At 43.7% G+C, this 144179-nt stretch overlaps 1 protein-coding gene across 1 annotated transcript; it reads left to right on the top strand.

Moving 5' to 3' along the window:
- The first annotated feature begins 47907 nt into the window (after nt 1-47907).
- On the top strand, nt 47908-142868 carry STT3A (staurosporin and temperature sensitive 3-like A). The gene is made up of 23 exons (XM_087400121.1): nt 47908-48054; nt 48339-48401; nt 72244-72299; nt 72405-72476; nt 72594-72699; nt 84229-84279; nt 84501-84596; nt 84818-84877; nt 84966-85079; nt 85217-85303; nt 93997-94100; nt 102673-102768; nt 103383-103503; nt 103620-103700; nt 103816-103953; nt 104060-104326; nt 121486-121629; nt 121814-122000; nt 122198-122295; nt 122420-122499; nt 130754-130847; nt 130979-131071; nt 142265-142868. The coding sequence occupies exons 1-23, from the start codon at nt 47959-47961 to the stop codon at nt 142337-142339; spliced, it is 2379 nt and encodes a 792-aa protein (XP_087256247.1). The 5' UTR covers nt 47908-47958; the 3' UTR covers nt 142340-142868.
- Nucleotides 142869-144179: the final 1311 nt, after the last annotated feature.

Genomic DNA, 144179 nt, shown 5'->3' with positions numbered 1-144179 from the left:
TGTCCTTCCTCTGCATCAAACCAAGAGATAGTCGGTGTTTCTCGAATAGCTCTTTACCGAGTGGTTTGGTAAAGATGTCTGCAACATTTTCTTTGCTATCACAATGCTGCAGTGTGATGTCACCAAGTAACACTCTTTCTCTGATGAAGTGCTCTCTGACATCAATGTGCTTTGTCCTGGAGTGATATACTGGATTTTTGGCCAATGCTTGAGCCGATTGATTATCACAGTATATTGTTGTTGGCTTTGACTCATCAAAGTAATCTGTTTCTGACAATAGTCTTCTGAGCCATATAGCCTCACATGCACCTGTAGTGAGTGCCCTATATTCTGCTTCAGTCGAAGATAAAGAAACAGTTGGCTGTTTGTTTGACAACCATGATATAGCACCTTGACCAAGGAAAAATGCATATCCCTGTGTCGATCTCCTGGTCTCATGATCTCCAGCATAGTCACTGTCATAGTATCCATGCAACCGTGGATGACTTCCTCTATATTCTATCCCAAATTGTCTTGTACCTCTGATGTATCTCAAGACTCTTTTGGCTGCATTCCAGTGAGATTGTTTTGGAATTGCCATAAACTGTGCTAGTGAGCTTACTGCATAACAAATATCTGGCCGTGTGATTGTCAGATATATAAGAGATCCAATGAGTTGCCTATAGTATCTGTCATTGACTGTAGGCTTTTTTGAATCTTTAGTAAGTTTCAAACTCTGTTCCATGGGAGTGGCTGCAATCTTGCAATCTGCCATATGAAACTTCTTCAGGAGATTGTCAACATATTTGAGCTGACTCTACCAACTTCTGGGTGCTTACATTAAGCCATAGAGACTTTTCTTGAAATGGCAAACCTTGTTCTCCTTTCCTGGTTTAACATAACCGGCTAGTTGTTGCATGTAGACTTCCTCGTCTAGATAACCAGTGAGAAATGCATTCTTGACATCGAGCTGATACACATTCCATTTACTGAGTGTCGCTAGTGATATCAAGAACCGTATGGAATCCATCTTTGCTACTGGAGCATAAGTCTCATCATAATCTTGGCCATATTGTTGTGCAAATATGCGGAGATGCCCAATGCGTGGCTTGTGTCTAGTGAATGCTTCATAAGGAGTCATACCTTGTATCGGTTCGGTAGGAAGCCGATTAAGCAAGTAGTTAGCTGTAGCTATTGCTTCTGCCCAATACTGATTCGGAAGATGCTTTTCAATAAGCATTGCTCTAGCACTGTCTGCTAAAGTTCCATTCTTCCTTTCAGCTCTTGCATTTTGCTGAGGAGTATCTGCACATGTGAATTGTCTTTGAATGCCGTGATTTTTGCAAAAGTTCATGAATGCTGAAGACATGTATTCACCTCCTCTGTCTGATCTCATGACGTTGATCTTTCTGCCTGTTTGGTTTTCTACCATGGCTTTGAATTCTTGAAATCTGGCAAACACTTCAGATTTCTCTTTCAGAAAGTAGACCCAACAATATCTGCTGTAGTCGTCGATGAAGGTCAAGTAATAGAGTGAACCATTGATGCTGCGGGTCTGGGCATAACCCCATACATCTGTATGAATCAAATCAAGAATACCTCGTGCATGAGAGGTACTTCTGACAAAGTTGGTTCGCTTTTGTTTGCTGAAGCAGCATGTTTCACAAACCTTTCCAAGAAACTGTAGCTTCGGAATCCCAATTGCCATATTTTGATTCCTGAGATCTAACAGGGACTTGAAGTTGACATGACCATATCTCTTGTGCCATTTTGCAGATAGTGGCAGCTGTTGCATTTGACCTAACATGGCATGCTTATCTGGTACTGTAGCTAGCATCTTGTATAAGCGTCCTTCCTTGACACCTTTTGCTACTAGCTGACCTCTTTTGGATTTGTCTCTGATAGTGCATTCACCACCATCGAAGATGACTTTGTAGTTGTGTTCCGTCATTTGACCTACTAACAAAAGGTTCTTGCTGAGCTTCGGAACATAGAGCACATCTTTGACTAATCCTTTTGTACCAGTGAAATTGTTCATAGGAATAACACCTGTCCCTTGAACCGGATTCGGTGTATTGTCTGCTGTGTAGATGACATTCTTTTGACCTTCTAATGGCTTCATTTCTGTGAACCATTCCTGGTGATTTGTCATATGAGATGATGCACCACTGTCGATGTACCAAGGATCCTGTTCCTCTTGGTCGACTTGATAGCTGAAATCCTCTTTGGGATTGAAATCAGTGTCTGGGTGCATTATATCAGTTTGATGCAATTCCTCACTTGCAAGAAACATATTTCCATGTTCATTTGCAAAATGACTGTGACTAGAATGTCCACCATGATGATTTCCTCTTCCTCGGGAATTCCCTCGATTACTGCTATAGATTGACCGCCTTGGTCGTACTGCTTCTTGTGGCAATCTCTTTCATAGTGTCCAAACTTGTGACAGTAATTGCACTGGATGTTTGACACATTGGTGGATGCATTCCCTCGTCCTTGGAATCTTCCTCGGTTGGAATGATTTCCTCTTTGCTGATTTTGATGTTGCTGAGGATGATGCTGATGCTGATGCTGATTCTAACTTTGATTTTGTTGATGATGACCACTTTTCTGATATGATCTACCTCTGTTTCTGCCTTTGCCTCTGCTTCTGTCTGAAGCTGTGAATGCCTGTTCATTAGAATGACCTTTACGTGCTTGAATGGCCTGAGTCCTGAGTTCTTCACCAAGTAGAACTGACTGAAGTTCTTCCAGTGTTGGAATTTGCCATTGGATGGCAATACTCTGGACTAGATTCTCATATCCTTCTCCTAGTCCATTCAGGATTACTTGAACCATTTCTGCGGGATTCATAGTTTCTCCTGCTGCTGCAAGTTGATTGTTGTAGTCTTTGATGCGGAGTACATAAGCATGACCGGTTTCATTGCTATTACGGAAACTCTGGTTGATCTGGTTTCTCAGGGTGAGAATCCTGGATGTGTTCTTGGACTCGTAGAGAGCTGCGAACATATCCCATGCTTCTTTTGATGTCTTGACTATGTTGAGCTGTCCTAGCATGACATCTTGCACATTCTGCTTGATTAGGTGATAGGCATACTTATTTTTTCTTATCCCATTCTGCTTGAGCTCGGGCAATGGCAGGATCTGCTACTGGTGCGAAAACTGTTTGTGTAGATGTAGATCCCGATGTAGATCCCGTTGCTGGTACTGTGACAACAGATGGAGTAGAGCTACTGGTGGCTGGATCGGCCAATGGTCTAGGTATAGATCCATCGACATACTCCCATTTGTCCTGAAGCACAAGAATGGTCTCCATTCGGTATTTCCATGTACCATAATTGGAGTTGTCTAACTTAGCAGATGCCTCCAGATTGAGGTTGCTAGTCGACATGGTGCAAACAATGTACTCAAAAGTGTCCTGAAAAACTCTGTATGAATCAACTGCAAATACACTGAAGATGCCAAGTGAAATCTCTGTACCGTCGGTGAAGATAGAACTGCAGTATATAAGATCTGATCTGTGTTACAAGGCTTGTGGCAATGATGCCGGGAATAGCCAAGAGGCTTTACAAGGCTGAAAAATGATGTGCACGATGCCATGAGATAGCCAAATAGGCTTTACAATGGTGGCATGTGTGTGTGAAATCAAGTGCTATCTGCCCACTGAATCAATCTGCAATGCCTTTGAACTCTGAAGTCTGCTCATTGAACTGATGAACGTAAGGTTTCAAGTAATGTAATGATGTGAAATCGGATGTGAGCATATGGACTGACTCCGAGTAGGTACTAGTCGGGAATTTCGGGCATGGCTTAGATTGGCAACTTGGGGAATTCAAAGCATCCCCTCTATGGCGATCTAGTCTACTTTGATCTAGATCTAAACCAACCGTCGATCGATGAAAGAGCAGCAAATAATTCCTTTTCTTTTGTTCTTTTTAAGTGCTGGGTCAGATGCGTCGATGTAGAGGCAAATGTGCGTGAAGGAAGTGGTTTTGACGGCGAGGCACAAATGTGAGTGTACATTGCACCGAAATGTGCGTCTGATGTAACGAGCGCGTAGAGCACGAAAAACCGAGCGACTTTCCTCTTTGGAGCACCCTCAAATTCTTCCTGGATCAAGAGATATGACTTGATCTAGGTGGAGGGGCAAAAGGAGTGCAAATGGTGCTCAATGATGATGTGTCACTGTGAGTCACATGTAGTGATGATGTGGCACTGTGCTTAGCAAGAGGTGTGCCAGTGAAGCTCTGTGCTGAGGTGGCAGGAGTGTGCACATACAGTGTGTGCACAGTGTGCCTGGCAAGGGACTGTGCCTGCAGAGGTAAGTGCTGACTGGATTGCTGAGGTGGCAGTGCTGAGGCGGCACAGATGATGTCAGCAGGGTGACGTAGCAATGCTGATGTGGCACTGATGATGTGTCCCTGATGACATGGCACAAGTGACGTGGCTGATGACATGTCACTTATGACATGGCAGGTGATGTGGCACAGGTGATGTGGCAGGTGACGTGGCTGATGACGTGTCACTGATGATGTGGTAGGTGACATGGCTGAATGATGTGGCAGAATGACGTGGCAAGATGACATGGCCTACTTACGTGGTGCTGATGACATGGCAGATAGGATTGCCACGTGTCATTAACGGGTGTATGCCTTATCCTCCACGTGTCAGGGCGCGGGCAGCTAGAATCTTTGGAGATGCTTCAGAATCTTTAAAGATTCCATCGATGGAGTCGTTGGTCTGCGGGCGTACCTCTCCAGTACCTTCCTGTCCATTGTCCTCCGTCTTTTCGCAGCGTGACTATGGTGCTCTGGCGAGCATGCGCTTTGATCTCTCGCATCATAAGCTTAAACAAGGTACCTTGTGATCGTCCTCCGTGGATGGTTCACCGCTTGTTATCATGCTTACAGGTGAGGTGCCCGGCTCTGTCCTGGCCTTTCGCTGGTCGATTCTGGCTTGTCAAGCGGTTGCAAGAGAGACAGGCGAGTACTCTTGCACTCTTTCAACACAGTATCTGCACGTCCGGTGGAATGCGGCGTGCATGCCTATTTGCTTCATCAATACAAGAGCAAGAACATAACCTGTTGGGTTGCAAACCTGAAAGCAAAAGTATACGCCCCCTGAACCGCTACAAAGCCATATGATCGTGGTTTGTGGGTGTGTAAAAAAACTTGGACTGCGCCTTAGGAGCCGCGATTGTTTGAAGGCTGGAGCACTACGAGGAGATGGTGACCTTAGGAGTAGTTGATGGAGCAGGGACCTCCGATTGCTTTGGCCATTGGTGAAGCTTCCGTTGATGGCGGCTGGAGCTTCGGTTGGAGAAAACTGAAGAAGGTCGACTGGCTGTAGAAGGAGCCGCTACTCAGTTGAGAGGCTTGGAGAGGCTTTGGTGCAGCTGAGTCACTTGCTGGAGTGTAGGCTTGTTGTAGAGGCATCGTAGGATATCTTTAGAGTCACCATAGGACTGGAAGGAGTGTTGCCTCGGCTAGCTGTAGATAGAGTAGGCTATAGAGACGCAGGCGGTTGAGGTCTTAAGCCTAGCTTTGTGCTTGCGGAGCACTCAGGTAGAATAGAGTAGAATACGAACTCAATCTCGCTCTCAATACTAGCAAATATCTTTGAGATGAAAGCTCTTCACTCTTGCAATGAAACTCTTTCAAAAACTCTCAATGAAACCTCTTCTCTCACAAGAAGCAATGAACGGAATCTCTCTCTTTTCTCTCAAAACCAGTAGAGCTTCGGCTCTTTCTCTCAAACAATAGGATGTCTATTTTCTCTATTTTCTCCTTATCTATCTCTCATAAGGATACACTCGAACAACTCTTTCACATGATTCTCTTGCAGAGATCACTCACAATCTCTCTTGCTTTCAATCAAGGAATTCTCTCAAGAACAATGACGGAAATTTCTTTCAATGGATGGAAATTCTCTCAACGGAAGTGAAGGGAAAAAATCTCACAATCACTCAAGAGAACTCTCAATCTCACAATCTCTCTCACACTCTCAAGAAACTCAATGTCTCCGCGGAAGACAAGGAAGCTCTGATACCATGACAAAATATGAAGAGGGGAGAGGAGAAGAGTGGAGATGAGGAGAGAGGGCACAGCTAGAGAGCACACCACAAATGACTAACTGTACACTAGAATTAGTTGAAAAAATAGAATATATACAAACCCTTTTAGGGTTAGGGTTAGGGGATCTAACCCTTTCCTTTATAGCACTCTATAAGGTTAGTGCTATGCACATATGATCACGTGATGGTGCTATGCACACATGATCACATGATGTTGAGCGTGAACTCTCAACAACTTTTGCCCTTCAGGCTTTTGGAACTTGGGAGCTTCGAACTTAAGGAGGGCTCCTTCATGGCACCTATGGAGCCGACTGGAGAGGTAAGCTTGCTCAAACTATGATCCCCAATTGGAGGAGAACTCATGGTGAGCAGTTGTGGCACCTTCATATGCTAGCTAGTGGAGGTTTGAATTGACCCCTACTATCCCTCTGCTCACCTCATGGGGTTTGAGCATGTTAAACATTTGGAGGGGAACCACTGCGCTCAACTCTTCATGCTCAGGGTTTTTTATTTGGAATTCTCTTCTTTCTAGGACACCGATGTTTGCTAGAATTTGCATCAAATTCTAGGAGGACTCTGGCTCAGAACTCTGGCTCGGGGAGAGGGACATACCGAAATTCATCTGCCTCCTTGCTCTCACAAGTTTGGAATAGTTTTAGGGATGCAGTCTTGTCGGTTGTGTCAGACTCCGCGGCAAATAGTTGTCTAGATAGTGGGTGGGCCTTGTATGTACACAAGTCCACTTGCATGATTTCTCCTCATGCTATAAATAGATGTTGTTGATACGCCAATCATGTACGAGTCTAGACATTTGCAAGAAGGTCCTACCTAGGATGGCTTCATATCTAGGCTACGGGGTAAAGTCCATGACTACAAATCTAACAGGGTATGTGAAGCCAAATACCTTAATGTTAATTCCCATGAGGTTCAGCAGTTCCACCGTCGACTAGCTTCACTACCATGTCAGTTCGCTCGAGAGAAGGTTTTTTCCACCTTTCCCAACATTCCTTGGTGTTGACACTCACACCCGCTCCCCCATCTAGGATGGCTAGTCAACCCTCTGGTTCTGGTAGGTTATAGGGATAGCTGCATTAGTATCATCACCTTTGAAGTATTGGCCTAACTTATTGATGGGGACCTTGGGTAAGTTCGAGTTCTCCCCCCTGCAGTTGGTCAACTTTGGGGCTGATAGGGCCTTGGGGCAGGAGTTGCTGTTCATCTAGTTTGAGAGGTCTCGCGGCTCACTAGAGGGTAGGATTCCCTCTTAACAAGGATGCCATTGGCATCTTAACCTCTATGGAGAGGAAGGTCACTCACTTGGCACTAGTATATGGTTCCTGAGAGGTCTCTCTACCAACTGATAGCGGATCCTTGAGACCATACATGTCTCCTTCCTCTCGTAGGTTCTGTAGCACTGGATCCTCTTGGAACATTTGACACATCAAGTATGGAGCCTCTAATTTACTGGAGCTGGATAATTCCTCTTCTTCCACCCTCTCTGGCACCCTAAGTGCCTTTGCCCCTTTATGGGTGGTCAGGTGGTCCGAGTGGATGGTATCCAGCCCTATGTTAGCTTTGACCCTATGCTCGAATTTCTTCTGCCATTCCTGTACCAAGTTCTAAGCGTCTATTAAGTGTTTTTTTTCCAAGGCTGGGTCATGATATGTTTCTTTATATGATGACGGAGAGGTGAGGCCTTGGGCCTACAATGGTCTGTTTACATCCAGGTATAAAGGCATACTCGGGTCATCCTAGGAGAGGGCTCATTCAAAGGTAGAGGAGGTGGGAGGGTAGTTGTCTCCTCATCCAAACCGTCTTGGATGAGCACTTGGTTTGTTCCTTCACCCACCTTGGTGACCTTCTTGTTTTGTAGGCGTTGGGGTGCCTCGGGGTTTTATAGCATGGGCATTTTGTCCTTCCTTGCCTACTTCTTCATTTCCTTGCCTATGGCCCTGGCCTGCATCCTCATGATGACCTTCAAGGGCACTACCACTTCTTGACCCTATTCAATACTCAAAAAATTGATTCTAGTGCTCTTCGGTGATGTGGCTAGAGTCATTGGTCTCCTTAGGGAGCAATCCTTGATTAAATGCTCCACTTTGCACCTAGCACACAAGGGCGTGGGGCCTATTATGGGTGGAACCACCAGGGTAAGATCCTTATATGGAATCCTTTAGAAAGTGCGGCCCTTAGCATTTAAAACATAACACCAAAGGGTTCACTGAGCCCTTATATGGGTATTCACTTGCCTTGTGTGGACCTTGGCAAGTATATTATTGGATCAAGGGCCTTCTCACCATGGGGTTCATGTCTCTTGCCCTTGCCGCACCATGGGAGCTGTCTGGAACATTGGGACATGTTGATCCTCATGTAGGAGATAGTGACTTATAGGCCAACACAATCAGCCCCCCAACTTGACTTTCCTAATCCCCAAAATCCCTTTGGTGGTTTGGTTAGCCCTAGCTAGCCACATGGTAGGCTACCACTTGCCTTAGGTAGGCCTACTAGCATTTGCTCTGATCCAAGGCCTCTTAGCCTCTAAAACCTAAATTAATTCTTGATCATGCTTCCTACTATAGATCCGTACCATGTCAAGCCTTCTCTAGGCACTGGTCTTACTCTAAACTAGTCTGTACATGTGTATATACTATTGATGTAGATCCATACTATAGGTGACCATCTCAACCTCTTCATCATAGCCCTAGATTCTAAAAATGCTATGCACTCTGACCTACTCCAATGGTGGATAGCCATGTGGAAAGTTTGCCTTTGTTCTACCCTCTTGGACGTGTCTTCTCTACCATGTACTCCTCTTGTGTTTTTCTTAGTCTTACTACTTACCACATGGCAACCACCATGCTGCACATTTGGAAATCTCTCAAACCCTAGGTACACCCCTTGATGCTCTCCTCATTTGGGGGCTCACAAGTGTGGAGGTGACCTATACATTTTGAACACCCCTTTGGCTACGAACACATCTTGGCACAATACCAATCCATCAATGAAGATGATCCAAAAGCTCCCATGTAGTATCCCTCTAGATCATTATAGCACCAATGTTGCTTTCTAGCTTTTCATCCAATGCCTCTTACTCTACCAAGTTTGGTTCTACATAACCACACCAATCTAGTACACAGGTCCATCCTCAGTAGCACCTAATGACACCACCTCCTTCTATCATGAACCTGCCTTCAAACTTAAGCACCCTTGGTACCAATTCCTCCAACTATCCCCCCTCATGATGGGTGAACAGCCTGATGTCCTCTAGCCACCATGCTCTTAGGGTTTGTTTCAACCCATCCTCCATCTAGCAAGGTTTGCAACCAAATAGCATTCTCACGAAGTTATATCCCAAGCATAAATCCAGATTACCTGGACCATAAGTTTCCACGTGTGGCTCTATGGTGTCTCCCTCTAAGTCACACCCTCTATCTAACTCTCCTCAAGTCCCGTCAAAGAATCCCCCTCTAACACCAACCAAGCTCCCAGATGACAAAAGTTTTTTAGTCCTCTTTTGACCATCGCTCAATGTTAGACATCTTGATAGTAGCATTGGAGTCCTTATATCTAATCTCAGCACACCAAGGCAAGAAAAGTTCCTCTCTAACCACCAACAGAGTTTGACTCCTTAAACTCTGAGCTAGCCCCTTCTTCTTTTGACCAAGCTTTCTACAATCCTTTACCCAATAGCCTTGCCATCGTGATCATGCTCGTCTTTTGACCAAATGTTGTCAATTGATCCTACCCCACCTTCATTTTGGTGATGTGATCCTAAAGTGAATTTCCTTCATCCACGCTCATGCCATATAGCTCCATAAATAGATAGTGCTCCAAGAGAGATATCGAATCTACAATAGTATATTACTGTCCAAAGCTAAACACAAAACAAAAGAGACGCAGAGGACCACCAATCATGATCCTTAGATCTTACCAAAAGTTATCCTTCTATCTACTTGGCACCTCTAGATCCTTCAACCTACCTCCTCCTCCTAAGCTTATGTAGACTCTTTGTCTAGTGATCCCTCCACTTTACTACCTAGGTAGTCAGCCTAGGTGGGCAGCTTCTCCAAGCTTAGTCTACATCCCTTCAAAACTCATTTCTTCTCTTTGATATAGGCCCAGAACCATGACCTTTGATAGCAGTGGGAGAACCCTTCTCAAGGGCTCCAAACTCGATCTCTATGGAACCTCGGTCCCCTACCCCTTCTATAGTAGCTTGACAATATGATGGGAAGGCTTGCACTGATTGAACCAATAAAACATTGTAAATCCATTTGCTAGGCAAAGTAGGATGCCAAAAGAGCCTCAAGTGTCAACCCAACCATCGATGTCAAAAGCAATGCATAGGCAACCAAGTCCCGTTGCATATATAGGAAATCAGCCACACCACCAAATCAATTCTTTTTCAACTTGTTCCTTAAAACACCTCAACCAAAGCATAGAACCTGGTGTATGAATGCCAAGACAAATTTTAGTAATAACTCTAGATGAGCAAGGGAACTAATATGGTCCATCCCAAGGCACCAAGTAACCACCTAAGCCTCCAAGTCCTAACATGTGCCAGAGAAAGTGAAAGAAGAAAGTGCCTCAAGCTCTTTGTTGGCAAAGGGATCCTCACTAATTTAATAGATGTTTAAAGAACACCCTACAGTGAAGATGCCCATTGTGACACTACTATGAGGTAATCCCATCCTTCCAAGGGCCTCTTTGATTAGATGAATGGACAAATAATGGCACATGAACCCTTAGATCCTAAGATTGTTGAATCCCCAACTGACTCTTGAGAACTTTCAAAGGTACCAATCAAGAAATTGGGCCAATTCTTCAAGATTGATGGCACAAAATGCAGTCCTACCCATATCCTATCGTGATCAAAAAGTTATGGTGATCTTAGATGGAGACCCAGGCGTTAACATTATCACTAAACAGTGTTGGGAGAAATGGGGAAACACAAGCTTGAGAGTACTTCCTTGATAATCAAATTGACTGATGGATCAATAACTCGACTAATTGGAGTACTCAAGGACATCAAAATTGGAGTACTCATGGATCAACAACTCTACTAATTGGAGTACTCAAGGACATCAAAATTAAAAGAATGGGAAGAAGCATTAATCTTACTTCTTCTAGAATATAAGGACTATTTTGCATGGAAATATATTGACATGAAGGGTGTATAGTTGAAAGTCGTGTAGCACATGATTCCTATTTTGGAAAATGTAAAAAACTTCAACAAAGGCCTCACCCAATGAATCCTAAACATCCCACGATTGTAAAAGAAGAAATCCAAAAGTTGATCGATGTATGATTCATCTATGAACTTACAAATTAGGTATCTCTTGACAAAATATGAAGAGGGGAGTGGAGAAGAGTGGAGATGAGGAGGAGAGGGCACAGCTAGAGAGCACACCACAAATGACTAACTATACACTAGATTTAGTTGAAAAAATAGAATATATACAAACCCTTTTAGGGTTAGGATTAGGGGATCTAACCTTTTCCTTTATAGCACTCTATAAGGTTAGTGCTATGCACATATGATCACGTGATGGTGCTATGCACACTTGATCACATGATGTTGAGCGTAAACTCTCAACACGTTCCCTCAAGATCAACATCATGAAGTAGGCCTTCCCTCAAGATGATGATTCTTGGGAATCAAAGAAGGACTAAGCATTACATTCCATTACACCCCTTTAATGGGAATGTCCTTCCTCTGCATCAAACCAAGAGCTAGTCGGTGTTTCTCGAATAGCTCTTTACCGAGTGGTTTGGTAAAGATGTCTGCAACATTTTCTTTGCTATCACAATCCTGCAGTGTGATGTCACCAAGTAACACTCTTTCTTTGATGAAGTGCTCTCTGACATCAATGTGCTTTGTCCTGGAGTGAGATACTGGATTTTTGGCTAATGCTTCAGCCGATTGATTATCACAGTATATTGTTGTTGGCTTTGACTCATCAAAGTAATCTGTTTCTGACAATAGTCTTCTGAGCCATATAACCTCTCATGTATTTGTACTAAGTGCTCTATATTCTGCTTCAGTTGAAGACAAAGAAACAGTTGGCTATTTCTTTGACAACCATGATATAGCACCTTGACCAAGGAAAAATACATATCCCTATGTCGATCTCCTGGTCTCATGATCTTCGCATAGTCACTGTCACAGTATCCATGCACTGTGGATGACTTCCTCTCTATTCTATCCCAAACTGTCTTGTACGTCTGATGTATCTCAAGACTCTTTTGGCTGCATTCCAGTGAGACTGTTTTGGATTTGCCATAAACTGTGCTAGTGAGCTTACTGCATAACAAATATTTGGCCGTGTGATTGTCAGATATATAAGAGATCCAATGAGCTACCTATAGTATCTGTCATTGACTATAGGCTTTTTTGAATCTTTAGTAAGTTTCACACTCTGTTCCATGGGAGTGGCTACAATCTTGCAATCTACCATATGAAACTTCTTTAGGAGACTGTCAACATACTTGAGCTGACTCATGAATGTGCTATCTGAATCCCTCTAGAACTCAATTCCAAGACAATAGTGCATAAGTCCAAGATCTTTCATGTTGAACTCTATAGATAAGTCTTGTTTCAATTTTCTAATGAAGCTATCCTTGCTTCCTGTCACAATCAAATCATCTACATACATAAGTGCAATAGTAATGTCTTCCCCTTGAACTCTGTAGTAGAGAGTATGATCTGTATCTGATTTCATGTATCCCAAATCAACAAAATACTTGTCAATTCTACTGTACCAACTTTTGGGTGTTTGTTTTAAGTTGTAGAGACTTTTCTTAAGATGGCAAACCTTATTCTCCTATGCTGGTTCAACATAACCTGCTGGTTGTTGCATGTAGACTTCCTCATCTAGATAACCATTGAGAAATGCTTTCTTGACATCAAGCTGATACACATTCCATCTGCTGAGTGTTGCTAGTGATATCAAGAACCGTATGGAATCCATCTTTACTATTGGAGCATAAGTCTCATCATAGTCTTGACCATATTATTGTGCAAATCCTTTTGCAACTAATCTGGCTTTATATCTCTGAATACTTCCATCTAGATTGTACTTCACTTTGTATACCCATTTGTTTACTATGGCCTTCTTTCCTAGTGGAAGGTTGCATAATTCCCAAGTATTATTCCTATACAAAGCATCCATTTCTTCATTCATAGCAGTTTGCCATTCTGGCTTGTCTACTACGTCTTTGAAGTACACTGGCTCTTTTGTAGCCATGATGGTAGTCATAAGAGCATAGTTGGTGGTTTCCACCTTAATTGCTTTGCCTTTCTGAGCATATGTCAATCTGGCTGGTGGTCTGCTTTCCCTAGTAGACCGTCTGAGCTACTGTGGCTCTGCTTGGGGTGTTGCTGGCAATTCTTGCTCTTCTTCATCAACCTATTTTGTAGATGACTGTGAAGTTGATGCTTCTATCTCCTGTGTAGGTGAGGTTTTCCATTCTGATTCCTCATCAAAAATTACATCTCTGGAGATAATGACTTTGCGGTTGATGGGATCATACAATTTGTATGCTTTGCTTTCTTCACTGTAGCCAACCATGATGCATTTGCATGACTTTGCATCCAATTTTCTGTGATGATCATCATGTATGTGGGCATATGCTATGCAACCAAATATGCGGAGATGCCCAATGTGTGGCTTTTTACTAGTGAATGCTTCATAAGGAGTCATACCTTGTATCGGTTCAGTAGAAAGCTAATTAAGCAAATAGTTTGCAGTGGCTCTTGCTTCTACCAATACTGATTCAAAAGATGCTTTTCACTAAGCATTGCTCTAGCACTATCTGCTAAAGTCCCATTCTTCCTTTCAGCTCTTGCATTCTGCTGAGGAGTATCTGCACATGTGAATTGTCTTCGTATGCCGTGACTTTTGCAAAAGTTCATGAATGCTGAAGACATGGAATCACCTCCTCTATCTGATCTCATGACCTTGACCTTTCTGCCTATCTAGTTTTCTACCATGGCTTTGAATTCGTGAAATCTGGAAAACACTTCAAATTTCTCTTTCAAAAAGTAGATCCAACAATATTTGCTATAGTCATCAATGAAAGTCAAGTAGTAAAGTGAACCATTGATGTTGCTTGTCTAGGCATAACCCCATACATCTATATGTATCAAATCAAGAATACCTTGTGCACGAGGGGTACTTCTGACAAAGTTGGTTTGCTTTTATTTGCCAAAGCAGCATGCTTCGCAAACCTTTCCAAGAAACTGTAGCTTCGGAATCCCAATTGCCATATTCTGATTCCTGACATCTAACAAGTACTTGAAGTTGACCTGACCATATCTCTTGTGCCATTTTGGAGATAGTGGCATCTGTTGCATTTGAGCTGACATGGCATGCTTATCTAGTACTATAGCTAGCATTCTGTATAAGTGTCCTGCCTTGACACCTTTTGCTACTAGCTGACATCTTTTGGATTTGTCTCTGATAGTGCATTCATCACCGTCAAAGATGACTTTGTAATTGTGTTCCGTCATTTGACCTACTAACAAAAGGTTCTTGCTGAGCTTCGGAACATAGAGCACATCTTTGACTAATCCTTTTGTACCAATGAAATTGTTCATAGGGATAACACCTATCCCTTGAACTAGATTCGGTGTATTGTCTGCTACGTAGATGACATTTTTATGTCCTTCCAATGGCTTCATTTCTGTGAACCATTCCTGATGATTTGTCATGTGAGATGATGCACCACTGTCGATATACCAAGGATCCTATTCCACTTGGTCGACTTGATAGCTGTAATCCTCTTTGGGATTGAAATTAGTGTCTAGGTACACTGTCTAGGTACACTGTATCAGTATGATGCAATTTATCGCTTGCAAGCAACATATTTCCATGTTCATTTGCAAAATGACTGTGACTTGAATGTCCACCACGATGATTTCCTCTGCCTCAGGAATTCCCTCAATTACTGCTAGATTGACCGCCTTGGTCGTATTGCTTCTTGCGGCAATCTCTTTCATAGTGTCCAAACTTGTGACAGTAGTTGCACTGAATGTTTGACACATTGGTGGATGCATTCCCTCGTCCTTGAAATCCTCGGTTGGAATGATTTCCTCTTTGTTGCTGATTCTGATGTTGCGGAGGATGATGCTGATGCTGATGTTGATTTTGTTGCTGATGATGACCACTTTTCTAGTATGATCTACCTCTACCTTTGCCTTTGCCTCTACTTCTATCTGAAGCTGTGAATTCCTGATCATTAGAATGACCTTTACGTGCTTGAATGACCTGAGTCCTGAGTTCTTCACCAAGTAGAACTGACTAAAGTTCTTCCAGTGTCAAAATTTTCCGTTGGATGGCAATACTCTGGACTAGATTCTCATATCCCTCTCCTAGTTCATTCAGGATTACTTGAACCATTTCTGTGGGGTTCATAGTCTCTCCTGCTGCTGCAAGTTGATTGTTGTAGTCTTTTATGCGGAGTACATAAGCATGACTGGTTTCACTGCTATTGTGAAAAGTCTGGTTGATCTGGTTTCTCAGGGTGAGAATCTTGGATGTGTTCTTGGAGTCATAGAGAGCTACGAACATATCCCATGCTTCTTTTGATGTCTTGAGTGTGTTGAGCTGTCCTAGCATGACATCTTGCACATTTTGCTGGATCAGGTGATAGGCATACTTGTCTTTCTTATCCCATTCTGCCTGAGCTCGAGCAATGGGATCTGCTACTGGTGCGAAAACTGTTTGTGTAGATGTAGATCATGATGTAGATCCCGTTGCTGGTGCTGTGACAATAGATGGAATAGAGCTACTTATGGCTAGATCATCCAATGGTCTAGGTGTAGACTCATCGACATACACCCATCGATATACTCCCATTTGTCCTTAAGCACAAGAATGGTCTCCATTCGATATTTCCATGTACTGTAATTGGAGTTGTCTAACTTAGCAAATGCCTCCAGATTGAGGTTGCTAGTCGACATGGTGCAAGAAATGTACTCAAAAGTGTCATGAAAATCTCTATATGAATCAACTGCAAATACATTGTCTATGCCAAGTGAAATCTCTAAACTGTCGGTGAATATAGAACTGCAATATATAAAATTTGATTTGTATTACAAGGCTTGTGGCAATGATGCCAAGAATAGCCAAGAGGCTTTACAAGGCTGAAATGATGTGCAGGATGCCATGAGATAGTTGAATAGGCTTTACAATGGTGGCATGTGTGTGTGAAATCAAATGCTATCTGCCCAGTGAAACAATCTGCAATGCCTCTGAACTCTAAAGTCTGCTCACTGAACTGATGAATGTAAGGTTTCAGGTAATGTAATGATGTGAAACCGTATGTGAGTGTATGGACTGCGAGTAGGTACTAGTCAGGAATTTCGGGCATGGCTTAGATTGGCAACTTCAAGAAATTCAAAGCGCCCCCTCTATGGTGACCTAGTCTACTCTGATCTAGATCTAAACCAACCTTCGATGGATGAAAGAACAGCAAATAATTCCTTTTCTTTTGTTCTTTTTAAGTGTTGGGTCAGATGCGTTGATGTAGAGGCAAATGTGCGTGAAGGAAGTGGTTTTGTCGGCAAGGCTCAAATGTGAGTAACTTGCACCGAAATGTGCACATGATGTGACAAGCACGTAGAGCACAAAAAAATGAGCGACTTTTCTTTTTGGAGTGCCCTCAAATTCTTCCTGGATCAAGAGATATGACTTGATCAAAAGGAGTGCAAATGGTGCTCAATGATGATGTGTCACTGTGGGTCACATGCAATGATGATGTGGCACTGTGCCTAGCAAGAGGTGTTCCAGTGGAGCCCTGTGCTGAGGTGGCAGGAGTGGTCACATGCAATGACTGTGGAGCATTGTGTGTGCCTGCAGAGGTCAATGCTTACTGGACAACTGAGGTGGCACTATTGTGGTGGCACAGATGATGATGTCAGTAGAGGATGTGGCAATGCTGATGTGGCTGTGATGATGTGGTACTGATGATGTGGCCTGATGATGTGGTAGGATGACATGTCTTGATGACATGGCAAATGACATTGGTATGCTGACATGGCACAGGTGACATGGATTGCTGACATGTTAGTGTGGATAAGATGATGATGTGGCACACGAGCCATGTGTCACTTGGCTGACCACACCTCAATGTGTCATGAGGTCGAGGATAAGGGATATCCTCCCTCTCTACCATGTGGTGCTAGGAGGGCGACCAGAATCTTTTGAGATTTCGACAGACACTTTCGAAGATTATGTCGTCTTGGTCTATTCCATTGATGTGCAGAGATGGTGAGGCGGTTGACACGCTCTGTGGGAGTCATTGGGCATTTTAGGGAGCCACGCACCTTGTCTTTGCTATGCTCTTAGCTATCAGGTATGGAGCTTACATGCGCTAATGGCTGCAACTTTTGGATGGCAAAGCCTTTGAGGCTTGGAGCGATGGAGCACGATAGGAGCTATCTTGTAGGACCCGTCGACCAGTCATGTGCAACCATGTAGAGGAAATTGGTGGTCGAGTCCTGGCGCTGGCTGTGTGGCGCTAGAGCATTGCACTAGAGACATGCGCCTCAGGAGCTTGGTTGCCGGTCGGGAGCTGAAGAAGGCTCTAGACGTTGATCGGTCATGAGGTAGCCCGTGGCTGAGCGCTACATTTGGAGATGACTGGCTATGGAATTTTGGAGCACCTTGCTGAGTCTGACGGAGCCTTGCTGCCTGAAGTCGCAGCATGTGGCATGTAGTGAGATGCATTGCTGAGGGTCGAGTTAGCTTTGCTTGGAGAGGCTGTGCATTGTAGAGGCAGCTAGTAGAGTTTGTAGGTCGCTGTAAAGGCTGGGGCTACTACCATGAGCTATCGCTGGAGGAGGGATGCTGTTGTTGGAGTTTTGATTGATGGCGATTGAAGTCACAACAGATGAAGGCCTTGTTACTGGCTTCGCTGTGAAGATGGGCTATTGTAGAGCAATGGAGTGCTTAGGAGCCTTGCAGCTAGAGTAGTAGAAGGTGCAGGAACCTCTCTCACACAGGAGATTGAATCACAAAGAGCCTTACAACCTTAGAAAACACTCAAGGTCTCCCTCTCTCGAAACGGAAACTTCTCAAAGCATGAACTCTCATAATAGAATGGAACATGAGTAGAATTCAATGGAAACTCTCTCAAAGAACTCTCAAGTCCTCACAAAGAAATTACTCATGAGTCTCTCATGAAATGTGTGGATGGAAATCTCTCAAGAACAACTCTCACTCTCAATGAAATGAAATGAAAATTTCACACTTGAAATGAATGGAGTTCTCTCAACGGAAGAGAACACTCAAGATTACTCAAGAACTCTCTCAATCTCTCGATCACTCGCAATCTCCCAAGAATCGCAATGCCTCAGCGGAAGGCAAGGGAGCTCTGATACCATGACAAAATATGAAGAGGTGAGTGGAGAAGAGTGGAGATGAGGAGAGAGGGCACAGCTAGATAGCACATGACAAATGACTAACTGTACACTAGATTTAGTTGAAAAAATAGAATATATGCAAACCCTTTTAGGGTTAGGGTTAGGGTTAGGGGATCTAACCCTTTCCTTTATAGCACTCTATAAGGTTAGTGCTATGCACATATGATCACGTGATGGTTGTTGAGATATCGAGCTCCACTCGAGATATGCCAGGGTGACCGTTGTGTACTTATGTCACCGACTTGTTAGCTGGAGATGCGGTTGGTACACCGCCCACGAATAATAGCTAGATGACAGCTATCCTTATCTATACTAGTTCGTGGCTCAGTTAGTATGCCACCTTAGTTAGTTAAGTTTGGTTTTGAGACCCACATATAGGGTTCTTCTATTTCTTTGTACTTGAGTTCTTTTGGCTTACACAACTAAGAAGAGGAAAACTGTTTTCAGCCTCCACCTTTGTGTGTATTCCCCCAATTGTTTATGTGAGAACGTCGCAAGTGAGACTCCTTCCCTCTCTCCCACAATCTTCACATGGTATTAGAGCCTTGTTCATGGTAAGGAGCTCAAGAAAGCAAGCCAAGTTCGTGGTGTCTTGGTAAGAGGACCAATGTTGCTTTCCTATTTCGAGTTTGGGAGCAAATCTCTGCAGGTAGCATAGCCAGAAGTGCAGGAGTGCATTGTTTCAGATTGAGACGCCCTTCGTGGTGTGGCGAGAGTGCAGTATATGCTGCAGGAGAGGGCAAAGCCCATAGTGACTTTATTTTTCTGATTTGAGGCCGTTTCGGGGCCCGTTTTGAAGGCGGAAGTCCTTCGCAGGCACTCAGAAAAAGGCCTTGTTTTTTGCTGTGCGACCACTGCGCGGCTAGTCGGTGGAAAGGTGCCGCAGAAATTGCATCGTATGCCTGTGTGCAGAGATATTGGGAGTTACAGATTCATGCCTGTTGCCTGTTGAAGCAAAATCATCACTAGGAAGTGACTGTGTGGTGAAATACCACTTTCGTCAGTTTTGCAGATCTGCCCATGTGTGGCAAAAGTTGTGTTTTTTGCAGTGACAGAATATTTTGCAGTGTTCTGTAATGGCATCTGATTCTCTTTCACAGATTGTCAGTGAAAAGCTTGACAAGAACAACTTCCAGGCATGGAAGTTTAGAATGACGAATTTCTTAATGGGAAAAGGCTATTGGGAATTCATTACAGGAAATGAAGAAGAACCTGTTCTTCCTAATGTTCCCAGTCAACAGGAAATGCAGGCATTTAAAGGATGGCATGAGAGAGCCAGGAAAGTTATGTATCGGCTGTCTATCAGCATTTCGGACTCCATGATTGTGCATATTCAGGATGCAAATACGCCAAAGGAGGCATGGGATACTTTGGCAAAAATGTACAGCACAAATACACAAGCCAGGAAAATGCAACTCAAACAGGAGTTGCACAATGTGCAGAGAGAAAATTTGAGCATAAATGACTACCACATGAAAGTGAAGAAAATTGCAGATGCACTTGCTTCCCCATTGGGTCGCCAGTGGATGATGATGATTTGGTTTCTGTGACCTTGAATGGTCTAGGAAAGGATTATGCACAGTTCCGGACATCCATTGCCGTCCATGAAAAATTTCCTGATTTTGAGGAGCTGATTGCTCTTCTAATTTTTGAAGAGCAGAGAAATGGTGGTGCATCTTCTTCAACAGGAACTTCAAAAGAAACTGTCTTATGCTGGTAGAGGTAGAGGCAGAGGTAGAGGAGGCCGATCTGCAGGCCGTGGTAGAAATCAGAATATGCAGCAAACGCAAGAAAATCACTCCTATGTAGGAGGACGTGGTAACTCTAGAGGCAGGGGGAGCCAAAGAGGTCGTGGTGGATGGCAGAGAAGCCAAAATGCAAATAGCAATGTTGAATGCTACTATTGTGGCAAAATGGGTCATATGGCTAAGGACTGCTACAAAAAGCAAAATGACATTATGAACAAAAAATTGCAGCAAGGCAATTATGCATCTTCTAGCAGGCAGGGTGATGACAGAAATGAGCATCTATTTATGGTGCAGCATATGACCAATTCTGTGACAAGTGCAGAAGAACAAAATGATGTGTGGTATGTTGACTCAGGTGCATCAAACCACATGACAGGTCATGCAGAATGGATGCAAGATGCAAGTAAGATGGAAAAGCTAGGATTTGTGGAGACTGGTGATGATACTGCACATCCTATTGTGCAGATTGGCAAAATTCCTTTGTCTATGCAGGATGGGAAAAAGAAATACTTGTCTGATGTATTTCATGTCCCGAACATCACCAAGAACCTGGTTTCTATTGGTCAGATGGTTGAGCAGAGCTTGCAGGTTAGATTTAATCCTCATGGATGCTTTGTTGAGGATATGAAAAATAATGGTTGCTTGATAGCAAAAGGAAAGAAGAAGGGCAGGATGTTTACGTTGGATGCAGACATGCCTGAATTGAGTGCAGCAATGTTTGCACATGGGACCGGTGTAGTTGCAGATATTGATATCTGGCACAAACGCATTGGTCATGTTAATATACAGCGACTTAAATCAATGCAAGCCCAAAATATTGTTGCAGGATTGCCTAAATTCAAGGTTGCAGAAATGCACAAGGTCTGTGAAGCCTGTCAATTTGGGAAACAGGCAAGGAAACCTTTTCCTAGGCATGTTCAAGAGAGTAAAAAGCCATTGGAATTAATCCACTCTGATGTGTGGACTACAAAAGCTGCATCTATTGGAGGCTGTCACTATTTTGTCACATTTATTGATGACTTCAGCAGAAAACTATGGGTGTATTTTATGAAAAAGAAAAGTGAAGTGTTTGGGTACTTCAAAGCTTTCAAAGCTATGGTTGAAAAAGAAACAGGCCTGCAAATAAAATGCCTAAGGTCAGATGGAGGGGGAGAGTACCTCTCAAATGAGTTTGCAAGGTTCTTGCAGGAGCATGGTATAAAGCAGCAATATTCATGCAGTCATACCCCACAGCAAAATGGAATTGCAGAAAGAAAAAACAGGCATATTGGAGAGGTATCTCAGGCTATGCTAAATGAAAAAGATCTACCAGATTATTATTGGGCTGAAGCAGTTGCTACAGCAGTCTATATAATGAACAGGACTCCCACTGCAGCAATACATGGCATGACGCCAGAGGAGATGTATACTGGTAGGAAACCAGATATTTCTCATCTAAAGATTTTTTGTTGCATTGCCTATGTCCATGTGCCAGATGAGTTGAGGTCCAAGTTGGATCCAAAAGCTGAGAAGTGCATCTTTATTGGTTATTCTCTGCAGCAGAAAGGGTATAGATGCTATAACCCTTCTACACGTAAGTTCACAGTGAGCAGAGATGTTGTTTTTGATGAGATGAGCAGCTGGTATAAACCAGTAAATGTGATGATCGATGTAGATGCACAAAATGGTAATGCTGCATAGAATGCACATCAGCAATCACAAAATATCAGTGGACCTGGAGTGTCCTCTACCAGTGGTTCACATGCTTCACCATGGACAGGCAGATTGAGATCAGGAGAATCCCCTCAAAGCAATGCAGAGAGTGGTATGCAGGTATCACGAAAAGGAAAAGAGAAGGTAGATCAGCCCATGTATGATGTAAATGCAGGTCACTCTTGTGTGGATGGTGAATCCAGTGGCTCAGAACAGAGCATTGATGATGAGTTGGGTATTCCTTCTGTTGTTACACCTGGAGTAAGGAAGACCAGGGATGTTTTGAGAGCACCTGGAAGTGAGCCTATTTTGCGCAGGTCTACCAGGGTTAGGTATCCTGTGGGTAGGCTGAAATATGATGGATTTACAGCCATTCACTATGCCTATATGGTCAAAGTGATACAGGAACCAGAACCCACTTCTTTTGAGCAAGCCATGGGAAATGAAAAATGGGAGAAAGCCATGGATGAAGAAATGGATGCCTTGGATGCTAATGCTACATGGGAATTGGTGCCTTTGCCTAAAGGCAAGAATGCAATTGGTTGTAAGTGGGTTTATAAGATCAAGCACAATGCAGATGGTTCTGTGAATAGATACAAGGCAAGATTAGTTGTCAAGGGGTATGCACAGACATATGGCATTGATTATGAAGAAACTTTCAGCCGGTTGCAAGGATGGCAACCGTAAGAGCAGCCATTGCTATGGCTGCATCAAAGGGATGGTCTTTACATCAAATGGATGTAAAGAATGCCTTCTTGCATGGTGATTTGCAAGAAGAGGTCTTTATGGAGCAGCCAGCAGGTTATGTTCATGCTACTCATCCTGAGTTTGTTTGCAGGTTGAAGAAAGCCTTGTATGGCTTGAAGCAAGCACCTAGAGCATGGTCTGACAAGATAAGACAGTATCTTGTCACTATTGGCTTTCAGATTTCCAAGTCAGATTTCTCACTCTATGTGAGAAAAACAGAGAAAGGGCTTATGCTGCTGGTCATTTATGTTGATGATTTGATCATCACAGGTGATAGTGATGAAGATATCCTTCATGTGAAAATGCTATTGAGGCAGAAGTTTGAGATGAAGGATTTGGGAGAGCTGCGTTATTTCTTGGGCATTGAGGTGATTAGATCACCAAGTGGGATACAGCTCTTGCAGAGGCAGTATGGATTGGACATGCTATCCAAATATGGGATGACAGGCTGTAAGCCTATTTCAGTTCCTTTGGAGCAGAATGTGAAGCTGAGCACAGATGCAGGTGAGCTTCTGGAAGACCCTACTATGTACAGACGCATAGTAGGAAGTTTGATTTACATGACTATTACCAGGCCAGATTTGAGCTATGCTGTTGGGTTGGTAAGTCAGTTTATGCAGGCTCCAAGGAAACCGCATTTGGATGCGGCTAGATGCATACTCAGGTATGTGAAGTCCACATTGCAGTATGGACTATTTTATGAGGCTGGGGTTCAGATACAGTTGCATGGATACACTGATGCTGATTGGGCTGGTAGCATTTCAGATAGACGATCTACCAGTGGATATGTGTTCTCTTTTGGGAGTGCTGCAGTCACTTGGAGCAGCAAGAAACAGCCTACAGTTGCCTTGTCGAGCACAGAGGCTGAGTACAGGGGTGCAGCAATGGCTGCATGTGAGGTAGCTTGGTTGCATAAGCTACTCTATGATATGCATCAGTCTATAGATGGGCCGGTTGTCATTTATTGTGACAACATGAGTAGTATACATTTGGCAAAGAACCCAGTCTTTCATGCCAGAACAAAGCACATTGAGGTGCATTATCACTATGTGCGGGAGAAGGTTTTACTAGGTCTTATTGATCTAGTTTATGTCAGCACAGAGGATCAGGTAGCTGACATATTCACGAAAGCATTGGGCGCAGAGAAGCTGTGCAAGTTCAGAGACCTGCTTGGTGTGCAGGATTTGGGATTGAGCTCGAGGGGGAGTGTTGAGATATCGAGCTCCACTCGAGATATGCCAGGGTGACCGTTGTGTACTTATGTCACCGACTTGTTAGCTGGAGATGCAGTTGGTACACCACCCACGAATAATAGCTAAATGACAGCTATCCTTATCTATACTAGTTCGTGGCTCAGTTAGTATGCCACCTTAGTTAGTTGAGTTTGGTTTTGAGACCCACATATAGGGTTCTTCTATTTCTTTGTACTTGAGTTCTTTTGGCTTACACAACTAAGAAGAGGAAAACTGTTTTCAGCCTCCACCTTTGTGTGTATTCCCCCAATTGTTTATGTGAGAACGCTGCAAGTGAGACTCCTTCCCTCTCTCCCACAATCTTCACAACGGTGCTATGCACACATGATCACATGATGTTGAGCGTGAACTCTCAACATCTCCTACAGTGACCGTGATCAAGAAGAATGGTAAGATTAGAGTGTGGATTGAAAAAAGTAAATGCCATCTCTTATCTTGATCACTACTCACTTCCATTTATAAAACATGATCTAGAAAAGAGTAAGTGGGAAGAGACACATAGCTTCCTTGGCAAATTTTCTAGCTACAATTAGGGGTCTATTGCACTTCAAGATCAGCATAAAGCAGCATCTACAGGCTGAATGGGGAGTATTGGCATAACAAGTGATGTCTTTTGGGATCACTGACACTCCAGCCATGTTCTAATGAATAATGAGCACAATGTTTAAGGATTATTTGAGGGACTTTTTGGAGGTACTCCTTGATGATCTATGCATTAATTCAAAGTGGGATCGGCATTTTTATACCTTAGATTGGTTTTTGAGAGGTGTTGATCATACTAGATATTTCTCAACTAACAAAATATGAAGAGGGGAGAGAAGAGTGGAGATGAGGAGAGAGGGCACAGCGAGAGAGCACACCACAAATGACTAACTGTACACTAGATTTAGTTGAAAATGTAGAATATATACAAGCCCAATTAGGGTTAGGGTTAGGGTTAGGGTTAGGACATCTAACCCTTTCCTTGTTAGTGTTATGCACATATGATCACGTGATGGTGCTATGCACACATGATCACATGATGTTGAGCATGAACTCTCAACACCTTCCCTCAAGATCAACATCATGAAGTAGGCCTTCCCTCAAGATGATGGTTATGGGGAATCGAAGAAGGACTAAACATTACATTCGCTGCTTGAGCTTGTTGTAGACAATGTTGTAGTTTCCTTTGCCAAGCTCTACTTTGAGTTAGGGCTCTAACTCCTCTCAAAAAAGTCTCAGAAGGTCTCTCTCTTTCGATATCTCCATTGAAAATAGACTCTCTCCCTCTCTCAAACAATATGAATTGAAACTCTCTCTCTCTCTCACATAGCAACAAGATCTCTCTCTCTCTCACACACAATCTCTCAACCAAAGAGATGTATCTCAGATCTCTTAGATCTCTCTTTCTCTCGATGAACTAAGAATTGAAAAAGATTAACGGAAACCTTTCAATCTCACACAGATGGAAATATCTCTTTAATGGAATGACGGAAATTCTATTGATTCTCTCAATGGAAGAGAATTGTCACGATCACTCAAGAACACTCTCGATCTCTCAATTAATCACACTCTCTCATACTCTTGCAGATGGAGTGCAATGCCTCAACGGAAGGCAAGGATGCTCTGATACCATGACAAAATATGAAGAGGGGAGAGGAGAAGAGTGGAGATGAGGAGAGAGGGCATAGCTAGAGAGCATACCACAAATGACTAATTGTACACTAGATTGAGTTGAAAATGTAGAATACATACAAACCCATTTAGAGTTAGGGTTAGGACATCTAACCCTTTCCTTTATAACACTCTATTGGGTTAGTGCTATGCACATACGATCACATGATGGTGCTATGCACAAGATAGTTTTTACCCCTGCCAAGTAAATTGCCCATATCTTTCCGACCCCTTCTCTATTTCTTACAAAACTTATATAACAGCGAAGCCCATTTCAAGATGCATCTAGATATGGGTTTGAATATTTGATATCATGTCTGTATTGAAAGTTATAGGCCTCTATGTCTAATGATAGTTTGTAGAGTGTTTTGAGCTAATTGTAAAGGTATCTATGAAGGAGGTGCAATGTTTCCACGAAACCTACCCATCCGACCCAATCAGGCCTTTCAAACTCCTTGATATATATCAGTTCATGTCATGTTGAGCCGCAAGATCTTCTTTCAACAATGTTTCGCTCTTCTCTTTGGTGCAGATCGGCTTGCTAAGGTTATGGCCTCCGCTAATCCTTTCCTTCTCCTTATGCTTGAGTACAACATCACTTGGGATGTTACCATCTTCATTCTCATATAAGGGAGGATAGTATGGTGTGGTCTCTTGGTATAAAAGCTTCTTTTTAATGTCCCTTTACCAGTGATGAGTATCTCTATCACTCAGTTCGAAAGCAACAGGAAGTGAAGAGGTGCATGAAATTTATTACCCCAACTGCATGTCACATCTTTTGGTGGAGACGCCGGGTACATTTGATATTGGATTCATCCCACCTTACTAAAGAGTCTCAAATGTACTTGATTGCATGTTATGCCTAGTATAGGCATGTGTTTCTGGATTTGATAAAGAAGATGCCTGGAAGAACTCTGTTAGAAGAGATTGCAGCCCGTTTAAGAGAACTAGAAGATTGTGCAGCTGATGCTCAAGCTATTCGCACGGTCATCATGATCATATCCTTTATGTTTGCACTCTTGAATATCTTGGTGAATCGACAATGCTGACAACAGGCACAATGATACATTGGGGATTGTTTCATGCACTGGCAGCTTAGTGTGAAAAAGAGTTGAGTCTTTGGGTAGTTTTTGACTATAACAATGGAGTGGTTATTCTCAATGCTTTCAATTTCTTTTGCTATGCAAATGATGAAGAGTACAATATCTTGAAGCTATTATGTACACTTCCAATTGTGACAAGGGTGATTCTTGAATGCATGTATACACAATGTTTTCATGGTGTTGGTTGGTCACTTATTTTTAAAGATTTTGTTGAGGATCACATTGTGGAGGGTCTTCAACAAGTGGTCATGCATAATAAGTTGGTCTTGGTATACTAAGGCTCTGCGGGATCTTGTTTGGATCTTGTTTGGGATATTATTTGGATCTTGGTGTTTTCTTTTTGTGTTTCATCATGGTGAAGATTCTAATGTTTCAAGGGACCCAAGGGGAAGATGCAGAGTCTTATCTTCGAGATTTTGTTTGAGGATGCTGGCTTTCTGGATGGTCCATGAAGGATCGGGTAGAGATTTTGCATGATTTTCTTGAAGGTGTAGCCTTGAGTTAGCATGAGGCCTCGTTGGACTCTACCAAGGAGGACTGGGACCAAGTGGTGGCTGCAATGAAGCAGAGATTTGGGTGCAATGGAGTTACCAAATGTTTTGATGTTGCACTTGGTCCGGTTCTATCAAGGAGAGGATGAGATGGTCTTTGCACTGGCAATCCAATATGAAACTTTATGGACAAAGTATGAAAGGGCAACTTTGCAAGCTGTGGCATCTGCATCATTGGCCCCTCAAAATCTCATAGAGATGGAGCACTTAAAGATGAGCAAATTTGTTATGGCTTTGGAGCCTCGTCTTCACTCAAAGGTAATGAGTAAAGATCCAACAACATATGCGGAAGAACTTTGCATTGCGACCGAGAAAGAAGCTTCTCTAAAGATCAAATCCTCTTTTATGCCTTTAACAGCTTCAACTTCTAAGGTGGAGGTAATGGGCACTCCTCAGGTACCAAAGTCCTCTGACTTAGATCATAATATCTCCCAATTGATGGCAGAGTTTGTTGATTTGAAATTGCATTTGGTTAATGCACGACAACCTAGAGCACCAAAGAGTGAAGATAGGCCTCGAGATAAGAGTGGGGTCACTTGCTATGAATGTAATAAAAAAGGTCACTATCGCCTCGAGTGTCCTAGATTGAGAAAGAAAGAAGAAAAACAAGTATCCTTGTTAGAAGCTTCTTCAGGGGATGAGGAAAGAGAGGTAATCATGGCTAAACGGGGGCGTGGTAAAGCAAAAGAAGAAGAAGAAAGCAAGGAAGAAGTAGATGAGGAACATTAAGAAGAGGAATGCTGTAGTAAGAAAAAGAAGGCATCTAGAAGGAGAATTAGCCAGTCAGACTTTCCTTTCGGACAAGGCATTTGAAGCTATGACTTGTTGTCCGACCTTAAAGAAAAGGCAGCTCATATCACCTTTGGTCAATTACTGGCTTTGTCTCCAAAACTACGGAAGGAATGGGAAAAGCTAGCAAGCATAAGAGTGTCAAAGAAGAAAAATAAGAAAAGTGCCATTCACATTGTTCAAAAGGTAGATATAGATGTTGGTGATGATGTACCTGTGGTTGATGTGATCATTGATGGTCAAGTGATTTCTAATGTGTACATTGATGGAGGTGCATCGATTAATGTCATGAGTGAGAAGACCATGATAGATGTTGATTTAAAATACTCTAGTACTACCTCTCCTTATCGCATAAAATTAGCTGACAACACTAGGGTTAAGACCTTAGGAGTTGTAAAGAATCTAGAAGTGGATGTATGTGGAATTTATGTGCGACTACTTGTCAGGTGATCCCTACCAAGCCAAATGCACGTGCCTATCCATTGATTTTGGAAAGGCCTTGGCTACACAAGGTGAAGGCTATTCAAAAGTGGGATACTAGAGAATTGATTTTGCAGGGAAATGATAAGAAGGTGTGCTACAACATCAGAAGTTGCAAAAATGAAGTTGTCAAGGAGGAGTCTTCAACACCAGAGAGTTCAAGCTCTGACTTATTAACCGATGAAGAAGAAGAGACAGGGTGTAGCTCCAAGGAGTCCAGCTCAGAGGGTGAGGTGGAAGGAGTGGCCTTTGGTCTTTTTCTTGGTGCTGATCAGGATGAGTCAGGAGGGTGAATCAGGAGGGAACAATGTGGTGGTACAAGAAGATCCTATAGAGACACTTCACGTGGAGGATGTGGAGCATACTAAACGATGCTAATGCAATGAAGAGCTTCTTGGTAATTCTCTATTAGGTAGTGAGAAGCTCCAATACTTGGATATGTTAGATGCTTTTCCATGTCTCTTTGCAACAAGCTATCCATAGGTTCGACCAGTCTCTCTTGTGGAGCACAAGATTGAGTTGAATCCAGAAAGCAAGCCAGTTGTGCAACGCTTAAGGCGATTGGGGGTGATCCAAGCTAAGGCGCTAAAGAAAGAGGTAACACAACTGCTTGAGGCAGAATTCATCTTTCCTATTGATGATTCAGAATGGATATCTCCTATAGTTGTCACACTAAAGAAAGGAAATAATTGGCGGGTTTGTGTGGAATTTCATCCTTTGAATGCATGCACTAAGAGGGATCATTTTCCTTTTCCATTCCAAGATAAAATACTAGACCAAGTAGCAGGGCATGAGATGTATTCTGTATGTGATGGGTATTCTGGGTACTTTCAAATTCGTATTCAGGAGGAAGATCAAAAGAAAACATGATTTGTCAAACCTTGGGGACTTTTTGCTTATAGAGTGATGCCTTTTGGGTTGACCAATGCACCAGCTACATTTCAAAGATTCATGAGTCAAGTGCTCAAGCCTTACTTGGGAAAGTTCATAAGGATGTTTTTGGATGATTTTTGCATTTATTCTCGATGCATCGATCACATGGAGAAGTTAAAGATGGCCTTAGCTAGGATTGATGAAGCAAAAGGGTGTCTAAATCCTAGCAAGTGTCATTTGGCTCAAACAAAAGTAGTCTTGTTGGGGCATATTGTGTCTAAAGAAGGCCTGCAAATGGATCCTGACAAGGTTCAAGCAATCATGGCATTGCCAAGTCCTGAGAGTGTCACTGGTGTTCACAGAATTCTAGGAAAGAGCAAGCATTATCAACGCTTTTGTGATGATTTCATAGAGATAGTGCATCCCATGAACTTGTTGACAAGCAAAGGAGTTTCTTTCCAATGGGGTGTGGAGCAACCAGAGTCTTTTCAGCAACTTAAGGAGGCCACAAGTAAGGGCATAATATTGAAGCCCCCTAATTGGTGGTCTCAAGACTTTTATGTAAATCCAAGTGTATCTTTGCATTCAGTTGGTGTTGTATTGCTACAAAAAGGAGAGGCAAGTAGAATGCAATCCATCTATTATGCCAGCCGACAGCTTATAGAGGTGGGAACAAGGTACAAAGAAATGGAGCAACAAACCCTCTCTTTGGTGTTTTTAGTCAGAAAGTTTCGCTCCTATTTATTACCTCAGCCTTTTTTCTTCCTTACCTCTTAGTCTGTATTAACATATTTAGTTCGCAAGACTAATCCTAGGGGGAGATTTGCAAAATGGTTATCAGAGCTTCAAGAGTTCTCTCTCTCTTTTGTCACACTAAAAATACCACTAGGTCCACTATGGCAGATTTGCTCACATAACGACAAGATCTAAGAGAAGAAAAGAAATATAAGGAGGACATTAATGATGAAAGGGACACACCACCAACAGCTTTTATCTTCTATTTTGATGGGGCTTTTAGTCCTTCACACCAACAAGGAGCTGGGGGGATAGTCTTGATGAATTTTGAAGGTCAAGAGGTGTGGGCAAGAGGACAAGAGCTTCCAGGTATCAAGTACAAGATCGGGAGGTGGTTTTTTTAGTAGACACTGGATGGCCAAAACTGCAAGATGTTCAGCAATATGTGGAAGAAGGCATGTTTCCTTGAGGGTTAACTCCACAACAAAAGCAAAGATTGGTAAGGAAGGCTTGTCCCTATACTATTGTTGATGACATTCTTTATAATTAGAAAAAGATAAGGTGCTCCGTCGGGTGGTCCATCCCATGGAGACTAGGAGAATCCTAGAAATGTGTCAAGAATGCTCCAGTCATTTTGCTTCAATGAGCACAGCTAGGAGAATTCTTAATGCAGGTTACTTTTGGCCACGCCTCCATAAGGATGTATATGAATGGTGTCAAAGTTGCAAAGTATGCCAAAAGTTTGGAAGGCACCTCTCGATTCTTGGGCACTTGAAGCCTATTCCAACATATGGACCATTTTAGAGGTGGGGGTTAGACTTTGTGGGACCACTCCCTCACTTATATCAGGGCAAGCATTATTTATTGGTGACCACAGATTATGCAACTCGGTGGGCAGAGGCCAAGGCATGGTGATACCCGGATGCACCAATGAGTATCACCTTAAATTCTTCTATGCTTGACCACATTGAGGGCCCCTCTCTATCACTAGAGAGGATCTACTTGGTGGGGAGGGAAAGATGTGATGCCAAAAATTGATATTTTTTATTTGGCATTGGTATTGTTTATCTCTATGTATGATAAGAGTTTGAGTATCAAGTGATAGCCTAGCAGCTCTCACTTATTTCTATTTTCTAAGATATTGTATGGGACTGACAGGATGAGTGGAATGGATCATTGTAAATACCATGTGTATGAATGATAATTACCTTGGTATGGGGTAAGAGTTATTTGTGTATGGGATATTCTGGGGTTTTTAGAAAATAGGAAGAGTGAGTCACATAAAGAGGTGGGCTCATGTCCATGTGTTCCAATAATATAAGAGAGATCACATGCCAATCATGTGGAAGGCATGTGGAGGAGTGTGGAGTCAAGAGGAATCCTTCTAGAATTCCTATGTGGAATAAAGAGGCTGTGGACATATGGAAAAGAGAGGGTCCCCATGGGCCCCATGTGGGGAGACTCTTGACTTTCTCAATATTTTAAGAGTCTTGAGCATCTTTTGATGGGACACATGGCAAGAGTAGCCAAAAAGGACATGGATGGTGACATACGGGCTTATGTGATTGATGGGGAAAGGAATCTACATGCAGCAATTATAAATGGGTAAAGGAGGGTGACAAAATCTCTATAAAAGGAGCCCTCCTCTCCCTTTTTCATCATCTCTTCCACCATTAGGCCTCATGTTGTTGTAGCTCTAGTCTCCTCAAGCCTCTTCCATGAGCCTTCTCTCCCTCTTGTAGATATTCTCTTATGTAGACTCTTGAGTCCATCTCTCTCTAGTTTATTCTCTCTCTATGAGTAGTCTTGGAGCTTCCACTCCCTCTTGTATGTATGAAACATCTTCTTCTCCCTTGTATTTATAGTATTTTGAGTTGCATTGGAGTGGAGTCTCACTCTCTTGGTAAAATGAAGGTCACTTCAGGTTCTCTCTCTTGAGTGTCTCTTTCCTTTTTCCATTGTTTTCTCTTCCAAAGTGCTCAAAAGTGTTGTCTATTCGGCCACTCATTGTGCATAAATGGTTTATCTATTTCCCAAGCCACAAAGGGATCTCTTCCTTCCCTTCCATGTGACCTCTATGGGACTTGGATCATTGATGAAGTCTAAGCATGGAGGTAGTATTCTCCCAAGTCGATGGCACTTGTAGAAGGAGTAGGCGTTTTTCATGATAGTTTGACCCCCTGACAGTATTTTGCTCATAACTTTTCGCTCGATGGTCCAATTTGGACGAAACTTATATCAATGTGAAGCTCTCTTCAAGAGAATCATCTTAGGTCTTTAGTTATTGTATTAGATGTCAAACCAAAAATTTATGACTCTCTGTGTGTTACTGTTTCTTTTTCAGACAGTTTTTACCCCTGCCTAGTAAACTGCCCATTTCTTTCCGATCGCTTATCTATTTCTTATGAAACTTATATCAAAGTGAAGCCCATTTCAAGGCACATCTAGATATGGGTTTGAATATTTAATATCATGTCTCCACTAAAAGTTATAGGCCTCTGTGTCTAATGACAGTTTGCAGAGTGTTTTGTGCTAATTGTAAAGATATCTATGAAGAAGGTGCAATGTTTCCCCGGAACCTACCCATCCTGCCCAATGAGCCCCTTCAAACTCCTCGATATATATCATTTATGTCATGTTGAGCCACAAGATCTTCTTTTAACAATGTATCGCTCTTCTCTTTGGTGCAGACCGGCTTGCTGAGATTATGGCCTCCGCTGATCCTTTCCTTCTCCTTATGCTTGAGTACAACATCACTTGCGATGTTACCATCTTCATTCTCATATAAGGGAGGATAATATGGTGTGGTCTCTTGGTATAAAAGCTTATTTTTAATGTCCCTTTCCTAGTGATGAATATCTCTATCACTCAGTTCAAAAGTAGTAGGAAGTGAAGAGGTGCGTGAAGTTTATAGCCCCAACTTCATGTCACAATGCTTCAAATAACATCTTGACTAGCCCATCCAACGCCGAACTATCAGTTTCATTTGAGATCTGTTGTCTCTGTGCCAACATGGACTTAGGTAGAACAAAATATGTGTGCGTAGAATAGCAGCAAAGCTCCACTTGCACTTGCATAAAGCTAGAAATAATCCCTCTTAGAAATCCAACTTGCAAGTTCTACATGCAAGTTCTACATGCAACTCCTACATGCAACTCCTACATGCGAGTTCTACATACAAATCGTGCAGGCGAGTTCTACATGCCACTCCTATATGCGACTCCTACATGCGAGTTCTACGTGCAACTCCTACATGCAACTCCTACATGCGAGTTCTACATGCAACTCCTACATGCAGCTTCTACATGCAAGTTCTACATGTAGAGAGAGAATATCTTACAATTCCTACATGCAGAGAGAGAAGCTCTCCAACTTGTATAAATACCACATAATGGAATGAAGCCCACACTCTTTGGGACATTGAGTTGAGTTCTACTTTGGTATTCCAAGCAATTGTCTCAAGTGTCCATACTTCCTTGCACTCCACGTCCAAAAGCATGTCCTTACCTTGCAACTCCTCCAACCTTGCAATCGATCCTCTCCCTCTCCTCCTTCCTCCTCCTCCTCCTCCTCCCTTCTCCTCCCTTCTCCTCCTTCCTCTTCTTCCTCCTTCTCCGTCCTCCTCCCTTCTCCTCCTTCTCCCTCCTCCTTCTCTCTCTTCCTCCTCCCTCCTCTCTCTTCTTTCCCCCATGCTCTTACACCTTCTTCCTCTCCCACTCCTATGCTCCCCCTAAACCCTTAGTTCCTCAACCCTTGACCTCCATGATCTACAAGGGAGATGAGCTCTCCACCATGTACTCTACCCTGAACCTTGGAACCTCTTCTAAACTCTGGAACCTCCTTCTAAACTCTGAAACCTCTCTCCAAACCTTGGAGCCTCCTTCTAAACCTTGGACCTCCTTCTAACCCTGAAACCTTTTCTAAACCCTGGAACCTCTTTCTAAACTCTGGAACCTCCTTTTAACCCTTAAACTCCTCCTAAACCCTACAACCCCCAATGAAGACGAAAGCCTTCATTACCTCAACCATGATGATACACATTCCTTTTACACATGCATGCACTATGTTTGCTTACCACACTTAAGCCTACACCTCTTACCGGAATATGACTCGAGGTTCTAAGCTACATGTATACTACGAACGACAACCCCGATATATCTGTAGGTGACAAAAAGCCTCGCAACTCTGCTTATTGAAAATACCCTACTCTTCCTATAGAAGCTGTGGGAAAGAAACAACATTTGGCACCACTGCCGAAGAGCTAGCGTCTCAAATAATGAGTAAACATATGCAAGTATGTGTAAAAAACAAATTACTTTGAACTTTCACGAACATATCACTCAAGAGCTAGGAGAGCTAAAAATTTTTCCAACTCAAGTAAAAAATATAATAATTCCTAGCTGAAACTCTTTGTTACCAGTTTAGGAAAATGCATGTTTTCTAGAAGAACGACACATTAAGGAAGAACTACATGGGATGGTTGTCAGAGTGTAGAGCTTGAAATTATGAACATTTCTCCTTTTTATGGAAGCACATTCTGACACAATCAGCAAAAGTTATGGGCAATCAATGATTAAAGGTTCTAAATGCCATAACCCAAAAGAAAAATTAAAATCACCTCCCTAGTCAAAAAGGTGTACATGTGTTTGACTAAATCCACAGCTCCCCCTCCTTCCCTATAAAAAATGACCCATCCCTCTCATACTTTTTCTTTCACATCTTGCCTCCATCCTCTTCCCCATTTTGAGCCCTACGCAAGACACTCCTCCCTCTCCATCGACCACCACCCTACTCCTATCCTCACATGGTAAGTTACTTCGAGCCTATCTCGCAGAGTGATAACCTAGCCATCCACCCACGTTTATTGGTCCTCAACAATCCCGTTACATTGAGAAAGACTTGGAGAGCGTTCAAGTGACCATCTCTTTCTCCCTTTGGATTTTCATCAAAGTTTTCTATCCGTCAAGTTCCCCCCCCCCTCCTCCACCTCCACCACCACCCCCTCCCCCCCCTCTCCTCTATCTCCACCACCACCCCCGTCCCCCCTTCCTCTCTCCCTTCTCTTTCCTTCCTCCCTCTTCTCTCTCTCTCTCTCTCTCTCTCTCTCTCTTCCCCCCTCTCTCTCTCTCTTTCCCCAACCCCTCTCTCTCTCTCTTCTTTTCCCCTCTCTCTCTCTTCTCCTCCCCCTCCCTCTTCTCTCTCTCTCTCTTCCCCCTCTCTCTCTCTCTTTCCCCAACCCCTCTCTCTCTCTCTTTTCCCCCCTCTCTCTCTCTTCCCCTCCCCCTCCCTCTTCTCTCTCCTCTCTCTCTCTACCCCTTCCTCGCCACAGCCACTCCGTACCTTAAATATTCTAACCTATTAGCAAGGGCTTAAAGCCCTTGCTGCTACTATGGGTAGCACTCACCCCGTGTCCTGCCTCACCTCCACCTACGGCATCCATCTGCCACAACCACCTCCCTCCTCCATTCACAGCCATGGTGGAGCAGGTGTAAATGTCCTATCAAAGGAGCTCTACGAAGAATGGGGTCTCCCACCAATGTAAAAGGCTAATTTTAACATATGCCTTGCCGATGATTCACGGGGTAAACCCTTGGGAATAGTAAAAGGTGTGTCCACAACAGTCGCAGGAGTTTGCTTTTCCCTTCAATTCACAATCTTGGATCTCCCCAAAAAATCCGATCAAATCTTACTGGGATGCCCTTGGTTACGGGAAGCATAAGTCCTCCATAGACTGACAATCTAGAATCGTGACACCATAGTTAGGGTGAATGTGGAAACACGAGCTATAAAACCAATTGTTCCTAGAGCATTGGATGACACATCTTCAACGACAATCTCAAGCAAATCAGCTCCCTTGCAAACAACATGTCATAGTGGGCGATTCACAAAGCAATGTCAATAACTGGATACAAACATTGGCAACCATCGATGACTACGATTCATTAGACCCCATCTTCTCACAAATAGATGCTAAGGTGCTACAAGTGGATCCTCCACTCACACATGAAGAACCAATCGATCTAGAGATGCCATTCTTTATGGCTGACCTCGAGTGGGATAATGAACCTGAAGAAGGTACCCATACCAATGATGACTCAAATTTTCTTGGGACCTTGAAACTGAGGTTGAGAATGCTGAAATTGAAGATCAAATCTTTAAGAATGACACAGCCATTCTGCATGCCCTAATGGTAGTCGAGCTCCCAAAAGTTGAACCTCCAAAGTTGAATAACGGCAGAAGATCCCACACAAAAGCTGGAGGAAAATGCAGAAAAGCCAAGGCCGAACACTTTAATGAATTCAAACGAGTCCAAACAAGGATCGTCGAATTGTACCTTGCAAAGCCAACTCCCTCAAAATCAAAACCACCGCCTCTTGAATGGTCCTCTGAGGGACTGGAAGGAGTATGTGCAGCAAATGAACCCTTACTTGGAAACACCTTACCAGTGGAAAAGTTACCCCATAGTTCCCAATGTAAGAAGTTTCAAAAATATAAACCACATGTGTGGATGAAGCTCGATCAAAAGAGACTTCAGAAAAAGAATGTCAAGAAGAACCTAACAAATTGGTAAATGCAACTATGCCACCTAGTACACATGGCACATGTCAGGTTAGTTCAACACCATCAGAGGCTGATCTTTGAGAAGTGCTGGAATACCTCAAGAATTACACAAGTGGCAGTGCACCAATAGCAATGCCAAGACCACTAAGAGAATCTGAAGTTCAAGAAACTGATAGCATTGGAGAAACTCCAATCTATGAGGGACCGGCAAAAACATGCACAATAAACCTCACCCTTGAAGGGGAGGAAGAAAAACTGGTTTTCATTGGGAAACAGCTTTGACAAGAAGATGAACCAAACTCAAAGCACTCCTAATGGAATACCGTGACTACCTAGCATGGTCATACAAAGAGATGAAAGGAATTTCACCAGAAGTGGTAGTACATATGATACCTATAAGGGAAGGTGCCCACCCTAAGATATGTGGACCTTATCACACAAATCCTATGTATGGCACCATGGTTTATGATGAGCTAAAAAAACTCCTAAATGTCGGACTCATCTACAAGATAGAGCACACTGATTGGGTTTTACCCATTGTCATTGTGCCTAAACGCAACAAGAAGTTTAAAATATGCATAAACTTAAAAAATGTGAATGTCGCCACAATTAGGGATAACTACCCCCTACCCTTAACGGAAATAGTGTTGGAAAAGGTGGTAGTCTCTAAAATATATAGCTTCTTGGATGGCTTCAGTGGCTATAACCAAGTGCAAATTGCTCCTAAAGACCAATAAAAAACAGCATTTGCTATAGAATGGGTATTTTTGCATATAAAGTCATGCCATTTGGCCTTTGTAAATGCCCGGGCCACATTCCAACAAGCCATGTTCACAGCTTTCAAGTCATTTTTGAATAAGTTTTTATAGGTATTCTTGGATGATTTATGCATCCATTCAAACAAAAAAGACCACTTCAAATGTCTTGAAGCAGTACTAATCAAATGTAGGGAGTACGGCATCTCCCTAAATCCAACAAAATGCCAGTTCATGGTCACCCACAGAGTTGTTTTGGGACACATCATCTCTCAACATGGGATTGCAACTGACATGGACAAAATCAAAATCATCATGGAATTGCCTCCTTCTACAAATTCCAAAGGTGTACAGGTCTTTATGGGACATGCCCGCTATTACAGAAGATTTATATTGCGGTATGCCATGATAGCTAGACCACTTTACAAATTATTAGTGGAATTCTTATACACCAAAGAGTGTGACCAAGCCTTTGAGCTTTCAAAGTGGCACCTAATCACAACACCCATCCTTATATCTCCCAATTGGGATATTGATTTTCATGTTCATACTAATGGATCCAAGTATGCAATTGGGAGTGTGCTTTGTCAACCTGGTAAACATAAGAAAGACTACCCATTCTACTTCGCCAATCGACAACTCAATGATGCAGAGATCAACTATACCACCACAAAAAGAGAAGCCCTAGCAATGGTGTATAGTCTAAAGAAATTTCGGCACTATCTACTAGCAAATGATTTTGTCTTCTACATTGACCATCAAGCATTGATTTATCTTGTGAGCCGTTCATATACAATAGGAAGAATAACCAGATGGCTCCTATTGCTTCAAGAATTCAACTTCAAAATAGTGGTCCGCAAAGGTGCCCAACACTACATTGCCGATCACATGTCTCATGTCAAGTCGGGAGAAGAAGCCTCTGGAGTAGAAGACGACTTACCAGATGCCACACTATTTTAAATAGATGCTATTTTAGAGTGGTGTGGAGATATCATTAGGTACTTAATGGCAGGAAGACCACCCCCTGAAATGAAAGCAGTAGATGCAAGAAAAGTGATTCTAAAGGCTGCACCCTATCAACTCATTGTAGGACAACTGTACAAGATGGGCAAGGACCGGGTATTAAGAAGATGTGTAATGCCTCATGAGATCATGCCAATCCTGAGTGAAGTCCATGAAGGCATTGCAGGAGGACACTTCAAAGGGAAAGCCACAATAAGAAAAGTCCTCCTCGCAGGCTACTGGTGGCCAACACTATGGGCATATGCCTATGAATATGTAAAAGGTTGTGATGTATGCCAATGGACTACTAAACCACAACACAAAGACTTCAATCCCCTAACAACAGTTATTGCACAAAAACCATTTGAAAAATGGGGGATTGACTATGTGGGTTCCATCCATCCAGCAGTAGCAAAAAGAACACAGACACGATACATCATTATGGCCACTGATTACTTTACAAAATGGGCTAAAGCTAAAGCAGTCAAAAAGGTAGATGCCAAAAGCACAGCAAGATTCTTATACAAAAATGCGATCACCTGATTCGGATGCCCCATCGAAATTGCGTCAGATAGAGGCACACATTTTGTTAATGAGGTAATCCAAGAACTCTTGTTTGGCTTTATGGTAATCCATAGAAAAGGCACACCCTACTACCCCCAAGGGAATGGACAGGGCTGAATCCACCAACAAAATATTATGCATTATCCTCACCAAGGTAGTAGAACCACAGCGTTCTGATTGGGCAAAGAAAAATGCAGCCTTATGGGCATACAGAACCACACTCAAGGTTAGTACAAGGAACACACCTTTTTAATTGGTGTATGGCCTTAAAGCTATGGTCCCACTAGAATTTGTAATACCAAGCCTATGCATAGCAATACAGGAACGCATGGGAGACCATGAATCCTTGCAAGAAAGACTCTATCAGTTAGAGAAGCATATAGAAATAAGACCAGTCACCTACCATGCCATGAAAATAGAAAAATGCAAAAGAAAGGCATGGTTTGATAGAAATCTTAAAGCTAAAGACATCAAGGAAGGTGACTTGGTCCTGTTATACAATGCCAAAGTACACAAGGGGAAACTGAAGTATCTAGGTCAAGGACCCTAGTGAGTAAGAAAGATGAATCCCATTGGAGCTATGCTACTAGAAACATTGGATGGAGTTCAATTCAACACAACAATAAATGGGAGCCAACTGAAACGCTACTATTTCAACACGCAAGCCATCCCTGACAAAAATAAAAAATTTGGGAACCAAGTCTTCCTTAGTTAGGATTAGATTGTATCACGAGCACTCACTTGCATACGTACGTCTTTGCACATATAGGTAGCATCAATTGATTTTAACCTAGGGCTTAAAAGTGATGCCTGAGTTCTAGCTGCCCTATGAAAATCCCAACAACAAAAAAAGCTGGTAGGTCACGTGCACTCACACACTTTTGCTTAGACACATAGATGATTGCATGAGTAATTGTGCCACAAACTTTCATTCCACACTCTAAAAGCATGTATAAAAATAAGATCTCTCACAAACACAAAAAGGTCATACCTGCATGCCAACCAATCTAATGATCAATGGTACATCACATGCACATGGATGCAGGTTCAGAAAAGATGTTGCCACTAAAGAGGATGTGCAGAAAGAGCCCACCGCCTCAACCACGAGACCTCCTCCAAAGTTTATAGCCATCTACATCCTCTCAATCACAATGACCACAGGCATTTGTGGTCTAGAGCGATAGCTCCGAAGAGGATTTAGTGCATGACCAAGAAGAACAAATGCCACCCTAGTCACCACTGGCCTACACAACCATTTACGGGGCCCAGTCACTGGAACTTGTTTGGCCACCTACATCGACTTATGCTCTTTCCCAAGAAGCAACATCTTACTTAGAGCAAAGGGGTCTAGGTAGTTTGCATGAGAGCTTAAAATCACAATCCTACAATGACCACATACATCAGGGACTTTCTCCATTCTTACCACTCTAGCAATGCACAGGTTGGCAAGTATGGTACAATCACTGTACATCAGAGCCCACTAAACATTATCCTCGACAGTACAATCATTCAAAGGGCTTTCTCACTACCCACACACGGTGCCAAATACCCTACACGACCTGCCGATGCAAAGTTTCTCGAAGTACAGTCTCTCCTCACCAAGGGCATATTGTTCCATAGGGATGGCATATTGCTTTGCACAATCCTTAACCATCGCCTCAAGGAAGCAGCACAATTCCTATCCACAATCCTGGGGGCTAAGTGTGGCAATACTAGATCCCTTCCACTCTGCACATTTGTTTTGCTGAGTAGGAAGCTAAAGCAAAACTGGGTCTAGCACTTAGTCATCTACTTTACAGAGAAACTAGATGGTTCATCAGGCCAAAAATGTAAAATTCCACACTTATTGGCTATAATCATAAAAAAAGAGCTACAAGAAAGAGAAATGACTCTGCCTTAGTCACCGATACCAATTGAGGAGTTGGACATACCCTTCTCACCAGTATGGGAGCCGTCACCAACTTCTCTTACTATTACATTGACAGGTGCAAATGTATTCTGGAGGTCGGGATTGAGGAATTGCCACATGAGATGCTACAACTTGATGCACAACTGCAACTATTATATCTCCAACAACAACAGCCACCAGAGCCTGAGGAAAGATCGGCACTAGAGCTTGAGGCTACATCATCACTAGAACTAGCCATCGATGCCATGCCAATTGATGAGCCACAAGGGGAGCTAGTGCCAGATCAACAGTATGACTATTGTACACAAGGGGCTGAAATACCATTGGAACAACCTCCCCCAAGTACTATAGAATCATCGGGATGGCTACATGGGCACCACTTGTATCAGCAGTATCGCCAGTCCTCATCACCGTCTGTCATTCTCCAACATCAATGTAGCCAAATGATCCAAATATCAGAACTATTCACTAGCTTGGCCAAGGAAGAATATGTGAGAGAATTGGACAGATAGACTGCAATAGAAATCGAAGACCAATTCCAGGAAATTGCCATAGAGGTCAAGGCACTTCGGGTGCAAATAGATGAGAAGGAGGTAGAAGAAGTGCGCATGAACCAAGCTCTCCAAGCTCAAGAGAAGGCATTGAGGGATGTGACCTCTAATTTTTACCAAAGTCAAACACAGCTGACAGCAGTAGTACAAGCAACGACAATCCTACATACCTACTATAACTCCTTGACACCTGCACATGCTCTGTAGATAGAGGTAGTGGCACAAGCTTGACTCACTCTAATTCACAAAGAAGAAGAGCTCCAGGATTGCAAAGACAAGCTTGAAGACATGAAACAATCTTTGGAAGTACGTGCCTTCAGCATTGACGAGCTTACAAGGGAATGCAAAATCTTAAAAGACCAACTTACTACCGCTCAAGAGGCTAGCACTTCATAAGCACAAGTCTTGTACCAATGGTCAAATACCACTGAAGACATTCCTCAATGGGCAAAGGTCACCTTGCAAATGAGAAAGCTTGAGGAGGCATATACAACCATCTACCAGCAATACAAAGAAAAAATGAATGAGATGCACTCCCAAAAGATAATCATCTCCAAGCTTGAACTCCAATTGCTAGTACACAACAATGAGGCATTGGAAGACAACACCAATGAAGCCCCACTACAATGCACAACGGTCGTGTACCAAGAGCTTGTGGCTGCTCTACAACTGGAAGATCACCTCAACGCACGTGTGCTTATCCAATGGAAGCAACTCCAAATCAAGATCATATCTGCTCATCCAACAATCAAATGGGAATGTTCCATAGGGACCAAAACTCTGTGCATAATTTGCCAAGACTTGTTCGAAGATGAGAAAAATATCTTATGTCTGTCTACACATGCCGGGTTTATAGCACTCAGGACGGATGCTTTCATTACATATGTATGCCTCATGGGTAGTCCTCCCCTCAGGGTTATTGCAGGTTTGTTGTCATTGCTCTACAAAGGCAATCACTATCATTTGCAAGGCACAACATAACCGACATCCCACCCATGCAGCTGATGATCCCATTGCACCAGTAAAAAGAAGTGTCAGAAGATGATAGGACCTATCTCACATCCAACTTCCCATATCTAACCACTCTCTCTGCCAACCTCATAACCTCACTTACCCTTGCTGCTACCACCCTCTTAACCTTCCCCAAGCTCCATCCTAACATCTATTCACTCCATCGTCTCTTTGCTCATGCCTCTCACCATTTTCAACTAACCCAACAATCACAAACTTACGAGCCCCTCACACCTAGCTTCTTCCCCTCCCTTGCTAATCCTACCCTTGAGGATTACCAAGCTGCTCAAACCATTTGCCCAATTCTTCCCCCCCTCCCCTGTGCTCCCCCTTCCACAACTAACACTCTTCCGTATTTCTCCCCCATGTCCCCAAATTCTCTCCCTGCCCCATCATCACCTCTGACACTACTTGTACTTCCATCAACAGAAAATGACACTATTTGATTTTGAATATCAGGATCCGGATAATCCAATTCATACTCCCATGCCAAGTTCCAATGATGGGTATGATTTTGATGAGATACCACTTCCCAGTAACCCCATCGAGGAATTTTGGAGCAAATATCATGATATGAAAACTCGAGGTGGATGGACCCTGGACAACTTTCCTACCAATCTTCGTCAGCGTCAAATTAGTGAAGGTTGGATTAGCAAGTTGGATCCACAACCTGATTGGCGTTGCCCTAAGCTCTTTGATGTGATCTTCTTGAAGGAGTACCTACGTGCACCTCCATGTCTCAGAACCCCCATCCCAAGTTCTATGCAATTCCACGACGTAAAAAATGGAAAGCCAACATACACACCTTAAATGAAGATCGAACCATTAATTGGCCAACGATCAAACCATGTAGAATGGAATATCCAAGGCACAATGATCCGAGCACTTCAGTAGCATGAGCAAATAATGCGCCGCAACATTGATCGCTTCCGCCTAATATTCTGTAAAACATTGGAATTCATTCTAGAGGTCCCATGTTATCTCGATACCCATTTGCCTCCACTCTGTTTCAATCCCAATGAATGGGTCGATGCTCAGATTACAAGCCGACTCTATCAAAGACTGATCTTTTTAGAAGTACGTCACATATCTCTGTTCAAACAAATGGTGGATACAAGCTACCTAGAAACTGAGCAAAAATTGTATGGTGCCAAGGCTTTATATCAAGATCGACTGGCACGACACAAGTTCCATAGCCACTGGACTAAAGGAATGGCAATCCAGGTATGTGCTCGCAATAATAAGCCATAACCCGAGGACGGGTAATAAAATGGATCCGAGAGTATGTTGTCTCTTTGCCAACATGAACTTAGGTAGAATAGAATATGTGTGTGTAGAGTAGCGGCAAAGCTCCGCTTGTACTTGCATAAAGCTAGAAATAATCCCTCTTAGAAATCCAACTTGCAAGTTCTACATGCAAGTTCTACATGCAACTCCTACATACGAGTTCTACATGCAACTCCTACATGCGAGTTCTACATGCAACTCTTACATGCGAGTTCTACATACGAGTTCTATATGCAACTCCTACATGCAACTCCCACATGCGAGTTCTACATGCAACTCCTACATGCGAGTTCTACATGCAACTCCTACATGCAACTTCTACATGCAAGTTCTACATGTAGAGAGAGAATATCTTACAATTTCTACATTCAGAGAGAGAAGCTCTCCAACTTGTATAAATACCCCATAATGGAATGAAGCCCACACTCTTTGGGGAATTAAGTTGAGTCTTACTTTGGTATTCCAAGCAATTGTCTCAAGTGTTTATGCTTTCTTGCACTCCATGTCCAAAAGCATGTCCTAACCTTGCAACTCCTCTTCCCCTCTCCTCCAACCTTGCAATCCATCCTTTCCCTCTCCTCCTCCTCCCTCCTCCTCCCTTCTCCTCCTCCCTCTTCCTCCTCCTCCTCCCTCCTCCTTCTCCCTCCTCCTCCTCTCTCTTCCTCCTCCCTCCTCTCTCTTCTTTCCCACATGCTCTTACACCTTCTTCCTCTCCCACTCCTATGCTCCCCCTAAACCCTTACTTCTTTAACCCTTAACCTCCATGATCTACAAGGGAGACGAGCTCTCCACCATGTACTCTACCCTGAACCTTGGAACCTCTTCTAAACTCTGGAACCTCCTTCTAAACTCTGGAACCTTTCTCTAAACCTTGGAACCTCCTTCTAAACCTTGGACCTCCTTTTAACCCTGGAGCCTCTTCTAAACCCTGGAACCTCTTTCTAAACTCTAGAACCTCCTTCCCTTAAACTCCTCCTAAACCCTGCAACCCCCAATGAAGAGGAAAGCCTTCATTACCTCAACCATGATGATACACGTTCCTTTTACACATGCATGCACTATGTTTGCTTCCTACACTCAAGCCTACATCTCTTATCGGAATACGACTCGAGGTCCTAAGCCACATGTATACTACAAACGACAACCCCAATATATTTGTAGGTGACAAAAAGCCCAAGAACCTGCTTACTAAAAATACCCTGCTCTTCCTACGAAAGCCGTGGGAAAGAAACAACAGGATCTCAACCTTAAGTTCATATTCAGTACACGGTACTACACACAGGGAGTCCTCAAGTTCAAAAGATGCCATGAGCTTTGATGTTGAAATGGGGGAAAACCTGAATCCTAGGGCTACCATGACTCCTGATTCGAGCTCTACCAGGCCCCAATCCCCCACACCATCAACCACATCCTCGTGATTGAGGGAGTTGTTCGCCAATTTTATGGGATGGTTAGGCTTGTCTGACCCCGACTCAATAAACACTTGTGTGCTAACTAGATAAGATGAGCTAACAAGTTAGCCAAATTGGTATGTTAACTGATGCATCATCCAGTTAGATAAAGCAAACTACATGCTAGGATGTAGTGGGATAAGGATACCTATTATTAGTTGGGATGTAACCAAGTTGGTGTGGTTATGCCAAAACCATGGTCGTACAAAACCATGTGCCACCAACTTCTGGGGTTCATACTGGTGGTCTAACTAAGGAACTAAGTTAGTTTCCAACTAGTCACCTATAAAAGAAGGCGGTTCCCCTATTAACTTGAAGAACACTCCACCCATGTCATTACATCGAGATGGCGCCAAAAAGTGAAACTCTAATTTCACACCTCTTCTATGCTTCTAGGTGCCCCTTCTTATCACATTTCTATGGTTGCTCACAGGCATATGTGCTCTCCACAAGCTCTTCTTCATGGGTGGCCCTTCTTCACTATGAGAGCTTCATGTTGCAGGCTCTTTTGGGGCTTGGAAAAGTGTCTGGTAGTAGAGGAAATCTCCTTTCTCAAATTCACTCCTCTTCTTAGTCTCTCTTTGTTTCTCAAGCCTTTCCATGCTTTGGACTTGAGAAATACCTGAACATAACTCTTGGATAGCTTCTTCAATAAGATACATGGTTTTTTTGTGTGTTTTCTTGCATTGTTGAGTGTTGCAAGCTATGCCTGAATGATTGTGTATTTTCTTGTGTTGCAAACTATGTTATGATGAAGATCTTGTTGAATGATTTCTTTTGCAATTTCTTTGTCTTGAGATCCTTTTATAATATTTTTAGAGGTAGGAATACTAAGAATTTTAGACATGGGATCATGGAATGAGAAATCATGCAAGATCATGAAGGATTCATGGTATCTTGCTAAAGATGAAAGATTTAATGGTGCTTTGATGGTTGATCAAGGGATCTAGGTGAATTATCCTTTGCAAATGGGATAAAGCCCCTAGAGTTGGGGTCCCCCCATTTGGGCCACATATAGTGTGCCATCAATAATTCTTTTGTTACATATGTTGCACGAGTTTTCTCTATGTTAGCAATTTAATTCCATTTATGAAATATTTTCCTTATGGACATTGTAAGCTATTTGTTGAATTATTCTCCTAAGGAGGAAACACTGATTGTGTTTCAATTACTACATGGGAGCATTGCCATATACATATTGAAACATTACCTGTCCATAAAGTATGCGTGATTACAACTATGAATCCTTGGTTAAGCAATGGGCTTATGATGAAAATCAAAATTTTGAATATTCATAATTCATCAAGTCCCATGGGTTAAGTTAAAGAATGACTAACAAGGGTTGGATTCACATGCACCTCTAAATATAGTGCAACAAATGGAGATTAAAAATTCATCAAAGGCACCCAATGCCATTGAATTGAGAAATGCCATTTACACTTTGGTCAAGGAACAATCAATGTTTAATGTTATATGTTTTAGGAAAAGGATCGTGGAAATGGGGATAATAGGCAAACTATCTTCAACTTGTTCACTGAAGCATGGAGAGAGGGACTTGAATTTGAGATGGATAGGTTTTTAGATTGTTGTGATTGATAGTTAGGTTGATGAGGAAAGGGTTTCTTTGTCACAAATGGATGCTCTACTTCTAAAGCTGCTATGGTTCCTCGGATAAAAAATACAATCACAGACTAGCTTTGCAGAAGTAAGGGAAAAGCTCACTGGCTTTAACATAAGGACATGTGGCTCCATGAATCGATGATGCAACTTTGCAGAAGTAAGGGAAAAGCTCACCAGCTTTAACATAAGGACATGTGGCTCCATGAATCGATGATGCAACTATCATACCACTTGTGGAGGGAGGGGACAAATTGTTAAGGACAAGTTATGAGGTAGGATTAGAGCTAGGCTAGTAAGTGCAGGGTAAGGAGATGTGCGGCAGATACAATCGGGAGGGTTGCTTAGGTAGGATTAGAGCTAGGCTAGTAAGCATAGGCTAAGGAAATGTGTAGTAGATACAATTACAAGGGTTGCTTTCCGAAATGATTGGTAGGTATTGAAAAATCCATTAGTTCTTGCACGAGTAGCAACGATAAATTAGTTTTCCCTATACAGCTCCTCCTAGTGCAAATGGATTTCCCTTTTTAGATACATTCTTTTTTTGTGAAGCATGTCAATAAATAAGGCTCTGGGTTCTTGTTTGAAGTTTGAATTTGCTTGAAATACTCTTCATTAGATATCTTAGAATGTTTCTTAATGGTCAGTAGGTGATCATCTTTTGTTCGAGTAGGTTTTAGGTTTGGCATGTCTAATTAGGTTCTTCAGGTTGGGTATGGTGATGCTAACATGAGGTATGGGTAGAAGGGAGAGTTATGTTAGGATGGAACCAAGGTTGGGAGAGTTACATTAGGATGGAACCAAGGTTGGGAGGGAAGTCAAAGTTAACTCTCTCTCTCTCTCTCTCTCTCTCTCTCTCTTTGATTTTGTCGAAGCTCCCGAGCTTGCAGCATCGAGAGCTACGCTTGTAAGTAGAGGCTAAGGAATTGTGCCGCAGATACAATCTAATTGAGAAGAGGATGGTAGGTACTAGGTAGGTATGTTGAGTTTGGTTGGGAGTCTACTAGGCTTGGGAAGGTTAGGTTAGGATGGAACCAAGGGTAAGATGAAAGTCACGGTCAAGTCAAAAGGTCTCTCTCTTCGTTGATTTTGTCGAAGCTCCCGAGCTCGCAGCCTCCATAGCTGCCCTGCTGCCCTCTTTGCCTTCATGGCGTCCCGCGATGCAGGTGCCTTTGGATCCGTCCTCGCTTCCTTCATCTTGCTGCTCATCGGCCTCCTCGCCTTCTCCATCCGTCTCTTCTCGGTTAGCCTCCATCCTCTTCTCCTTTGTTTCGCATCTCAAAATTCCCCCTCCCCACTTTCTTTGTAGAGATTCGCGAATTATATGGTTTCAGTCCCTGCTTCGCATTGCCTGATTTGTTTTGCTTCTTGTCATCTCGGCATCTTGCGAAATTTCCATTGATTGCGGTGCTTTGAAGCTCTTTCCACGTAGAATTGAGTATCTTCCAGTTTCGACTTGCTTCGTATGTATTATTTTATCTACTTTCAGCTCACTAAAGGGAATGCCGCTTCCGAAATGTTTTGCAGGTCATTAAGTACGAGAGCATCATTCACGAATTCGACCCATATTTTAATTATAGAGTGACTCAGGTGTGTTGTGAGTTGCTACCTCTGGACGTACCAACGTAAACCCACGTGGCTGACTGGTCAAACAGAATCTCTCAATTTTGTAATGGAGTAGCAAGCTAAATATTGTCATGTATGAGAGGTTACTCAGATCAAATCCCGATCCCAGATCATTAAGCGTTGAAGATTCCAGATCATTAAGCGTTGAAGATTCTAAATATACTTACAATTATGATAGAGATAGAGACCTCCTCTTAATAGGATGATTTGCAGCAGAGCTTCAGTTAGAACGCATCACCGCTTTACACATTATAACGAGCTGAAGCCTCCAACGTACTTTTTTATAGGATCTATGGCATGGTCGATAAACTCTTTGCCTGAAGTGTCATGGCTGCAGGCCATAGAAAGGCTTACTCCTAGGACTAAGGAGTTAAATACTATTCAGAGATTAAGGAGACCATACTTGATGAATGCAATAAAAAGTTAATGCCTTGCCCTAAAGAGTTGGTCTTTGTGTTCTGGGCCTTTTATAAGCCTCATTTTCAACTTTCTTTGTATATACGTATGCTTCGTGAGCGTCTGTTGCATCTTCTAGCATGATTTGTGCAATTTGCCTTGGTGTGTATGAGCGCATCCAATCCACCGTGCTTGAGGGTATTGCTTTAGCGAAATGGTTATTCTTATTCCCTCGCATTTTTGTTTTTTTTGAAAATATTTTCCCAAAAGCTATGTTTCTTGTATCCATGTAAATTGATTATAAAGAAAGTACTTGGAGACAAATAAAGACTAATGATAGCTGAAGAAGAAATATATATCACAAACGGAACTCAGTACAGGAGAAGATATGAGAGAGAAGCTCTGGTGGAAGCAAACATCAATCCTCCAGGGAAGACAACTGTAGTGGACTTCTGCACTAGCTCTACAAGTTGGAACTGAACCAAATCTGAGACAGCAAACTGATGCAAGAGTTGCTGCAGATTTGGAATAGAAAGAACATTATCTTGAGCAGAAGTTGGAGGCAAATCTGGAGCAGAAGTTGGGGGCAGATCTGGAGCAGAAGTTGGGGCAGATCTGGAGCAGAAGTTGGGGGCAGATCTGGAGCAGAAATTGGGGCAGATCTGGAGCAGAAAGGAGGTAGATTTGGAGTCAGCGGAGGAGGCAGCCAGGAGGCAGAAGTGGAGGTAGCAGAGGAGGCAGAAGTGGAGGCAGCAGAGGAGGCAGCCAGGGGGCAGAAGAGGCTCAGGGTGTGCAGGGACCTCTGGAGCTTGAAGTGGTGAGAAGTACCTAGGCCCCCCCCGCTTTAAATAGGGAGGGGCCAGTCGGTCGGCCAGCTGGTCGGCCCAGATCTGACCGACCTAGTCAGTCTAGTCGGCCAGATATTGACCGACTAGGTCAATCTGGTCGGCTAGATTTGGTCGGCCAGAAAGGGGCCTTTTGTGGCCTCCGATCCGGGGCTCTTTAGGAGCCTGTTTTTGACAGGGCTTTGGTTGTGGAATTTTGTCCGGGTTTTGGTTGTTGATTTGTGTCCTGACGGAGAGTCACCTGTGGTGTTTTTACCTGTAAGTGATCGGACCTTTGCGCCAGTTTGGCCTTTGATTATCCTGTCCTCTAGAATTGGAGATTGCTTGGCTTAACCACCCCTCTCAATGTCCAATGTAGACGGGAGAAGCAAAGAGGTGTTCCATGAGTGATCTAACTTCTTCATCAGCCTTTTTTAAAAAAAAAAAAAAGGGGTTTTCATTTAGATGAAGATGCCTACAAAGTAGGTTTTCATCTTCACTAAATGCCTAGATGATGGTACAAAAAAGTAGTACTTGAAGGAGTGCCCTCGCAGGGGATTTGTTCACTTCCTTAAGTATACAAAAAAAAAAAAAAAAAAAGCTAAGAAGAAGGAGGCGGTATACCAATCCCCAACCGTGGGCTGAGATGCTCAAGAGTAGGGTGATTAACCGGCTTGGTAAGAATATTAGCATGATTATCGGCAGCTAGAACATAGATCAATCGAATAGTACCTAATTCCACTTGCTCACGAGTAAAATGAAAGTGGACACCGACATGTTTGGTGCGGTTGGAAAAAATGGGATTGCCGGCGAGAGCGATGGCACTTTTGTTGTCGACGTAGAGGATCGTTGGTTCAGTACAAGGAAAGTGTAGCTCTGCCAGAAACTGTCGGAGATGTATGGCCTCTGTGGTACAATCATACAAGGCCCGGTATTCAGCCTTAGTAGAAGAGCCAGCAACAGTTTCTTGTTTACGGCTAGACCAAGAAGCAGGTGCCGAGCCAAACGAGAAAATATAGCCGCCATGAGAACGACGATTGTCCGGGTCGCCAGCCCAGTCGGAATCAGTGTATCCCTGTAGTGTTAGTCCTGGTCTGAAATGTAAACCATAAGAGTAAGTACCACGTATGAACCGCAAGATACGAATACATGCATGCCAATGAGTGAGCTTGGGTTCATTAAAGTACTGACTGAGAATGGAAACTGAGTACGCAATATCCGGACGAGTGTGAAGGAGCCAGAGGAGTTTGCCAACAACCTGACAATAGAGATGTTCATCAAAGGGAGGAGACTCCAAGTCTTTTGAGAGCTTGACTGTGGGATCTAAGGGAGTGGCAGCGAGCTTAGGCTCGTGGGGAATGATCTGATTAAGGAGTTGAAGAGCATATTTCTGTTGAGAAACAAAAATGCCACCAGAATGTTGAACAACTTCCATGCCTAAGAAATAGGAGAGAAGACCGAGATCGGTCATTTCAAAAGTGGTGCTGAGTTGAGTTTTAATGAATTGAAGTATAGTGGGAGTAGAGCCTAAAAGCAAAAGATCATCTACGTACAGTAAGATAAAGCAGACCCTCTCTGACGATTGATGGATATATAAATTTGGATCAAAAGGGGAATGAAAGCCATTAGTTTTGAGGAAGGTGTCTATCCTGTGGAACCACGATCGAGGTGCTTGTTTAAGCCCATAAAGAGCTTTGCGGAGACGGAATACCTTATTTTCATGGCCAGGAGGAGAAAAACCAGGTGGGGGAGTCACATAGACTTCCTCATCAAGGTAGCCATTGAGAAAGGCACTCTTGACATCCATCTGATAGATAGACCAGCGATGATGAGCAGCTAGGGCGAGAAGAAGGCGAAAGGAAGTTAATCGAGCAGTAGGGGTAAAGGTTTCCTCATAATCGATACCATGTTTTTGGCGAAATCCTTGCACTACTAAGCGAGCTTTGTACTTATCTAGTGTTCCATCGGCTTAGAATTTTGTTCGGAAGATCCACTTGGTTCCGATGACCTTTTTGTGAGTGGGTCGATTGACCAAAATCCAGGTCTGATTGCGATCAATGCTCTCAAGCTCCTGTTCCATGGCACGATGCCACGCAGGATTTTGAACTGCTTCCTGCCAAGTGGCAGGTTCAGAATGTATGATATAGGCCGTGGTAAAAATGGAGGCGGTGGTAGTGGAAGAAGTTGTTCGAGTAGAGCGTCGAGGACCGGAAGGAGGAAGTTCTAAGGGAATAATTCCGGAATCCTTCATAGTTTGGCGATACTAGCTGGCAGCGGGTCGTGAGGAGAAGCAATGGGTGGTGAGAGAGAAGTTTCGGGAGGAGAGGAAGAAATTTCGGGTGGAGAATTGTCGGAGGGAACAGGAGTAGATACGTCATCAGCAGAGAGAATAGAGGAATTTTTTAGAACATCTCTTTCATCGAAGACCACATCTCGGCGAACCAAAACTTTGTTTGTGCGAGGATCAAATAAGCGATAAGCTTTGGCTTCTGCTGAGTAGCCAACTAGAAGAAGAAGTTCAGCACGAGGTTCGAGTTTACCGCGAGTATCATTGGGAGTATGAGTGTACGCGCGGCATCCAAAGATGCGAATATGAGAAATAGAAGGTCGGTAGCCATAGAAGGCCTCAAAAGGCGTCATGTTCGGGATGGGCTGAGTAGGGCAGCGATTAAGGATATAGACAGAAGTATTCACAGCTTCTGGCCAAAGACGTTCAGGCAACTCCGCTGCAAAAAGCATGGAACGGGCCATGTTCATGACTGTGCGTTGTCTCCGTTCGACACGAGCATTTTGGGAAGGCGAATTTGGAGATGTAAGATGGCGTTGGATACCATGCTCGTGAAGGAATTGAGTGAATTCATGGGAAATGAATTCACCACCATTATCACTACGAGCAATCCCAATAGACTTTCCCGTTTGGTTCATAACCAAGCGAGCCCAAGTAGCAAAGAAAGAAAAAGTGTCAGATTTCTCTTTCATGAAGAACACCCATTGATATCGAGAGTAATCATCCACAATTAAGAAGAAATATTGTGAACCATTGAGTGAAGGAACATGAGATTTGCCACTAATATCGAGGTGGATTAGACGCAATATCTCACTAGCTCGAGAAGTGGAATGAGAAGGAAAAGGAGTTCAGCTTTGTTTGCCTAATTGGCAGGGACGACAAATATCTTTGGCTCGCGATAATTTAGGTAGGCCATCAACTAGATGATCTCGAGACATTTCATATAAAGAGTCATAGGACAAATGTCCCAGACGATAATCCCATAATCGTTCTGTGTCAGTTGGATCTTTCAGGGTAGCAATACCATAAAGCCGATGAAACTTAGAGCCGGTATGGGAGGGAGTCGCAAGAAATTGAGTTATGAAGTACAGACCATGAGGTTGGGCGTCGCCTCGAGCTAGAAGGAGTCCCGAGGTCTCATCTATGATGTCAACATGCATCTTTGTAAATAGCACTGTGCGACCAAGAAGGCACAGTTGATGGATGGAAAGAAGATTGACCCCTAATTGGGGGACATAAAACACTTGATCCAATTGAGCAAGATTGGGGCCTTTGTCAGTATCAAAAGTGATTGAACCAACACCATGAATAGTAGCAAGAGAGTTATTGCCACAACGGGCACCCCCTGTTGCCGGTTGGCGAGAAATAAAGAGATCATGATGAGGAGTCATATGATGAGTGGCTCCACTTTCCACAATCCAAGAAGATTTAGAGCCACATGGAAGAGTATGAAAAGCTGACCCAGATAAGGAAGGGGAGGAGTCAAGCTCGGTGATATGGATCAAGGCTTGAGAAGTGAAGTCTAGAGAATCTCCAGTGGACCAGTCAGACAGACCTTCAGGAGTGATAAAAGGAGGCGATGGGGTGAAATGATTAGTGACATGGCCCTGTGGTCTCCAAAGACCAGTGTTCGGAGGAGGAGGACCACTCCTAGGGCGCCAACGAGGTGGCTGAGGAGTCGTGGTAGGGGGCTGTGGAGTCCAACGGGGTGGCTGAGGAGTCGTGGTAGGGGGCTGAGGAAGAATGCCTTTGGCTTTGGAGCGACATTCATCATCAATATGCCCAACTCTCTGGCAATGTTGACAAAACCTATTCTTTTTGGGAAGGGTGTGCCAGGCGGGTTTACTACTAGAGGAGTTATTGGAGTTAGGAGTAGGAGAAGGCTTTCCGGAGCTGGGTTGATCTTTTTGAATCCCGGAGAGAAGAGCCCCCTCTGAAGCAGGAACGCTATGTTTTTGGTGGACCTGAGAGTAAAGACGAGCATAACGCAAAAGTTGACATCCGAACTCATAAAAAGTAGGAAGAGATGGTTGAGAAATGATTTGTTGCATAAAACTGAAATACTTGGGCGGAAGTTTGTTTAAAAAGAAAGTAACTTGGTCATCCTCGGATTTGGGAGGACCAGTTGTGGCAAATTCAGCAACTAACCGCCGGTAATCTGCTAGTTTAACCTTGAGATCATCGTCAGCAAGGATCTGGAATTGTTGGAGATCATGGTCAAGATTGATGCGACGAGTACGATCTCGAGCTGCATAGCGGTCAGTGAGATGTGCCCATCGCTCAGAGGCAAGATCAAAATGCTGTAATTGAGAGTGAAATTCAGGTAAAAGACCTTGCATGATTTCGACAGTGGCAGTGGCATTACGATGTCGCCACGAGCGAACTACCTGAGGAGGATAAACATGAGGATCAGGTGGTGATTCAGTACCTTGAACGAGTTCCCATAGGTCTTGAGAATCAAGCACATGGCGCATGAGATTTGACCATGTGGTATAATTAGACCCGTTAAAACGAGTCATATCAGTGAAAGCATGTTTGGCTGTTGCAGAGACAGGGTGAGAAGAAGAAAGAGAATGATAGGGAGAAGCAACCGGTGGAGGCATAAGAGAATTTAGAACAGGAGCGGAGTGAGAAGAAGGGAGAGGCGGCACCACCGGAGGAATAAAAGAATTTGGAAAAGGTCCTGAGGGGGAGGGATGAATATGAGAGGCGGGATATGACATGAGAGGGGAAAAAGAGGCAGCGGGAGAGATAGAGGGAAATAAACTATAGGAATCCAGTGGCATGGGAGAAGGAGGAGGATGAGAAGCCACTGGAGGAAAGATGGCAGCGGAAGATATGAGAGGGATGGGAGGGAAGGAAGAATGTGAACCGAAAGCAAACTCATTGTCAGACGCATTTCTCCTTTCTCGTCTGCGCGTGTTCACATGCATGTATGGATCTGTGTCCTCGTGATTACTCGTTCCTATGCCTTGCATAACAGATGGAGTTGCACTAAGGGAATAGGGCAACATACCTTGCACTGATTCTTGTGGGATAGGCACTGTCGAATAACCCAATGTTCTCATGCCGGCGTGTCCTCTTTCGTCAGGGTATACTTGTTCTTCGTCGGCACCGAACTTGAGATGTTGCTCAGCTTCTTCTGAGTTGAATAGAGGTCCTTGTTGACGTATCGGAGAGAACCGTGGAGAGGTAGAGGCACGAGGTGTGCAGGTACCCGCTTCAAGTTCCTTCCATTTCTAGAATTCAGCAAATTCTTTAAAGAGTTTGGAGAGGTATTCATCACCTTCAATCCTTGCAGACTCTCTCTCGACATATGACGAAGGTGGTGGTTGAATAGAGGTCGATTCAGGCTGAGATCGCTTCGGGGAAGAGGGAGAAGACATCTTCAGGTGATGATTTATCTTCCAAGCTTTCCAGATCAAGGCTCAGGTGTCGATTGGCACACCTGGCCCTGATACCATATAAAGAAAGTACTTGGAGACAAATAAAGACTAATGATAGCTGAAGAAGAAATATATATCACAAACGGAACTCAATACAGGAGAAGATATGAGAGAGAAGCTCTGGAGGAAGCAAACATCAATCCTCCAGGGAAGACAACTGTAGTGGACTTCTGCACTAGCTCCACAAGTTGGAACTGAACCAAATCTGAGACAGCAAACTGATGCAAGAGTTGCTGCAGATTTGGAATAGAAAGAACATTATCTTGAGCAGCAGTTGGAGGCAAATCTGGAGCAGAAGTTGGGGGCAGATCTGGAGCAGAAGTTGGGGCAGATCTGGAGCAGAAATTGGGGCAGATCTGGAGCAGAAATTGGGGCAGATCTGGAGCAGAAAGGAGGCAGATTTGGAGTCAGCGGAGGAGGCAGCCAGGAGGCAGAAGTGGAGGCAGCAGAGGAGGCAGCCAGGGGGCAGAAGAGGCTCAGGGTGTGCAGGGACCTCTGGAGCTTGAACTGGTGAGAAGTACCTAGGCCCCCCCCCCCTTTAAATAGGGAGGGGCCAGTTGGTCAACCAGCTGGTCGGCCAGCTGGTCGGCCCAGATCTGACCGACCTGGTCAGTCTGGTCGGCCAGATATTGACCGACCAGGTCAATCTGGTCGGCCAGATTTGGTTGGCCAGAAAGGGGCCTTTTGTGGCCTCCGATCCGGGGCTCTTTAGGAGCCTGTTTTTGACAGGGCTTTGGTTGTGGAATTTTGTCTGGGTTTTGGTTGTTGATTTGTGTCCTGACGGAGAGTCACCTGTGGTGTTTTTACCTGTAAGTGATCGGACCTTTGCGCCAGTTTGGCCTTTGATTATCCTGTCCTCTAGAATTGGAGATTGCCTGGCTTTACATTGATTGCCTTTTTGGCCTCTCTCAGTTACTAACTTTAGAATGGCTATGCAATGCTTGTTCTCTCTTCCCCCCGCCCTCAGTAAACTCCCCCTTTAAACTACACGAGATGTTACTGATGCTCCACTCATGTTCTCTTTTTATAATGAGATGGGTTCAGTCACACTCCTTGATTTGTATACGGACTACTTTCGATATTGGGAATCAGTTGAATTTAGTATGTACAAGAGAGGTTACATGTCACTGTTGTTGGTTTATCGATGCTTTTGAGTCCTTTAGATAGAAGCATGAGCTGTAAAAGATTGTGAAGTTGTGATGGGTATTGGCTGGTAACTTTGAGAATTAAACATCTACAAGCTCCATCACAGCTTTGTTGGTTAAAAAGTTCACCCTTCATTCCACCTACTATAAGATTGGTCTCTTGGCAATCGAATAGAATGTGGCACATGTAAACAAGCTATCGACTGACTTTGTTAGTCAGCCTTCGGTAGGCCTTTTGATAGTTCGTTGACCCTTTTAAGGCAATCACCATGGCGAGGACGAGTTTGTATGGGAACAGTCTGTTAAATTACACGGCGTAGCGGAACAGAAACTGAACAAAGAATAGAGAGTACACAACAAATTGGAGATGAACGAAATTTTCCTTCAATACTGATGTAGTACAGATGATGGCTCCGTCCACCCGTGCGCAGTGGATCTTAGATGGCGATCTAGACAAATACTAGGTGAAGAGCTACTAGCTGGAAGATCTGATCTGATATGAAATGATCTGATACAATGGACTGGGGAGGTCGCCTCTTCATAGCTATGAGGGCGGTAGTCGGCTCAATGTAGTCGGTGGAACCAACCAGTCAACCTAGTCGATGGAGCCGACTAGTCAACCTAGTCGGTGGAACCGACTAGTCGTCCATGGAATATTTAGGAAATATTTCTTATACCGTCGCCTCGGGGGCTCCCGTCCTCGAACCCCCATCAGGGGGGCCACTGGTCCCCCTGGGACCCCCCAGCTAGGGGCCAGTTGGTCCCTAGGCCCCAACAAGAATAAGGGGCTCCCACACAATCACCTTTCTACCATCAATGGTCTCATTGATAGACCTCATCTAACATGCAAGTCAGGAGCCATCCAGTGTCCCGGGCTCACACATGGCTTCTCCTCATATGGGGGCCTTACAACTTGAGTACCTTGGACCACTGGTGGTTACCAGGAGGGTGGGGCATTGAGCATATCTAACACCCCCCCTCAATGTCCACCTGTAGGTGAGTCTCTGAAGATGACCCTGAAGCTGATCCTTCCCGAGTGCCTTGGTGAAGATATCTGCTCCATTTTGCTTTGTTGGACAGTAGACCAATTCCACTATCCCATCCTCGATCAAATCATGCACATAGTGATACTGAATCTCTATATGTTTTGTGCACGCATGAAACACTGGATTTTTAGCAATGGCCATGCAACTTTGATTGTCGCACCTCAGCACAGTTGCCTCATCCTCTTGCACTTCCATGTGCCATAAGATCCTCCTCAGCCACACTGCTTCACAAGTAGCAAAACATGTTGCCTTGTAATCAGCCTCGGTAGAAGACAATGCCACAATTGGTTGTTTCTTACTGATCCAAGAGAAGATACCTGAACCTAAAGAGAATATCCAGAAACTGATTTCCTGGAATCAACATCTTCAGCCCAATTTGAGTCACAATGACCAGCCAAGGAAGTGCCCGTACCATAAGTGATGCCTTAATGCCCTTGACATACCTGAGCACCCGCATCCCTGCGTTTCAATGATTCTCCCGGGGCTTATTGGAGAATGTGCTCAAAATGCCAATAGCAAAATTGATGTCCGGTCTGGTGTTGCACAGATAGATGAGACTGCCGACCGACTTCCTGTACCTCCCGATGTCTGCTGGTGGTGAGGCATCCTCCATAGACAGCCTCGCATTAACCTCCATAGGTGTAGCTAGTCCGGTCTGGTGTTGCACAGATAGATGAGATTGCCGACCAGCTTTGTGTACCTCCCGATGTCTGTTGGTGGTGAGGCATCCTCCATAGACAACCTCGCATTTACCTCCATAGGTGTAGCTATCTCCTTGCACTCGAACATACCAAATGTCTTCAAGATCTCCCTTGGATATTTTTGCTGAGAGATGAAGATCTTGCTTGGCTCTTGCCAGACTTCAATCCCCAAACAGTAGTGCATCAAGCCTAAGTCTGTCATCTCAAACTCAGTGCTCAACGCCTTTCTTGTCTGCTGGATCATGTCTTCATAGTCACCTGTAATAAGGAGATCATCCACATATAGAATAATAATAGCAGATTTTTCACCTTTCCTGTACACATACAAGTTAGCATCTGAGGCACATCTTTTGAAGTTAATTTATGAAAAAATTTGTCTATCTGGTGGTACCATGCTCTTGGGGCTTGTTTCAGCCCGTACAAAGCCTTCTTGAGCTTACATATCTTGTTCTCAGAATGGGGGGCCTCAAACCCTAGTGGCTGAGCCACGTACACTTCCTCCTTGAGGTCACCATTCAAGAATGCTGATTTAACGTCCATTTGATAAACTGGCCACTTTTTATGAGTAGCCGATAGTACTGTGCGAATAGTGGTCATTCTAGCAGTCGGAGCGAAAGATTCCTGAAAATCAAATCCTTCAACCTGCGAAAATCCGTGTGCAACCAATTTGGCTTTGTACTTTTTCAAAGTCCCATCGGCCTTGTATTTTACCTTCCAAACCCACTTGGTGCCAATAACCTTTATGTTAGGTGGTCGATCTACGAGCTCCCAAGTTTCATTCTTCATGATGCTGTCATATTCTACTTGCATAGCGTTTTTCCAATCTTTCTGCAAGTGCTTCCTCCAAACTCGCAGGCTCCTTTACTTCTGCAATAATCTCATCTATCAAGACCATATTGACTACGTGAGCAGAAGTCCTCCTTTGCTCCTCGATTCTCTGAGACCGCCTTGGTCTATCTGCATGCTGCTCAACAGACATAGGCATCTGGTTATCATGGTCGTAGAGCTGCCTTATCCATCGTGGCAATGGCTTTTCCGGTGGTGTAACAACAGGTTGGTGACTTATACCTTCATCATCTGATATTTCCTCCTCCTTTATAGCTCCTGGGATAGGTCCATAGTGAATTACCTCTTCGCTTGATGATAAAGTGGAAGAGCTCTTCTCTGCCTCCACTGCATGTGGCTGCGCCCTAAACACCACATCGCGGCTTGCTATGATCTTCTTTGCCTTTGTGTCATACAACTTATAGGCTTTCTTCTCATCACAGTAGCCTAAGAAGATACATTTGGTGCTTTTGGTTGTAGCTTGTTTCTCTCTTTGTCTGGTACATGCGCATAGCATTCACACCCAAACGTTCGGAAGTGGGAGACAGATGGCTTCTTACCGCTGTAAGTCTCATGTGGTGTTTTACCTTTGAGTGCCTTTATATAGTTGCGATTAAGGATGTAAACCATATTATTGACAGCCTCAGCCTAAAAGTGGTTTGGCAGTCCAGCACCTTTCAACATACACCTCCCCATCTCCACGGTGGTCTGCATTGGGCGGTCAACAACCGAATTTTACTGAGGCGTATGTGGTGTCGTCGTTTTTCGCTTAATCCCTTTGCTCTTGCAAAAATCTCCAAACTCTGTAGAAACAAACTCACCACCACCATCCGATCTGATTTTCTTCACTTTTTTCCCTGTTTCATTTTCAACAAGCTGTAGCCATCTTTTCAATTTACCAAAAGCTTGAGCCTTTTCGCAAAGAAGTACACCCACATCTTCCTACTATAGTCATCAACAATCAATAAAAAATAGGAAGATCCCCCCAAGGCGTGTGTAGGCATCTTACCGCACAAGTCAACATGCACCAACTCTAGAGGAGCATTTGCTCTATTCTTGCTTTCTGGTAGAAATGCCTTTCTTTGTTGCTTGTCCATCATGCAAGCTTCACACGGTTCTTTGATTTCTGCTATTGCAGGTAAGTGAGCAACCATACCTTACTTCTGCATCTCCTTTAGCACTGCAAATCCGATGTGGCCGAATCTTTCGTGCCAAAGTTTGCTTGTGCCCACTCCAGCGGTGGCTGTAAGAGCACTAGCTTATACAGGTTGTTCCTCCTTACTCCTGTGCCAACAAGATTTTCAGCACTATCCAGAATTTTTGCTCCTGTCTTGTTGAACCTCACCTCACGGTCAAGGTCAGTTATGGAAGCAACTGATAGCAAATTTCTCTTGATTTGTGGAACATATAGCACATTAGATAGTTTCTTAGCATCTCCATATACAGAAACAAATGAAACCGTACATGTATCCTCAACAGGGCATTTTGCGTTATTTCCAACCGTCATGGTGATGGGTTCATGTAGAGGCTGCTTGGAACAATATAGACCCTTCTTGCAGGTCATGTGACGGGAGGCACCACTATCCAACACCCATGAATCAGTGGTTGACGCTTCTTGAACTGAGGAACACTCTTCCTCAATGGCCAGAAATTACCAAGTATGTGCATAGTCTTCCAAATGCAATACAGCAAACCTGATTTTGCTTTGATCATTCTTAGAATATAACATGAAATAATCCTTCATTTTACTCAGCCACTCTTCAAGCTCATTAGAGGTACAAGATTGACCCTTAAGCTTGGACAAAACAATCTTATCCTTAGCATCCTTGTCCTAATGAGTGGGTCCTTTGGGTTTCAACAGATTTAACAATTTGCATATATTGAAGGAAGGGCATAACTAACCTGAGATCTGCTGGTAGAGTTTTATACTCATTGAACCTTTGGCAAAGACCATCGACTTCAGAACTGACACCCTTAAAAGCATTGCCTCTTGGTCGTTCCCTGCTCCTATGAGCTGTCACACCACTAGAATGGTATGCTGTCGTGGCACTCTGACCAAGGATTGTTGGTCCAATCATAAAGGCAAAGCTAAGGACCAAGATATGGAGTCACTCATCTTCCAATCACTCAGGGGGTTCCAAGGCAGCAGGTAGTGCCCGAAATCATCGGACGATACCAGCCTTCTCTTTGCTTCCGCTGTGTTAGCTGTCTCTTTTCCCTTATCTGTCTTCTTCAGGGTATCATTCTTTTCATCAGCTTTCTTGACCCGACAATTTGCAATCACATGGCCCTTCTTCTTGTAGTAGAAGCATTCTCCTTGAAACTTCTTCTTGTCGTCCTCCTCCTTTTTGTCACCACTAGTAGAGGACTCACCTTTGGTGGAGGAACCACCTTTGCCTTTCGCAGTGGCAGAGAACGCAGCATCCCCATGTGAGGGGGAGAGTGAAGTGGAAGAGAGCAAGAGAGTTAGAGTGAGAGAGAGTGACACTCTAGTGCGGGTGTGAAGAATGATGAGCCACACCACAAACTCACTTATGTTTTATTAGGATTAGGTTTACCCTATCACATAGGTGTCCTATCTTTTAATGAAGGGTTGGCAATGTGCCTTTACCCCAACAACCTCCCACCTAAAGGCCAATGTGCCTCAAGGGGAGAAAAGAATAAAAATTACAGCAATATACAGTTACTGTATACAAGACCATAAAATAAGAATGGTCTCATCCTAATCCCATGATGTGGCGGCAATGTGCAAACCGCTCTGTAGGCAAGCTCTTAGTGAGCAAATCTGCAGGATTATCATCAGTATGCACTTTCACAAGCTCAAGTCGCTTGTCTTCCAGTACCTCCCTGATGAAATGATATTTCACTTCTATGTGCTTGGTCTTCTGGTGAAAGACCGGATTCTTTGCCAACATGATAGCACTCTGACTATCACAATGCAAAACTGGCATATCTCCTGTAATGCCAAAATCTCTCACCAGCCGAGTAAGCCATATTGCTTCCTTGCAAGCCTCAGTGGCTGCAACATATTCAGCTTCTGTGGTTGACAGTGCAACGCATTTCTGCAACCGAGACACCCATGATATAGCACCTCCTGCAAATGTGAAAATATAACCGGTAGTAGACTTCCGGTTATCCGCATTCCCTGCATAGTCTGAATCTGTAAAACCATGCACCAATGCATCCTGCCTACCATAGCATATGCACAAGTCTTTGGTACCCTTGAGATACCTCAAGACACCTTTCACTGCTTCCCAATGCCGCTTGCCTGGATTTGCCATATACCTGCTGAAGACTCCCACCGCAAAAGCAATATCCGGACGAGTGGCAACCATGGCATACATCAAAGATCCAACTGCAGATGCATACGGAACCTTGGCCATTTCAGCCTTATCATCATCTGATCTGGGGCTGTCCTTACTGCTGAGTTTTAAATGTGGAGGCAACGGGGTACTAATAGACTTCCCCCCCTCCATTTTAAACCTCTGTAGTACTTTGTCAATGTACTCTTTCTGTGACAGAAACAAAAGTCCCTTGGACCTGTCATGGGTAATACGCATGCCAAGAATATGATTTGCATCACCCAAGTCTTTCATGTCAAAAGACTTATGCAGTTGTTTCTTCAAAGCACTAATCTCATGCTGAGATTTACTGGCAATAAGCATGTCATCCACATATAGAATGAGTAGCATCAAACTGCCATCCTTTGCCCGTTTGGTGTATAAGCAATGATTGGTCTCACACCGATGATACCCTTGGGACTGCATGAAGGCATCAAACTTCCTGTACCATTCCCTTGGCGCCTGCTTGAGTCCATACAAGCTCCTCTTGAGCTTACACACAAGCTGTTCTTTCCCTTTAACAGCATATCCCTCTGGCTGACTCATATAGATCTCATCATGAAGATCTCCGTGAAGAAAAGCTGTCTTCACATCCATCTGACATAAATCCATGTCATCATGAGCAACAAGAGCTAACACTGCCCTCAAAGTAGTCATCTTGACTACAGGGGAAAAAATCTCATCAAAGTCAATGCCCTTTTCCTGCTTAAATCCCTTGGCAACCAATCTGGCCTTATACCGAGGTAAAGCATTTGAATCCACTTTGACTTTGTAAACCCACTTGCATGGCAAAACCTTTCTGCCTGCAGGTAACTGCACCAAGTCCCATGTATCATTCTGAAGTAGGGAGTCCATTTCTGACTGCATGGCTTTCTCCCACTTCTTTTTCTCTGTTCTTCCCATAGCTTCCTTGAAGCTGGAGGGCTCACCACAATCTGTCAGCATGATAAAATCAGCCACATTATTGGCTCCTGGAACAAACCTGGCAGGAGGCCGTTGTGCACGGGTGCTCCTCCTAACAAAATGTTCCGGATTAGGCTGCTGTCCAGCCTGTTCTTCATGCATGACGGGTGGCTGTACCACCATATCTGGCTGTACTACAGCCCCATCTGTTGGCACATCCAGTGGTGCATCATTGGCAAAATTATCTGGCTGATTTTCAGCCTGTATACCCTCTTGAACAGGGTGATCTGCAGCAGCCTGCTGCTGCATATAAATGGGCATTCTTTGCTGTCCAACATCATCATAAATAACCCTCCTGTATTCAACAGGTTGCACAGGTTCCTTGTGTACACTATCTTCTTTAAAGATGACATCATTGCTGCGTATAATCTTCCGTTTAACGGGATCCCATAACCTGTACCCCATTTCACCTTCGTCACCATAACCCATAAAGATGCATCTGATAGACTTTGGATCCAGTTTGGTGCGTAGATCTTTGCGTACATGAGCAAAGCACTCGCAGCCAAATACACGTAAGTGCTTATATGAGGGTGGCTTGCCAGACCACACCTCCTCTGGCACTTTCAACTCCAAAGCCTTATTTGGTGACCTGTTAATAATGTGAACTGCTGTTTGCACGGCTTCTGCCCAAAAGCCATGGGGTAATGCAGCATAAGACAACATACATCGAACCTTCTCCTGAATAGTTCGATTCATCCGCTCACTTGCACCATTTTGAGATGCATTATGAGGGGCTGTGAGTTCCTGTTTGATGCCCTTAGCTTGGCAAAACTGCACAAAAGCATGTGACACATACTCACCCCCATTATCGGATCTGAGGCATTTCAGCCTACGACCTGTGCGATTCTCAACCTGAGCGACAAACTTCTTGAAAGCATCTAAGGCATCTCCCTTATGCTTCAAGAAATAGACCCACACCTTACGTGTGGCATCATCAATGAAGGTAATAAAATATTTTGCACCCCCTAGTGATAACTGTGGCATCTCACACAAATCAGTGTGCACTAGATCAAGTGGTGCTCTATTCTGGGGAGTTCTCCTCTTATGAGGAGTCACAGAATGCTTGCCAAAAATACAATGATCACAAGTAGGCAAATCTGAAAAAGAGAGAGGCGGCAGATAACCCAAACGTGACAGTTCTTGCATTCCTTTAACCGACATGTGTCCCAACCGGCTATGCCACAATGAAACCTTTGGCAGCTCGGTTATGGCAACAACATGATTACCCACACTGGAAACATAAAGAGGGTACAAGGTATCACTCTTAAAACCCTCAGCCACTACAGTCTGGCCATCAGTAATCACCCATTTGGAATCCCCAAATGTGGTGTGGTAACCACTGTCATCCAATAAGCCAGTGCTAATCAGATTTTTCTTGATTTGCGGCACATGGCGAACACCATCAAGCATAAATGACTGTCCATCAGGAAATACTATCTGTATACTGCCAATCCCTGCAATTTGACATGCATAGTTGTTCCCAAGATGAACAAGTCCATGAGTACCTGTGTAGGAAGTAAACCACTCCCTATGAGGAGTAACATGAAAAGAGGCACCTGAATCCAAGAGCCAGGTGTGCATGTCATGGCCATCAATAACCAAAGCATGTGCTATTACAGCAGAAGAGCATAAAACATCATGTATGTCACTGTCACTGTCCTCTGCTGCAACATTCACTGCATCCAAGTCATCTGCCTTGGCCTTGCCTTTGCCTTTGCTTGCATTTCCTGCATCCTTTGTTTCAGCCTTCTTGGCTTTCTGATCCCGTATGAACTTGAAGCACTTCGACTTCACATGTCCCTTCTTGCCACAATAAAAGCATTCAATTTCCTTTTTGCCACGGGACTGACTGCGGGATTTGGACTTACTAGCAGATCTCCCCTTCTGCTGAGTCCTGCCTCTGTCCTGTACCTGCAAAGCATTTGAAGACTTGCTGCCCGCATTATTCTTCCTGCTCATCTCCTCCATAAGGAGAGAGCTCTCTACATCAGCATAAATAAGAGTGGCATTCGAGTTTGACAGGGTGGTCTTGAAAGTGTCCCAACTCTCGGGGAGGGTACACAACAAGAAAGTAGCCTTGAACTCCTCATCAAGGTTCAACCCCTGTGCAATCAGCTTTGTAAAGATAGCATTGAACTCACTCAAGTGTGAGGTCATAGCTGTACTTTCCTTCATGCGAAGATCGACCAGCTTCTTCAGCCAATAAACCTTACTGGCTGAGCTCTTTTGGGCATACAATTCTTCTAGTCTTTGCCATAGACCATAAGAGGTCTTTTCAGCCTGTACATTGAACACAAGAGTGTCTGAAATAGTGAGCATGATAGCTGCCCTCGCGGACAAATCAAGCTCTTCCCAGTCATCAGCTGCCATGTCAGATGGCTTGACACCCTTCACCCTTATGGGCTTAGCAATCTTCTTTAACAGAAGTACATTCAAGCACTGTTGTGCCCATAATGGATAGTTGTGTGCTCCTTCCAGTTTCTTTATGTTCAGAATTGAAGAATCACTTCCCCCTGATGCCATATCAGATGAGGAAAGTACCTGACACCCTGGAAGTAAAAAGACTGAATAAAAATTCTGATTTCTCAGAGAAACCTGCTCTGTTCAAGAGCCAGAAACACTTTCAATGGTGCTGTTTTTACTGTCAGTAAAATCTGCAGCAAAACAGTAAATGACCCTGCAAATACTGTACCTTCTGACAAACTGTTCTGAGCTCAAAGAGGCATAAAAACAGTAATTTCAGACTGCTGCTGCTGCTCAACAAGTGCTTAACAGTGCATAATCATCTGACAAAACCACCAACACTGCTGTACTGCTGTACTGACTGTACTGCTGTTTTTACTGTCAGTAAAATCTGCAGCAAAACAGTAAATGACCCTGCAAATACTGTACCTTCTGACAAACTGTTCTGAGCTCAAAGAGGCATAAAAACAGTAATTTCAGACTGCTGCTGCTGCTCAACAAGTGCTTAACAGTGCATAATCATCTGACAAAACCACCAACACTGCTGTAAGCACTGCTGTACTGACTGTACTGATCACTTCTCCCACCTCAGATGAGGTATTGCACTGAGTTAAATTGCAGAAACCACTTGACAAACACCCAAAAAAAAACAGTAAATGATCCTTCAGCCTGTCACAAAACCTGCAACAGTAAATGGGATAAATCCCAAGCAATCACCCTTAGACCAAGGGGAGAAAATGCATCTGAAGATCTCTGTCGGTAACCCAAGTGCTATCAAACAAAGTCTGGGCAAAAGCCCCTTGATCTGACACCTGAATCAAGTGGAGAACACCTCAACACTGAGGTAACATGCAATATGAAATCTCTTTGACACTTGTACCTGACAATGTGCAATGCATAGACTGCCCCTGTGTACTCAGTAACAACACAAATCACAAAGTACAAACACCAAGAAGAAAATCTTTTGAGCACTGTCAACGATGGGCAGTTAGGGACCGAGTAAACTCGATGCGCCCTGACCAAGCGTGGCTCAACTGAGATTTTCAAAGTGCGTACAAAGAATGTGACCTGCAACAAATGTCACCAAATGCACTGCGGAAACAAAGCAAATGTGTGCTCCCTGGCTACACACTGCCTCAAGGCATATACTGCAAACACATCCAGGCAAAAGCCCTTTGAAATGGTCACCCAAAACTGAGAATTGCACTCAGTAAATGCATAGAAGCTTCTGCAAAACAAGCATCTGACCTTCCTGAAAGACAAGTAACTGCGCAAACACCACCACTGTGGCACAAGTCACCTCAAGCGTGAGTGACACGAGAGTACCTGCTGTACCTCAACAAATGCACAGTATACTGCTGAAAATCTTCAGGAATGTATCAGAAATGCTTCATGTACTGCGCGTACATGCACAAAACAGAGTGCTTCAGCACTATTCCTCTTCCAACAAAAAATGTCTGCTGTACTTTTCAGTACCTGCAAAGTACCTGCTGTACTTCTGTCCCTGTAGAGTACCTGTGTACTATCGGTGCCTGTAGCAGGCACGCTTTCTCCCAAAAAATCGAGTCTTTGCAGCAAAAACTGTACTTGCAGGTGAGATACCAGAAGAAGACGCCCGTACACAGTTGTACGGCAGTCCGTACGGCTGCCGTATGAGTAGCTGCACACAGCAGCTATGCAGCTGCCTGATGCAGCGTCGAAATGCTGCGTACAGCAGCTGCTGTACAGCTGCAACAAAAAATCCGACGACGCCCGCGTCCGAGACGTCGCCCTGCAGCCCGCGCCTTCACCCTGCAGCCCGCGCCCGGGCCTTCACCCTGCAGCTCGCGAAAATGGCGCCGCCCTGTACCGTCGTCCTGCGAAAATGCGCCGCCGCTTCCTGCGCAGGTCGAGCCCGTTCGTACGGGACGTACGGCCGTACGGATCTGTCCGTACAGAAGAGAGGGTAGGCAAGGGAGAAGGCTGGGTAGGGAAAAGGGGGAGCTAAGTAGGCTCTGATACCAGTTGTGAGGGGGAGAGTGAAGTGGAAGAGAGCAAGAGAGTTAGAGTGAGAGAGAGTGACACTCTAGTGCGGGTGTGAAGAATGATGAGCCACACCACAAACTCACTTATGTTTTATTAGGATTAGGTTTACCCTATGACTGTCTTAAGACAGTCATAGGTGTCCTATCTTTTAATGAAGGGTTGGCAATGTGCCTTTACCCCAACACCCCATTGCCGCCTCCATCTCGAGCTTTAAGCCTCAATTCCTCCTCCATAAGTAAAGCACAGAACTCCTCATCTCACCTGAGTATTAAGTGCTGTTACCAGTCCATCAAACCTTGGTGGACATATTCGGAGACACCGTCGAGCTAGCTCTTTGCTAGTCTTTTGTATCCCAACACCAGCCATCTAGTCACGTAGATTTTGGATTCGGGTTATGAACGCCTCCGCTGTCTCTCCTTCATTAAACTTCTCAGTTGCGAGTTGATTCTCCAGGTTCTGGATCCTTGTCTGATTTCGTGTCTCATACTGACTCTTCAATATGTTCTAGGCTACAGATGCCTTAGATGTATGCTGAATCAAGGTCAAAACACTATCAGTAGTACTTGTAACCAGGGCACACAGAGCATCTGCGTTCTTGCGTTTCCAAGCTCGTAGAAGGTCAGCATTAGGAGGTATCGTACTCCTCGGATTTGCTTTATCGGCGGGGGTTTCTTGTGGTTCTGGGTCAGTCCCCAGTACTGTCTCCAGAAGCTCATACGAATCCAGAATAGCAGTAGTTTTAAACTTCCACAGAGTGCAGTTCGTATCACCTAGCTTGCCTTCAGTGAAGGCTGGTGGGCGAATCCTCAACGCTTGGATTGTTGGTGCAGTTGCAGCTGCTGAACTTGAGCCGCTTCCTGTTGCCATCACTCCGTATGCTGTTAAAGCCCTCACCTCTCTTCTACTCTTTGATCCTTAGAGCCTCCTGGGTTCTGATACCATGTTAAATTACACGGCACAGCAGAACATAAACTGAACAAAGAATAGAGAGTACACAGCAAACTGGAGATGAACAAAATTTTCCTTCAATACTGATGTAGTATAGATGATGGCTCCGTCTACCCGTGCGCTCCCACAGTGGAGCTTAGATGGCGATCTAGACAGATACTAGGTGAAGAGCTACTAGCTGGAAGATCTGATTTGATCTGAACTGATTTGATACAATGGATTGGGGAGGTTGCCTCTTTATAGCTATGAGGGCGGTAGTCGGATCAACGTAGTCGGTGGAACCGACCAGTCAACCTAGTCGGTGGAGCCGACTAGTCAACCTAGTCGGTGGAACCGACTAGTCGTCCATGGAATATTTAGGGAATATTTCCTATACCGTCGCCTTGGGGGCTCCCGCCCCTAAACCCGCAGCTCCCACACAATCACCTTTCTTCAACGGTCTCATTGATAGACCTCATCTGACATGCAAGTCAAGATCCATCCAGTGTCCCGGGCTCACACATGGCTTCTCCTCATATGGGGGCCTTACAACTTGAGCACCTTGGACCACTGGTGGTTACCAAGAGGGTGGGGCATTGAGCATATCTAACACAGCCGCCTCCTATAAAGTGAAGGCTCATTTGGGTGTATCCCAGAGTTTTCACTAGAGCTTGCTTCAGCCTTCTTTATTTGTCTTGCTATTCAATCCTGCTGGATCCTTTGTATATACATAGTCATTTGAGCATTCATTCTGCAGACAAAACTGCTCTTATGTGTCTCTCCCTATCTGATCGTTCTCTATTTACTTACGTCTATGGTGCGACATGAGTTTCAGCTGCTGTTAACCTCTCAGTGCAGTTGGTAGTACCGCTAGAGCTTTCTAAATTTGTAGATACGTTTTTCCCAATCCAGGATAATGTAGACACTACTAGCAGCAGAGGCCCTCCATCTATATGAAGGTTAATTATTAAGTTAGGGTGGAGAATGATGAGATGCAGCAGACTGTAGCTCTGTTGGCACCCATAAGAGCTGAATGGAGGCATTTCTTATTGATCGCAAGGTTTACAAAGGATAGTTGGATTTTATGTCCTCTTCAAAGGCAGGTACGGTTGGCTGCAAATGCAATTGTGTCGAGTAGGTAGGCCTGAGGAGGAGCACTTCGATACTGTTCACTGAGGCTAAACGAAAGGGTTCCTAAAGACGATGAGCATGCCCGGTTTTTTGTGCAAGTTGATGGAAAGGCTTATTTGTCACTAGTTGGCCATGGAAATAGAGACTCCTCTTACATACTTAATGCGTGGTACATCTATGTTCAGTTAAACTAGATATTGTTTATTTAATGGAATTCGCTCATCTATGGTGCATGTATTACAATCAGATCCATGAGGCCCAACTTGGACAAATGTGCAGAAGGTGTTGCTTTGGTAGTTAATAACTTTTGTTGCCAAACAAAAGCTGCAAGTGGCCTGTCTAAGTCACAATTGGATTTTCTTTGAAGTTACTTGATGTAGATGTTCTGCCCTTCTGCCGAAGACAATAGGGCTGTTGAGCCAACAGCCGCGGTGCCATTTTTTCCGTTGAATATTGTACAGGCAGATGAGGTTTCATCCTGTCTATTGCATTTTGTGGATGATATTTTGGCTTATAGTTGCATGACATGCATGTTGGTTAACTTAGATAAGTGTAGTATACATGGATTTTAGGCTAATCCCATTTGCGATTGAGATTCCCACCTTTGAAGATGGGAGTATAAAATCATTTGATTGGCGATCAAGAATAAGTCTGGCTTTTTTTGGACCCTGGAGCCTTATTCTCAGTATGGTGGACCTTAGGTCATGATACGACTGATATTTTAAGTCAATCTTTGCATCCCTGTGGGTTTATTGGAGGTTTTGGTCATGACATTGGATTTACGAATGCTCCTACCAAGCTCCTTCACTGTTTATCTGCAGTAAGAATAAAAAAGCAGGAAGCAATTAACACCCTTGTGTATTAATGGATGCTTGTGTGTGGGTGGTATGCGTGCACATGTAGGTGAATATGTTTAGTCTAGTTCTGATTTGTGATTTGCTCCTAGGGATTTCGTTCTTGATCTCTCACTCCTCTTGCATGCAACTCTTGCTCCTTCAAGTTGTTCTTTCTAGCCCAAGCTTGCTTGCTGCTGAATTTATAATTTCGTTAGGACTCCTCTTATCCTTCCTTTACCTTCCTCTCCAGTGTGATCACCTGGCTACCCACCATCTTCTTACTTAAAAAGTTTATCATGTTACTCATTCTCACTCTCTAGGATGGAATCTGAGGTTGTCTAGTTACTGTCCAAGCCTTCTTGAGCAGAACTTTGTTTTTTGAAATATCTTTCTGGTCTGGATCCCAATTCTTAAGATCGTGTGATCTGCAATGCTCTATACTTTACATCATAATTATTACAGTTTCTCACTTCCTTGGACACTCTTGCCTGCTGCCATGGAAGTTTTAATCACAACGTGTGCATATGAGATGATTTCCTATTTGAAGTTCTTAACGACGTTTTTCTGACTTTTGTGGAGATGCTTGCAGGTCTCAATCACAGTCTTGTAATTCCTTCTTTAAGTTTGGGCACCAAAAGTTTTTGATGTGGGATCACTGTTGTATGTTCATATCATATATCCAGAATTCCGATAGAAGGGGACCTAGTATTGTCTTCTGTGTTTATGTACTATTTACAAGGACTGTCTTGGGAGGGGACTGTAACAGTCAACCTCCAAATCATATGTGTGCGACACTGATTTGACCTCTTCACGCTGATCTACTTGGCTCTCTGACTTTCTCCTTCATGCTATCACGTATGCAATGTTCCTCAGACCTTAGCTTTCATTGTATCTGGTTTTTTACAGTCTCATAGATCCTTCGGTCTTTCATAGGTGTTAATAAACTTTCTTTCTCTCTCCCTCCCTCTTGCCATTCTCTACTTGCTTCCATTTTATTCTTCCAGCTCTGCTGTTCCCTTCACTAGCTGTATCTAGTCTGTTCTAATACTTCCGTTTGCTACCCACTTTGTTTTCTCAAAGCATTTACCTAGCAGGGGAAGCTCTACAAAAGGTGATGGGAGTATTATGTTTCAAGATTAAAGGAGAAAAGTCTAAGTCTTGGATGTGGGTGTCATTTTTAAAGTTATCGAATAGAGCAACACACATAGAGCAAACTCTGTCTAAGGTCTAACTTGTTGCAGCTATTTTTGTATCCTACGTATTGGTAGTGAATATGTTGTTTGTTTTTTAATGTTCAAGTGTATTACAATATGCTGTTTAATGAACTGCGCTTGCGGAAGAGATTGAACCTGGCAAGTTGGCCTCTATGGCAAAAGCCCTTCTTTTTTGTATAGAGCAGATTGAGTGGTAAAGTTTTCACCAGTTGATGTATTTATGTTCAACTTTGCAGTATCTTTCAAAACATGGAATATATGATTTCTGGAACTGGTTCGATGATCGGACTTGGTAAGTTATAGTTCTTAATGTTGTATAGAGATGCCATAGGGCATAATTTCATGAAGTATTCTCACATCTTATCTCAGAATCATGAGCATGTCCTAAGTCTTACAGGTACCCTCTTGGGCGTGTGATTGGAGGAACTGTTTATCCGGGTTTGACGTTAACAGCTGGATTTATGTGGTGGTAGGTAGAGTTAATACTTTTATGCAAGATGGGCCATGGTTTTAAATGAAAATTTTGGTGTTGTCTATCACTGGATTATGTTAATGGAATCGGCTAATGTATAGTGACTGCGTGCAGGTTTGTTAATTCTTTGAACATCCCACTGTCAGTGGAAACCGTATGTGTTTTTACTGCCCCGATCTTTTCAGCTAATGCTTCCTGGGCAACCTTTCTACTCACAAAGGTGGGTGCTGTACTTGAAAGGATTTAGGGTTTCGGTCTCGATGTCTTGGTCTTGGTCCATATAAAGAACGAAAGAAAGAAAGAACGAAAGAAAGATTTATTAACTTCTATGGAAGGTCAACAAAGCCTAAGAGACCACGCGAGAGAGAGAGAGAGAGAGAGAGAGATGATAGCATATGATTCTATTAAAGTCCACGTGGGACTCTTCAAGATCTATTGGACTAGTGATAACTGTTAACTAATAGTGATCCCTTACATCCAGGGAATGAAAATATTACAAATTGCTAGGTAGTGGGGCGAGCTTTTGTGCTAGCCCTAGTACCTTGGTGCGATGTTCCAAAACTTCTTTTAAGTAGCTCTTTAATTTTTGGGCTGGCTACTCCAGCATTTTTAAAGTTATTTCTGCTGTCCACATATGTCACATGCACCCCTGCACTAGGGAGCATTTGTGACACATTTGTCGTATGCCGTGACCCCTTTTGTGAGCCCTAGTCCAGGGACGAGTTAGGCACGAGCTACGGGGGTCCATACCCGGTGGAGTAGTTCCAGTCGCCAGGGCTTGCGAGGTATCCACCTAGCAACAAGTTCAAAAGAGGGGAATGTCACGTGCACAGGGTCAAGCCCAGGGTACAGTGACAACTGGCTGCCTGGTCAGCAAATTGCAGCATATTTGGCAGGTTTTGGGGCTCCCAGAGGGCAGCATTAAGTGTAGTAAGTGGGGCGCTTCTTATAGACATGCCTCAACCCCTCCAAGTCAGCCCCTAGGGCCTAGCAAACAGCTGGACTAGCCCAGCCAACCAGCCGACTGGCTGGTCGGCCAATTAGGGCTGGTTGGGTCGGCCAAAGCAGGCCCTTCCAGCCCCTATATAAGGGGGGCTTTGCCCCTCATTTCAGCACTCAGCTCTCAGCCTTTAGCAGCACCCTTGAACAATCCAATCTCCCTCATGCTGCAATTAGGGGAGTAGTACAGCTCAGTTTTGTATGCCCAAGTGTGTGTGGGTGTGTGGATTTGTATGTGTGAGAGCATATTTTTATACTATGGTCTACACCCACTGCTGGGCGCTGATGACGTCAGTGGGGATGTCATAGTAGCTAGTCCCTGCTATGCATAATGGAGTTTATGGTTTTCAACCTTGTGAGTGACTATCATGAGATTGAAACTCCACTATGTTGTGTTTTTAGAGGATGAGTTTGGGAATGTTCCTAGATTCATCTAGGTATATGCTTCTGCCGTATTAGCGGACATGCAAATTTCACCTTGTGAAGTTTTCGTCCAAGTTGCGGCCTGCTGGTATTGTGATAATTCTTTCTATCTTAAATGGTGCGTTGCCCTATCAGCTGATTTAGATTTAGATGCTCGATGGGGAGAGACTGAAATGAAAACATTTAGACTCCACAAGCAGTTGTAGCTTGAATGAAGAGATTTTGGACTACCTTTTGATTAGCCTTCTCCTTTAGTGCTAGCCTTCGTCATGGCTGAGTCTGCCCTTCACCTTTGGAGTGCCGACAGAAACTTAGTATGAAGACTTTGTATAAATGGATGCTCAAGTGTGTGTGGGTGTGTGGATTTGTATTTGTGAGAGCATATTTTTATACTATGGTCTACCCCCACTGTTGGGCGCTGATGACGTCAGTGGGGATGTCATAGTAGCTAGTCCCTACTATGCATGATGGAGTTTATGGTTTTCAACCTTGTGAGTGACTATCATGAGATTGAAACTGCACTATGTTGTACAGCTAGTCCCCGCATACTTCTAGTGTAGGCGAGACGGAGAGCAGATGGGTTTACAGCATCAACAGTTTCTCACGCTGCTCACATTTCCTCTCCTCACCAAGAGATATCAGTGTAAGTCCATCATCTGCTCAGGGCGCTAGAGCACAGTATGGCGGACTATCCTTCTGCAGTACCCATAGATTGTTCATCACCAAGTGGTCCTTTATCTGCTCAGGAGTCTTCCATCTCCGAGCATAGTTCAATGGACTATTCTGCAGCAATTCGGACATGGGCGTCTCTTGGTTCTACCAGCTCAGGGGACCATTCAATTTCCACAGTAGCTACATGTAGTCCCTCAGGGTCTTCCATCCATGGGGGTAGTGCAACCATTTCCCGCAACCAGCTCTCGAGGGTCTTCCATCTCTGGGGCTAGCTCAGCTTAGTTAGCACGCCTAGATGATGAGCCTCTTGGGTCTACCACCCTTGGGGTCTTCCATCCATAGGGGTAGTGCAACCATTTCCCATAGTCAGCTCTTGGCACTACCCATTTTCCACAGCCAGCTCTCGGGGGTGTCCATCTCTAGGGCCAGCTCAGCTTAGTTAGCACGCCGAGATGATGAGCCTCTTGGGTCTACCACCCTTGGGGATCATCCAGTTATAGTAGCTTATTCTCTTGGGGTTCCCACCGGAGGGGATCATTAAGTCAGTACAGTTAAGTCGGATGGGTCTTTCACTCGTCGAGCAACTTCATCATATCTAGTTAGTTCCTATTAGTCTTCTTCCCAGGGAGCTCAAATAGCTGGACCAGCTTTATTAGGAGAGTAGATAGTTTTCACAGTCATGAGTGATGGTCTTCCATCCTTGGAGACATCTCAGCCCCATTGGCAGGTGCAGTAGATGAGCCTCTTGGGTCCACCACTCGAGGGGGTTGTCTAGTCCCCACAGTTAGTTCTCTTGGGGCTTCCACCCGAGGGGACACCCTAGATGCAACAAATAGGTGTGATGGGTCTTCCAGCCATCAGGCCTCTTCATCAACTACCTATGGGGCTTCCACCCTTGGAGCTCAGTTGGCCATGTCAGCTTTAGTCGGGAGGACTCGCATTTCACCTATCTCATTAGGAGTCTTCAAGACTAGTGGGCTCAGTTTCTAGTCCCAGTGGCCTTGATGCTTAGTAGGAGGGGGCGTCTCAAGAGTCTGCCAGACCAGTTTCAGGCCTAACCAGTAGTGTGATTTTCCCGGCATCTTTTGATGTCCTTTTCCAACCTCTTCTTTCTTCATTGTCTTCACCACTTCCTCCATCCATATGGGGTTTCTCCCCTCCCTTGTTATGATGCCTTGCATTGATCCTGTTCGGGCATTAAAATCCCGAGTGAGAATAATTGGATTGTCTTTAGAGAATCTTTCTGTGAGAGAATGGTGAGTTAGAGAGAGCAAGAGAGAGTGAGAGCTGGAAGCTTGGAAGCTGAAAGCTGAGTTGCAATAGAAGAGTGTGAAATAGTACAACTCAATGAGTGAGAGATAAGGTTTTGTCGTAGTGACAAAACCTTAGTAGTCACTAACCATAGTTAGTGAACTAATTGCGGTTAGGGGGAAAAACCCCTTAAAGAGGGAAAAGTGCCCCTAACTAGCTTATTATATTACATTGGTCACTGCTGAATTATATCTATAATTCTAACACCCCCCTGCAGTGCCAATGTCATGTACAAGGCTGATCAATCACCAAATGGATATAAGTTCAGGGCACTGCGAAATGCCTCAAACTTTTCACGTGGTAGTGCTTTGGTGAAAATATCTGCAACGTTGTCACAAAGATCATACTGATCTCTCCTGCATGCAACTTCTCTCTGACGTAGTGATAGTGAACCTCAATGTGCTTCGTGCGAGCATGAAACACTGGATTCTTTGCCACTGCAATGGCACTCTGACTATCAGTGAGAATTGGAGAAGGACCCTCCAAAGACAGATGAAGATCATCAAATAGACGTCGCAGCCAGACACATTTAACTGTTGTTGTGAAAGCTGCCGTGTACTCAGCTTCACATGATGAGGTAGCCACTGTAGATTGTTTCTTGCTCAGCCAGGAAATGCAAGATTTACCCAAAAAGAAACAATTGCCACTAGTGGACTGCCTAGTGTCATAATCACCAGCCCAATCTGAATCACTGTAGGCATGCATCTGCAAGTCACCCCCCCTGGGAAATAGCAAGCCAAAAGACTTCGTGCTGTGCAAATAATGGAAGATGCGCTTAACTGCCTGCCAATGCATAGTTTTTGAGCTGTGCATGTACCTGCTCACCTGAGATACTGCAAACTGAATATCAGGTCTAGTGTTGCACAGATATATGAGGCATCCAACAGCCTGACTGTAAAGTGTGGCATCAACTAATTCTCCTGCATCATGCATTGTGAGTTTCAGCCCCGGCTCCATGGGAGTGGCTATGGGCTTACACTCATGCATGTTAAATCTGTCCAAGAGTTTCTGAACATACTTGGACTGAGACATAACAGTGCCACGTCTCTCATGAGAGAACTGGATCCCCAAATAAAAGTGAAGCAGCCCCAAATCTGACATGTCAAAGTTGGTCTGCAAATCAGCTTTGAAATCTGCAATTTTGTGTTCATTGGACCCTGTGAGCAGTAAGTCATCGACATAAAGAAGGATGTCTAAAATTTCCCCCCCATCCATCTTGATGTAGAGGGTGCTCTCAGTAGGACTATTGTGCAGCCCCTTGCTGGTCAAAAAGGCATGGATCTTGGCATACCATGCACGAGGGGCCTGTTTCAGCCCATATAAATCTTTGTTGAGCTTGCATACTTGAAGTGCATTTGCTGTAATTTCAAAGCCCGGAGGTTGTTTGACATACACCTCTTCCAGCAAGTCCCCATTTAAGAAGGCTGTTTTGATGTCCAACTGATGAACATTCCACTCAAAATGTGCAGCCATTGCAACAACTGATCGGATGGTGGTCATCCGGTATGTAGGAGCGAATGTCTCCTCATAATCTATGCCCTTTTTCTGAGCATAGCCTTTAGCAACGAGCCTTGCCTTATATCTGTCAATGGAGCCATCTGGCTTCGTTTGACCTTGAAAACCCATCGTGTGCCAATGGCATGTTTACCCTGTGGCAAGTCTACAACATCCCAAGTCTGATTTTTTGCAATGGACTGCAACTCATCGTGCATGGCATTCATCCAATGCACATTATCCTTTGCCTCTTTGAATGTGGCAGGCTCCTCCTCATCAAGAAGAGTACCTGCATATGCTGATTCCACTGAATTAGCACCTTTCATGTGCCTTGCTGCACTGCGAGTCCTACCAGGTAACGGAGCATCAATTTTACTCTCCCTGAGAGTGTGTAACAGCCAGTTTGGGACTGTTTCTGCTGCATGTATGTCTGCAATTTCTTGCTGCACCACCTGTTCCACTGCCTGTGGAGGGGGCAAGACATCCTGTGGCGGAACCAAAGCATTTGGAGGTTGCTGTAAATTCTGATTTGCATTAGAAAAATCAGCAAGGGAACCCAAGGCAATGGGTAGCAACCCCTCAAAGACATCCTCTGAAGAAGAAGGCATTTGAAATTCAGCCTGAGTGTGAGCTGAATTTTCAGAAAATATCACATCTCTACTTACTATGATCTTGCGTGTAGCAGGATTGTAGAGATGGTACCCCTTGCTTTCTGCACTGTACCCAACAAATATGCACTTAATGGCTTTATCAGACAATTTGTGCCTAAATTCAATTGGCACATGAGCATAAGCAAGGCATCCAAAGACTCGGAAGTGATCCACTGAAGGCTTCCGGTCATTCCAGACCTCATAAGGAGTTTTTGTTTTTAAAGCCTTAGTGGGAGCCCGATTCAGAATGTAATTGGCACACATCAAACCCTCAAGCCAGAATTTGTGAGGCATGTGTTTGCTTTTCAGCATACATCTGTCCATCTCCATGAGAGTTCTATTTTTCCTCTCAGCTTTGTCATTTTGCTGAGGGGTCAGCCTGACTGTGAGCTGATGCACAATACCCTTGCCTTTCAGAAAAGCATCAAATTTTGCAGAAGTATTCCCCACCTCTATCTGTGCGCAATGTCTGTATCTTGAGTCCGGTTTCATTTTCAACCATGGCTGAAAAGTGTTTAACACCGTGAACACTTCAGATTTCTGTTTCAGCCCATAAACCCAAGTAAAATTGGAATAATCATCAATAAATGTAACGAAGTAGAGATGACCACCCAATGATGGAGTCCTCATGGGACCACAGACATCACTGTGTATAAGCTGTAATTTGCAGACAGCTTTAACTGAACCATCCTTCTTGAAGGGGAATCTATGCATCTTGCCTAAAATGCACCCTTCACAGGCATGTGGAGGAGGTATCTCAAGAGGTGGCAATGCATCAACCATGGAATACTTCTGAAGTGTCATCAAGCTGTTGTAATGCATGTGGCCATATCGGGCATGCCATAATTCTGCATTCTGCATGGCAGCTGTAGGGGTAGAAACTGCAAGAGCATGGGCTGATATCAAGCTGAAAAAGCCCACGCAGCAGAGTACCAGGTAACCTTAAGGCATAGTCATCTTCCGTGTCTCGGACAGCACATTTGTCATCCTCAAAGATGACCCTCTGTTAAGAGTGGACACTGAAAGAAGATTTTTGGTTATGCCAGGCACATATAAGACATCTGAAAGTCTGAAAATTGAGCCATCAATGGCAATGAGCTCAACATCTCCTATGCCACGTACTGAATATGATGAGTAGTTGGCACAAGTGACTTTCTTACCAACGGGAGGTGGATGCAAGGAAGTAAAAAGACACTTCCTAGAAGTGATGTGCTTGGATGCACCGCTGTCAAAATACCAAGTGTTCAGTGTTTCATTGACACTGAAAGCAGATGCATCCGTAGAAGAGTCATAACTGCAAGTCAAAAATGCATATGTATCATCATTGCAAGTGGCTGTACTATCCCGAGCATCTGGAACAGCCAACCTAGAATCTGAAATGCAAGATAAAAAGGCATAATCCTGTCCAACAAAGTTGGCTGCAGCATCCCCACTGTCAGATGCATGAGGAGCTGAATCTGAAACAGCCATACCTGAGCTGTTTTTCTTTTCTTTTGCAAGCCTTTTCCTGCATTCTGCTATGTGATGACCTGGCTTTTTGCAGTAGTGACAAAAACCCTTCTTCTTGGGCTTACTTGCATCATTTTTAGCCTTTTGGGAAGGCTGTCTTGACCCACTGGAAGGCTGATTTACTGATGTCTTTGCCTGTCCCTTTGTTTTTGATTTAAACTTTGAGAGCATGGCTTGTTCACTTGCACGTGAAGCCAAATTTTTCCTGGTCTGCTCTTCCTGAAGCAGAAGTCCTATCAACTCATGAAAAGTGAGAGGATTTGCACCCCCCCTCAATGATAAGTTCAGCGAGGTATGAAAGCTGAGATAAGACTCGGAAGAGAATTCAGAGTGGTTGTAATCATCTCTGAATCAGGAATAATTTCATCTATATTTAACAATTGCTCTCTGAGATCCTGTAGCTTTGTGAGGTGGATTGACATGGAGTCACCCTCTTCCATATGTGTATGACTTAACTCTCTTTTCAAGAAAGATATCCTTGCATCATTCCGAGCTGCATACATGCTTTCTAAAATATCCCACGCTGCCTTGGAGGTCTTACACGACCGGATATGCGGAATGATAAATCTTTTCACTGAAAGAGAGATGCATGACAAAGCTAAGGCATCCCGTGAATCCCATCTCTTCTGATCTGGAGTAGTGGCCATGGCTGCACCAACAACTTGTTCTGCAGCTGCCCCTTGTGCACGACCTCTTCCACCTCCTTGTTGAGGAGGGGTATTAGGTGCCATACCTGCTGGTCGGATCTCACCCCCATTCACATAATCCCATAAATTGCGAGAAATCAGAATATTGCGTACCATGAAACTCCAGAGGGAGTAGTTGGTACCATCCAACTTGTCTTCCTGTGAAAGACCACCGAACTGGAAGTCATTCTGATTTTGCTGGGCCATATCTGAGAAAGAGATTTAAGCAGATTCAAAACTGAATTCCCTTACTGGGAATGAAAGCACAACTCCCCAAAAAAAAACACAGCCAAGCATCGGCTGTAAATGCAACTTAGATTTTTGTACTTGCACTGTCAGAAATCTGTCCAAGCATCAAAAACTCTTCAGAATCTGCCAAAAGTGCTGCAAAACACTCCAAGAAAGGCAGTATGAATTGAAAACTCTGGAAATTGCTCTCCCAACACAAAAGCCCCAAAATAGGCCTGAAATTGCAACCGGAAAGGGGCAAATTGATCAAAAGCCCCAAATGTTGCAAGAATTGTGCTCTGTCTGTAAAAGCCCCAAATTTTACTGCAAACTTGCAGTGTAATCACAAAATCTCCAAATTTCTTCAAGAAATTGTACTGCAAAACTGAAAGCCCCAAATTTTGAGCTTGAAATTGCAATCAGAAAGGGGCAAATTCACCAAAAGCCCCAAATTTGCAATTTCTGAACAAAAGCCCCTAATTTTAGACCAAATTTGCAGATCTATCTGCAATGTTTGCTTCGCAAGTAACTGTGAACCTGAAAATACCCCAAATTTGTGAAGTAGATCTGGCAATTTGATTGCAATGTCTGCAACAAACAAAATGCCCCAAATGTACTCCCAAAAACTGAGCCAAACTATTGGCTTTTTGCAAGATGTGCCTGCCAAAGATTACCTGCAAATTCCTCCTGTACGGAATCAGAGATTGTACGGAGGACTACCTGCTGTACGGAAGCAAGACAGTACGGAAGTACTATACAGAAGCAGGACAGTACCGAAGTACTGTACGGAAGCAGGACAGTACTGAAATACTGTACGGAAGTCTCAGATTTATGGTGACGAGACTGCAAGTACAGGTTGGTACAGCGGGTGCAGGTACGTACGGCCAACATACGGCCAACGAAGACGGCCAACGTACGGCCAAAGTACGGGAGCAGCAGGTCTGGTACAGCGACGGTACAAACGGAGCGCGACACGTGCAGTATGGTTGTACGGTCAGGTGCAGGTACAAACAGTGATGGTACGTGAACAGTACGGCGGGATGTGAACAGTACGGCGAGCAGGTACGGTACGTGAGTAGTACGGCGAACAGGTACGGCAGGCACGGTACAGTACGAACGAACGTGCAGAGACAGATTCCGTACAGTTGTACGGACTGTACGGACAGTCTTGGCTGTACTTCGAGTTGTACGTATGTTGATGCAGGTGCAGGAGCGACAGCAGGAGCGGGAGCTACAGCAGGGACAAGAGCTGATGGGCTGGGTGTGAGAGCTGAACTTGGCTCTGATACCAAATGTGAGAGAATGGTGAGTGAGAGAGAGCAAGAGAGAGTGAGAGCTGGAAGCTTGGAAGCTGAAAGCTGAGTTGCAATAGAAGAGTGTGAAAGAGTACAACTCAATGAGTGAGAGATAAGGTTTTGTCCTAGTGACAAAACCTTAGTAGTCACTAACCATAGTTAGTGAACTAACTGCGGTTAGGGGGAAAAACCTCTTAAAGAGGGAAAAGTGCCCCTAACTAGCTTATTATATTACATTGGTCACTGCTGAATTATATCTATAATTCTAACACTTTCTATATCCTACTCGAGATGCATGAGTGGGTCTTCTCGAGATACGTGGCTATTATGTTTGTAGATAGGTGATTGAGGGGGTGTGAAATAACATGTTGCCAGTTTGATATTCCTCTCCATTGCCATTATTTTTAACCACATATATTGTTTATGTCGAGCTTCCGCTTGTTTCCCTCCCCCTTACTTTTTTTTTGTAATGATAGCCTTACCATCTTTCATGTATCCTTTTTTGCTTTTCTGATTTTTTCAAGTTCCTTGGGATCTTGGGCATATTCAATCCTCATAAGTTCCTCATTAATCCATGTGGAATGCCCGTTAAGGTGATGTTTGTGGTTGAGTACCTTGAGGTGGGGTTTGAGTGTCCTGAAACTTGACGAGTGTTTGCCTCGGCTTTTCTCCTTTCTTGCTTACCTTAAAGGCTTCTTGCCATTTAGAGAGAGAGAGAAGAAGAAGAAGAATGTATTACCGTCCTCTGGGGGCCGAAATACCGACCCATGGGACCCATAAAAGTTACGATACAAGTGTCTCCTTCCTTTTATCGAAGGGGGGGAGAACAATTATTTTGAAATACATTGAGTAATACAACATTCACGATATTTAAGAACCTTGGCAATATAGTTACCCAGAGTGGTTATATGGCTATGTGAGAGCAAGCTTGCTAGGGTGTAGTGTTCCTCTGTAATATTGTTAAAGTCCCTCCTTATGCAGGCATACCGTGTGCATGTAAGGAGGACATGTGCTTCTGTCTCTACTTGTTCTTGGTCACACAGCTTGCAAAATCTTTGTTCCCTTGAGACATCTCCCCAAGCACCTTTCTCTATCTCCAGAGTGTGTGATCGGGTGCGGATGAGTGCAATGCTTCTCCTTGCATTTGCAGGTATGGGCATAGTTATGTATTTTTGTGCATTTTCTTCCTCCTTGGAGTAGGTGTCCCAATAAATGGGATTGACATGCGTACAATAGAGAGAGAGAGAGAGAGAGAGAGAGAGAGAGAGAGAGAGAGAGAGAGATGATATGATATGGTTGTAGTCCACATGAGAACCTTCACTATTCAGGATCTACCGGACTGGTGACCACTATTAACTACTAGTGGTCTTTTATATCCAGTGAAATAAACTTCTGACAAAGTTATCTTGTCTTTAGTACTTGTTGCGCTAGCTTGTGTTCTAGCCTGAATACCTTGTTACGGTGTTCCAAAACTTCTTTTAAGTAGCTCCCTAACCGTTTGACTGGCTGTTCCAACAGATTTTTCTGATTTGTTATCCAACTCATCATCTGTACTCAAGCTGCCACTTGATCTAGTAATGAATAATTTGATGAATCAACCAATCCCAACACAATTACCCTTGATATACACACATCAAAATATACAATACATCGAATTCAAATAACACCAGTCACATTAACGACATTAGTATTGACACGGGATCACCCACAATACCAACCATCTAGCCTGGCAAAATATGGACACTTTGATTTCTTTGTGCGACACCTCAATTGGTATATATATATATATATATATATTGTACAAAGGTATAATCATCCTAGCAAGAAAAATATTTGTGAGAAACACATTTCTTTAACAGAATCGAGATAGAGGAGAGTGTTTTGGTCAAGGCTGGAGTACAAGGAAATCAATAACTTCAAGAAAACCTGACTGAGAGTCCACAATCGGTGGTCTCTAGGCCTCTTAATTGCAGGTGATCCTCCCCTAGGGGTTGCTTTACTGGTCATCTATGCTGCTTCAAGATATAGTACAAGGTGAAGGTTTGAATGCATGCCCGATAATGATAACAGGGGAGAGCAGGGCTCAGTTTAAAGGCTTCAGGCTAGCTTGCTGAACCCTTTCAAAAACCTGAGCTCAGATTCGTGGACTCAGATAGGTCATCATTTGGCTAGAGTACAATAATGAAATACAATCAGATAGGAAACATGTGCACTGCAGCTAGAAGATTATGCAGGTAGATATCAGCAGGTCTGTGGGATTCATGTTATCTATCTGTCTGTCACTATTTGGGAGGTGCATGGGTGTCTTAGGTAATGAATGCTTATTAATTCTTTGAAGTGATCCTTTCAGTAAAATTAGTTTCTTGATGTCTGCCAGTAGTCGGGGATATATTACATTACCATGCTTGGAGTATAAAAGAAAGCTTTTGGCACAATCCTAATACTATCACGGAAACTTATGTATGCCCTTCATTTGTGTCAGGAAGTGAAAGGTACAGGAGCAGGGCTCGCAGCAGCAGCTTTGATTGCCATGGTACATACCCTTGCTCTTTTCCTGTCTTCATTGCAAAGAAATCTGTTGGTTCAAAAGCATATGTCTTTTCAAGTCCCCCCCCCCCCCTTCTCCCCCCTCTCCCCGCTCCCTCAATTTCAAGCCTAGTTCTTAAGGAAGTCCTTCAGTTAATCTTAACTGCTCTCTTGGTCATGGCAGGTTCTTTCATACATGTCCCTTAACTGTTCTCTTGGTCATGGCAGGTTCCTTCATACATGTCACGGTCTGTGGCAGGATCCTACGATAATGAAGCAGTTGCAATTTTTGCTCTAGTTTTCACCTTCTATCTGTATATCAAGGTGGTCAAAAAAATCACTGTTCTCTCTGGTCTTAGAAGAGCTAGCTCCCATTCGCATTTGAAGGAAGTAACATTACAGCTACATTGTACAAGGGTCCCAGAAAGTGCATGTGGTATTTTGAACGTTGAAAGTTCACCAATTTTTGTAATCAATTCAAACTTTAGCCAAACTTTAAGGTTGTGCAGTATGGTCGTGCATTTATGATTTGCTCCGTTTTCCAGACGCTCAATACAGGCTCCCTCTTCTATGCCACATTGAATGCTCTTGCCTACTTCTACATGGTAAGTTCATCTCAGCATTGCCACATTCTAATCTCAATGTTTTAAGAATTCTTGCATCAAACTTGATCTTTCCAACCCGTGTGGCTAGGTGTGCTCGTGGGGGGGCTATACATTCATCATAAATCTTATTCCAATGCATGTACTCCTATGCCTCGTGACAGGCAGATTTTCAGCACGCTTGTACATTGCGTATGCGCCTTTGGTAAGTGCTTTTGATGAGCCAAAACTCTGCTCCCAAGATAAACAATTGGTGATCATAGGCTTTTGCTCAGTTTTGATCTAGCTTATGGATGCACGAAGTTCTCTTGCTTAACGCTACTGTCTGTGTATCCTTGGCAGGTAATTTTAGGCACTTTATTGGCAGCGTTGGTACCTGTTGTTGGCTTCAATGCTGTCATGACTTCGGAGCATTTTGCTTCATTCCTGGTCAGAATTCTTTTTAAAGGAAAAAGTTGTCATTATCTGTTGTTAAAGGCCTCCAATATTTGTCTATCAAAATTTCCATCAGACAAGCTTTAGTAAGAACAAGTTTTGTGTCCAGGTGCTAGTGGTGTCCATGTTTGTCACACGAGCCATGTCTATTGATCGCATGTTTAGGTACCCAAGCCTGTAGATATGGTTTCCATGCTGTTTGGCACAACTTTCTTCTAATATGATTTGTGATACAAGAGCTGGATGTGTTAAGTAGATGATCAAAATTATTTGGCCCTATCGGCTTTTTCTTGAATAAGTGCATAGTGATCCAACACATTCTTAGTACATGAGTAAAGATACCTTATTTGGCACACACCATGCTTTTTTCTAGCATTGAACACGTTGTAGAATTTGTCCATATGACTGGATTTGGATGGTGTCTCAATGAGCCCTGCATGCGTTGCAGGCCACAGCTCAACATCCACCTTTAACTTGTTTTTGGCTCGCTTGTCACCCCCCCTTCCTTGTTTTTTTCTGCCATTGAGACTTCAATGCTGCCTTCTTTGTGTCAAGTTTTTGATGTTAATTGGGTATTCTGAACGACACTCCACACAATTCTGCTATTACAAAATTTAAGTATTAAGGTCAACTGAAACCAGCTCAATAGGTATTTACATTGTGCTAGTAAAGCAGTGTTATTGTGGTTTATGGCACTTGAAAAGCTTAAGAAATAAAAGGCAAGGTTGTAAGTCTTAGAGCTATTGGAATAAGTGGAAGGCCTTCATTTCAATTGGACAACCATTGAAGAGGCCAAATAGGTTACACAAGCAGTTTTAGCTTGAATGAAGAGAATGCGGGCTGCCTTTTGTTCAGTCTTCCCTTTTTGTGCTAGCCTTCATTACAGATTGGTCTACTCTTCAACGTTTGAGCGCTGACAAAAACTCAATATGAAGGCCTTTTTATAAAATGTTGTTCAAGCATGTGGGTGCATGCATATGTATGTGTGAGTGAATATGTTTATACTGTGGTCTACACCCACCACTGTGTTGGGAGATTCTCTCTCCTTCTAGGGCGACATGTGGACTTGGAGGGCTAATTAATAGTCCCACGAGCAATATGGGGCATAAGGGTCCCTTAGATATATGTGGTATAGCCTCATAAGCATCTCTCTCGGGACTTTTGGGATATTGAGGCCAACACGGCTAAGGGGCACGATGTGGGGGGCACTGTGTGGGTGTGTATGTGGTTGACAAGTGGCACTGTCTGCAGGTTCCAACATTTTACCAAAGGCATGTGACTTTGTGTCATACTCATCACTTTGACAGAAGGCCGATTTGGGCAGATCTGTGAAGCTTTTTGGCTCTTTTTGTGACAGCATTTGCTATTGGCGCATGTATGAAAGCGGCAACTAGCTGATATGATATGTGCCCGTGGCAACTCATTCTTGATGGCACATGGCTGATGTACCTGAAGGGTAGGTAGGTCCTATGTCCCATTACGAGCGGGTGGATGGATGTGAGTTGTAGAGGGAGAGAGAGTAGAAGAACAAGAGAGTGGGAGAGTGAGAGCTGAAAACGATAGTTGCAATAGAAGAGTGTGTTACAACTCAAGAGAGGGATAGGTTTTGTCTAAGTGACAAAACCGATTTTTTCTTCTTCTTTTCATCACCAGACAGATGGTCAAAGTGAGGTAGCAAATTCTACAGTGTTGGATTTGCTCAAATGCTACGTGGCTGAACAAAGTTCAAACTGGGAAAAGTACCTACCATTGATGGAGTTTGCATATAATAATACAGTTCATAGCTCCATAGGGAAAGTCCTCTTTGAGGATATCTATGGGAATGTGATTTTGACACCTATCCTAAGGACCAAAGATGAAATATTTGAAGCTAATCAGTTTGTCGGAGAACTCCAGACAGCTTTCAACCAAGTCCGAACAGCAATAGAAAGGTCTCAAGAAAAGCATAAGAAGGCTGTAGATAAGCATAGGAGACAGTTAGATCTCAAGGAAGGGGATTGGGTGCTTTTGAAGTTGGAGAAAGGTAGGCTCCACAAGCTAAAGGGCAAGCAAAAGGTGTATGCAAAGTTATCTCCTAGATACTATGGCCTTTTCAGAGTTGCAGAAGAGATTAATGAGGTTGCATACAGGTTGGCACTACCAGAGCATTGGAGGATTCACAATGCCTTTCATGTGAGTCTTCTAAAGAAATTTCAGGGACCGGAGCCTAAGAGCTAGTAACAAAGGATCCACTAGAAGTGGATGAGCTGGAGGAGGTCCTACAGCTAGAACAAATTGTATCATACTGTACCCAAAGGCCCTCAAGGCAAGGAATTTTTCAGGTATCTTGTAAAATTCAAAAATTATTTGGCATTGGATGCCAAGTGGATGGATGAAGACATGTTGTCTGATCATCCACAACTTTTGGATATTTACAAGGAAGCCTTTCAGTTGAGGTCAACTGAATAGAACCCAAGGGGATGTCACTAAGCTATAAATACTCCAAAGTCAAAGTTTTGGTTGACCATTTATTGATCATAATTAATGAGTTCTTCACTTATTTAATTATGTTCAAAGAGTTATATTTATTTGGTCAAAGTATTGACTTCAGTCAAAGATACTTAACCTTGGTTAAGTAAGCCTAACCTCGATTAGGAAGACTTGGCTTCGGCCAAGATGGTTAACCACAGTTTGGTAAGAGAGGGTTGACTTCAGTCAACAAGACTTGGCTTACGCCCTCTTCAGTTAACCAAGGTGTGTCAATCTCGGTTGGAGAGACTTGGCCAGAATTAAGGCGCTTCGACTGATGGTCAAGCCCCGTAATTACAATGAAGAGGGTTGACCTTGGTCGACCATAGAATTCGTATTATGTTATGTGCACATGTTTGCTTGGTGGGGATGCCCACAATGACTAGGAATAGTCCACAGATTATTATTTGCATGCAAAGCGTAACCATTAATGGGTGCCATGGTTGTGCACTTCAGTTAATGATTGTAGGTACCAAGAGGGGTTGAAGGCCTAAGCAATATGGAGCCTAGCAAGTGACCGGGAATGGCTCGTGTGACCTAGTGCTATGAAGATCCCAATAAATTGCCCTTTGAGGCATGTAATTAAGGCTAGTCTAGGATTTGGATAGTTGGCATGTTGCCAAAAGAAATGAGCTTTGAGCTCCCTTGTAATTTCTTCACGTTTGGAAATCTTGTAACACAGTTTGCACGCTGAACTTTATGTACTCAGAAGTTTCTCAAGTAATAAAGACCTTCGGGGGGGTCCAGCCCGACTATTGTCCCTGGCCCTAATGTGTGCAAAGTGAGAAAGAGAGAGAGGAAGAGTTATCTGCAAAGAGAGAGCGCAGAGAGAAGAGATCGCACCGAAAAATTTCTAGAACGAAGTTTCCTAGAGAGTTGCAAGCCAAGGGTCTTAAAATAGTCTTAGAGGTCAGATGGCTCGGTACAGTGGTTACTAGCTTGGGATGAAATTTTAGTGTAGTAGCAAGTTGCTACATTTCTTGGCAATGTTTGTTAGAAGCTCTTGTATTGGAGCACTCAAAAGCCCTCCCTTGCAAGGAGAGCATAGGTAGTGAACCATATGTTGCTAGTCATTGCTTGGTATGTTGAATTCTTGAATCATTCAATTGAGAAGACTAGTCGGGAATTCTATTTTGGCAGGTTTGTATGTGGACTTGTTGCACCAAGGTAGCATGGGGACCGTGATCCTCCCTTAAGTAGATGGGGGATTGGGGCTTCCATTGATTAAGAGATACAAAGCATGGCCTTATTAGGCAGCTCATTGTTTGTAGCTTGACTTTGGGTGTTAAGCATTGAAATAGCTTTTGTAGCATGACCATTTGAGATCTCTGAAACACTCTCAGGTATGGGGTGACGAGGGCTTGTTCAATGGGTTTCTGAGATAGTCCTCCTTTTGGATGAAGTTGCCTTTAATGAGGAGATACAGATCTAGCAACATCTCTGTTCAAGTTTGCAGAGCGGATATTGGGAGAAAGCCTTTTCTCTAGCATCCCAAGGTTACAGGTTTCAGATGGTAGGTTGTTTGGAGCTCTTAATGTGTATCAATTGGGTCTAGTTGGCAGATGCAAGGCCACCATGTTCCTTTCCTACATGGAGATAGACTACATCATCTAGGGCTTTGGATTATGGAGACTAGTGTTTCTCTTCCTTGAGAGAGACTACATTTAGGGCCTTGGACTAGGGAGGTCTCTTTCCCTTGAGAAGTGCCCACAGGGATAGATGCAGTCATGTGGGTTTATTTGTGAGATGTCGCTTGTGACTCCACACTCTTTTGACAGGGCAAGGTACTTCTTGCACCTATGTATCTTCTTTAGGGTGAGGGGAGATGCTGGAAGCAAGATGCAGCCAACATTGGATGTTTCACATTTTATTGAATTGGAGGCTAGAGCTGAAAGTCCCATTCCTCACGCATGTTGAATACACAAATGAGCCTACAGATTTTCTCTATAGTAGTGTGCTTTTGTGGTTGGCAGAAAGGGGTGATACATGGGGATACACTCTATCTTAATTTGATGCCTATTCAAGTGGTGACTTTGGATTTGGGAGGGTAAACCATCTTGGATTTGTAGTTATTGTCACTAGTTAGAGCCGATCCCTCTGAGTAGACTACTCACATTCTCATGCACGGCTTGCTTCCTTGGATTGACATCCTCACAACGGACGTATTGTTTCAAGTGCCAATTCCCACTAGATCCTCTCGACCTTTGGGCTTGCATGTGAACCAGCCTTGACTGCATTGTATCACTCACTTTTCTAGCAGGGCTGCCCATGGAGGGGTTCCGATAGACCCTTTGCTTGAGTATATGAGAGCAGATGGCACATGCTACTGATGCACTAATGGTGCCAAGGAAATGATTTAGCATCGCCTGTGGAGCTGCCAGGCAGCATGACAATTGTGGAGACACACCCTCGAGATTCTTTCTCGGCTATCCAAAAGCCCTAGGATGTTGACCTAGGAGATGATCGATTGGCCTTTGATTTATTCGATCTGGGCCTCAGTGATTAAGAATGAAGTCGCTTGTGTAACCTCAACATCCTGACAGAGAGACTCTTGCCCTGCGTAGGATGACTTTTGGAGCCTACAGCTAGCATCCTTGCTTGGCATATCTGGGTTGCCTGCTGCAGTCTAAGTGATCTTGGTCAATAGACTGGTCTTGCAGCTACTTTGGTAGCCATCTGCCTTGATATTATCTACACCTTAAGCTCTATTTGGAAGCAAGGTTGGGGAGGGTTATGGCAAGAAACATGAGCTTGGTGGATGCTTTGATAAGACTGGCATCCATCCATTTTCTATTGTATCAGGGATAGAGGTATCCGTGGGTTGTAATAATATGCGTTTCTGTCTAGCTTATAGATACTTTACTGTGTGGACTGTGGACTGCTTTAAGTACCTTTTGAAATTCAAGCCCTTCTAAGAATCTTCTTTTGGCAAGAGGGTTTGGTAATTTTCTCTAAGGATCCAACTGTGCCATAAGACATCATTGCTGCATGAATGGCCTCTCCTAAAGTCTCTTCTTTTCCCTGACTCTGGCATTCTTTTAGCCGTTGGATAAACAGAGGTTAGCATGGTTGAATAAGGAATTTGGGAATAAGACACATCTTCTTGATGTGATTGAAGTTCTTTGTAACTGGTTAGTATACATCTGGTTTTGTCCACTTTTTTTTCAGAATGCTGCTTGGAGGTCCTCCCCAAGTGGCTGACTTGTCCTTCGAAATTTCTGTAACCAAGTGAGCGCCTTGCCCTTCAATTATCTTGCTACATTTGAGAGCTCTTGTTATTGACAAGGAGGTCATTGGACATTTGTTGAAGCCTCATTCTTCCCTCTTTTTCATTTTTTTTGTTAGTGCCAAGAGGGTCCGACCCCCATAGCTTGGGTGAACAAACTGTCAACATTGAATTTCTTCTAACTTGCGTGGTCCAACTTGCTACTCTTTGATCATAAAATTAACTAAAAATATCGATATCACATCTATTTCTGTTGATTTAAAATCCCTTTCCTAAGCAATTTTTCTCAGAGCTCTCTTTCAATATTTTTCTGGAAAGTGAGTAAAACTGAGATTGTCTATTTGGAGAACAAATCAGCTTGCATAAAGAGAATGGCTTCTTTATAACTTCTAGACATCAAAACTATGAGGTTTGCCCTTCATTTTAAGGGCTGGGACACAAAATAGAATCTCCATGAAGACTTTTGTATAAATATTTGCTTGTGTGTCAGTGTCTGGGTACACCGTTATTATTGATGAAGCTGGAGGGAAGGTCAAATTACCTCGTTTTTCTATGTTGGCATGGTCGCGACACTTTTGATGGAAATTCCTTGCTTGCTGAAAGCTTGCATTGGTCAAAAGTGTTTGATTGTCGGCTTGCCTTGCAAGCGCCTAGACACTCATCTTTTATTGGTTTCAAAGGGATTCAGTTGGTGGGAGATGTGCTTCATGCTAATGGTACCTTGCTTTCATTTCCTTCTGCCGTTAGATGGTATGGTTTGGGGCTGCATTACCAACCTCTTTAGCGTTGTATTTCTCAGATGCTTCAATCCTTCTTGCCAGTGCCAAAGCTTGAGATGATATACTGCCTTCAGGATTGCGCTCTTCATTGCCAAGGTTCAGCCACTCATCCATTACTATTGGCTGATATTACAATTTCCAAATTGTATAAGATTCTGCTGCCACCACCTTAGATTTCTGATTGAGCAAATCAGATTTGGTCTATGAATTGTAATGCAACTTGGTGGCGGAAAAGATTGTGGCTGCTTTGGAGCTGCAAACTTCCCCTTCATCAACATGTTCTTTTCCGCCAGCTTTGGAGCTGCAAACTTTCCCTTCGTCAACAGGTTTTCTTGTGGAGGGTGATGCTTGGAGCTATTCCTTTTGGCCAACCCTTGGCATGTCGACACATTGCTCCTGCTGTTTGTCGCAGATGTCTGGCTCCATGGGAATCTTTGCCTTACCTCTGCCTATGACTCGAGATTTTGTACATTTTCTACAGCAGCGCCTTATGGCTTGGTTTCCTATTTGCCCGTTTGGCAAGCATTTCTAGTTATTTGGAATCCATCCACAGAGGCAGGGATTTTGACTTTTTTTCACACGGGTTCGTTATTGGGGGCTTTGGACTCTATGGAAAGATTGCAATCATAGAGTTTCTGATGATCCCACCTTCTCCAAGTTTCATTTTTTCTGGATGAAAATGAGGCAATCATTTTTTGGTTGTCTACATGCTCGTCAGATAGATTATCCTACCTACTTGTCTTACAATGAGGTTTTCTGATGTTGTAATTGCATGTTCCCCTATTGGGTAACTAAAGCTACATAGATCTCACCCAAAAAAAAGAAGAAGTGCTTATGATGAGATTTAATCAATGTAGTTCCGAGTGCCCCCACCAGAAAATGCTTTCCAGATAAATTTAACAGGCTTATTGATATTGTGATAAGTTCTTTGTATCTTAAGTGTTGTGATGCCCTGTCAGCTAGATTGTCTAAGGAGTTTAATGCTTAGGTGCTCCTTTGGGAGAGACTAAAATGAAATCGTATAGTCTTTACAAGTAGTTGTAGCTTGAATGGAGAGAATGTCAACTACTTTTTGATCAGCCTCGTCCTTTAGTGCTAGCCTTTGCCATAGCTGAGTCTGCCCTTCACCTCACCTTCCTGAGTGTCAACAGAATCCCAGTACAAAGAAAATTGTATAAATGGATGCTCAAGTATGTGTGGTATATGTGTGAGAGCATATGCTTATACTATGGTCTACATCCAGTGTTGGGTGATGATGTCAGTGGAGATGTCATAGTAGCTAGTCCCTGCTATGCTGATGGAGTTTAAGGTTTTCAACCTTATGAGTGACTATTGAAACGGCACTATGTGTTGTGTTTTTAGAGGATGAGTTCGGGCATATTCATCAATCTAGATATATGTTACCAAAAGAAGCTTACTTGCCTCTGTGAACTTGGAAGTTTGAAGCTGGTAGGACCAATCAGCCCTAAAATTGCTGTCACTTACTAATCCTTTTGTTGCTATGGCAGCATCAAAGTAACAAATAGCCCATCATGTAAAACCGAGAGTGATTACTGTGCAGGTCTGCTAGACTTTTGATTCAAAATGCCAGCAGGGAAAACCCTTTCTACGGCTGCACTCATTAATAAGTAAATGTAGGAGCAAGTAGTAGACCTTAAAACTTTATTGAACCCACAGAAATTGTGTTTGGGCTCCCTTCTTACCTTGACGCTGCATCTCTTTCTAGGGTAGCCAACCCCAACAGATTCTTAGAGGATAACTTGGTCTCTGTACCTAATGCGATTTAATCATAGATGTGAAAAAAATGCTTTGTAATAACTTGCGTAGACAAAAAAATGTGAAGAATTGAACTTGCTGTTGGAAGAGAGCCTCGATTTTGACTCAATGCATTGGACAAGTACTTACTTCAGCCACATTTATCAGTGGATAACGATGCAATGATTCTGAAGTATTAATCTTATAGATGTTGAGGTTTTGAAATTTTTGTTTTGATGTGGCTGGTATTTGAAAATAGTAAGTATGCTGAAAGTGTATAAATTTATACTGGATTTGGATTGAAGATTGAGGGCATAAATCTCATAAAAGTGTTCTGGGCTAGCATGGTATGCTGATTTGTCTCTTATTTGCTTGTATTTTTGTCCCTTGAATCTTTCTTCACATGTTTTTGTTTGCAGGTTCTAGTCATATTACATGTTGTTGCACTGGCCTATTATATAAAACGTATCCTTCCACCAAGGATGTACAGAGTGGCTGTTACTGGAGTGGTGATGGCAGGCGTGTAAGTCACTTTCTCCTTGTTATCATCATTTTGTGATGTATATGGCATATTATATAAAATGCGTCCTTTCCCCAAGGATGCATAGAGTGGATCTATTAATTGGTGATGGCAGTGATGTAAGTTGATTGTCATCATTTTGTAATGTACCTCAATTTCGGGGTAATCTTGCTCAAGACCTTAGTGAAGGGCCTATTCCCACTAGCAGCAGTTAAGAAGGATGAGTCAAATAGTTTTAACAGAAATGTGAATTCCAATTGGGATTGGATGTAACGTAGTGATTTTAAATCTCTTAACGACATGCTCGAAATGCTTGGAAATTTAACTTCCTTGAAATTGATACTTTAAGGACTTCTGTTAAGAGAAACAAGTTGACATATAGCAAATAAAGTTTTAGCTTAACGCCACGCAATGCGGATGCTACTTTAAAAAAGATATTTGAAGAAAATTTTGGAGGGGTAAAATATAAATTGAAACGATACAACATGAGTACTTGTTTGAAAGCCTGTCAAAAGTAGAAACCATTGTAATCTTAAGCCCAAAGGACTTCATTGTGCAAAAGGATAGCCCATTTCGTGCGTGGAAAAGTTCCATAACGTCTCAGTTAAACCACTTGGTGCATAATGGGTACCACTGGAAATGGAAGTGGGTTATCATTTGTTGTAACTGAACTAGTTATGTTAAGCGCAGTTAAATGACGTATTAGTTATGTCAAGTGTATTAAAATGATGTAAAGGGAAGCGGGAAAAGGCCACGATACGTTTTTTGTCACTGCTGTTTCTCATCTTGTGCCAAGATTGTTGTATATCTGTAGCTCAGTTGGCAATAGTATGCGTAACCTGATGTTTTTATGCTCTTACCCTTTCTATATTATGATAGCAACGTATGGCTTTACATGAATTCTTGGAAGATACTTTTTGTGCATCTCTTCCAGAAGTATGCCAATGCCTGGTCTTTTTGATATTTTGCCCAGCTCAATTGAGGCCTTCCTTTGTGTTACCCATACAAATTTTCTTCTGATTCTCGAGGAAAGTTATTTTTGGCTGTTTATTTGTTGTCCAATACCATCTCAGTCCCTTGTCATGGACTATAATTTCTAATCTGATGTGAATAGCTTTGCAACAGTGTCATCTTACCTGCATAAGCAAGTGTGTGGTCCACACGTACTCAAGCAATGTTAATAATTTCTTGTCTAGGATATTTGGAATATGGAAGTAGTTTCCATCCTTCTAACTTGCTTATGCTATATAGATCTTGAATTCGAAGAGTTTCTCTCCAAGCCTGTAATCTTTGTCATGCTGCTTGCTTCCTTTTGAAATGTCGAAGAAAGAGATAAACATCCATATTTCTTCGATATTCTATGCTTTTATGCCTAATAACAAAACTAGGTTAAACTTGATTAATAGCTTCCTTAAAGGCCTTTGTTAAATTTATAAATGCCCCGTGTGCACCATATGTTTCCAGCAATTATAATCGCTACTCTCAATGATAGACTCAATGCTCTCTGCATTGGCTATTTATTTCATTTCTATGTGATTTCTGATGTAGGAATTCTATAACATGCAATGAGCGATGTGGATGGTTTGAAAATTTCCTTCGATGCAAGATTCTCGATGATTTGTGCTTTGATCATGCAGTCCTTGGAACATGAATTTCTTGTATATAGTTAACAACAAGTTGTAAAAATGCTTTCTATGTGCGTATCAAATTCTGTTAAATAGTTGTTCCTCTTTGATATTTGAGTGTTTAGCTTTACTATCTCAGTGATTTGGAAATTAGAATTTGCAGGGATTTACAATTTCAGTGGTATCACTAAATGTTGCTGGATTTGCTAGTATATAACCATGTTTGATTGAAAATGGATATTTGCCTATGTTCAATTGTTATTGGGAAATTCTAATGTACATTTTGCATTTGCTTGTGCATTATTGATACATATGCTCTTGGCATACCTTCAATTGTCATGGGCATCTGCAGCCCATGACATGACTGCCTACATGGCAGTGCTGCAGCCCAGTAGCCCATATCAGCAGGACAGTCAGCAGGGACGACGCCAGCCTGTTTGGCGGCGGACATCGGCATCACAGGCCACATCTGCACAGAGCAGTTTGGCAGTATGGTCAGACAACCTATAGGAGCAGGCGCAGACTGTCGCGTGTCAGGTCCGACCAGCAGCTGCAGTCAGGTTCCACATCAGCAGGTCGGCAGGGTGGTTCAATCTGTGGCATCTGGAAGGACAGACACTGGGTCAGCTAATCGGCAGCCCAATATGTACGGAAGGGGGCATTCCTCTTCTCATTCCATCATCTCCTCATTCAGCAGGGTCATCCTCAGTGGTGGCTAAACCTCTAGCAGCATGCCAGAATCCACAGAAGAACCTCCACCTTCAGCAGTATCAGACACAGCATCAGCTTCAGTAGATCTCAGCCATAGCAGAAGCTCTCAATCTCTAGCAGCAACAGACCCAACAGTATCTCGAGCAGCAGACCCGGTAGCCTCTATAAGATTGTATCCTTCATGGCGACAGATCAGCCATAACCTCTACAGCACAGCCTCAGCCATTGATAGCTTCATAGCCTTAGCATAGCCCTTCATTGGGACTCAAAGACATACATATGTACAGGTGTGTTATTATCACCAGCAGTATCTCCAACATCGGAGGCACATGTATCCTCTTTAGACATGGTTTCTATGATGCAAGCCATGATGCAGATGTAGGCTCAATATACAGAAAATCCTTTCGCTCGCATGTTACAACTTCAGGAGCTGAGGAAAGAACATCTTCGAGCAGATCAAGAAGCAAGAGAAGCTGCGTAGGAGACCATAGAAGCACCTCTCTGAGCAAAGCAGAAAATGAAAAAAGGTGCCGAGGATGCCAAAGAAGAGCACATTCAGGCAACACAAGCAGAAAAGGACGACTGGGATCGAGCTTTGCTATGTTCATTGCTCCAGACTAAAGCAGCAGAGCCTGACAGATCAGTTCCCCTCCCATCAGATCGTATTTTCTAAGAAATCTCAACTTTGATAGATAGGATGGAAAGACTGAACTTCTAGTTCTTTGAACCAGTTTGAGAACTACTTTTCCGTTGTCCAGCATCTTGACTTCTTGACAGGTGAAGCTGTCACTTGGCAGTATGAGTGGCACACAAAGCACTATAGTGATGTGATAGAAATAGCTCACTATGATTGGGGAGAGTTCATCAAGCTCATCTGAGCCTGATTTTTGCCACCCTAGTTACTGTGGCTGTCTTCTTGGCCAATTCTTTGAGCTAGCTCAAGAAGGGCCCCGGAGTCAGTCAACATCTACATCGGATCGTTTCACGCAAGTCACTCAGAATTTTGAGCTCATGAACAAGGGTTATGGACCCAAAGGCCCTCTCGACAAGAAATACTAGGAGACCTCAAGACCAGCGGGTTCCAAGACTGGCAACACCTCAGATAATAAGCCATCCACATACAATAAGTTCGGGGGTTTTCTCAACACAGGCGAGAAGCAGAGGCACAACATTGAGCTTCTTTGCTATCACTGCCATCTGCATGGCCACGACAAGTGGCATTGCCCCCATTTGCATCTTGCACATATTTCTTCCCCTGCATCAGGATTTGCAACAGGTGGCAAAAATTCAGCAGAAGGGAGACCGTTCAGGAGAACTAGTTCGAGAGGGACAGGAGGACGAAAGAAGGTCACTATGTTGTTTGATGGTGGCAGTTCGGGGGATTTATTAGATGCATCCCTCGCCACCAAGCTCCTTATTCCACAGAAAAGTCAGACGTGGTATTCCCACTTCACAATGCATTTGGGAGGATCGAGACACCAATTCGTACCACAGCAATAGTGCAAGACGTTGAGCTTCGCATTACTGGGGAGAGAGAAGCGAGATCGTTGACCACTGCAAAGCTGTCAGTTAGCAGGACCTTTTCTGTACGGGGGCTAATCTAGTCTATTGATGACTCGGATCTAGCCTCAGGTAGAGTCAATTAGTACCTCTGTTGCTGAAGAAGGGGATCTCATGGGCATCTGTAGCCCATGGCATGACTGCCTACATGACAGTGCTGCAGGCCAACAGCGTAATAGGACAGTGAGCAGGGATGACATTCACCTGCACGCCGGTTGATGTCAGCATCAGAAGCCAGATCTGCACAGAGCAAGCAGGCAGTACAGCAGGCAGCTTGTACAAGTGTTCCACGCGGAGTGGGAGCAGCACAGACTGTCACATGTCAAGTTAGGCCAGCAGCTGTAGTCAGTGGCCATGTTAGCAGGTCAGCAGAGGTCGGATCAGTTGTAGCATCTGGAAGGCTACAGACTGGGTCGGCCAATCAATAGCCCTAATCAGCAGCCCTATATCTATATAAGGGTGCATTCCCTCTCATTCCGTGTTGCCCTCATTTAGGAGAATAATCTTCAGTGGTGGCATTCACCTCCAGCAGCATCAGCAGCCCTAGCAGAATCCACAGAAGGACCTTCAGCTTCAGCAGTAGTAGTAGACACAGCATCAGCTCCAGCAGATGCCAGCCATAGTAGTAGCTCTTAGTCTCCAACAGCAGCAGACACAGTAGCCTCTTCCACAACAGACACCGTAGGATCTACAGGATCCTACCTTTCATGGGGACAGATCAGCCAGAGCCTCTACAGACTACAACACAGTCTCAGCCATAGCCTGAGCCATGGATAGCAGGATAGCCCTTCAATGGACTTAAACAGCCTTCTTGGACACGTATATGTACAGGGGGGTATTACTTGTTATTGCTAGGCCCCAACAGAAAGGAATGAAGATATTAGGTGGCAGAAATGAAGTCCACATGCTTCTGCACTCAGTGGTTAGGATGGACTTAATTAGTGAGAGAGTATTCCAGGCAACTTGCCCGTTACATAAATGGTTTGGCTTTACAGTGGTACATTAATTTTATATGGATTTGCTAGTATATAATGGTGTTAATGGCTTTTTGCCTATGTTCAATTATAATTTTGAAATTCCACTGCACATTTTGCATTTGCATTTGACATATTCTTTTGACATATCTTCAAGGGTATGACTGATCAATTTGTCTAACCATCCATCTTAGGAATAATCTTGTCTACACATTTTAAGGCTGGTTTGAAGATTGATTCTTAAAGAACCGAAGAAAAAAGGAGTAGGTTAAAATTTTGTGCCCTCGTTTGACCCTATGGTTCCTGACAATCTGTGCACATGAAACATGACCTTCATAAATAGGTCAGCTGCTTGTGGTGCACTAATTTTCCTTTGTTGTATGAAGCACCAAAATTTTTTGCTCTGTTTTAGTGCTTAACATGGGCAACGATGTATGGTCATACAGCTATCACATGCAAGAATATGGACTCACAACTTTACTTTGCTCAGCCCCTTTAACCTGCTCAGTTTTGGTGTTATTTCTATATATTGTCTTTCTTCCCTCCACTCCTTTCATTCATAGAAGTGGGACACATAAAATTGTGTTTTAATGGTGTTACTATTGTCTTCTATAATGTACTGGGCTTTAGGACTGTACACAGAAATAACCTAAAAGATAGGGCAGAAAAGTACTTAGTAAGCAAAGTACTCAGTAAGCAAAGCTATCCTTACTTTCCGATTTTACGCATAACCTGGTGTCTAGGTTTATATTTCAGTAATTGACCAGCAATAGGCCTTGCTTGTGGTGATTTTTTCATTGCTTTTTACAATTTTCCAGTGTGGTAGATGCCTTCATACCTGTGAATTGAAGTTAATGTTTGCCAACTGCACCTGGAGGGATCTAGATAAATAGTACTGCATCAAGCAATACTTATTTCTGAGCAAACATTTTATTCATTGCATCTACAGGGTGCACCTCTGCCATAGGAGGATTGCTTCACTTGGGCTTTCTGTGTTTTACAGCACTATTGTTTTAATGTACTGATTTGCTATTGTGTCTTTTATCTGTGTAAGAAAGAAAGAAAGAAAGTTTATTAAAGTCTTCGGAAGACCAATGGGTCTATGAGACTGTGAAAATCCTGATACAACGAGCTGTGTTAGTGGAGCTACTAAACGAGCGTCCATACCAATGCAAAATGCAAAATGCAAAAAATGCAAAAAATGCAGAATGGCAGTACTAAGTCCTAAGTACAACATAGTCGTGTCGATGGTCGACTATATATCAATCTCAGCATCATCATCAATATCATCATCATCCCCAGCAACAGCAAGATATCAGGATGGATGAGGCAGTGGAGGCATGAAGTCAGCAATAGAGTGCTGTCGGCCACTCAGAGGTGCGGTCCTGGCACGTCTCCTGGTCGTAGCTGTGCGTCTAACTAGGGCTACTGTGACCCCCGTCGGTCGGGCTCCAACTCTAAACAAGGAGGGGATGTCTCCAAGTGTGATTTGTGTGTCGACCCTCTGTTTGAGCTGTTGGGTCACGGGCTCTGGGTCACAGTCATGTCGAGGCCTTGTCTCGTTGGGGTCCATGTGATCTAGCTGAAAGAACTCCGTGATAGAGCTCTGAGAGGGATCAACCGAGGAAGAAGTCTGCTCCTGTTTCCGTGCTCGGAGTATTCTCTCACGGTGTCTAAGTGCCTTATGAATGAAACCTGCCAAACACCGTTGGTCTGGGTAGGAGAGGAAATGGGCTAAAATCCCATAACTATCTCTGAAGAGGGAGTGGAAACGTCCTCGGATCTCATAGTACACAGCACCTGAAGATGAAATGCTTCTCTGTCTCAACCTCCTTTATGTCACATAGTGTGCATATGCGCCGCTTCTTGGATAGTCGCTCTGCTCTGCTGCTCTCGATGCATAGTCTGTGTGAAGAGACCCGGAACTGCCCAAGAGAGATCCTCATCGAGTGGGGTAGGTGAATCTGTGTGTATCGTGGTGGGTCAATGAAACCCTCCGCTGTGATATGTAAGAAGTGATCTCTGTAGAAACTAAGCTTCACTGGGAGTTCACTCGGTTCCAACCAGGCCCGAAAAGTGTGTAGTTGTAGTAGATCCTCACGGATAACCTGGTTGACCTCGTGTGATAAGAGGGGAGAGAACGGAGCATCCATGCTATACTGGAAGGGAGGTAGTCTATCCATGTGGAGCCCCAGTCGCTCAAACCATCTCTCTGTACGTGCATACGAGCACCTCTGATCTCCTCCTGCTGCAAGTGCCATAGAAGAGGATAGAGCTATCCATGGTAGCTTGCTACGCCCCGAGGTATAATGCCCATATTCCCTAACTCGGTACAGATATGTGATGACCTGAAATGCAGCATCTAGCTGTAAAGGGGGTGACCCAAACTCAGCTTGAATGATCTGGTGAGGAACGGATGACTTACCACGAATGATCTGTGATAGCATGAGAACTTGTAGGCGCTCCACACGGGTCCACTCTGTATCCGACAAGTCTGGCTCCCAACAAGGACTGCCGTACATCCCCACTGGGCGAGTCAAGGAGTCAAAAAGCAACCCCTTGGTGCGTGGATTCTGAAAGTGTGAGCGGAAGCACTGCCTCTCTAGCCTGGCCAATGAGGCATACCCTTTACTCAAGCGTGCCTGCATCGCGGGTCTCATAGTGAAGCTCGGTCCGGAGAAGATAACCCCAAGATAAGTGTATGATGAAACTATCTCAACAGATGACCCCGCAAATGTAAACTGCTCTTGACGCATGATGGCTCGAGATGTATTGAAGATCATGACCTTGGTTTTACCCAGGTTGACCTTCAAATCATGAGACTCACAAAAGGACTGTAGTGCGTCTAGGTGTCTCTGAAGCCCCTCTGCCGAGGAAGACAAGAGAGCCACGTCATTTGCATAGAGCAAAATTTGGATTAGCGTGCCCGCAAGAGAGCAACCTACACCCCCCTGTGTCTGCATCACTATCTCAAGCTCGTCAATGTGGAGGCCAAACAAGGTAGGCGACAAAGGACACCCTTGTTTGACCCCGATGGTACTCATGATCTCGTCTGTCCACCCGGATCCTACCCGAATTCTGCCATAAACTCTCTCGTAAAGTGCCATGACAGCCCAAATGATCTCTTGGTCATAACCCAAGTCCTGTAGGCGCCGTATGAGGTGGGCTCTCGGGACCGTGTCAAATGCCTTGCGAAAATCCACAAAGCAACAATAAACCCTCTGCTTCCGTGACCTCGCCTCCTCGATGATACATCTGAGCATCAGAATGTGGTCCATGGTTCCATGATCACGCCGGAATCCGGCCTGTCCTGTTGCTCTGAGTCCTCGACACTCTGCAAGTCTGCTAACCTCGGAGTCAAGTACTGATGCATAAATCTTGGACATGACATGTCCAATCATAATGGTCCTGTAGTTCTCCGCGGGCTCATGGGATCCCCTGCCTTGTGGTATGGGTGAGATAGTGTTAATGGTCCAAGTGTGTGGAAATCCCAAACAAACCGCTTCATTAAAAAGCTTTGCTAAGATCGGGCCTAGGAGGCTAAGTGTAGTACTACATTACTTGTGCTGTAATGATGATTGGTATACATCACATATGTCTAAGTTAAGATTCTTATTTACCAAATGTATGATGCTGACAATTCTTTGTTACAGTTTCTTTCTTTCAGTGATCATTTATTGTTGTGGGCCCTTTTTTATGCTGCAGGACAGGTGCCTTTGCATTAGCTGCAACTTTAGCCGCCTTGGTTGCAGCAAGTCCCACGAAAGGTTGGAGTGGTCGAAGTTTGAGCTTGCTCGATCCGTAAGTATTCTTTTGCATACGATGCTCTGAGTGTCTGATAGGGTGTTTGCAATATGCAACCACTGTTTGCTTCCTGTCATTGATATTACTGCATTTCTAAGACTATGAGTGCAACATGAAAAAGGGGAAGGCTTTATTGGTTTTCATAGCTGTGGAGCTCAATGCTATCTGGACTGTCAACATAGGCAAAACTGGACTGTTCATGCAAATGTACAGGAGAATGGATTCTTTAGGATTTTATCTGTTTCTTTTTGTATTTGTCATCTCTGACAAACACAATTCTAACAATTTTTTCTGTAGCAAGGGTGCTGTACTTTATACAGTTTCAAAAGGAAATGAGTCATTCGATCGTATAGCCATAATGCATTTACCAGTTTGTTGCAGCCCTATTAAGCTTGTTCTTTAATTATAAAAATGAAAAGCTTGACCCTCTTCGTATTTTATCATCTTGTTACATTTATTGGCCACATCAACAGGATTCCTTGTCATCTATTTGAGAAGACGGTTTTTTTGTAAGCCAAGCTAGGTAGATGGCAAGTATGCTTTATAAAGCTTTTTACAGGTGGAATGGACTGTAGAGCCATAACCTTAGTAGTTTGCTGTTTTTTGCACAGAACATATGCTAGCAAGTACATACCTATAATAGCCAGTGTCAGTGAACATCAACCACCTACTTGGCCATCTTATTTCATGGATATTAATGTGCTGGCATTTCTGGTGCCGGCAGGAATAATCGTAAGCATGCTTTCTGGACCAATTCTGTAATTTTAGAATTACCAGTTCTTTTTGTTGACAAGTTTTTATCATGTGCCTACTTTTCAGCAAAAATTGGTTCTGATTGGCTGTTACAGGCCTGCTTTCTGCCCCTTTCTGATTCAAGCTCGTTTGTGGTTCTTTATCTGGTGACAGCTGCATATTTCTCTGGTGTTATGGTAAGATGAAATAGGTTTTCTCCCACCATTTATGAATCGGCCTTTTTTTTTGGCTTGCTATCTTGGAAACAAATACTATTCTTCCAATACATACAATTTTCCCACTTTTGTGCAGGTTCGGCTGATGTTAGTACTTGCTCCTGCTGCTTGCATCTTGTCTGGAATTGCACTATCAGAGGCGTTCAATACCTTAACTCGATCTATTAAGTATCATGTGCCTGTATCAAGTGGTACTCCAGCTCCACAAGATTTGGTGGGTTCTTCAACCAGTTTGCTTTGAAGTTTGAGAAGTTATCCTATTCGTTCAATTGTCTTTAAAGTATTCTGCTGATGTATTGTCCTGATTTTCTGGTCTTAAGAATAAGCAAACTACGCAGACGGAGAGCACTGGAGTAAATTCCAATCCTAACTCAAATCATAAACTGGCTCCTTTGACAAATGGACCAAAAGAAAAAGGAGAGAAGGGAAAAGAGCAACCAAGTGAGAAGAAGCGAGTTAGAAAAAAACCAAAAGAGGTTCTAGAAAAGACAGCTGACAGCGAGGCAAAAAAGAGGCTTCTGGGCTTACCTGTGGAAGCATCAGCTGTTGGTATTATGTTACTAATTGTCCTTGGAAGCTTTTATGTGGTACGTGAATTTCTCAAGAAGCATCAGCTGTTGGTATTATGTTACTAATTGTTCTTGGAAGCTTTTATGTGGTACGTGAATTTCTCAATTGTTTTCCCCTTGCACATCTACAACATTTGGATGAAATTGTTATGCTTTCCACGAATTTGTACTAACAAAACTAAATGTACAGAACTTTGAAAAATAATTATAATAAGTTTTTGGAAGCAGTGCTGATGCTCACATAAGGCCGTACTAATGTTTGCGTGCTTGTATAAATGCTGCATGCCCTTTGATGTTCTACACTGTAGCGAAGTATACAAGACTGTGTCTATGTTTGTTTTTGGTAACTTATATGTCCTTATTCCCTCCTTTAGATACCTTTGGAAGAAGTTGTGGACTTGTTGTCTAAATGAAGCAATGTGGAGGGTTTTGTGAAAATTTCCTGGTTAGCCTCATGGCGGAGTGCCGTCCCTCATCATAACTGCATGCCTTCATTTCTAGAGCCTGACCAAAACTTTAGCACAAAGCTATTTGAGGGAGAGAAAGAAAGAAAGAAAGTCTATTAATGTCCACGGGAAATCAACAGGTCTATGGGACAGCAAAAAAACCAACTAGTACATTACCTTTTAGGGAGGGCGCATGGCAGCTCCTAAGTAGTGCAAAAAGGCATCCCCTTTATAGAGAGCCTACATATAGTCTGAAAAGCCATAATTGGCCATACATCAGTTTAAGACGGAGAGTCTTTTGGTTTGGATTTAAACTCCTTGTTGAGTGCTATGCCCTCACAGTATACTGCCCATTTTCCATCCTTTCTGGCAGCCTTAACCTTGGCTAATTCCGTTGCCTTATGCTTCTATTGATCTCGTGTGAGTTCCTCGGCTATCCTTACCTTGGTCCCTTTCAGCTTGTAGGATTGTTGGAGAAGCTTGATCCGTAAATCTCGTGAATTAAGTGTAACGATAGCATGTTCTCTAGAGTGTTGGATATTAGTTGCTTATTAGACGAAAATCTGTCTGCTCCTAGAATGTTACGTCGAATCACGGGCACAGGCACTTGCTTTATCCTCCCAGCCAACCTCGGTGGTAGCAAGCTTCTCAAAAAATCAAAATCAGATCACGTGAAAGCTTTTTGCTTGCTTATTCCCAACGAGCCCCAAAATTCCCTAGATGGATCTAGTATGCCACATGTCTTCATTTTAGGGTCCTTCCTTAATGCATCATTTACCCCTCTCTTGGGATATCATTAAAACTATTTGCCCCTTGGCACATTTCATGCATTTAGGTCCCTTAGCCTTAGATCCACTCAGTCTAGTGCCATGTCACCCTCACCAAGGACCTTGACCTTTATTCCTTTTTGATCATTTACATGAAGCCCAAACAAATATAATACAAACATTGATCCTTTAAAGGAAAATGTCGACTGACCCTTCTGAGGTCATGTTACCTCAACTTGAGCGTAACATTCCTTCCCTCTTCAGGCATCAGCGTCCTCGATGATAAAGTCTGGGAACACTCTCGGTAACTGGTATACGGATTCCTAGGTAGCTTCTGATAGAGGTAGACCATGCCATGCAACCAACACCGTGGGTATCTTCCGATTGCGTACTTGCACTGTTTCTCGGACCAGGATTCCTGTTGGTTTGTGTCTTGCATTATTTTCTATCTCCTGAAACAAAACAACACCCTCGATTAATGAGTCACGTGTATGCAAAAATTTCTTTAAACGAGAAACATGAAACACTGGGTGCACCTTACAACCCTGTGGCAATTCTAATTTATAGGCTATCTTGCCTATTCTTTTTAGAATTAACCATGGCCCACAATATCGAGGTGATAACTTAGCACACTCTCCTGTAGTCAAAGACTTAGAGTGCGAAGGAACTCTAAGAAAAAATTTTCCTCCTTCCTTAAATTCTCTAGCGGATCGGTTTTCATCCGCATACGCCTTAGCTCTATCCATAGCTTGGCGGATGTTAGCTCTTACAAGTGCTAGCATCTCCCGCATCTGAACCACAAAGTTCGCGGCACTAGGCACTTTTCGGAGGTATTCCAACTATAGTTGGATTCGCTGGCCTATAACCATAGTTCAGCTCCACTTGTCCCATGTATGTTGCCTCAATGATACATATGCTCTAAGCATATCCTCTAAAATTTGGTTGATTCTTTTTATCTGACCATCCGTTCTGGATGATCCCCACTACTCATTCACAACTTAGTCCTTAGTGTCTCAGACACCGCAGTCCAAAAATGACCGGTAAATTTGACATCCCTGTCTGACACTATGGATTTGGGTAATCCATGCAAACGAAATATATGTCTAATAAACAAATCCGCCACTTGCGAGGCACTAACAGACTCTCTAGTTGGAATGAAGTGAGCCATCTTGGTAAGACGATCAACCACCACAAGGACAGAATCATATCCACCTTGTGTCATAGGCAGACCTACAATAAAGTCCATGGAAATGTTCTCCCACTTACCTAGTGGTATCTCTTGGGACTGTAAAAGTCCGGATGGCTTCACCCACTCTGCCTTACTTACCTGACACGAAAAACAACGTGTCACATATTCATGAATATGCTTTTTCATCTTTGGCTAAAAGAAATCTCGCTTCACGAGATCATATGTCTTCTCGACTCTTGGATGTCTCGCACATGGGCTATCATGGCATTGTCGAATGACTCTCTGCTTAAGATCATTCTGATTAGGTACTACTACCTTGCCATTTCTTTTCAGCATACCATCCCTTATGGCATATCTTGCATAAGTTTGGCCTTTTCTGGATGCCAGGTCATCCTTTTCCCCGGGTTTGAACACATGAGCCTTAGGCCAAAGGCTCTGGACGAACTCGTCCACCATTTGAGTTTCTCTAATCTCGGCCATTAGAGCAATCTCTAATACCGTGAAACTCATATTATGCATAATGCGTGACAACGCATCAGCAACTTTATTATCCTTTCCTCTTCGGTATCGAATCGTCAAGTTAAACTCCTGCATGAGTTTTGCCTACCTAGCTTGGCGGCCTCTCGAGTCAGGTTATATACAAAAATGTTTCAGAGTATCATGATCAATATCTACATAAAACTCTGACCCATTCAAATAATGTCTCCATGTTTTCACAGCATGGACAACAACATACAACTCTAATTCATGAGTTGGCCAATTTCATCGAGAGGGAGAAAGCTTCTTGCTTTCAAAGGCTATTGGCCTTTCCTCTTGGAGGAGAACTGCTCCTACCGCAATGCCACTTGCATCGGTTTCAACAAATCCCAACAATGATCGCAAAGCGGTCAAACTTTGAGGGATTGGCCAAGTCAGTATCGCAGCCACTTTCTTTGGATCCGTTTCTACCCCCTCAGGAGTAATTATGAATCCTAAATATTCAAGTCTTACCATACACAGTATAGTTTTCTTTTTATTAACATAAAGAATGGCTTTCCTCAAAGTACTGAACACTATTCTGAAGTGTTCATGATGCTCAGTAATACTTTTACTGAATACCAGAATATCGTCAATAAAGTGTACTATAAACTTTCGGATATACGGACGTAGTAAATCGTTCATAAGCATGACGAATGTAGCTGGAGCATTGGTAAGTCCAAAGGGCAGTACTTAAAACTCATAATGTCCAAACCTGCTTCTAAAAGCGGTTTTATGCACATCCTCGGCTCTAATACGGATCTGATGGTAGCCACATTTAAGATCTATCTTACTGAAAATTATGGCCCCATATAATGCATCTAGCAAATCATCGATCCGAGCGATCGGATACCTGTGCTTAATAGTGATATTATTCAATGCTTTGTAATCTATACAGAGGTGAAAAGTATCATCTTTCTTCTTCTTTAATATCACTGGGGTGAAAAACTTGGTTGAATCTGCCCCAACTTGAGGTATTCTTCCAGTTGTCTTCGCACCTCCGCCTCTTCAGTAAAAATGAACCTATAGGGAGGTCTATTTACAGGTGTTGCCCCCGGGATTAGTTCAATCTTATGCTGAACATTCTGCGCTGGAGGTAATCCATAAGGTAGCTCATCCGTAAAACAATCAGAGAACTCCTCTGCTATTTGATCAGTCAGCTTGGCCATCTCTCCATTTTGGGTAACATTAGTGCTAGCCAAAGAATCATCAACCGGCTCTACCGATGCTGTACAAAGAAACAAAAACTCGCCTTGAGCTTTTTGAATTTCCATTACGGAAACCAACGGTCCTTGAGGTATATCCTTTTCACCTTGTAAGACATACATCACATCATTAATCTTGAATTGATAAATGTGCTTTTTCCAATCTATGGCTGGATTCTTCCTAGAATGCCAAGCCTTACCTAGGGCTATGTCTGCATGAGCAAGCTTAGTCATCTTAAAATCAAGCTTCTCAGCATAGTCATGAATTTGAAGCTCCAACTGGGTAACCCTTTGGTCCCATACTTCAGTTGAACTTCCATCTGCCATCCTGACTGTATATGCATAGTCAGATGGCCTAGTCTTTACTTTCAGCCTCTTTACAAGCTTGGAGTTAATTACATTGTGCGTTCACGCTGAGTCAAACAACACAATGACATCATGATTAGCTACTTGCCCTTTCATTTTAGTTAACTCTGTATCATTAAAGGTTGTATACCCCGTTGCTGCGGGCTTTGACAGGATATTATCAGGTGCACTAGTTACTAACTTAGCAACATGCACACATAACAAAAAAGATACTAACCTTTGAGAAGATCTCGCTAGCTGAATCTGCATCTGTTCTGCTCTGGGACTTTTCTTCATTTCCACGTCGCATTCTGAGACCACCATCTTAGCCATCCAACGATCTTTGTTTCGTGGACAATCTTTCCACTGATGAGGCTGAAGGCAACCAAAACACAAGCCTTCTCTCCTCGCTTTTTTCCTTTTCTCTGGGTTTAAAGAAGACTTCGACCAAGCCTGGGCTGCCATTGGTGTTACTTTTCTTCTCATTCCAATGGTGGTACTTGATTTAGTAGTCTAACTAGTTTCGCCTGCTTGGCTTGACCATTAGGCTGTAAGGCACTCCCTTTGCTAATCCATTTCTTCTCAAACCCAGTTTTCTTTGGGTACCCATACTGAGTCCCAACCTGCACAAACCCACTTGGTCTGTTATCTTTTGCATCCTCATAGTTCAGGGCTATGGCAATTGCTTCATCTAGCGTGTTCGCATACTTAGCCCGAACTTCCATCTTGATTCGATCATTCAATCCAAAGATAAAATCTTTTACTTGGATTGACTGAGGTAGGGGTTCATCAACCTTCATTACACTTTCTCTGAACTTATCAGTGTATTCCGCCACTGATAAATTTCTCTGGCGAAGGTTTCGATACTGATCCCAAGCTCGGGATGCTTCGTTAGGAGGTAAGAAGTGTTTTCTAAATTCCTTTTTAAACCCCTCCCAAGTAGTGGATGCTACTCCATCTTTTTGCTGTTTTATCCACCACCTATCCGCTGCCTCATTAAACATATGGGTGGCCTCGCGAATTTTCTTCATATCATTCCTGATTTCACAAATGGCGAAGGCCTCGTCCCATTTGTGTAACTAGGTCTCAATGATATCAGAACTACGGTTAGACATCCGACCAGAATACTTTTCTGGCCTATAATTGGCAATATTAGGCACCTTAGCCCTCCTAGGCTCGACCGTACGAACACTGGACTCCGGTTCTATCAGAGATTTACCTTTCTCCTCACGAGATGGTCTAGCAGGCATACTATGCACCATTTTCCTGAGCTCGGACTGCCCTACATTTGTTTGTAACTGCTGCGCTAAAATCTATTGCAAGGCATCCTCTAACATTGTAATTTTGCCAGATAGTGTATGACCTGCTAGGCGCGACACCTACGGGGTCGGCCGGACTCCCAACTCTACAGGATCCATCCTAGAAGCTTCTTCTTCTACTTCCATTTAGATCAATGTGTGTGTGTGTTAAAAAAATAAAATAAAATAAATACAACACCGCTTGAACCTGTAATTACAATTCGAAAGTCCAACTTCCAAATTTACAACTAAGAAAGCATATATCACACTGTAACCAAAACCACTTTTCCCTGGCAAATAAACAAGCATATGCTCCAACAAAACTTAGAAGGCATAGAGAGCTCCCTGGTTATAATTCTTGCTGCATGAAGAGATCAACTAGTCCCTGTAGTCCACTCCAAATCTGCATTTATGAACTTGTTGCACGTTCCACTCGCATCGTGGTAAGCGATCCTTGGGCCACATTAGTACCACAGCGTGTGCTTTACGAAATCAGTAGGCAAGCTTACCAGCATTTGGTCTTCTATCCATCTCTTCTCGGTTTTGTTATACGCTTTGAAACTAGTAACGAAACCATTAAACCAATACTTGGTTCGATCGTGTCAAGATCGGTGCGTAGGCTACCATATCTTCGCCAGGTAATCACGACGCCCCTTTAATAGACCTTGTGTCTCGTCTGATAGCTGTTCATAGTAACGTGTGTAACTCTACTGGCTACCTCACCTTCAATTCGTCAACAGCTTTACGTGAACTCGGCCTCTTGAATCTCGTAGATGTTGTTTGAACACATGCCCATGCAGGTGACAGAATATCACAAGGTAAACCAAATCCTGCGACAGCTAAATCCGTGACCGAGATCTCCAAATAACAAAATATCACAAGAAAGTCTTGTGATAGCACAGTAGCTCTCTGCAGGTGGTCGTAACTCCAGCAACCTCGCTTTTGAAAAGAGTTACTAGGAAGTCTGAATTATCGCGTAAGTGGCTCTCGTCGTGCGCTGCTCGTCAACGCTTACCCAAACCAATGAACTGAACTAAACGACGCCAACTTTCTCAGCTTCACTATTTTCGTCTTCCACATACGATACCACAATATTACAACAGCTAGTCCCTTCCCGCGATGCCAAGGAGTCCTGAAGGTAACCAAGTTGTAAACCTGCGATTGTACGCGATCTTGCCATCCTTTCACACGCAACTCCAAGGTTGACGAACTATTGGATATAATGTGAACCAGATGACGCAAACAGCCTATACCATTATCTGCTCCTTAGCCCGTGAGCTTAAGCATACGCTTGGCCAGCCCAAAACCTCTCGTGATCCCCCTTTTTCAATCACCTGTGGCTCTGATACCAAATACTAGACGAAAATCTGTCTGCTTCTAGAATGTTACGACGAATCATGGGCACAGGCACTTGCTTTATCCTCCCAGCCAACCTCGGTGGTAGCAAGCTTCTCAAAAAATCAAAATCAGATCACGTGAAAGCTTTTTGCTTGCTTATTCCCAACGAGCCTCAAAATTCCCTAGATGGATCTAGTATGCCACATGTCTTCATTTTAGGGTCCTTCCTTAATGCATCATTTACCCCTCTCTTGGGATATCATTAAAACTATTTGCCCCTTGGCACATTTCATGCATTTAGGTCCCTTAGCCTTCGATCCACCTAGTCTAGTGCCATGTCACCCTCACCAAGGACCTTGACCTTTATTCCTTTTTGATCATTTACATGAAGCCCAAACAGATATAATACAAACATTGATCCTTTAAAGGAAAATGTCGACTGGCCCTTCCGAGGTCATGTTACCTCAACTTGAGCGTAACATTGCTCCATCATCATCTCATCGTCATTTAGGCAGCCCCCCTACTGTAATCTTCAATGCATTGTCACCCTTAGCTTCGTGTTCTTTGATCTTATTGGGTATCAGTTTCTTGCCCTTGTATCGACCTCTTGAATCACTTTGTGTTCTTTGATCTTATTGGGTATCAGTCAAAGATTTGGTTCCTGTTGGTTGAAGTTGCTGGGGTTGAGGGAGATTTCGAAGAAAGATTCGGCCATTCCATGTTGGCCATATTTGTGGGTACCTCCTGACTAAACCTAATCCCCCGGGATGGGCTCGAGGTCAGCCCAGCTCAGGGCTAGGGGAAGGAAAGAAAGCTGCTGCTAGAAGCTGTCTGGCAAGGCGCTAGCTGAAGGAGCGAAAATGACGCGGCTTAAGGGGCGAACTGACCACCTGCCACCTGAACAGATGGTATAATCCTTAAGTCTTGGTCTATTTGTGTGGAGCTCTCTATCTGGACCTGCTGCCAATTTCGACTGAAATGATTGTCGGTCCTACATGGCCCTCTCAGGAAATCATAAAGGCCAGCTCCAATCTTTATAAAACTCAAAGAGTTTACCTGTAACCTCACCAATGCAACTCAAAGCATCGGCAATCTTGTTTAAGCTAGCCTTCCGATATCTAATCTCTGTATTAAAATCCTGCATCAACTCAGCCCATCGTGCCTGCCTTCCCTCTAACTTAGCTCGATCACATATGTATTTGATAAACTCATGGTCTGTCAATACAACAAACTTGGAGCCATAAAGATAACCTGCGAACTGGTTCCGCACAGCTTGCTGCCCTTTATAAGCCTCACGTTCCAATGAAGTTACAACAGTAGTACACCACCCTGTTCTCAACAAACCAGCACTTCAAATCCACTCCTATTCATTCACAAGCGACCCAGTGCAGCCGCACCACAGCCTCTCTTCCCGGGCAGGCCCTTCACCCCTCATAGAGTTCTGTGAATCAATTCTCTACATCCTACTCCATGAAGCACAAAAGTTTCTACCTCATGGCATAACAACAACTTGCAAAAGCATCTTGCATGGATGGGACACATATGTGGCACCATTTGCTTGCATAATTTGCAACAATTCCTTTGTGTTGAGAGCTGCTCTGATACCATTTGTAGAATCCCCTATAGGGTCTAACTCTAATTACAGTGCAAACAACAATCAACAAAGCCAAAAAAGATAATTAGTAGGCAACTTACCTCCCGGCCACCCTTGAGCACGTGGACTAGAGATCAGAATCCCACAAGCCCATGCCTATAGCTCTAGCGCCCCATACCCCATAACATGTTCTCAAGGAACCTTCGGCACATGATCTCCGGATTCGCATGGGAAGGTAGGAGTCTAGACTCAACAGTGGTGTGTACGCAGTGAATGAACTCAGCATAGCCTTGGCCACTCTTATATAGAAGAACATCCTACTTTATGGAAAGCATTCTAGTTAAAATCAACCAATTGGTCTTTTGCTAGTATTTAAGTCCTCTAGCCCCACGTTAGGATGCTTGTCTTAATCCTAGGGGCCCTAACCCTATAGGATTAAGTCCCCTAATCCGAGGATTAGCGTCTAGTTACATAACATCTGCATCCTCTGCCATCAACTCTAGTGGAAGATTGAAGAACTCCCTCCCTCTCTAGGGAAACCACATACTTGGGGTAAGATACCCCTGGCTGCATTCCTTGCAGGGAGCAGTTGGTAGAGGTCCCGTCCTTGCCTATTGCCTTCAATAGGTCCGTCTCCTTCAATTCCTTTTGCGCACTTGTCGACTTTCTTGCCCTCCACTCTAGTCCAAACCTCGATGGATGGGGTAATCCATGAGGTTTGCGATTGAGAAGGATGTGGCTTCTGACAAGGGGGGTTAGGCCTTGTCTCCCACCCTCCTTTTGATGATCTGGAGAATGTGGTGGAGGGGTGACTTGAAACATGACACGTCCAATCATGATAGATCTGCAGTTTTTTGGAAGCTTTGCTAAGATCGGGGCTAGTGTACTAATACCATATGCAAGTTACTCTGCACAAAGCCCTTCATGATTGATTGATTGAGAGAGAGAGAGAGAGAGAGAGAGAGAGAGAGAGTCTATTAACGTCTACGGGAGAGACCAAAGGTGTATGGGACAATAGAAAAACCATCTAGTACATCAGCTTAGGGAGGGCACATTGCAGCTCCCAAGGTGTGCAGAAAGCAACTCCGGTTATTTAGAATACCTAGATTAAATCCTAAAAGAAACAAATATAATCGTTCATACATCATTTTAAGATTGAGAGTCTTTTGGTTTAGATTTGAACTCCCTAGTGAGGGCTATTTCTCCACGGTACACTTCCCACCATAACTTGGTCCCTTTCAGCTTGTAAGAGTGGCATAGAACTTTGAATCGTAGATCTCGTGAATTGAATGTAATGACAGCATGTCCTCTACGTTGACCAATAAGGACTGCTCTAGCTTCACCATCTTCATTAGGATTGCTAAGCTTGTCGTCCTCGTCTGCTGTCCAGTCAATGTTAGGCATGGCTGCTTTGGCATGTGCTAAGGTATCATCGAATGAGTCTTCCTCATTGTACCGTCCGTCTAGAAGTTCCCCAATTCTGATTTTTAATGCATTATCTTGTCTAGCTTCATGTTCTTTGATCTCTTCTTGAATATCAACTTTGTTTGCCTTTGCTTCAAACTCCACAATGACTTCTTGCTTGGCTGTCTGTACTTCAATATGAACTAAATCTTTGAGTGTGGAGGCTACTTGGGGGTAGGGAGGAAGCTTTGCAAGACTTTACAACCTCATCTATTACTTCCTGCTACCAGGTCCTTCAAGCACCTAGATTCTAGTTATTGCATCCACTAGTTGCATCCCCAACTCTCTCACATGATCTTGTAGGAACATAATATGTTCATGATACCCAATGACGGGTCGGTCAAAAAGACCTCCTCGTTCATAGACTTGTGCATAGGGAGAGGGTGTTCGAGCTGCAATCGTGGCAAATCTGGCTTAGGTGGTGGGAGCTGTTGGACTTGAGGGGGTGTTTGAGGAAGAGGAAGAGAGGCTGGGCCACTCTCTGCAGGCCATTCTCTTGCTACCACGTGGCTATACTAATGCCCTAGTTGGGCTGGAATTCAGCCCAGCTAGGGGTGCTCTCTTCAAATAGGAACCGGCTCGAGCCTGACGGCGCTACTGTCTACGTCCCCTCGACCTGAAGAGCTCACATTGAGCTGTGAGGTTGTGTCTTGTGTGCTTGTTTGGAGCGGCCTAGTTGGGCAGGAGAAAGCTGAGCAGAGGAGTGCGGAGGTGAGCTGAGCGGAGGAGTGATGAGAGAGAGAGAGAGAGAGAGAGAGAGAGAGAGAGAGAGTCTCCGTGCTCGAAGTATCCTCTCGCGGTGTCTGAGTGCCTCATGAACGAAACTTGCCAAACATCGCTGGTCTGGGTAGGAGATGAATTGGGCCAAAATCCCATAGTTGTCTCTGAAGAGGTAGTAGAAATGTCCGCGGATCTCATAGTAAACAGGACACCTAAGAGAGAGAGAGAGAGAGAGAGAGAGAGAGAGAGAGAGTAAGAGTAGTAGTAGAATTTATTATTGTCCTCGGGGGCCAAAAAATGACCCATGGGACGTAATCATCAGTACAAAAATCTCCTCTGATGTGGAGGGGTCAAGTTCTTGACAGTATGAAAAAAGATGGTGACGAAAAGATCCCAACGTTGCTGGAGGGGCAATGGTGAGAACTGATGAGAGCTGAGTGGTGTCTACCAGTATCTATTGGTAGTCGTCCCTGATATGTGTATATCTGGGGCAGAGGCATCTGATGTCATGAATGATGACCAACATAGGGGGTTTATTTGATCTTCGTAGGATTCTAACTTTGTCTTCTTTTATGCTATCAACCATTGAGCCTGTAGGGTGTATAGTAAGGACAACCGGAATTCTTGTAGATTGACCTTTTCAGGTGGCAGAGTCAAGTATGATTCCACTTTCCATTTGTTGAACCATTTCCTTATGTCTGTCCCACATCCTGTACATATGATCTTGCTTTTATGGGTTTATTTATTTTTTTGGTTGAGAGAGTCTCTTTAGAAGACTGATGGGTCTATGAGACTATGAGAAACCTGATACAACAAGCTGAAAAGGTGAGGTACTAAAAACAGCATCATCACCTATGCTACGCTGCTAGTGCTATGTAATCATAAAATTATTAGTACTACATAGTCATAACATTAACATCATCATCATCATCATATCACAATTCTACGTCTAGTTTGGTACAAGCGGTACTGGATGCTCCTAGAAGGGAGGTCATGATGGGCCCAGTGGCTGATGGGTTGTGATGGTATAAGGTAAGAGATGGAACGCTCGTAGCTAGCTGTGGATGTGGTCTGGCGTGATCTCCTGGCGATACCTCTGCGCCTAAAAGGGCCACAGTAACCCTTGTCGGTCTTGCCTTGATCCTGAACATGGAAGGGATGTCTCCAAGCATATCCGTACATCTACCCTCTGTGGGGCGTGTTGTGTCGTTGGCTCTTGATCTCTGCCTTGTCGACCCCCCATGGTGTGGTGGTCTAGTTGGAAGAACTTTGTAATCATACTCTGAGATAGTTTCCTTGTGTGTGCCGTCCCTGTCTCTGTCATTTGAGCAAGCGCTTCGGTGCCTAACTTTCTCATGGATAAAGGCAGCCAGGCATCTCTAAGAAAGGAAGTGGGAGAGGAGCCGGAAGCTATCTTTGAAGAGACAATAGGAGTGGCCTTGGATCTCATAGTACACTGGCACTTGAAGATGAAATGCTCCTCTGACTCGATCTCGTTTATATCACACAAGGCACATATGTGTCTCTCCTTGGGTACTCCCTCAACTCACCCACTCTCAATGCGGAGTCGATGTGATGAAACCCGAAATTGCCCAATAGAGATCCTTAGTGAATGGGGGAGGTTGACCTCATGATACACGAGTGGGAGAAATCAATGCTGTACTGAAAGGGGGGTAATCTGTCCATGTAGAGCCCCAATCTCTCAAACCACGTGTATGTGTGTGCATACTAGCATCTCTGATCACCCTCATCTGCTAGGCTCATAGAAGAGAATAATGCTAGCCATGGTAGTCTACGACGCGCTGATCCTCTATTACGGTACATATATGTGAAATGGTGCATCAAGCTGCAACGGAGATGACCCAAACTCAGCTTGAATGATCTGGTGGGGAACTGATGGCTTACTGCGTATCATCCACGATAGAGACCCGGTTCCCAACAAGGACTACCGTACATGCCTGTTGGTCAGACCAAGGAGTTGAAAAGGAGAGCCTTGGTCTGCAAGTCTTGAAAGTGTGAGTGGAAGTACTTTTTCTCCAATCTGGCTGACGAAGTTGCATCACCTTTCATTGCAAAAATAGAGCTAGAAAAGAGAACTCCTAGATAAGTATATGATGTAAGTGAACTGCTTTTTGTTATCCATTGAAAGTGAACTGCTCTTGTGATCTCAACTGCTCATCCATTTAAAGGGAATTGCTCTCTATGCATAGCTGCTCCAAATGTGTTGAAGATCATGATCTTGGTCTTACCAAGGTTGACCTTCAAATCATGCGACTCTTAGATTGACTGTAATGCATCTAAGTGTCTCTGGAGGCCCTTTGCAGAAGAGGATAATATCACAATGTCATCTACATACAACAAGATTTGAATCAAGGAACCAGCGAGAGAGCATCTAGCCCCCCCTAGCATCTCCATAAAAGTCTCGAGCTCGTCTATGTACAGGGTTGGCGAAAGTGGGCACCCTTGGTTGACCCCAATAGTGCTCATGATCTCCTCTATCCATCTAGCTCCTGTCCGGACTCTGCCTGAAACCCTCTCATACAACCCACATGATCTCCTAGTCGTATCCTAGCTCTTGTAATCATTTAAGAAGGTGGGACCTCGATATTGTATCAAAAGCTTTACAGAAAAATACAAAGCAACAATAGACTCTCTGTCTCCGTTCCCTGGCCTCCTTCATGAAAACCGTGAGTGAGAGTATGTGATCCATGGTCTCATGGTCACATTGCAAGCTAGTCTGTTCCTCTGCTATGCGTCCCTGCATCTCTGCGAATTGACTGACCTCTGCATCAAGCATTGATGCATATATCTTAGATATGACATGTTCGATCATGATGGTCGTGTAGTTTTTGGGGCTCATGGGATGCCTTGCCTCGTGAATGGGTATGATGGTGTTAAGAGTCCAAGTGTGTGGAAAGCCAAGACAGGTTGCCTCATGGAAGACATTTGCTAAGCTTAGGGCAAGGATGTCAATCCCGTATGCAATGAACTCAGTGCATAACCCTTCATGATCCTTCTCTCGGCCATTAGGAAGCTCCATTAAGGCATCCTTGACTCCACCCTTCGTGAAAAGGGTGCACAGAGAAAGAAAGAAAGAAAGAAAGTTTATTAAAGTCTTCGGGAGACCGTGAAGGTCTATGAGACTAAAGAGAACTGATACAATGAGCATAATGGTGGTGGTCTCAAAATGGGCCAACCAACCGTTTCTACAAAAAAGAGGTTATGAAGGACTGTGTTTCTAGTCCTGATACAAAAAATATGTGTCTACCTCCAGATGATACAAAGAAGAAGGGGGGCCACCAAAAATGGGGCAGAGGGGGGAGATAGTGCAGGTGGTGATCGTCAGAGACCAATCATAGAGAGGCCGTCAAATGGGATGTCGAAAAAAACCCTGCGATAGATGATTGGCCTCTGACGTCACGCGGCCTAGTCGAGCTCGGTCGTCGGGGGCGGCGGGTGGCCCTGTGGATGAGGGCAACGGTAACCCCAGTGGGGCGGGCAGAGAGCAGAGACGAGATGTCATGGACCTGGATGTGTGAGTCTGTCCGCTGATGCAGCTGTCGTGGCTCTGGCTCTCGCTCACGTCCACGTCGTCGGCTAGACTGAGAAGAGGTATCCTGTGACTGAAAGAAGTCAGTGATAGGCTGTTGGGTGTCCTCACGCTGTGTGTGCTGCTCATGTGTAGAAGTCTGTGACGCGTCGTTGTGCCCGGTCAGCCTCTATGTCCTATGGTCTACCACCCTCCTGTTGTCCTTTGATCCGTCGTAGTAGTCTCCCGATGTCGGCGCATCTCCATCAGATTGAGTCCAATGCAGACTTGGTCATGGAAATGGATCAGTTGTGATAGTGGACCGAAGCCACTCCCCTCTAAGTGGAGACAATGGTAGCGCCCCCGGATCTCATAGTAGGTTGGGCAAACACAAAGAAAGTGCTCCTTGTCTCAACTACCCCTAGCGTGCATAGCATGCAGATCCGTTGCTCTCTGGGTATACCTGCGGCTCTCCCTGCCTCAATCCTTAGCTGATGGAATGAAACTCGCATTTGTTGGATGTCCAATGGCAATCCTTAGTGCATTTGAGACTCCTCGATCCTCGAGATACTGAGGTTCGATGATGAATCCTTCCTCCGATACTCTTAGGAAGTGGTCGCGGTAGAACTGGGCCTTGGTGGGGAGCTCCTAGCCCCCCCCCCCCCCGCGTCCAAGATATATGGAGCTGGAGGAGATCTAACTGTATGATACGGTTGATCTCATCTCTAGGGATCGACTCAGGAGGCGTGTTCATGTGTTACTGAAAGGGGGGGAGCTTGTCCATCTGGATATCGTGTCTGGCAAGCCATGTGGATATCCGTGCATACCATGTGTCACAGCACCCTCCTCTGCTAGTCATTTGGATGACTCCAAGGCTAGTCTCGGAAGTCTTGAGTGGGGTAAGTCCCAAACTCTGTGGATGAAAGTCACTGTTTGAAGGATGGCATCAACTTGAAGGGTTGTCATGGCGAACTTTGCCTGCACTATCTCATGTGGGACTGAGGGCTTGGACCAGATCATCCTGGATCCCATACTCACGTGTAACCTCTCAAATTTCCTCCAATTTGTCCTCGGGAGATCATATCCCCAGAAAGGTGCAGCATACATGGTAGTCGGTCACACTAGCGTATAAAAAAGCCAGCCCTTTGTTGGTGGATCTTGTAAGTGCGACTGGAAGCTTTGCCGCGCTTGTCGAGCCAGAGCACTACGCCCTCGTGTGAGTCGTGCCTAGGCGGCATGGGTCACGTGATAATGGGTCCCGTGAAAACTGCTCCCAAATAGGTGTAGGACTGTACTATCTCCACTGGCTCGCTGCGATAGGTGAAGCTGAGTCGGCGGAGCACTGCACTTGAGGTGTTGAAGACCATAACCTTGGTCTTCCCAAGGTTGACTGTGAGATCTCTTTCTTTGCAAAACACCGCCAAGGCCTCCAGATGTCCGTGCAGCCCTGCCACTGAAGATGATATAAGGACTATGTCATCAGCGTATAGCAATATTTGTATCATAAGGTTGCCCAGTAATGATCCCTCGCCCCCTGGGCGGTCTATGAAGGATGTGATCTCATCGATATAAAGTCCGAAGAGAATCAGTGAGAGGGGGCAACCCTGCTCCACCCCAATCGTGCTCTCGACCCAATCTGACAGACCACTTGGGGCATGGACTATACCTCTGACTGACTCATATAGGCTCATCACACCCAAATCAGCTTCTATGGGATCTGCATCTCCTGTAATCTCCGTCTCTTGTAATCTCCGGATCATGTGGGATCGTGGGACATTGTCGAAGGCCTTCCGAAAGTCTACAAAGCATGTGTAGGCTTTCTTGTGTCTAGAACTCGCCTTCTCAATGATAGCTCTCAGGGTGAAGATGTGATCTAAAGTAGAGTGCTGTCTCCTAAATCCTGCCTGCTCTAGTCCCCGCTGCCCTCGTGCCTTTGGAGAGAGAGAGAGAGAGAGAGAGAGAGAGAAGGGGGGGGGGGGAGGGAGACTTTATTAAGAGCCTTGGAAGACCGAATGATCTATGAGACTGAGAACACCACATACAATATGCTGAAAGGATGTAGTCTCTGGGATTTACACCCAAGAGAAGTACAACATCAACACAAAAATCACTGGCACATCATGTTTGAGTCCATGGAGAGGACGGAAGCTGTGGGGTGGCATCACTATGGTGGTCCTCTGGAAGCTGGTGGAGTCGTCAAGTACATGGGAGACTACAAGGATGTATGGGGCTGTGATGGCATGATATCCATTATAGAGCATTGTAGGCGGTTGGTATGTGTGGTCCTTTGTGGTCTGCTAATCGTGACCCTATGTACAACAAGGGCCACTGCCACTACTATTGTCCGTGCATCTGGTTTGGTGAACATGGGGGAAGATCCCCGGAGCCTGGTCTGTGTAGACACGCGGTGGGTCTGTCGTATCTCATGCTCCAGGCCTCGGCTATGGCATCTCCCTAGGGTGTGCTGGTCCATGCCATCTGGCAGTAACTGAAGTAAATATGTGTGTAACTGAAGTAAATAGGCCTTCATGTGCTTTTTCATCTGAATCAGACATCTATTGTGCATCGCCTAGTTGATCAGATTTGTGTGTTTTTCACTGATTGAAGGACTGCATGTAGATGGTTTCTAACTATGGCTTGACCTGATAATTAATGTTTGTTGGATATTGCATGGTTTTCTAACTATGCCTTGTCCTGCTAATTAATGTTTTTTGGATATTGCATGTTTACTTATAAGATATCCTTTATTGTTTAACATTGTTTCAGGTTCACTGTGTATGGGCAGCAGCGGAGGCCTACTCTGCTCCCTCTATTGTTTTAACATCACATACTGGGGATGGTCTCCATGTATTCGATGATTTCAGAGAGGCATATGCTTGGCTGCGGCATAACACTGATGAGGACGACAAGGTTTTCTCACACGTTGCATCCTATACTTGCGCTCCTGATGTTATAGGTTTCTTGTTCTGTGACTTTGATTTCTTGTGAAGGGGAGAGAGAGAGAGAGAGATTATGTTTTCATCTGGACTTCTTTTTCCTCAATGGCAACTCTCTCTTGTTGAGAGCTCTGTTAATCTAATCGTTGACATTACAGGTGGCATCCTGGTGGGACTATGGGTACCAAACAACAGCAATGGCAAACAGAACTGTTATTGTAGACAATAATACATGGAATAACACTCATATTGCCACAGTAGGCACAGCCATGTCTTCCCCCGAGAAGCAAGCTTGGGATATTTTCCAGTCTTTAGATGTGAAATATGTGTTTGTTGTCTTTGGAGGTGTGTATTTAAAATCTTTTCTTGGATCATAGGCTTGCATCAATTTTATCTTACAGACTTTGATTCTATATGTTTTCCAACCTTCATCCAGCTGTGCTTTTTCTTGGCTGTAATGTTGAGATTTTTCTATGGAATGACTTTGATATGTTAAGCACTTGAGTTTTCCAAGGAAAGGCTTACTTTTGGTCCATTTGCAGGATTGGTTGGTTATCCAAGTGATGATATTAACAAGTTTCTGTGGATGGTTCGGATTGGAGGTGGAGTTTTTCCTCACATAAAGGAGCCAGATTACCTGGTAATCAGTCTAAAGATTTATTGTGCTCAGTACGGTGTTCTAATGTAACCTCACCCACACAGTCATTTCATGCATTGATACCGTTCATTTTAGACTTCTGCTTAGATCAGCAACCTTCGTGCAGAATAACGGCCAATACAGAATTGATGCGCAGGCTACTCCCACAATGTTGAACTGTCTTATGTACAAACTGTCATATTATCGGTAAGGTTTTATGCTTTTCCACAGAGATATGTGTGGAGGTGATGCTGTATGAGACCTTTTCAATTGCCTGGCAGAAATAATTTTTAATGATATTGTAATGGTGGGATGCCCTCAGTTTTCAAGGAATCAACAGTTTTATTTGTTTTCCACAGTTTTATTAAAGCATCAATGCTACAAGTATATGTTTCCCCAATCTACTTTTTGGCAGGTTGTAGGCTCTCTTTTTGTACTCAAATGTTCTTTTGCTAGCACTGCCTTGCAAGCGCAGTGCTCTACTGAGTTTTGCAAAAAAGTGTCCTCCCAATAGTTTTTGGACACCTCATGCCTCGGTTAACTACTTTCTGTTCTAGTCTTTCTCTCTCCTCCCCCCTCTCTCTCCCTCTCTCCACTTCCCCCAATCAACACATACTCTCTCTCTCTCTCTCTCTCTCTCTCTCTCTCTCTCCCCCCCCCACCCCAATCAACTCATCAACATTATCCTCCTCTATCAAGATACTCCAATGCTCCATAAAAGCTTAAAAATTCAAAAAAATGAAGACAGTCACACACGTATGCACACACACACACACACATAGTTTGCACATCACTTTGCATTTGCAAGCGGTTGCATTATAGCACTCTCAAACTTTCCAATGGTTCTACACACAGGCCTTCCATCGCAAGTGCTACAAAGTAATCATCCATTCATCTTCACAACCATTTGCATTTTGCAGAACAAAAGCAGTGGTCACGAGTACTTGTACTTGCTTGTTTTATTTAGCTGTCTGAAATGAAAACCCTGTTTATGCCTAATAACGATCCTCCAAGATCATCAAAGAGTTTTTTCACTTAGTGGTGATAACTATAGGCAGTGTACTTTCAGTAATCAAACAACAAGGCTGCCAGAGTGAATCATGATGATGATGTATACAGACGCGGTCACAGACAAGAATCTGGAAAGATTGCACCCCTTATATACCAGTCTATGTGTGTGTGCGCGCATGCGCGGGCGTGTGTTTGTTTTCTTACATTTCTAGTTTTGAGTAGTAGTTGTTCAACTTTGCACAGCTACTAATGCACATTCTTCTAAATGAAATATCTGCTAGTATGCGCATGCGCCTGCATGTGTGTGTCTCCCCCACGGAGCTGATCCCCATTGGAACCTCTATCTACTGAGACCCTCCTATCCACCCAAGTGGACCTGGTTCCTCAGACAGCATACAGAGGACCATCCGAGTGATAGCAGATCTATTGTACTTCCCATGGGTTTTTTATTTGTATTTGTCCTGGGTGCGAATGCCCGCTTAGTTGGCTCCATGCATTCATCTCATTGTATCTGGGTTTGTGAAACACTATTTACTACTATCTGTTCCTTCCGTCGAATTACGGGCAATCACAGGCGATGACATCGTATTTTTCCTCCCAGCCTCTCTCATGGATTGCATGCACACAAAGATACGTAATTACATTTCTTCATGCCTATCCACAAGCCCACAATTTCCTAGATGGTTCCCTCCTGCCACATGTCATCCTTTAGCTTGGTACACCATTTACCCCTCTCTTGGGGCACAATTAAAACATTTGCCCCTTGGCATTCTCACACATTTAGGTGCACCTAGGCCTGAGCACTCAGAACCACCTAGTCGATGCTAATACACCCTCACCTAGGACCTTGGCAGTTACTTCCCTTGACCATTTTATTTACGCACATAAAATATTACAAAAGTCAGTCATCTAAGGAAAAATGCCCACCGATCTTTCCGAGGTCATGCTATCTCGGCTAGAGCATAACATTCCTTCCCTCTTCAAGCATCAATGTCCTCGATGATGAAATCTGGGAATACTCTCCGTAACTGGTATACGGATTCCCGGGTAGCTTCTGATAGAGGTAGACCATGCCATGCAACCAACACCGTGGGTATCTTCCAACTGCGCACTTGCATTGTTCCTCGGTCGAGGATTCCTGTTGGTTTGTGTCTTGCATTATCCTCTATCTCCTGAAACAAAACAACACCTTCGATTAGTGAGTCACCTGTATGCAAAAATTTCTTCAAACGAGAAACATGAAATATTGGGTGCACCTTACACCCCTGCGGTAATTCTAATTTATAGGCTACCTTGCCTATTCTTCTTAGAATTAACCATGGTCCACCATATTGAGGTGATAACTTAGCACACTCTCCTGCACTCAAAGACTTAGAGTGCGAAGGAACTCTGAGAAAAAATTTTTCTCCTTCCTTAAATTCTCTAGCGGATCGGTTTTCATCCGCATACGCCTTAGCTCTATCCATATCTTGGCGGATGTTAGCTCTTACAAGTGCTAGCATCTCCCGCATCTGAACCACAAAGTTCGCGGCACTAGGCACTTTTTGAGGTATTCCAACTATAGTTGGGTTCGCTGGCCTATAACCATAGTTCAGTTCAAACGGACTGAACCCTGTAGAGGAATGTTTTCTATCATTGTAGGCAAACTCTAACAATGGCAACCACTTGTCCCATGTATGTTGCCTCAATGACACATATGCTCTAAGCATATCCTCTAAAATTTGGTGGATTCTTTCTGTCTGACCATCCGTTTCTGGATGATCCCCACTACTCATTCCCAACTCAGTCCTTAGTGTTTCAAATACCGCAGTCCAAAAATGACCGGTAAATTTGACATCTCTATCTGACACTATGGATTTGGGTAATCCATGCAGACGAAATATATGTCTAATAAACAAATCCGCCACTTGCGGGGCACTAACAGATTCTCTAGTTGAAATGAAGTGAGCCATCTTCGTAAGACGATCAACCACCACAAGGATAGAATCATATCCACCTTGTGTCGTAGGCAGCCCTACAATAAAGTCTATGGAAATGCTCTCCCACTTACCTAGTGGTATCTCCAAGGATTGTAAAAGTCCGGGTGGCTTCACCCGTTCTGCCTTACTTACCTGACACGAAAAACGTGTCACATATTCATGAATATGCTTTTTCATCTTTGGCCAAAAGAAATCTCGCTTCGCGAGATCATATGTCTTCTCGACTCCTAGATGTCCCGCACATGGGCTATCATGGCATTGTTGAATGACTCTGTGCTTGAGATCATTCTGATTAGGTACTACTACCTTGCCATTTCTTTTCAGCATACTATCTCTTATGGCATATCTTGCATAAGTTTGGCCTTTTCTGGATGCAAGGTTATCCTTTTCCCTGGGTTTTAACATATGAGCCTTAGGCCATAGGCTCTGGACAAACTCGTCCACCTTTTGAGTTTCTCTAATCTCGGCCATTAGAGCACTCTCTAACACCGTGAAACTCATGTTATGCATAATGCGTGACAACGCATCAGCAACTTTATTATCCTTCCCTCTTCGGTACCGAATTGTCAAATTAAACTCCTGCATGAGTTCTGCCCACCTAGCTTGGCGGCCTCTCAAGTCAGGTTGTTTACAAAAATGTTTCAGAGTATCATGATTAACATCCACATAAAACTCTGATCCATACAAATAATGTCTCCATGTTTTCAAAGCATGGACAACAACATACAACTCTAATTCATGAGTTGGCCAATTTCGTTGAGAGGGAGAAAGCTTCTTGCTTTCAAAGGCTATTGGCCTTTCCTCTTGGAGGAGAACTGCTCCTACCGCAATGCCACTTGCATCGGTTTCCAGGAACAACGGTTTCTGGGGATCAACTATTTTTAACACCGGTCCTGTGACCACAGCTTGTTTTATGGTGTTAAAACTTTCCTGTTGATTCTGTCCCCATATAAAAAGTACTTTATCTGAGGTCAGATCAGTCAATGGCGATACTATTTCGGAATATCCTTTGATATGCCTTCGATAAAATTGGACAAATCCCAAGAATGATCGCAAAGCGGTCAAACTTTGAGGGGTTGGCCAAGTTAGTATCGCAGCTACTTTCTTTGGATCCATTTCTACCCCCTCTGGAGTAATTATGAATCCTAAATATTCAAAGTCTTACCATACACAATATAGTTTTCTTTTTATTTACATAAAGACTGGCTTTCCTCAAAGTACTGAACACTATTCTTAAGTGTTCGTGATGCTCAGTAATACTTTTACTGAATACCAAAATATCGTCAATAAAATGTACTACAAACTTTTCGATATACGGACGTAGTAAATCGTTCATAAGCATGACGAATGTAGCTGGAGCATTGGTAAGTCCAAAGGGCATTACCAAAAACTCATGACCAAACCTGCTTCTAAAAGCGGTTTTATGCACATCCTCGGCTCTAATACGGATCTGATGGTAGCCACACTTAATATCTATCTTACTGAAAATTACGGCCCCATGTAATGCATCTAGCAAATCATCGATCCGAGGCATCGGATACCTGTGCTTAATAGTGATATTATTCAATGCTCTGTAATCTATACAGAGATGAAAAGTATCATCTTTCTTCTTCTTTAATATCACTGGTGAAGCAAAAGGTGAAAAGCTGGGTTGAATTTGCCCCAGCTTGAGGTATTCTTCCAGTTGTCTTCGCACCTCAGCTTCTTCTGTAAAGCTTAATCTAAAGGGGGTCTATTTACAGGTTCTGCTCCCGGGATAAGCTCAATTTTATGCTGAACGTTCCGCTCTGGAGGTAACCCATGAGGTAACTCATCCCTAAAACAATTAGAGAACTTCTCTGATATCTCCTTAGCCAACTCGGCCATATCCCCAGCTTGGGTAGCCTCAGTGCTAGCCGATGCATCATCAATCGACTCTACCGATGCTATACACAAACACAGAAACTCTTTCGGAGTCTTCTGAATTTCCATGGCTGAAATCAATGGTCCTCGAGGTAAATCCTTTTCACCTCGCAAAACATATTCTACCCCGTTCATCTTGAACTGGTAAATATGCTTTTTCGAATCAATGGCTGGATTTTTCCAAAAATGCCAAGCCATGCCTAGGGCTATATCTGCGTGAGCAAGCCTGGTCAACTCAAAGTCCAGCTTCTCAACATAGTCCTGTATTCGAAGTTCCAACTGGGTAACCCTCTGGTCCCATACTTCAGTTGAACTTTTGTCCGCCATCTTGACCATATAAGCATAGTCAGACGGACTAGTTTTTAACTTGAGTCTCTTAATAAGCTTCGAGTTAATTACATTGTGCATTGACGCTGAGTCAAACAACACAATCACATCATGATTGGCTACTTGCCCTTTCATTTTAATGAACTCGAGCTCATCGAAAACCGTATACTTCGTTGTTGTGGGTTTTGAAAGGATGTTATCAGGTGCACCGCTTACTAACTTAGTAACAGACACACTTAACAACACAGGTACTAACCTCTGAGAAGGTCCCGCCAATTGCATCTGCATATGTTCCGCATTGGGACTCTCCTGCATTTCCACGTCGCATTCAGATATTATCATATTGGCCGTGCGACGGTCTTTGTTTAGTGGGCAATCTTTCCACTGATGTCGCTGAAGGCAGCCGAAGCACAATCCTTCTTTTTGCTCAGGGGTCAATGAGGACTTTGATCAAGCTCGGGCTGCCATTGGAGTTACTTTTCTTTTCACCCCAACGGTGGTACTTGTCTTTGCTTGTCCCTCAACCGGCTTCACCTGCTTGGTTTGGCCACTTGGCTGCGAGACACTTGTCTTTGAAGTCCATTTCCTCAGAAATCCCCCTTTTCTCGGGTACTCATCCTGAGTCCCTGCCTGCACAAACCCACTAGGTCTGCCTCTGGCATCCTCATAATTCAGGGCTACTGCAATAGATTCATCTAATGTAGTCACATATTTAGCCCGAACTTCCATTTTAATCTTGTCGTTCAGTCCATAGATATAGTCTTTCAACTATGTGGTCTGTTATTTTCATAACACATTCCCTGAACTTGTTAGTGTACTCTACCACCGACAAATTCCTCTGGCGAAAGTTTCTGTAAGCATCCCAAGCTCGGGACTCTTTGTCAGGTGGAAGAAAGTGTTTCTTAAATTCAGCCTTAAACCCTTCCCAGGTGGTAGGGGCAACTTGATCTTTCTGTTGTTTTATCCACCACCTATCCGCTGCCTCAATAAACAGGTGAGTGGTCTCGCGGATTTTCTTTAGATGAGATCTGATTTCACAAATGGCGAAGGCTTCTTCCCACTTGTGTAACCAAACCTCGATCACATCAGAACTGCGCTCGGTCATCCGACCAGCGTACTTTTCCGGTCTATAGTTGGCAATATTAGGTACCTTGACCTTCGCACGTTTTGATGAGTGTATACTGGGCTCTGGCTCTGTTGGAGCTTTGCCCTTTTCATTTTTTAGATGGTCTAGCCGACAAGGCTTGCACCATCTCTCTAATTTCATTTTGACCAGCATTCACTTGAAGCTGCTGGTTCATGATCTGTTGTAAGGCATCTTCTAATACAGAAATCCTACCCACCAGAGTAGGTGTTGTGTGATGGGACACTTGTTGTGTAGACCGCGCTCTAGATTCACCAGGATTTACCCTGGAATCTTGTCCCTTTGCCTCCATTCTTTCAAAAGGGAAAATAGATTTTTTTTTTTTCTCACTTCAAATTTCCCTCTGCTGTACAGGAATAAAATCGACTGCAAACTGGAAACTGAATATATAGAAGGAAAAAAGGATGCCCCGTGGAAGTTCCACATAACGCAGATATCCCGATTTCCTTTGCGTGATACCAAGCTACAAGCCTGTGGCTGTACGCGATTCTGCTCTCCTCTTGCTGAATTACATCTCGACCTAGTTGTACGTGATTGTACTTCGTCAAAAGCCTCTCGATGCAACCTCTGGCTTCCTCCGAAGCAGTTGTCTGCTCCTCAATGTAGATGTTGCTGCGCTGACGATTCCTTCCGTCACCTGCCTTCCGTCATCTGCTTACAAGAACCTTGCTCCTGCAATAGCTTATAAGCCTGCAGCTGTACCCGCTCCTGCTATCCTAGAACCCAAGGTGCAACTGAATTTCAGCGCGCTGCCAGGCTGAGTGCGATCTCCAAACAGTCACGCAGCTCATGCTTCACTGCGCATGTACCAAGCTTCTCCAATCTCCCTTGAGTCTTGATTGTGGCTTTATTAAAGAGCCTAAGATACGCTTCACAAAGCGTGCGACCACCAGATTTGAGTAGTACTTCAGCGGCGGCGGTGCAGCCCTCAAATTTGAAGCATAGTCCTCAGACTCAGAGGCTCAGACATTCAAACGCAGTACTTCAACTCGGTACCATGCGGATTTTAAAGACGGGCTGCTACAGTTTGACCACGATTCAGTCTGCTGAGATTCCTTCTCGTCAGCGGCTCTGATACCAAATGAAACACTATTTACTACTATCTGTTCCTTCCGTTGAATCACGGGCAATCACTGGCGATGACATCGTATTTTTCCTCCCAGCCTCTGTCATGGATTGCATGCACACAAAGATACGTAATTACATTCCTTCATGCCTATCCACAAGCCCACAATTCCCTAGATGGTTCCCTCCTGCCACATGTCATCATTTTAGACCTTTAGCTTGGTACACCATTTACCCCTCTCTTGGGGCACAATTAAAACATTTGCCCCTTGGCATTCTCACACATTTAGGTGCACCTAGGCCTGAGCACTCAAAACCACCTAGTCGATGCCAATACACCCTCACCTAGGACCTTGGCAGTTACTTCCTTTGACCATTTTATTTACGCACATAAAATATTACAAAAGTCGGTCATCTAAGGGAAAATGCCCACTGATCTTTCCGAGGTCATGCTATCTCGGCTAGAGCATAACAGTTTGTTTCAGTCTCATCGCCCCTTGGGACTCTCTCTCTCTCTCTCTCTCTCTCTCTCTCTCTCTCTCTCTCTGTGCCATCTCCTCCTCGTCTTTCCCTCCCCCTCTCTTGTTTCGGACATATTATTTTTTGCCACATTTGTGGTAATAACAGGGACAATATTGTTATTATCTTTTGGAGCGAAACTTTTTTATAGAGACCAGTTGGCCAGATAACGTTTGTGCCTGTTCCGTCTTATAAGTTGATCTTTTAACAAAGCTAGGTGATGAAAGGCATAGTGAGGATAGATTGCAGTGTACATGGCTATTCAGTTGGTGTACTTATCCTGTGTATTAATCCTAAACACAAACTTTGCCCTTGTTCTTGACCATATCTGATGAGTGCTCTGGGCTGTCCTCTGAGGAAGCATAGATGGATTGTCATTCTGTTATTATTATACAAAGGTAGATAATAAAAGCTTCATGTAATAGTCGAATGTCAATAGACATGTATTGAATTGAAAGTCATACATTCTTGTAAAGCGATTTTATGTAGCTCAAACTTCACAATATGGTATCAGGTTTGCTGAGTCATCTATGGATGGAAAAGGTTATGATCGAGTACGGAGAGCCGAGATTGGGAAAAAGAATTTCAAATTAACACACTTTGAAGAGGTGGGTGTGGGTGACATATCTGTAGTCCCAATGGTTTTTTATTTTGGTGAATACAGCTTATATGTAAATGTCCTCATATGCTCTTTTATTTCATGAAAAATATTTTATTTTATTTCCAAATGCGTTCTCAGGTTTTCACAACTCACCACTGGATGGTCCGCATTTACAAGTTGAAATCACCCAAAAATAGGATGCGAGGAAGGATTAAGAGGAAAGGGAAACTCGTAAGTTTCTCAAATGTAAATCTATGTTTGCTATCGTTAAAGGTGTACCACTCTTTTGTTTCCTCGGGTGATTTAATTACAGGAATTTAAATAATAAAGAGCCTAGAAGTAAAATGGAAAAGGGAATGACATTGTTTGTTTAAAGCTAGCCTGTGCAATGAATGCGTGTGCTTTTGCATGTATACCATATGCTCGTTCACAAACGCTTGCATGTATGCACTCACACACAAGCACACACGCTCTCTCGTGCGCACACACACCCACACCCCCACACCTGCACGTGTCTGTATAAATGTACACACGTGTTTGAATTACAGGTTTGCGATAAGCATGAGAACTTAACTGAACTTGGAAAGTCAGGTTTTAGCAGGCACAGGCACTGGAAATACTATTTAACCAACCAGATGATTTAGTGCTGCTGTGTTTCACCTTCACAATAGCCTTTCATCATTGATAATATTTGTGCTACTTGGTGTTCAATCAATGTGACGAGGGGGAACTGTTTGTTTTGCGTAAAGAGATCCCTTAAAACTCTCTGCCCAACTAGGAAAGACTCTTCAGTAGCCTAGCTTTGTTTGTTTTACCGCCTTGGGGTCTGCTTGGTACAAAGGGCAACCAAGCAACTGTCAGAAATGACCGTGAGCCTTGTGCTCCACCACTGCAGGAGTGTATGCAATATGCCACAAAAACTGATTGACAGTCCACATGTACAAATGAATTTTGATAGAGATGCTGAAAAGTTATTGATGTGTTCCTGCTGAAGGTGGATATCATCTTCATTGTCGTTGTCATCATCGTCATCCTCATCACCACCCTTGGTGGTGGGAGCAGCACCATCATTGTCACATCAACATGGGCATCGGCATTAGTATAGCTTTGACACGCCCCTCTAGCCTGGTAGGCTCTGTGCTCCCTAATGCCTCCTTAGAGTACACCTCTTTCTTGTCACCCATACCCTTAGCCAGGGCACTATTCTGTTCTATAGTCAGACTCACGTCTGCCTTCTCTCAGATGTCACCTCTGCCATCCCAGCCACTCTGCCCCTATCTTCTATCCCACTCAGCCCCCCTTCGTACCCTATCCATACCAGTCCCACCTGATACTAGGATCATTTTATTCATATCCTTGGTCAAGAGGTACTACAGCTCTGAAAGGTGATTGCTGCCATAGCGACAACGGTGAGCTGTGGGATAGCAGTGGAGGCACATATAGCCACCCTGCAGTCGGCTATCGTGGAGACTTCCAGATAGATAGACGTTGCGAAATGGGAGCCCGCAAAGGCCACCGTGTTGGCCACATTTTTGGAGCAGCAACAGAGAACTAGTAAGGCTCTCAAAATCAGAGTCTTGGGGATCCCTCACAACTGTGCCACTGCCATCGATGATATGACCAGATTTAGCCTCCACCCTAGGAGTCCCAGAGCATGGTATTGAGGACGCATAGGACGAGACCCCACTTGGAAGCGGCCTCTTATTATTCGATTTAGAGGCACTCATTCTCGCTTGGCAACCTCTGTTTCTCCCAAACCAAAATACACATTTTTGGTCTGTTTTTTCTAGAATCCATATGCCCTCAAGTTTTGACTCCATAAATATTAAATGGTCTAAAGTTAAAACTTGAGAAAGGAGAATGAAGCTTGAATTCAAATAAAATCGAAGAATGTGTTTGTGTTTAGAGTTTCGTTTTTACGTGTATTGACTTGTATTCCTCTTTGTTCACTCTAAACTTGAATTTAACATATCTGATTTGCCCCTATCCTTGTATATATTCAGTATCATTTTGAAACAAGGAGATTGGATGCTTGATTTTAAATAAATTTAAAGAATGTGTTTGTGCTTTGAATTTCCTTTTTAAGTGTCTTGACTTGTATTTCTCTTTGTTCACTCTAAAACTTGAATATAACATATCTTATTTGCTCCTATCCTTGTATATATTAAGTATCCATTCAAAACCTATCCGTTTTCTTTGAAAAGGAGAAATGAAACGAAACGAAACGAAACGACAAAACAAACGAAACATTTCTTGTGACACTGAGAGCGGGTACATGCCATGTATCACTTTTGGATTTTCGAGATGAATATCCTTGTGCTAGATATTGATCTAGATGAGGCAGAGATATCTGGAGTATCTACAAACAGGTGAGCTGTAGCATAGTTGCTAGCCGAAATAAAAACGGCAACAACGAAAACGACAGAAACGCGAGAAATGGAGTTTTTGGCCGAAACGGGGAAACGAGAAAGAGCAATATAGTACAATTTATGTGTAGAAATTAAATTTTTATACATAATACAACAGCACTATGAATATAGTGCTTAAAGAGGAGAGAGAGAGGGTAGAGGAGGACTCCTCAAGGAAGTCGGAGGGAGTATGAGGAGGAGGAGGAGAAGAGTAAGGAGAATTTGGCACCACCTCATCAATATTGGCAAGTTGTTCCATGAGGTCCTTGACCTTTGTCAGGTATGCATCCATAGAGTCACCTTCATTCATACTGACTTCCTGCAATTGCCTTCTTAAATATGCAACACTTGCCTCATTGCGAATCTGATAAAGAGAAGCCAATTTGTCCCAAGCATCCTTTGTTGTCCTTCTGCAAGACCGGATGTGTGGAATAATGATTCTCTTACATGATAAAGCAATATAGGAATGTGCATTTGCATCTCTTGCATCCCATCTTGATTGTTCCTGAGTTGGCTAGCAGGGGTGCTAGAGGATAAGGCATCAGGAGGAGTACCCTCTGCAGAGGGACCAGTAGTAGGGGCAGCCACTGGAGCATTGGCTGGCCTCAAATCAATCCCAGAAACATTATTCCAAAAATGCCTTGCAACAAGAATATCTTTCATGAGATAAGACCACATCGGATAGTTGGTGCCATCCAACTTATCATCTTCACGAAGGATGCCAAATAGATCATGATTTTTGCCAGCCATTGCAAATGGGATACCCTGAAAAGAAGAGACCTGTAAACCCAAATGCCTCAAGGCTATCACTGCAAAGAGCTGGCTGTCCAAAAAAATGACAGCAAATGTTCTACAAATTTCCAGCCCAAATCAAGGGGCAAATGCAAATTTGACCCAAATGTGACTGTGTCAGGCAATGTTCACTGCAAAAAACAGCAAATCTGGCAAAAGCCTCAAATTTAATGAGGGCAAATAGGCCAAAAAGAGGGCAAATACAGAAAAGCGCCAAATTTTACTGAGATTTTGCAAATGTGACCCAATGTATTGCAATCTGACCCAATGTCCTGCAAATGTGACTCAATATCCTGCAAAATCTGACCCAAATGTACTGCAATCAAACAAGAAATTGTAGATCAAATCCCAAAACTCCAGTGTTCTTGCAAGAAATTGCAACCAAAGGAGGTGAAAGGTATTGAAAACCCCAAAATTTGCCAATGTCTTGTATATAGCTTCGCACGTGCAAAACTTGTACGGAACTCCCGGAACAAGTACGAGCTGTACGGACAACTGTTCTGTACGGACGGTACAAATGCACTTGTACATATGTACGGAGTAGGTCCAATGTACGGCGTAAGTACAACGTATGGAGCAGGTATGATGTATGGCACAAGTACAACGTATAGAGAAAGTACGTAGTTGTACGGCGGCGCATGTATGGAGCATGTACGTGATTGTACGGAGCACAGGTACGAAGTGCACTGTACGGGGCACAGTGTACGGAGCAGAGTGTACGAGCTGTACAGAAGGTGTACGATGTTGGTAGCGTACAGATGTCCGTACAGTCGTACGGACTATACGGATGGGGGTACAGGGAGCAGGTGCAATCCAGGGGCTGGCGAACCAAGCTTTGATACCACTGTAGGATCGATAAACGAGAGAGTAAGCACAAGATTCAAGAGTCGATGGATATCAGCCGTCACGTCAACTAGAAAATGAAAAGAGAAGTACATGGTACTTGAAGGTAGACCCTAGGACTAAGTGTCCTAGGTGTCACATAGGACTAAATGTCCTATGTGGCATAAAAGGCACTAAAACACTAGAGTGCCTATAACTATGCCTGCAAGGCACATACTAGGGCCCATAGGGCATCATTAGAACTGGGAGAAAATGGCCTACAGACACCACTCTTTGGCACTCTTATGCACCCCATGGTATGACATTCCTCATGAACCACTCTCCTAGCTCCCTTGCTCCACTCCTTGCACACTATTCACTACCGATGGCGTCAAATACACATCATTGAAGGTCCCTAACGGCCGAGCGAAAGATCATGAGGAGCTACGCATTGAATAGATCACATATGGAATAAGTACTACGGCTCCCATCTTAATGGAGTCTTTTGCACCCGTTTCCTTCAGGCTTGGATCTCCCATGAGTTCGAAAAACTACATAATGATTATGATTGTGCTTGTCATGTCCAAGATCCATGTATCGGTGGTTGACACATAGGTTAGCCAGTTTGTAGAGCTCCGAGGACTCATAACTGATGGGTAGGCAGGCTTCCCGCCGAGAGCTCGGCTCGTCACATGCTTGCAAGACTTGGGTTATGGTCAGGAGATCACTTAGATAGTTATGGCACTCTATGAAAGAGTCTCAGGCAGGGTTCGGATGGCTACAAGGTGGACAACAAGATTAGGAGCACTATTGGGGTCAAATAGGTTTGTCTACCATCACCAACCGAGTTTGGCCTCCACATTGACACGCCTGGGACCTTAAATCTACAAAGAGTAGTTCACATTGGATGAATGACCAGTGGAGGTTGTTGCATCCTACACATACTTGGGGGGTCTTTTGTTTGGCCCAATTTTCACGATGCGACCAGACTGACTGAGTAGGGGATATGCGGCACTTGCTAGACTTAAGCGGTAGTGCTCTCACTCTCATTTCGAGGATCCTCGGACCGATTCTCTTTTCTTTGACTTCTTAGTTCGCCTAGTGGGCGTGTATGCTAGCTGTTGGAGACCTGACCTTATTAGAGGTGAGTTGGGCCCGAGTAGAGAGGCTCCAAGTTCTCTTATGGTCATGGAGTATAATTTTGGCTGAATTCGGGGCATCTCCACTATAGCTTGACGTAGCATTCCAGGTGATCATATACCTCTATCAAGTCAGGGATTATGTATCCTTGACCTTAGGCTGAATATAGACTACCATGGATGGCCTTATCCTCATCCATGACTTTAGCGGTTATGGGCAATCAAAGATCTTGATATGCACGTACGTGCGGATGGTTTGAGAGTCTGAGGCTCCACATGGACAAGTTACTCTTGTTTTAGTATAGCCTCGAGGTTAACTAGGTTATTCGAGATGATCTCCTACAACTATACACATTCAGGACTTGGTTAGCCCCTAGCGGAGGTTCTTGTAAAGCTCAGCTTCTACAGGGATCACTGCCTATGGATATAAGGGGAGGGCCTTATTGACCCATCAGACTACACACAGATCCACCTCCCCCATTCTTTAAGGCCTATCGATTGGGCAGTTTCATGTTTCATCAGAGTGACCAGTGGACAAGCAGAGATCATATCGAGAGAGGGTCGCATCTGCATAGGTGGTGGGTCTCTATTTTAATCTATTTGGCTTGACTTGGACGTCACATTTCAACCTGTTAGGGTTGTAAGTCGTGTGGAGCATCAGACCAAGACAATAGTCTAGAGTGTGCATTGTGGACATGGAGGGGTGGTGTTAGAGGTCAATGCTCCACCCTCTATTACCTTTCATTGTATCTTAGCTACTCACCTATAAGGGCCCCAAAATGAGAAGCCGTGAGCATGTTTCTAGGAGTTCTATTTGTAGTGGAGTTTGATTTCGTCCTGATTGGGTTGTGTATATGCATAGAGAGTACTTCACCTTAGGAGGGTTGCCGGTGGAGGTGGTTGCATCCTACACTTACTTGGGGGTCCTGTTTGCCGTCCCGATCTTCACGATGCAACCAGCACTAGAGGCTCGATTGATTTTTTCCTCTCTTTTCCCCTCTCTTTTTCCCTCTCTTTTCCTATCTTTTTTCCCCCATGTAAAGCTTCAATAGCCTGACATTGAGCAAGCATGTATAGACTTCTATCACTCTAATTCAAAGAATGCAGAAGTCCCATTGCTGCTATACGCCCTAGGTATCCCAATCGGCCCCCCAATGTTGAGTTCATAGATAAATGGGCAAAGTCAAAGATTGTTCTTTTACTTGCCAATAAAAGATCTTCGCTTAAGAGGCAGGCTTAAGAGGTAGGCACTAGCCGAGATTGCCAGGAGAGAGGGAGGTCAACCACCAAGGGGCCAGCCCTACACCACTGATAAGCATGAGCAGAAGAAAGCAATGAAGGCAACGAAGGTGGACCCTAGTTTGGAGCATGTGGAGGCACGAAAGATCCAAATGGAGCAATATGGAAACGTGCATTTTGGAGCAGGCGGTGTTGAATCATGGGAGGCCTAAATTATAAGTATCGATCTCAATACCCTATTATGCACGAAACGTTTTTACAACGCGTTTCGAAACTCCTCACCTACTATGCGACCAGCAAGCATGTATGGAAGCCCTTGTTGGGGGCCAGACCTATGAGAGATAGAGTGGGCTCGAGTTGAGAGGCTTCAGGTTCTCATGCTTTCATAGATGATTTGCAGTATGGTTTTAGTCCCACTTCAAATAGTCGTGGTTGATTTTGGACCATCCCCAATACACTTTGAATGCATTAGATAGTATGGCTGTTGTACCCCAAGGCGATGTAGCCTTGCACCACAAGGCATGAATAAACGTGTCCAGCTGCTGGTGGATGACCTCGAAGTGCCAAAAATGGAAAAGCAGCAAAAATATGCCTCAAAATGTTGAGCTGAATGAACTTGAATAAAAAACCAGCAAGTATATGCCCTGAAATGTAGAACTGAGTGCTGCGGTAGGTTTGGGCTCCTCAGAACAGCTCACCAAAGCACTCTGAAGTGTAAAAACAGGCTGTCCATGTGGAAGGAAGCTCCCTAGAACAATTCGAAATGAAGTATCAGGCCTCCACAACGCAAACCGACTATTGTTGGCTAAGAGCAGCTCATATGCAGGCGCCACTTGAAGAAGATGCTGACCAGCAGTGAAAACCCTAAAAACAGGAAGGAAACAGCTTTGAATCAGCTCGTATGCAAGCGCCACTTGAAGAAGATGCCGACTAGTAGCACATGTGCACACGCCTCTTGAAAAACGAGCAGAAATGGTCACAAAAAGATGCAAAAGAGAGGTGAAATGAGGGCAACAAGGATGGCGCTGTGCAGAAACCCTAAACGGGTAGAAGCTAGTTGTGCGGAGATGGAAATGAGGCTAAATCTGAGGCGGAAATGAGTAGAGCTGAGGCGGCTGCAGGAAGAAGGGCTTAAGCAGAATTAGGGTTTTGGGTTAGGGTTAGGTCTGGGATGATGTGGCAGGGCAGCTATGGCAGGGTGAATCTGCTCTGATACCATGTCAGAAACATGGTGTGAGTGAGAGATAGAGATAGGCTAGGGAGTGAAGAAGTGGTATATAAATGTTCAATCCATGAAGGCTTTCATTCATCCATCATAATTAAATGAGACAAGTGAAGTACAAGCCTTACAGGCTACACACGCACATACTTGCTCCAAGTGCATATGGGATAAGTCCGATAGTGGTACGTGGCACTCACACATGACTCACACTAGTACTAGATCTCCTAGTATTACACATCACATCAACACATTACATCTCACACACTCTTTGGCTATGATATCTCCAACAAGATTACAGTTGAGGGCTTCATTGATCCACTAGGACACAGATCCGCCTCCCCACTCCTTGAAGATTTTGATTGGACAGTTCCACGTTTCATCATTCCACCTCCGTATTGAGGGTGGTTGGGCAGAGGGCCTACGCAGAGAGGGTCACATCTACACTCCTTGCGATCATCGAGGCTTCACTTTCAGATGCTCCATGTACTATGAGATTAAAGTGGATGGTTTCAAATACCTATCCAGCCTCCTCTCCTACCTAGATCAGAGATGCTTGACAACCTTCAGTCATGAGGCTATCTGACATAGGGAGTCGTTGCCCCGGACACGTAGGCGAGGTTAGGGTACATAGGCAAACTCCTCTGACAGCATGATACACTGAGTTCTTTAGCTAAATAGCACCGACCAACAGGACTTTCGGAGATGGAGGAACCGAGGACCCGAGCCAGAGCTATCGGACTTAGGCACATATCATATTAGGGGACCTTCCGTCCATGCTCACTAGACCAGAGACACGATCCTCTTTTTCCCCCTTTCTTCAAACCACTGCAGCTCATAAAAAATGAGCTCCAGTAGTTTGAAAAAAGGGGGAAAAATAGGTCTATTTGCAACTCTCAAGGGACTGGTGTGGGTAGTCTTGAGGTTGCCACCTAGATGGCGGATTGGTAGTGAACCGATGTGACCAACTAGTATTTAGCCTAGTTGTTGAACTTCTCTCCTAATCAGTTGGATTGGCTGGACCATATGTGGCCTTTTGCATGGGTTATCCACCACTCCATAGGTTGGCTATGGCAAGCCCTAATTGGGCTGCTTATAGTCCTATGTGTGTGGCCCACCCACGTTCTTGCATGTGGGAATCCCAAGGGTAATTATGGCTGTGTTAGGTGGCTCAATGTGTGTCAGGACACCCTCTACCAAAAACTGTTGATGGCATTGACCTCCAATGTCAACTCAACTGTTAGAAGAGATGATGCTGACCATAGGATAAAAAATCTGGTTTCCTCAACATCTTCTAATGGATTAGAAAGCACACAAAAGAATGGACAGGGCTGGAAATAACGAAGACTGAAGCACAACCAAATAGAACTGTAGTAGAATTAAGGAAACATTTGAGTAAAAATGTATGACTAGGAAACTTGTTAGCATAGTTGCCAGCCGAAACGGAAACAACAGAAACGCCAGAAACGGAGTTTTCGGCCCGAGCCGAAATGGGGAAACGAGAAACAGCGATATAGTACAATTTATGTATAAAAATTAAACATAATACAATTATGAATATAGTGCTTAAAGAGGAGAGAGAGAGGGTAGAGGAGGACTCCTCAAGGAGGTCGGAGGGAGTATGAGAAGTAGGAGGAGGTGAGTGAGGGTAAAGAGAGGACTCCTCAAGGAGGTTGGAGGGAGTAGTAGGAGTAGGAGGAGGAGGAGAGTGAAGAGGGTAGAGGGGAGTAGAGGGTATTGGAGAGGGTAAAAGAGAGGGGAGGGTGGAGGAGAGGTAGGAGAGTGGAGGGTGGAGGAGAGTAGGAGAGTAGGATAGAGGAGGGTAGAGGAGAGTGGAGGGTAGAGCAGGCTGCAGCAGGTAGAGGGTAGAGGCAGCAGGCCCAAAAAACCGCAATTAGGGTTTTTCAAAAAAGCAGGGAAACAAAAATGCTGTTTCGTCCGTTTTCATTTCCCAGCCGTTTCAGTTTCCGTTTCTGACGGCCGAAACGCCGTTTCTTGCAACTATGCCTGTTAGACTGCTTGCAGAGTCAATATGACTAGCTTTAATGTAACTAGCCACATGTGGTTTAATGGAACTCTTCGTTTCTCTTGTCAATGGAAAAGAGAAGGTTTGGTTGGTAGGTGCGCATAAAGCTTGCTGATGCTCAGTCGACCGCATTGACAGGTACGATTGCCATGGAGAAATGTTAAGCTTGCCCCTAGAAATCGTGCTCTGATACAAAGTGACAGATAACATTGCCATGGAGCAGAACAGCAGGCTGCAGTAACAAGAAAGTTTACTATCCTAAATGGAGAATAAGAATAGGGTCACCTGTGCCAAAGAAAAGCCTTACCCATCCAGGACCAATTGAAGATTTCAGTATCTCTGGCAGATTAGAAGCCGAGTTGGAGAGAGAAAGTAGTTTCCAGGATGTCCTACAAATGCCAACAGATAGTTCTATTGTAACTAAACCTACTTTGAATCTCATTTGAACCTAATATGTAGTGCATGGCATCCACCTTATTAAACTGCAAAATAATCCTTTCTAGTAGTTGCATTTTTTCGAGAGCTACCTCTGTATTACTCAAAGTCTAGAGATTGTCAATTGGGAGGTAACATAGTCAAAGTCTAGAGATTGTTGATATGGAGGTAATACTGATGAGGTTCTAGTAAAGTTGATGTTGATACTGTGCATCGCTACTTGCCTCATGGGCCTACTAACCAATGGAACATCCATCTCTGTGAAAAAGATGTCCTGGACTGGATGTCCAAAGCTACTAAAGCTGACCTCTCCATTCAGTGCTCCTATCTGGAGTGCACAGGGTGATGGTACTGATTTATTTGGTGAAGGAATTTAACTCTCTTATGGAGTTCTATCCTATCTGCTTGTGCGTACCAGCTCTGCCATGAAGGTTTGTGAGGGATTGTCATGTCCTGGCTAATGCTGGGACAGTGTCCTAACCCAGCCGGCAAAGTAAGTATGAAGGGCCGACTGCAAGTAGCAAATCTACTTGTCCTGGCTGTATACTGGTTGCGATTCTAATCCACCCTGCAAATTGAGTATGAATGGCCAACTGTGCTAGAAAAGGAGAAAGCCTACATTCAAAGGATCACCAGCTGCTTGTCCACCTACGTGATCTGCTTGTCATACCTTTCAAATTCACATCAACGTCTTGAGCAAGCTCGCCATAAAGGGCGAAACTGGTTGTATGAGAAAGGCTGAAAGTGCAGAGCAGAAATCTATTTGCTTAATAAAATCTGGATTATATGGACAAATGGGGATCCCAATTGAGATTAGTCAAGAAAGCGTCAGGTGGGCATATTCACATTAGTACTAAGAATACCTGATTGATCAATATCTCATCTCTTTCTGTGTGTCTGGTAAAGAAAACATGATGTGCATAAATGATCGTTAGATTTCAATGTTAAGAATCTCTTGCTGTATGTCCCTGTGGAGCACTCGGGGAATATTGAATATTGAATGGGGAGCCCCGTTCTGTGGAGAGAAAATCCCTCTCAAAACTGATATTTTCATTTCTGGCTTTCCATTGTAACTTCAACTGTTAACTGATCAATCCCTCTCAATTGTCGTTCATTTGTGGCTTTGGTAATAACTTTGACCTTGTAAGTGATGATTTTTGAAATACTACTTTGGTCAATGTACTCCCTCAGGCACTGTGCATGCATTAGGAAATTCACAGTAAACTTCAAACTTTGAATTTTGATGGTCAGCGTACTCACTCAGGCACGCGTGCATGCATTTGGTAATGCACAGTTGCCCCGTGGCCTAACTGGGTTCATCTGTGTTGTTTTCTAAATATGCAGGCCCCTAAAGTTTCAAAGGTGTCAAGAAGTAGAAGCAGACCCAGGCGGAATCCTTTTGTCAATATGCTGCTGTAGTAATTGTTTATTTTATACCAAGCTTCTGATAGCTGAGAAGGGCTTTAGTGTAATGGGATTCCGGCAGTGGGATGCCTTAAGCAAATCCCATATCTTTAAGCCTAGCAATGTAAAATACAGGTTGGGAGGATGTTTTGCCACCTTAAATTGAAGGTGGTGGGAAACTAGAGGTGCCCTTCATAAACACATTCTCTCTAGGACATGATGGCAATAGGGCATGTGATTGCCATCAGTATTGACCATGATACCAGTTTAAGCAGGACGTTCAAGCTATCGAGTACACAATGCTTGGTTCTTGTGGTAAAGAGTCTTCTGTCTCTGCGCCCTTGGTTTTTTGATAGCATCTGCAGAGCTGTTACAAGCCAGTAAATTGTTTGCAGAGATTAGACGAGATAGTTGCGCGGCAAGCCTGAACTCTGGCCTACAATTTTTCATGGTAAGGATTTGGCCTGCCGCATGTTTTATAAAGTTCAGAGCAGTGAAACAGTTTCTTTAATGAAAGTGGAAAGAATGAAGTTATGTGTTTGGATGTGCGGCCTTAATTTGTACATTTTTGGATATCTCATCTTGTTGACAATGCTGTACATTTTTGGATGTCTCATCTTGTTGACAATGCTGTACATTGCCGTTAATTTGCTTGAATACAATATCTGAGAGTTCTATCAGCAGGTTCATTGGTTTGAGGTCTGCCAAAATTCTTATTTGGATCATATGTGGACAATAAATCACATCCTATTAGAGTGTCGTGGCACGACAATGAATCTGGCTTCAGACAGACACTTACCAAGTCCATTGGTATTTTACCGAGCTTTCATGTTTTTCCCTTGATTTCCGACAAATGAAAGTATTAAGCTTTCTCGAGTAGATAAATCCCAACCTGGGGTTTTCTCCAACTCAATTTCCAAGTGATTCTTAATTTGCCCGTCTTACCCATCTTTTTGGTCAACATGCTGTATACTTCAAGGGAAAGTCAGCCGTGATTTGGGGGCTCTCTGAATCTTCTTCTTTACAAGTGCTATGATAACAGTGATACAAGCTGTATTTGCACAGTCAATTAAAATCATGATTTAAAGGCATAAGAGCAAATAATCTATTGAATCTCTATGTACATGTCTTACAGAGAATTGGGTTATGTACTTCTTATCCAACCCATCATTTTGATCAGCATACTGTTTGCTTTATAATGGATTTGAAGGGAATGTCAGCCTTGACTTGGTGGAGATTTCTACTCACTTTACAAAGTACGGGGACATGATAGTAAAATTGGGATGTGACATGACAGCTGATTTACTTATAATTTAAAAGGAAAGATTCTACGAAATCTTGTGAAATACTACATTAGTATTTCCTTGTGGTTCCTTGATTAAGGGGAAGCTGTGGGTTGGACTAGAGCTTGAAGTGGGAGATGGAGTGGGGGTGAAATGGGTTGAGGTTACGGTGGAGTAGAAAGGAATTGTATGCAATTTTTAAAAAGGGGGGGGGGATCTAGATGGGGAAGTTGTGGGTTTGGACTAGAGCTTGATTTGGGGAACGGAGATGGTTTGAGGAGTAGAAGGGGAGTGTTAGGGCGGATGAGTGAAGTCAGAGGCCTAAGTGATGAGATGAGAGAGAGAGAGAGAGAGAGAGAGAGGGGGGGGGCGGGGGGGGGGGGTGCGGGGGGTGCGGGCTGGCGCTTTTCTAAAATTCTCTAATGAAATACGAGCGGAAGAAATGGGAATGAGGGAGGTGATGAGGAAATAGACTAACATTAACAATGATTGTGTTTCTCGGTACTCCATGCAGTGAAGATATGTTATGGAATTTTGGTTAGTGTGGATTAATAAGAAGAATTGCTTTTAAA

This window comes from Dipteris shenzhenensis, chromosome 3, assembly GCF_047967505.1.
Source record: "Dipteris shenzhenensis isolate YYH24624 ecotype China chromosome 3, Dip_SZ_1.0, whole genome shotgun sequence".
NCBI classification, from domain to species: domain Eukaryota; kingdom Viridiplantae; phylum Streptophyta; class Polypodiopsida; order Gleicheniales; family Dipteridaceae; genus Dipteris; species Dipteris shenzhenensis.
This window is presented reverse-complemented; position numbering and strand designations above follow the sequence as displayed.

Bases quoted from the DNA above. Each gene is read 5' to 3' on its own strand.
- STT3A (XM_087400121.1), top strand. From the start codon at position 47,959: ATGGCGTCCCGCGATGCAGGTGCCTTTGGATCCGTCCTCGCTTCCTTC. The intron at 103,954-104,059 runs GTGGGTTCTTCA...TCTGGTCTTAAG, and splicing joins CTCCAGCTCCACAAGATTTG to AATAAGCAAACTACGCAGAC. The intron at 104,327-121,485 runs GTACGTGAATTT...ACATTGTTTCAG, and splicing joins TCCTTGGAAGCTTTTATGTG to GTTCACTGTGTATGGGCAGC.